Source organism: Panthera pardus, unplaced genomic scaffold (assembly GCF_024362965.1).
Source record: "Panthera pardus isolate Hobbes unplaced genomic scaffold, ASM2436296v1 HiC_scaffold_10, whole genome shotgun sequence".
Lineage (NCBI taxonomy): Eukaryota > Metazoa > Chordata > Mammalia > Carnivora > Felidae > Panthera > Panthera pardus.
This window is the reverse complement of record NW_026526655.1, coordinates 56,724,091-56,868,269: the sequence shown is the minus strand read 5'-3', so window position 1 is coordinate 56,868,269 and position 144,179 is coordinate 56,724,091. Positions and strand designations below refer to the sequence as shown.

The 144,179-nt window shown below is 41.1% G+C and overlaps 1 long non-coding RNA gene across 1 annotated transcript; it reads left to right on the top strand.

The window, feature by feature from the left end:
- Window positions 1-35,727: 35,727 nt before the first annotated feature.
- Window positions 35,728-129,176, top strand: LOC109273524 (uncharacterized). Its single transcript, XR_008423887.1, has 4 exons — window positions 35,728-35,919; window positions 37,595-37,684; window positions 117,997-118,216; window positions 128,841-129,176. It is a non-coding gene; the product is annotated as an uncharacterized LOC109273524 (long non-coding RNA).
- Window positions 129,177-144,179: the final 15,003 nt, after the last annotated feature.

Here is a 144,179-nt window from a genome sequence, read left to right as displayed (position 1 = left end):
ATATTTCATTAAGTATAGCTGAGTATGCATACAACTAAGGGCTCTTCGTTATTAGGAGACAACATTACGTGGTGGTTAAGTACTTGGACTTTGGCTCCAGATCTCTCGAGTTCGAATCCTGCCTGAGCTACTTGCCACCTCTGTCTATTCTAGCAAGTCATGAATTTCTCTGTGCCTCAGTTTACCCCTCTGTGACAGGAAATTTACCTCAAGAGGCTTAGATGAGTTAATATTTTAAGAATTAACTGGCTTTTGGGGCACCTGGGTGACTCAGTCGATTAAGCGTCCGACTTCGGCTCAGGTTATGATCTCACGGTTCTTGAGTTCGAGCCCTGCGTTGGGGTTTGTGCTGACACCTCAGAGCCTGGAGCCTGGAGCCTGCTTCGGATTCTGGGTCTCCCTCTCTCTCTGCCCCTCCCTTGCTCAGGCTCTGTCTGTCTCTCTCTCTCTCAAAAATAAACATTAAAAAAATTTTTTTTTAAAGAATGAATTGGCTTTTAAAATGTGGCTGAGAGGGGCGCCTGGGTGGCGCAGTCGGTTAAGCGTCCGACTTCAGCCAGGTCGCGATCTCGCGGTCCGTGAGTTCGAGCCCCGCGTCGGGCTCTGGGCTGATGGCTCGGAGCCTGTTTCCGATTCTGTGTCTCCCTCTCTCTCTGACCCTCCCCCGTTCATGCTCTGTCTCTCTCTGTCCCAAAAATAAATAAAAAACGTTGAAAAAAAAAATTTAAAATGTGGCTGAGAAAAGAGCCAGTGGAAATAAGGAGAGCTTGCTAGACAAAACCTCCAGCAAGAAAATCCTTAGACGAAAAATGAAAAAAATACCTATCAGACTCAAAATCCATACCAAGTTTAAAATGAGAATTTTGCCTAAATGTGTCTAAAGAGCTGTGAAGTGGGAGTGTAACGAACTAAAATTATTCAAAATTATTCATTGATTTATTCAACACAAATAAATGATCATTTATTAGAAGAGCAAAAAGTAGGTTATTTAAAATGCTTAAATAGTAACGGCTGGTAATCCTGGAGCCTGGTTTTCAGAGAAGGCTGTTGTCTATTGCTGAATTATTTGCTTCCAAGACATTTTAGGATTGCCTAAAATAGGGCTGATTGTTTTGGCTAATGAGTGGATTATTTATTGTGATTATTTATGCACTGCCAGGAGAACATGGGTGTTTTCTGCACAGACACTAGCTGTCAAGTAAGACAGCTGACCCTGGAGAAATGAAATACTGGGAGGTCCTTTTATACTGATGTGCACCATTGACTCAGATTTTTATGAAACAATCCAGGAATTCCTTTTGCTCTTTGGGCCCGTCATGAAAATCAGGCAAGATCATCTTTAAACTTTTGTGACTATGTATTCAACCTTCTTCATAATCTATTTAATTTAATTGACTGTTTTCCTTCTTCAGATTTTGCTTTTACTCCTCTCCACGAGAGCCACCTCCTATCCAAATGTCCATTTTCATGAGATGTGGGAGGAAAGCTTCTTAGAGAGGAGTGTCTGCTTTGAAGGAAGAAGCAGAGGGTTACAGAAATCAAAATGCCAATTATGTGTAAGGTCTGCAGACCCTAGCAAAGCTATAAAAAGGAGAGAGTTTACTGCAGCAGGGTGCCCCCTGCTGGGGACTCACTGAATCGCACTGCCGTCAGCTCCCCGACCCCTTAGCTCAGCTCAGCCTTGTAACCTAATGCAGCTGCTGGAGAGGGGCCTCCTTCCCCCAACACACACTACTCCTAGTCTCAGACTTGCCGCAGATGTTTCTTTATGACCCGTCAAAATGTTTGCTAAATATCATCTGTTAATTTCCCAAACATCCTGGCTCTGCTTCTTTTATGTGAAACCCGACTCAAGATGTTAAAATAGAGGATAGCAAAATAAAATAGAAAACAAAAGCAAAATAAAATAGAAAACAAAAGACAAACCACGAAGGTGAATTTGTCCTGAAACATCAACAGAACGTGCTGTTAAGTGGGAGTTCAATTGCAAAGGACATTTCTTCGTTTCCCTGTAGTTTCATGACGGCCAGACGGGTGAGGTGTTTGGTGACCATCTATAGTCTTCAGATTTTGATCCTGAGATTTTAAAAATATCACCATATGTAGGGAGAGCTACTGCTCCCAACCTCTGTTGTGGCCCCAGTCACTCCCCTGCCCACCCTCAGCAAGCACCTGTCAGCAGGACCTTGATACAACAGCGTGGGAGGCAAAGTTGCTGTTGTCAGCGTCCCTTCGTGGGGGAGGTCTGGCAATCTCCCCTCTGAGGCTGGTACCAGGCTCCATGTGATAGGGAATTCACACTCTTCCTTCCCGAGAACTGTTTGCATGATAAGATGGGATTCCTGGGTGGAAAAGTGCTTAGTTCAAAAGGGAGAGTTCCTAGTGGTGACATCGTCATTTAGGGAAATGGAAATGGTGTAGCCCCCATCAAATCCCATGCCAGGGTCCTTCTACCCTTCTGCTGAGAGAGGATCAGTTGCTATGACAGTAAACCTCCAGCACTTGCCTCAAGACAGTGTAGACTGGTTCCCTGGTGAGAAGAGCTAATGTCAGGAGGTGGGAGGAAGTGGGGAGGAAGTCCCCCCGGGGGCCCAGCGCAGGTCCTCATCACACCCGCGGGTCCCCTGTACAGGGGGAAGTGGGGCCAGCTGCAGCTCTGCTCCAGGAAGCTGGGAGCAGGCAGCTGGGCTGGGAACCCTTTGTGCTAAGGGAGGTCTGCGGAGACAAGCAGCCGCTGATTATAGGACATTTCATCAGAGCAGCTGCAACCGATCAGCTCCTGACTCAGTGCCTCTCAGAAGGTCCACCCTCTAGAAACTTCCCAAGCTGTGTGCCTTGGACTTTATCCGAAAGGCCCTTCTGCTCTCAGAGTTCTTTTAAAGAGCAAGGCAGCCTTCAAAAAGTCTATTTTCCAAGTAGCTCTTTGTCAGGGTGGGTAACTGGTTCTCTGTGTTCCCCTCACCGGCAGCCTCACCTCGCCTGGGAAACCGATGGAACTGTGAATTCCAGTGCCTCGTGCTGGACCTGCTGAATAAGAAATTTTGGGGTGAGGGCCCAGGAATCTGTGTTTTCACAAGGTCTCTGGGTCATTCTAATACACACTGAAGTTTGAGAACCATGGAAACAGGTGAAGAATTCCTTATTGAGTTCATATGGGAATATATAATGGGAAAGATGAGAGGCGGGGAAATGGTGATCCAAACCCTCCAACGAAGATGAGACCAAAGTTCGGTTCTCGAAGCACGAAGCCTGTTGGTCTCCTCTCCTTCTGGAATCTAACGCACGTCTTTAGTGTCCCGTTGAATCCAAACACGTAGGAATACTGCCCCCAACGTTGACACCATTGTTATGGAAGACTCTGATATGTTTGATGATGATCAGCTTTATAGTGGAGTTTCTGATAGCCCATTGAAGGGAAACACCGGACCGCTGAATTGCTAGAGAGCTTTCTAGTACCTTCTGTAAGGTATTCCAAACCAGCTAGAGAAAGGAAAACTTTGGAGTCGTACCTGTGATAGCTTTTAGAAGACCATTATGGAATGTAATCACAAGAATCTATTATTAGGAGGTTAATAATTTGCTTGCAGGGGGTTGTGGCACATGTGTCTCTCTGGTCAAAGGTTGTCTGACACCTTACCTCTTTACCCTTTCTGAAATGTGCTTGGCACAGCTCCCTCTAAAGGATCAGGATTGAGTAACCACTGCCCTTGGTGGAAAGCTTACTATCTGCTGAACACATTGTAACATACCAATTTCTCGTTGAATTCTTGTCACAACTCTGCAAAGTAGGTGCTTTTAATTTCCCCATGTAATCGTGAAAGAAAATTATGTTGAGGCTTCACTCACCCAGATTCCTCAAGCTAGTAGGCGGTCGCCCTAAGATTAGAACCCCGGTTGGTCTGACTCCAGAGACCATGGGGTTAAACAAACCTCCCCCTTCCTGAAGCCCTAAGCCGAAGGCTCCCTCCCTCCGGGGTCTCCGTAGAGACCACCTTTCGTCTTTATGGCACTGCTAATAGTACTACTGATAATTTGCAGAATATTTACATGCGTTGTCTCATATTATCAGCTCAGCAGCCCCGTGAGGTAGGCAATAGCGTCAAGATCCCTGAGTTCCAGATGGGAAAACCAAGGCTCCAAATAGCTGAGCAGCCTATCTGAAACCATGCAGTTAATACGTGGCCGAGTCAAGGATCGGATCGGGAAGTGCAGTCATATTTAATACACTCCATTCTGCCACTTTGCATATCATGGCTTGTTCCCAAATTATTAGGTTGATATCTGTGGTTGTCAGATATCAATGGCAGATCTTCTGAGCTGTCAAATTTTTTCTTTCGAATATTCAAAAGAAACCAGGAGTTAGAACCTTAAAAAATTTTTTTTACATGATTTTATTTTTACATGATTTTATTTTACAAAACAAAACTAATACATGCTTGTAATAGGAGTCAAACAATTCAGAAGCCTGTTAACCTTTTTATAGTCCACATAGCATCCACCATGTTGTCTGACATAAAGTAGATATTTAATAAATAGAGTAGATGTAAATAGATATTGATTGATTTCACATGCAGGCACTAAGTTCACAAGTGCTCAGTGAGCACCAAGAACAGTGCTGGCGGGTTTTGGGGATGCAGCTATGGCCCTTGTCCTCATAGAGAACACGTAATCATGTGAAATGAGTGGGATAAAGGGGGAAGGATGGGCACTGGAAGAGGCTGGACCAAGGGAGGGACCAGATTTTGAGCTTTCAGTGAAGACCTCTCAAGGAATGGTATATTGTAACCAGACCTAAGTTCTCTATCTGAAGTCTTCTTGCTCATTTCATGATCTTAATTTGATCTACAAATGACAACGCCCCCTCGCTGACTCATTCATTCTTTCAACAAATATTTATTAAGCGCCCACTATGTGCCAGGTTCTATAGTTGGCTCTGGAGGGTTTTTTTTTAAATATACAACTTCAGGGGCCACCTGGGTGGCTCCATTGGTTAAGCGTCCAACTCTTGATTTCGGCTCAGGTCATGATCTCACGGTTTGTGGGATCAAGCCCTATGTTGGGCTCTATGCTGAAAGTGAGAAGCCTGCTTGGGACTCTCTCTCTCCCTCTCTCTCTCTCTCTCTCACTCTGTCTCTTTGCCTCTTCACCACTCCCTCCCCCCCAAAATAAAAAATAAACTCAAAACAAATTTAAAAATACATATAGCTTTATTGAGATAGAAGTCACATACCATATAGTTCATTTGCTTGAAGTGTACAATTCAATAGCTTTTAGTATATTCACAGAATTGTGAAACCATCACCACAATCAACTTTAAAGCCTGTGCATCACCCCAACCAGAGACCCTGGAGCCATCAGCAGTCATTCCTCATTTTCCCCCCAAGCCCCTCTGCACTAGACAACACCGATCTACCTTCTTTCTCGATGGATTGCCTATTTGGGGCACTTTAATTGAGTGGAACTTCATGATACGTGATATTCCGTGACTAGCTTCTTTTGCGTGTATGTTTTCAAGGGTCATCAGTGTCATGGTATGTGTCAGTATTTCACTTCTTTTTACTACTGAATAATATTCCCCGGTGCCACTTTTCATTTATCCCTTCATCAGTTAACGAAAATTTGGATCGTTCCACTTTTTAGCTATTAGGCATAATGTTGCTGTAAACATTCATGAACAAATTTTTGTGTGGAAACATGTTTTCATTCCTATTTCTCAGAATTGCTGAGCCATATGTTTAACCTTCTGAGGAACTGTCAGATTGTTTTCCCAAATGGCAGCACCATTTTACATTCCCACCAGCAATGTGTGAGGGTTCCTTCCAACTTTGCCACCTCTTAACCGACACATATTATTATTTGTCTTTTTTGCTTGGAGCCATCCTGGTGGGCGTGAAATGGTATCTCATTGTGGTTTTGATTTGATGGCTAATCTGGAGAGTTTTGAGCATTGTGGTGACACAATCTGGCTTAGGGTTTCAAACAATCTGTCTGGCTAAGAATAGCCTGTGGTGGGGGAAAGGGAGGGAGCAGAGAGGGGGAACCAGTTAGGAAGTTCCTGCTGTAATCTGAGTGGGAGATGGTGGTGGAAGTTGAGAGAAGTGATGCGGAGTCCTGGAATCCGTAGAGCCCCCCTGTAAGGAGTACGGGATTTCTGGGTTCTTTACAACACAAATATACCATCATTGTCCTCTGAGAAACTAAAGAATGCGTGAGCCTTAGTTTTTGTACTAAAGAAATGCAGTAGGGAACTGTAGTGTTAGTGATGAGCATGGCCATGGGGATCTGTCAGAGACCTGAAGATAGAGACTGGGCTCCCTCTATATGGGTTTGGGTGACTTTGAGGACATCGTTGAAGATGTCTATGCCTCAATTCTTATCTGAAGAAAGGAAACAATTTCTAACCCTTCTGGGTTGTTGTCAAGGAGGTACCTGGGAAAGCCAACACATTATGGTGATTTTCACGGACCTCGAGAAGAGAGAAGAGTTTAAGAGGGAGTCAGTGGCAAAGAAAGAGAAGTGCTCTCCGGTTTAGAATCAACTTTGAGATTCAATTGTCATTCATATTCTTACATTTGAAGGTTTTTTCCCTTCAACCTTCTAGAAAATGCAAATTCTTCTGAAAATACTTTATGGGAAAAGGTAACATTACTTTTTTGCAGTCATATGATTTGGTCTAAATAAATTGGCTGGAGGCGTGTATCAGTGGATTAGGGGCTGTAACAATCAATGGTTTTCAGTCTAACCTTGTCCAATGCCACTTAGAGGTCGTCATGTCTCTGGAAGATCCAGTTGATCAATTAAGTTAAGGCTGATGTTTGAAAGGCAAGGCACATTCCCATTCCATGTTGATAGAATTCTCCCTTACTGAGTGCCCTCTGTAGTCTGTAGAAGCCAAACACACAAATGGTTCCTGGGCAGGCAGGGGGACAAGATCCTACTCACCACATTCACATTTAGGTGGAATTTACCTTTGAATATGATATCCATTAAGTTCATAATGGCAATTTAAAAATGTCTACATAATGGATGACTCACCCTTTCAGCTAAAAGTTTGGTTGCTTTACCTTTGCTGTCTGCTTCTAATTTGTAAAGTAAAATGTATGATTTGGTTTCTGTACTAGTTACACATTTGATTTATCAAATAACATAAAAATGTGAAAGTGGGTATCACTTTACAGTTACAAAACTAACAAGGGTACCTATAAACCCTTGTATGTATTCACCCAGCTTACAGAGTGAAAAGTATACACCTTCTGCTTTCTTTTTTTCTTTTTTTTAAGTTTATTTATTTTGAGAGAGAGAGAGAGAGAGCGAGCTGGGGAGGGGCAGAGAGAGAGGGGGAGAGAGAGAATCCCAAGCAAGCTCTGCGCTGACAGTGCGAATGCAGGGCTTGAACTCAGGAACGGTGAGGTCATGACCTGATCCAAAATCAAGAGTCAGACACTTAACCGACTGAGCCACCCAGGTGCCACTAGACCTTCTGCTTTCTTGATATGAGTACAGAGTTTTGTGATGTGAGCACAAGAATTATTCTTATTTGGTGAGAAAATTTGACTAGCCCTACTTGCTCCAGATTTTCCCAATTTCTTGGCTATTTTGAGTTGGGGATGTAACGGAGAAGGGGAGTGATTTGCTCTTTTGTTTAGGAATGCCTCCTTGTGGCACCTGGTATTCTTACTGGTCTAGAGAAAAGGATTTGATACAACTCCATATTTATTTTCTGATCTTTTAAAAAAATTTTTTTTTTAATGTTTATTTATTTTTGAGACAGAGAGAGACAGAGCATGAATGGGGGAGGGTCAGAGAGAGAGGGAGACACAGAATCTGAAGCAGGCTCTAGGCTCTGAGCTGTCAGCACAGAGCCCGACGCGGGGCTTGAACTCACGGACCGCGAGATCATGACCTGAGCCGAAGTCGGACGCTTAACCGGCTGAGCCACCCAGGCGCCCCTATTTTCTGATCTTTAAAAAAGTAACTTAAAATAGGAGAATTCCTTTAAGGTATTAAAGGGATCTTATTTCTTGGCAGCTGTTATTCTGCTCATTACATATCTTTTGATAGCCAATGGCAAGAATTCACCTTAAAGCAGCTTATTATTTAGTTACTTAAGAACAGTTCTGACCATTGCCATTTACTAAAGCGAAGATTCCAAAGAGGAAAATAGTTCGCTTATTTGAAGTTTGTCCTCTGTTGCGAGAATCTCTGTATGTTACCAGGGAGAAGAACCTTGATCCCAAATCATTTTTTGGTTTGGCATTAGATATAGGGACCAAACCTTAAGCGTTGCTCAAGAGTCCCCATATTTCTTTCTTTTATTTATTTATTTTTTTTTTTTTAACGTTTACTTTTAAGAGAGAGACAGAGCATGAGTCCCCATCTTTCATCATGACTCTAAAGCAGAGGTGGCTTTTGGGTGGGGCAAAGCCTGACGATTTTCAAGAAACCAGTCCTGTGGTTCAGAGCTTCCCCACAGGAAGGAGCTTCGTGTGTCCAGCGTCTGTGAAGTGCGTCTCCTCCTTCACAATCTCACTCAAGCCAATTCATGAAAGTGCACTTTTCTGGGACTCATTTAACTTCCTCAATAAACTTTTCCTGCCAGGTTAACAACAACAAAAAAAAAAGGTCCAGATTTCATGCCTGGTAATGGAATTATGCTTATTTTTAAACTTCTAAAAATGTTTCTGTCGTCCTCAAATTGGCTAGAATTTCAGTTTATTCAGGAATTGAACACTCAAAAAGGAGCTTGCTGTATTTGGCAAATGGTACGAAAAGAAACATTAAACTATTAGCACTTTAAAGTACCATTGAGGAATACTTTTATTCCCTGAATGCAAAGCTTTGCACGAGAAATGTGTCTAATAATTAGCTGGTAGACCAGATTACTCAGGAGTCTCTTCTGGTCTCATAAGTAAATAGGATTTCTTTGTTGTAATTATTTATTTTCCCGAGAGCCCAGAATGGCTGTAATCTTAACTACAAGTTTATCTGTTTCCTCTTTCTATAATGATTTACTGTGTATACCTAAGAGACTAGGAAACCTCTTCGGGTTTCCCAGTCTAGGCTTCCAGGAGATATTTCTCTTTTAAAGGACCCAGGTGTTAAGCCAAATCCCCTGTTTATAGAATGTTAAGGTTATGACACAGTCAATAAAAGCCTGGAAGTGCTGTTACTGCTGACATTGCACCCCTAACGCACGCCATTGTGCCTTTTATTTCTCTTTCACAATGGCGTGGAGTTAAGAAGGGAGTGTAAAACTTAACTTTGAATTTCCTGGCTTTTGTTGGTTTGTTGAGCAATCCTAATGCTATTGAAAATTTTCCCCTTGCTGGGTGGTTGTTTTTCTGGTGTGCAGTTGTGCATTGTATTTTTCTAAGAATTACAATGGTTTGGACACGTCACATTGGTATGAATGTAAACCGTAGATTGACCTTTGGCGTGATAGGTGGAAGCAGAGAAATATGTGTAAAATGTGTGAATTCATTTGAACCTGACCGTGATTTCCAGTGGGGGAGGTGATTTCGTGTTTGGACTTTATTGGGCATCTCTCTCTTATTTTCCCCCTTGGGTTGGACCAGCTCAACATGGAATTGCTGTCATTACTTGAAGGCAAACACCCAGGCGAAATGTGAAACCTTCTGCCATCGTCATGGCACTTCCAGACTTTAGAGAGCCCATATGTATCCTTTAGGACAGCAGACACCCCGCCAGCCCACTCTTTCTAGTGGATTTCCTCCAGAAAAGTGGCTCTGAGCTTGTTCATGTGGCAAGATAAAGTGATGCCATTGGCTTTTTCTTTTTATTCCTTTCATGTATTAAAAATGGTTTATATTTATTTTTCTATTGCAAAAGCTACACATGCTCAGAGTAAGAAAGTTGTTAAGTAAAAAGAGGCAAAAAGAGGAAGGAAAAGCATTACATAGTTAACCACGGCTAACAACTCAGCGTTATCTTTGTAGGATTTTTCTTACGCAAAACTTATGCATACCGTTTTGTAACCTACTTTCTTTTAAACCATAACCTCAAACATCTTTGCACAGCAATGATGTTATTTAAATTTTTTATGTTTAATCATAAAAGTAATACATATCTATAGTTTAAAAAAGGAAGAAAACATTACATGAGGTAATTTATGCTAAAGGTTTTAAACTTTGTGTCCATATATACATATATGTATATATATATACATATAATGTATACACACACACCAATTTTCCATTTATGTAATATTTCTTGATTAGGTGAATTATAATTTGAATGAGTACTTGTCTCTTGTCTTTCCCTTCGACTGTAAGTTTGGTGGAACCATGTCCGTTTTATCACCGCTGTGTCCCTGGCACCGGTCTAGTAACAGCTACATAATAGGCTCTCAGTAAAATAGCTGATAAATGAATAAATAAACTTTTAAATTTTCAGTTTTTCTCCATTACACACGTTCTTCCACATATAACTTTGGCTACATGTATTTTGTACATTTTGTGTAGTCCTAGAAATAGCATTTTGAGCCATGGACATCTGCTTTGAAAGCCAAACTGCCTCAATTTGTATCTTGGTGGGAACACTTACAAACTGGGGTATGCTTATGCTGAGGCTGGCACATGAGAGCCGCTCATGCACTTTTCTCAATTCCAAGTTCACTGATCTTATATCTATAGCTGTTATTGGCCATGGTGGGACTGTTTACACCATAGAAATTGGCAAACACTACAGATCAGGACTTCTTCTTTGCTCTTTTCTTTTGTCTTTTCTCCCTTCCTTCCTTCCTTCCTTCCTTCCTTCCTTCCTTCCTTCCTTCCTCCCTCCCTTCCTCCTGCCTTTCTTCCTTTCTTCCTTTCCTCCTTCCCTCCCTTCCTCCTTTCCTTCTTTCTTGATTGGTGGTTTATAATCACACCATTGCCATGACCATAGGAAAATTACGTAACCCTTCCAGAGCTTAGCTTTCTCATGTGTAAAATGGGAATATGAAAGTGCTACCTCACAGTCAGGGAGATAGCCCTCACGGCCCTAGGAGGCGCCGTCCGCAGGGAAGTCTAGGTGAACTGTGCCTTCCGGAACTGCGAGTGCACAGCACTGCTCATGGGACAGTTATGAAGATTAAATGGTTAATACATGCAACTACACAAGCACATAGCCTGAGTACATACCAAGAACTCATTAAATGCAAGCAATTACTGTATTATGTGATTATAGACATATGTATTATTTTAGGTGTTTCCAAATGTTCTTCAAAAGTGTTGTACCGGTTTATGCTCTCCCTACCAGTTTCCTCACTCCCTTGCCATGAGTTAATATTATTGGTCTTTTCCCCAGTGGAATTGCTGAAAAATATGTAATTAGGCATTCATTTGCATTTCATTGATTGTTGGTGAAGCCAGGCATCTTTTTGTTTGTTTGTTTATTGGCCTTTGGGTTTCTGTGAATTATCTATTGGTGCTTCTTGACTATTTTTCTATTAGCATTCTTCTCTTTCCTTTGTCTTTCTTCTTAAATCAATCAAATAAAATGAAATCATGAGAGCTCCTAGCATCCTTTTTTTCGATATATACGTGTTGCAAGAATTTGACTTTGTTTACATCTGGTTTGTGTTTGTTTGCAGATTTGTATGCCGTAAAAAATCATTAACATTTTTTGGGTTTTATGTCTTGCTTACTAAGATACTCTAAAATTATAAACGTAATCTCAAAAAATTTCAATAATTATGGCAGAGTCATGTTTGGACAGACATCTATGTTCTTTTCTTTTTTTTAAAAAAATGTTTATTTATTTATTTTGAGAGAGAGAGAGCAAGCAAGCAAGGGAGGGGCAGAAAAAGAGGGAGAGAGAGAACCCAAAGTAGAATCTGTGCTGTCAGTGAAGAGCCTCACGTGGGGCTCGAACTCACAAACCGTGAGATCATGACCTGAGCCGAAATCAAGAGTCAGATGCTTAACTGACTGAGCCACCCAAGTGCCGCTAGGTTATTTTCATAATTTATCCCTTCTTTATCCATTTATTTATTGCCCTGTTATAATTATTGTAATTATAAACACATAAGTATATATAACAATGATAAATGCATAAACTTATAAGTAGCTATTTTGCGATCATAAACACCTCTGATTTAACATTCTTATAACTCTTTTCGCACACATCTCAAATTATTCATCAAGGAGTGCCAAATTGTCCTCCAGAAAGCTTATACTATTCTCCACCCTCACTATCAGCATATGAAAATGTTACCATGTATTGGGAAAATAAGAAATCTTTAAGCCAAACGTTCACGTTGAGATTTTGGGACACACTTTGTAGTGTTTTTTCTTGTAGGTAATAAGATGTCTCAATATCCTTCCAATTCTGATTTTGTTATATCTTCACCACATAAATTATCCAAACACAAAGACCGAGATGCCCCGCTAAGCTCTTTATCAGATTTGGGGAAGTAAGAACTGGAAAGGCGGCTCGCAACGCTGCCGAGTGTTCATCACGGAGTCCTGTGAAGAGACATTGCACAAATGCAAAGGGAGACTAAGCAAATAAAGGTGCAGGCGATGTGCCTGTGAGGGAGCAAAGCCCACACAGACTGGCATGTGAATGCGAGACAATAAGAATGTGAGTCCTGAGGTTCGTGGGAGGCTCAGGTTCCAGGATGGATTGTGGGAAGTGCAAATGTGGTCTGAAGTCGTCCGATCTATTTTGGGGGTGAGCTGTCACACTGCAAATGCACCAAAGGGTGTAGGCATGATTTCACACAGCAGTTCACTCGGTGATTTACGTGGGTGCAGGCAGCGGGATCACATGAGGCTGGTGAGCCAATAGACAACAGACCTGCTTTGCCACGGACAATCAACCGACACTGAGCGATGTCAGCAGCCAATATGACTGAGAACTGGGAAGGCATAATAACGTTTACATTGATGTTTTCAGCCACAATTGCTACATGCTTTTTCTCTGCTATTGCAAAGATGCAGTATGTTGATCATACAATAAATTCCCCAGCCTTCATTCTTTAAGGATTTCTACCCCCAATTTGATAATTTCATAGCAGTGCTGTGGTTTGCTATTACTCCAAAATGGAATCAATATCTATCTTATATATATGGCTTTTCGGGGATCATTGTTTCTATTTCTCAAATACCAGTGCCATTTAATCAAAAGATGAAATTTTTCAAAAGGCAAGATTATATTGTCCTGAATGTTAAGTAATATTCTGTATGTATTAGACATTGATGAATATTTCAAGGAGCATCTAGGGGCCAATCCTTGTCTTTAAAATAAAGAAATTCAGCAGTTACACACACTCAAACTCTTATAACCAGACCAGAAAAAAAGATGATAATTTGGTAAGATAGAATTCAGCTCTTTAGATGTGCACTACCATGTTCTTCAGGGAGAAAGAGAAAATAAAGTTTAAAATAAAAAGGAAACAGGAGTTACATTCTAATTTTGATTTATCTTTAATTCTCATAAAGATGCAAGTGTTTCCTGGACCTCAGTGTACTTTTTGGATGAAGCTGGTAAAGACAGCCATCCCCACCAACGATGACGACTGTAGAATTTTAAAGGGTGATTGGTTATGGTGCCTAGAAGATAATAAAGACAACCGGCTATCCATGATGTTCATCGAGGACTGGTTTGCTAAAATTCCTCTCTGGGGCGGGATAAAGTGTATTTGCCCTTTCCTACTCCCCATTTGGACAGTAAGTCTAGGGGAGATGATATGGCATAACAGAAATGCCATTAAAGCCCAAAGCAGGGCACTGGGCTTTACTTCTGGCTGGGCAATGACTACCTTTCTATCTTAAGAACACTGCTTCACTTTTTGGATCCCATGACTTCATCCCTCATCTCAGGGAGGTTTCAAATTCTGAGAAAATTCCAGAAATCTTTCTACTGACACCCTTGGGGAAGGCTGTCTTCTCTTTCAAGCTGGAGGAAATTTGAGAGAGCCACTGGGTATAGAAGAGTCTGGGTTATTTCCAGCATGGGGTAAGGAAGAAACAGGAAAAGGTGCTGCTGTTTAAGGACCTCCAATCGCGAGAAGGGCATGGACCACGCAGCTCTCTGGGGAGGTAAGAAAAGGCTCAGCATTGTCTGCAAATTACTAGACTGCTGGATCCACGTGAGTGGGACCATGTCCACTGCGTTCGGGTCTGTATCCCCAGAACCTCACATCGTGCCTGGCATGTGGTAGGTGATCGGAGGCAGATTTACCATAAAGCAAATAAACCTTAAGCTTCAGGGTCCCTTCCATTTGCATTCTAAGAAACATTCACTTTTATGCTTAACTTTATATTTGCAGTTTTATATACTTTTTCATAACGGGGTCTCCCAAGCATTACAAACTTCAAGCCCCATACAACCTATATATCTGCCTCCCGTCGGCATGCAATAAACACTTATTGACCTAATGAGAAAAAAAATTTTAAAAAAAGAAAAGGAAGGAAGGAAGGATGAAAACGTAAACAAAAAAAAAAAGAAGAAAAAAAGAGCATAGCAGCTGGGAGGATCAGATCCAACCTGGATCATCAGAGGCAGCCTTCTTAAACCATTCCCAAACATCAATAGACGATGATTTACCTCAATTAATTCAGACTGTTAAAAGCTTAGTTCTTATTTGACAACCAGAGGCTAGAGGCCAACGTATTTAAGCCTCTCCTAGAGCATTCTGAGAGATTGCAGTAAGGGTTGCAAGCATTTCCAGAGGCAGGAGAGGTGAGTATGGGGGAGTTTTGTGTTTGGCGCCATGCCAGGTACTTTCACATACCTCGTCCCACTTAATTTATTGTCCCCACTTCAAAGACGAGGAAACTGAAGGTCAGAAAGGTGGATCATTTTCCTTAAAGTCACGAGACTATTAACCGGTAAAGTTGGGATTTAAACTTTGATCTGTTGCGCCCCAAATCCTATGTGTTCTCCATGATTCCATGCTGTTCCACGGTGAGAAAATAGACAGTCTATTTGTAGGTTGTAAAAAAATCTTAAAAGAAAAAAAAAAAATCACCCAGGAGAAAATAGGAGACTGAAGTGAATAGCGATTAGTGGACATTACGGATTAGTTGATGACTTTGTGACCAGTGGCATCCGTTATTCTGTTGCTTATTAGAACAAGACCCGTGCCATTCAGTGTAGACTGGGAAGAATCCATGCACTTGAGCCACAGGAACTTTAAGAAACAGTGCATTTGGAGGAGCGATTTGAAACAGAGCCTGAAGATGGTTCAAAGATCAAATCTGAGGAAGTTGTAATCAGAGGGATCAAAAAAAGATGTTGAGATTGGAGTGATAAAAAATAACTCCTCGGTGGAATTTTAATTTCTTTGTAGTTCCGCAAAGCTCTTAGTTATTCATTCCTTGTAGTAGGAAGTCTTCAAAGAAGTCATCTTTTTCGGACACCGCAATGTGTGCAAGGCAGTTGTGGGAATTGTGGTGCATTCAGGAAACACATGCTGTTATCTCTTCCCATGTCACTAACAGGATGGTTAGGGGCCTTGATACATACAGGCCTACAACACCAGCCAACAGTCACTGCCAAGATAGAGGGCACATTATGAACGGGTAGGAAATACATGGTTACTTTTAGGGACTTCCTGACCTTTTTTCTGTGCCTCACCGTTTAGAACGTGGTTTCATGTGCATCTTCACAGCAATCCTGTGAAATAGGCAGAGAGGGTATTGCTACTCTCCCAGTATGCAGGTGAAGAAGGAAAGGAGGTTGCAAAGAGGGGAAGTGAATTGCCAAAGGCCATCCAGCTGCTGAGTGGGAGTCCCACTAATTTCCTCAGATTCCCAGGCCTGTGTACATTTTACCAGTCATTCTTTACAGAGTTACATTTTACTGGGCAGCGTCTTAAGTACCCAAAGCATTTTTAACAATGCGGCATATTTCCTAGTCACTGAATTGATAACTAATGCACTATTTTGACTCATTATTAAAAAGCGTGAGAGTAGAAGTCTACGCCTTTGGAATTGGGATAAAGACTTGGTTGGCCACATCTCAGCAGTTGACCAGTGGTGTGCTAGTAAAGTGGCTCTGGGGGCAGGGGTGAGGGGTGGTTGGGTGAGTGTCTGGGAACAAATGTAGCATTTGCTCTTTTCCATCGTGTAAATACTCCCACTGTAGCCAATTTTAAGCCACCAACAGTTAAAGATCTACTTCCGGGAATTCCTGAATATTTAACAAAAGGCTCTTAGCCAGTGAGAAGCTAGCCCGCTGCTGACAGTGGTCTCTTCTGTCTTTTCTACTCTTATTTTTGGACCTAAGAAGCATCTTGAGAGAAAATTCTGGACCTGACTTGAAAATCTTGAGTCCAGTACTGTGGTTATGCTTTCCCTTCCTTTATTTGTGCCTGTCCATTAGGATACAAATTCATATTCTGTATCTCATTGATTTTTTAAAAGTGGCTTGACTTTATCTGTCTGACATACACAAGCTGACTACATTATTGATAATTACTTCTCCTTTTTAATTCTTAAAGAACAATGTACTCGTGGATCTGAAAGTCAGACTTCTAGGGCCGATAAGAAAGACGTGCTTTCATTTAAATGTTCTTCCTTTCCTCGTCACCAGCAACATTTCTATATAGAACTAATCCATTTGAGATCTCCACCTTTGCTGAATTTAATGTAGCTCAGTGTTAATGAATGTCTAATTCCGGGTTTCTGACTTTCTGGCGTTGCTTGCCTTACTGGCACTGCCTTACCATGATTAAGTCAAAAGACCTGCTTTATTCACGTTGCTCTGAAAATCTGAAGTGCAAGGTATCCATTCAGTTTTATTTCTCCCTGGTGGGTACAGCTCTCATTGGATACTAATGAGAATTACAAATGTGGCTTAAGGAGAAACTAGTGCCTTTGGAGTTGAGGGGCTGGTTATTTAAAGATGTATTGCCATGGCACTTAAGGAAAATGATTTATCTGTTTTGTTTTGTCCTCCTATAAATCAAGAATACAGCACAGCATTAAACATTCCTCAATATTTATGCTAATATAAATTTGGGTTTATATACCTGACACTAATTCAGGAGGAGCAGTGGTGTTAGAATAATGGCTACCTGCGACGGGGCACGGGTGTTCCTGAACGGCCACTTTAACTCTTTATTAGGCTGTGGATGTTCCCTTGTGGAGCAGACACGGCAGGTATTCCCCGTCTCAGGCACAGTTTCTCTGGTAGGTGCATTCTGACCATGCTTTCGGTTTTTCATTTCGTTTAGTTTGGGGCATTAGGTCAGCAACTGTGTTTATAAATGTCTTACTAAGGAGTCAACTGGAACAGAGTGAAGCGACAGGACGAGCTCTGTGGGAACTCGGAACCCAGGAGGTTTGGCTGTGTCTGTACATCTTGGAACAGTCTGGATCCAGCGAGCCAACACATACAGTGCAGACATTTCTAAGGACAGGTATCATGTCCACTAAACTAAAATTCTTTCCTGCCATTGTGTTGGCATCACCTGGAGGTGACTGACCCTCTCCGATTCCTCAACGCCTTTGTGCTTCAGTTTCCTCACAAGTAAAGCGGGAATACTCACAGGACTCGCCTGGGGAGGATTGCTGTGACAGCGGGCGACACCAGTGCAGCACATCGCACACGGCGTATGCATGCAGAGGTGGGCTCAACACAGGTCCTCCCGCTTGGCGCTCGCCCCGTGCGGGTGGAATCCCGATTGTGTCTTTGCACTCTTGGTCCCACTGGACTATTTGTGAAAGTCCGTCGGACCCCAACAGTCACAGGCAATTTTCTGAGATGTTTTGTTAGAGCTTCCCCCAATTAGTCCGAAGGAGGAGCTGAGACCCCGGCTGGGGTTCACTGCCCTGCGAGTGTCTTCAGTGCCTACCTGCCCTGTGTGAATCGGGCCAGTCTCCGATTCGCTGCCCGACTGGCCTTTGCGGACAGAGCCCCGCAACTCTACTGTCCGCATTTCTTGGTGTCTGAGTGCATTTTTGATGTTACCTATCTGCATGCATCCCCCAAGTGCACACATTTAATTGGTAATAGGTTTCCTTTGAAGATATAACGGATGTGGACTGACCACCATATCGCCCATGAAAATTTGGGACTTCTTTGATTACTTTTGATGCAAAATACAATGAGAATTCAAGGCCTTATTATTATTCCTGCTAACCAGGAGACACGCCAGGTTTAAAGTCAGATTTGTTTCTGTGTTAATAATACATTTGTATTACCCTTCCTTGCAGTCCCCGTCTCTTCTCCTGCTATCTTCACTGTGAGTTTGCACTTGTCAAAATGAATAATATGCGGCATCAATTCAAACTCCACTTTTCCAGTGTGTTCAGCCGTAATAGTTTCACTTTGCCTTGATTCTGTTGATTGCTATTAAATCCTGGATTGCTTTAAATTCCGTGAGATAGTCCTCAAAGTATCGCTTATAAATTGTGTGCATTTATTAGAATCTTGCTTAGAACAAAGAGCATCCAAGCTTCTGGAAACACTGCCTTCCACTTCTGCTCTCTGTGTAGAAGAGGCTGTAGAAACACGTTTTATCTTTTGAGAAACAAATTGTTCAAGAAGTGAATATAATACATTGTTGGAGGTGGGGTTTTTGTTTGTCTTGTTCTATTCTTTTATTTTCTTTTTTATCTGGTGGAGGAATAAAATAATCCAAACCCAGCACACTTTAGAGAAGAGTGTGGACTGGGGCCAAGATTCATAATAAATTTCTCTGCGTCCATCTGTACAATATTGATGTAAACGAGGTGTTAGTTGTATTTATTATGGGGCATTGTTCCTAGGTAATTCATCTGGGTTTCAAAAGCCAATCTCCAGCTCTTTCAGTCTTAGAAGTATCATTGGTATAGACTACATTTTTAGGAATCCTGTCAAATAAGAGTGTTGCAAATACCAAATCTATTTTTTTCTGTTTTAGAGAGTTGGACCTGCTTCAAACAACAGCTCATCCAAAGTGGAGTTAAGTCAAGCTGAGTGAGTATGGTAAATAAAATGTAGTGCCTGTCAGGTGTTGGATAATCACACTCTGCAAGTACAGCTGTGTACTGGGTGCTGGGCATGTAGCCTTAGGAGGCACCGTCCTAAAAAACACTATGTGGGAGGAAGAGAAGAACAATGAAGTTTGCCATGATGCTAATGAACTTTAAGCTTTAGGGTCCCTCATTGGTAAGCTGCTCCATCATCAGCTCCAAGACCCTGGGTAGGGCCCAGGTAATATGCTCACAGAGCCGCATGTTTTGTAAAGTTTGGACAAGTAAGATATTTAAATGCAATCGGTTAAGACCCCCGTCTTTGTCTACTCCGGCTTCCCCTCGATGCTTCCCCAGTCGGTAGCCAGTGTGCTTGGAATGGCCACCAGTATTTTGGAGATGTAGTTGAGGGAAATTGGGTTGGGATAACATTTAGTTTGGGTTTCCTAAGATATACTTATGCCTTCAGTCACTTCCACGTTTCGTTCAGTTATTGCTAACCACCCCAGTGGAGAAACTGTCCCAGAACAGTTTTACTGCCCACTGTACTGATTCATTCACTCAGCATCAGGACACAAAGATGCAGAGTCCAGAAGTCATATCACAGTATCAACATGCTTTACAAGGCGTGGCATTAAAAATAAGTGAGCGATGAAGGACACAAGAGGTTTGAAATCTATAGAACCAGAAACTAGTCTCATCAATGGCTAATGAAAATGAAAGTTTTTTTCTGTCAGGCATACATTCAGTGATGAACCATATATCACTCTTCATAAAGCTATTGCTTTGAGTTGAATTTTTGTGTCCCCCCCACCCCAAATTCTTAAGTTGAAAACCTAGTGCTCAGTGTGATGGTATTAGGAAGTGGGGCCTTTGCGATACGATTAGGTCATGAGGATGGAGCCCTCACAAATGGAATTAGTACTTTTATAAGAGACCTTGGAGAGCCTCTCCTTGCCTCTTCTGCTATGTGACATGTGAGATCGCAGTGAGAAGATATCCTCAGTGAAGAAGTGAGCTCTCACCAGACACTGAATCTGCCTTGATCTTGGACTTCCCAGCCTCCAGAACTAAGAGAAATAAATGTTTGTTTTTTAAGCCATGATATTTTTCAGTCCATGATATTTTTGTTTCAGCAGCTCTAATGGGCTAAGATACCCCCCAATTTATTTTTTCTTTTCTGACAAGAATGTGTGAAATAGAACTAATCATGATTCTTGTATTTGTGCAAACGTCTAGCCATATAATAAACAGAGATATGTCTGTGCGCAAAGCTTATTGAATCCTAGCTATCAATAATAAAAAGTAAATTTAGTTCAACCAAGGTAGAGCAAAGATTGAAAAGTCTTTTTATCCTTTCTATAAAAAATATATCACAAAATCATTGCCATATAAAGAAGTTATCAAGACTGCAGCCAAATAATATAGGAAAAATATTATAGAGGTATGCCGGGCAATTAATTAATAAAAATATTGTGCTATTTTTCTGGATTTTATGATGCATGTGGCATTTGGCAAGTTAAAAATGTGTAATCTGTGGTGATTTCTTTTCTCCTTCTACATAAATACTCACTTTTATTTTGAATGTAATTAATTTGTGAGCAAGCATTGAATCTTTACTGACTCTTTGCATTGTTCAAGAAAATAGGTGGCTCAGTCAGTTGAGCATCTGACTTCAGCTCAGCTCATCATCTCACCGGTTCATGAGTTCGAGCCCTGCATTGGGCTGGCTGCTGTCACCCTGTCAGAGCAGAGTCCACTTTGGATCCTGTGTCCCCTTCTCTGATGCTCCCCCACTCATGCTCTCTCTCTCTCTCTCTCTCAAAAAAAAAAAAAATTTAAACAAAGAAAGAAGGCAGGGAAAGATAACTAAGACATGGTCCTTTTTTGGCCAAATAAAGTGTGGCATGTGTATACTATAGGACCACATGCAGCCATTGAAAAGAACATGGTAGTTTAAAAAAAAATTTTTTTTAACGTTTATTTATTTTTGGGACAGAGAGAGACAGAGCATGAACGGGGGAGGGGCAGAGAGAGGGAGACACAGAATCGGAAGCAGGCTCCAGGCTCTGAGCCATCAGCCCAGAGCCCGACGCGGGGCTCGAACTCACGGGCCGCGAGATCGTGACCTGAGCAGAAGTCGGACGCTCAACCGACTGAGCCACCCGGGCGCCCCTTTTAAAGGTACTATATGGAAAATCTCCATGTTTGAGTGTTAAGTGAAAAAAGCGAGGAGCAGAACAAGCATATATGGTGTGCTGTTTCTAAAGAAGAGGAGGAGACTTGCATGTTTGTATTCATATAGGCAAACTCTGGATGAATACACAAAACACTGGTATTCTAGTCTTTAAAGATTGTTTTAACGACTGTAAGAATTCGAGTCCCCAGAAAATATGGATCTACCGGGCCCTGGCTATGTGATATAAGCATATTAATCTTACTTAAGGTGCATCATAGCTGGGCATAATAGAATATATTCATCCCTTTTCCTAAGGAGCAAACTGAGCCTCAAAGAGGTTAAATCACTTTCGTAAAGTGAATTGGCAAGGCCTGGATTCACACCCCGATTCACAAGTCTTTCATGCTCTTGTGTGATTTCTTTTCTTACTCAAGGCTGCCTTTGATGTTTTTGACAGGTCCCCTCTGAGCTTTCTCCTACAGCCCTCACAGGAGATTTTCCATAACTTATGACCTCTCCCTCATTTTCAGCAAACATTTTGTTGTTGTATTTTATTTCACATGGCAAGTAGAAGTGAGAATTTCTCCAACCCTTCCCCTCCGTCTGCCCCCTTCTCCTCATCTCCTGTCCCCTCATCTTAAGGGGGTCAGGACACCCTTCTGACCCTCCCACAAGCTAAGGGTCCTCCTGACTCCACCCACTCACTCACCTCTGTCAGTCAGCCCCAAGACTTGCAGAATTCGGCTCCCAACACCTCTCACCCCCTGTCTCTCCTGCCTTCCCCTCTGCTCCATCATCAGCTCAGGCCCTCACCCTACCTGGCCTCCTTGGTCTTATTCTCCTTTAATCTGTTCCCAGCTGTGCTGCCATCTGAATGCTAATCTGATCCTGTTACTCTCCTGTTGAAAACTGTTCAAATAATTCATTCATTCATCTGTCCGGCGAATCCTTACTCAGATGCTACTCTGACTTAGGCAATGAGGATCAGCAGAGAACAGAACAAAGTTCCTGCCTCATGGAGCTCACGTTCCAGTGGGGGCTGGGGGAGACAATACATAACATAAGTAAGTTAATATATATGTGTGAGTATAAAATACAGAAATATCTATGTCATAGAGTGATAAATGCTAGGGAGGACAATCAGCAGAGTAAGGGTTGTAAGAAAGGGTGGGGGGAAAGGGAGTTTGGCATTTTATACATAGTCTGGCTTTGGAAGACCTCACTGCTAAACACAATTTGAGCAGGAATTTGAATGAAGTGAGGGTAGCAAGCCACATGTATATGCAGAAGGTCATTGTAGGTGAGGAATCGTTGGGAAAGAACATGGCTGCTATGTAGGGAAATGGCAAGGAGGGTAGAATAGTGTTGCCCAGTGAGAGGGGGGCATGGAGTAACGGCATGGTGTTGGTGTAACATCACCGAGGGCCTTTGGGCCACTGAAGTTACTCTGGTTTTTAGTCTGAGTGGTCAGGAGAACTGCGGGGGGGTTTTGAGCAGAGGCATCATATGATCTGAGTTATAGTTAGCAAGATCACTCTGGGTGGTGTGCTGAGAAGATTTTGGTGGGGCAAGAGTGGAAGCAGAAACAATCAGGAGGCCATCAAAATGGAGGCAAGAGACGACGGTAGCTTAGACCGGATAGTGAGAAGTGGACCGATGCTGGATATCTTTTGCATGGTTCTCCGTATCCTTTAAGAGCAAATGCTGCCTGCGCACCATTTTATACAAGGTTCTTCATAATCTGCCTGCCCTGTACCCCTCAGGTGCCCCAGGGCTTTGCACCCGGAGTTGCCGGCTACTTTCTTCAAGGTGCAAACAAGTGACTCCTCCATTATGCCCCTTCTTCCTCCAAATCTAGGGTGAATATTCCCCCAGCTCCCTGTGCTTAGCTCCACCCCCCTGTGTCACAACTGTCTCTTTAGTGATCTGTTTCCCTTCCCCACAGTGGACTGTGAGCCTATCGAGAGAAGGAATAGTGCTGTTCACCACCATCCCTGCCTTTTTAAACCAGTGCTTGGCACATAAGAGGTGCCCAATAAATACTGTGTCATAGGTGAATATGTTCATTAACCTGGTTTGGCTTTAACTTTCTAATTCCCCAAGGAATAGCCCTCGAGCAGGCTCTCTCTGTGTAGGGACATACAGGGACAAAAGCCCTGGTGGGACTTACCTTTAGAACCTGCCACTTTGGGGAGATTTGGAGTAAGGCAGGGTTAAGCAAACAAATTTTAAAGAATTAACCGTATAGGCAAAAGGAGAGAAGAGTTGGTTAAAAGAGCAAAAATAAAAAGAGTCACTATTTATAGAGTACCTACTGTGAGTCATAGCCTCTCCTAGTCTACAGAATCAGAGACTACAGTGGAGACTTCTGGGGCCCTGTGAAGCCAGTTGACTGTGATAAGAACTCACCCATCCTGAATGGGCAGCGGTGACAAACAAGCACGGTGACAATGGCATTTGAGAAAGAATGTGGAAAACGGTAGAAAGAGGTGGGGGCCCTTTGCCCGTGCTCCGTGTCACCATATGCAGGCACTACAAAAGCGCCCCATTCTTGGCCGACATGACTGCTGAGTGTCCTGAGCGGAGTTCACTTCTGTTAGTCTTCTCCTCAGGGTTTGTATCTCCTTGCCTGGAACGCTTCATCTGCATTGGCTCCTCCCTGGCGCACCTTTTTCTCTAGCTGCTGCTACTATAATTAGCTTCATGCTGGCCAGATCAGACAGCTCCTCACCTCAGCTACACCGAAGACATCTTGCTTCCTGCCCCGAGGCCCTTTTAACAACCACGGCGAGAGAGATGCCTGCGGAAACCTGTTCGTGAACACACAACCTGGAAGTGCCAGAGAGCAAGGCCTCACAGGCAGCTCCTGATCGGCGGTTATGGGAGTGGCCCCAGCAGGTAATTCTTAGGTACATTCTTACGGTTTCTCTGAAGGTCCTGATGAGGGTGAGCTCCAGTCACCCACAGGATTGACCAACTGGACAACATAAACTTTCCTTGGCTTTCCCTCCTGTCTTATTGCCTGCAGGGTCTCACTCCTGTTTCCTGGGTTTGCGTCTCCACCAAAAGCAACCCACTGCCTTAGGCTCTGCTTGGAAGTGGCAGTTTGGGGTAAAAGGTCGATGGGGAATCCTGGCTCGGAAACCCATGCTTAGTACTATTCAGTCATCTGGCCATTAGGGCTCCATCTTGAAGCCACATGACACATCAGCAGACAAAATTCAGAAAAGCCACAGGGCAGAGAAAGCAAAATCATCAGAATGGCTGCCCAAGCACCTTCTGTAACAGCATTTGTTTTCACTAGATATTCTAAAAGTTACCTTCCAGCATCAATAGGTCAATCCGTTCCTTTTTCCTGTAATATGGACACAGACCCCACTGAGACCACCTTTTCTCAGAAACAAATGACCTCAAGCTGAGGATCCTTGTAAGGTGATCTGCCACCTTATTACCTGATAAATGGCCTTTCACACGAAGATATCACGGATTCTGCCACCAAGAATATTTTTAAAAAGAAATATTTCTCACTGTGAAATATCCTGTGAAGGCAGTTATCCCAATTTTGCCATGAGCTGTTATAGCAAACAACTGTTTTAGAGTTGATGCAGCATTATTTTGTCCAGGCTTTTCATTTCTTAATTATTCAAATGAGGAGGGTTTCAATAGTATTAGTATTGTGTTTCTAAAATGTAGAATTTTCCTAGGGGTCAGGAATCAGGAAAACATCTTCGAGTTTTGTATAAGATGGCTTTGTGTAAACAAAAAGAGAGATAGATTCCAGAACTCACAAATACAAGACTGCCTTGTTATCTCAGTGTGTCCCTTTCGTTAAAAAAAGCACACGGGAGCAAAAGTTACCATAACGTGAAAATGTTCGTTAATGTTATGCATTTATTTATAAAATTAGCCATCACTTAAAGGTGTCTTTCCCATTCCATGCTAGACTTGCCAATTCCTCTGACAAAATAATATAAATCTACTGCAAAGTGAAGTTGCAAGTCTTGTAAAAGATGCGGGATTTCGTGAAGCTGATACAACGATGTTGACAATCGTGTGAATCACACACAAAGCTACTGACAGATGGGAATGGAAGAAAGAGAAAAATTAGCTGTAAGTGAAAGGGGAAAAAAATCAAGAGGAATGTTGATGGGATAGTAATTCATCAGAGATGTTTGAAAATCAAATGAGTCAGAGGGCCCCTGAGAAAATAATGAAGTTCTAAAATATTTTACTATTTTTATGAGAGTAATGAATATCACAATGTGGTATTATACTATCATAAATTTGGTAGAAAAATCATGTGAAGAAAATCTCCCATGTGTTTCATTCTTGGTTCTAAAAAGTAATTTATGCAATTATAACTCCCAACTTAAAATATGACGAAGTTAACCTCTTTTAATAATTTTTAGTTTTGTTTTTCAAAGTCAAGTCTCATTCAAACCTTACCCAGGCTCTGACATTTTTAGTTTCTGCCTTAAATGGATTCACTTGAAGATTTTCCCCATTACAAATGATTCGGTGTGTTAAATCATAGAAGCTTGGATCAGGTGTTTCAGAACGTGGAAAGCATTTTTGAGTAACCACCTGCCTTTATATTCTTACTTTGCAGTTGAACATCTGAGAAATTGGATGACACAGCTGATGATTAGGGGCGTGGCAGGCAGAGAGGAAGGGACAGGGTTCTAAGACTCACGACGCCCATACTGTTTCCTTACACTACGCATGTGCGACTTTGTCCAAACCACCTCGCTCCTCCGCATCTCAGATTAATCATACTTGACACTTGATGGCTGAGAAAAGGTGCCATCAAAAATTAAAAAAAAATTTTTTTTAACGTTTATTTATTTTTGAGACAGAGAGAGACAGAGCATGAACAGGGGAGGGTCAGAGAGAGGTAGATACAGAATCTGAAACAGGCTCCAGGCTCCGAGCTGTCAGCACAGAGCCAGACGCGGGGCTCGAACTCACGGACCGCAAGATCGTGACCTGAGCCGAAGTCAGACGCTCAACCTACCAAGCCACCCAGGCGCCCCTCAAAAATTTAAATATGTTCAGTTACCCTTGATCATTTGGGTTTCTGGATTAGAACACAAGTGCAGATAATTGAAAATAAAAACTATGAAGGCTTAGAAATATTTTAGCTCTGTTCTGTTTAAAATACATGACTTCTGGGGCGCCTGGGTGGCTCAGTTGGTTGAGCATCCGACTTCGGCTCAGGTCATGATCTCGCGGTCCGTGGGTTCGAGCCCCGCATCGGGCTCTGTGCTGGCAGCTCAGAGCCTGGAGCCTGTTTCAGATTCTGTGTCTCCCTCTCTCTCTGACCCTCCCCCATTCATGCTCTGTCTCTCTCTGTCTCAAAAATAAATAAACGTTAAAAAAAAAAAATAAAATAAAATAAAAAATAAATTAAAAAAAAAAATAAAATACATGACTTCTCCTCAAAACTACACTATACTTAATTTTTACTGTGAACATTTTGAAATGGCTTTTGGCCAAAAGCATTAAAATTCTGACTCAATAATTTCAAACAACAGATAGCTCAGAAAGCATTTATGTTTAGCTTTCCAAAACTTTCGAGAATATTTCTGGTGGTGAATTAATCTTTTTAAAATATATTTCATTTGGGAAAATGTTAAAATTAGTTTATCTTTCTTGAGTACAAATCACTAATAAGGGGTGGCTGAGGAAGTCAGTTTTAAATTAAAATTTTGTCTTAGATGATCTACTGAGCCAAGACTTTGCACATGGATGTTATGAGTTGCTTGTATTCCAAATTGTAAACCCATTTGTTTTCCAGAAACTTCTCAGGTGCTTAGTAAAAATAGTGTGAGGTTTTTCCAAATTTAACATTTTTAGGACATCAAGAAAATCCTCAAAATCTAGAGAGAAAATTTTAGACCATTAATAAGTAAAAAATACTTATTATCAATAGGGAATACAAATGGAAAAGAACTCATCTTGTTATTAATTTCATTATCCTCCATTCCCTCCCCTCTTTCCTTCCTGAAATTACAGCTGGTAAACAGATGGTAGGCACAAGAGTTGCAGAAATAAGCAGACACACACACACACACACACACACACACACACACACACACACATCCCCTCAATGGGGGGACCTATTTGTCGGCGTGACCAGTGAGGAGTTCTGGCTGAGGGAGACCCAGTTGTCAGGCCTCAGTCAGAGAGCTTGTGGAGAGGGGAGTTTTGAAGATATATTAGCTCTGCACCTGTGTCTCACAGCAAAAGACCTTGGTAAGTCACACATTCTAAGTCCCAGCATAGTGGAGGCTTCTTTCAATTCCTATGTCCTTGAATTTTTCTTCAGGTTCCTGGGAGGCAGAAAAGCCTGAATCATTTGGAGCAGGAGAGTGACGGGATCAAATTTGAAAGGCTGCTCTGGTAGCAGTGAGGTGAACAGACTCTGCAGGGGAGTGGGTGGGGAGTGGGTGGGGAGAGATGGAAGAGGGAGGGCGTAGGGGTGGAGAGGAAACAGAGAGACTAATAGCTGCCTTTGGCAGTGGTTGAGGTGAGGGGGATAGAACCTGGGCTAGAGAAGTGCCCAAATTCCAGAAAAATGGAGCTGAATCAATAGGACATGGTGAATTGGCAGTAGGAGGCAGAGGGAGGCATCAGGGAAAACTCCCCAGCTTCTGGTTTAAACCTTTGCTTGGGTGGTGGAGTCATATGCAGAAATGAGAAGGTTGAAATCGGTGGAAATTTGTAGGAGAAGATCAAGAGATCCATTTTGGACATGTCAAGTGTGAGATACCAGTAGAACATTCAGGTAAAAGTGTCAGATAGGCCACTCAGAGCTCAGAAGAGAGGTGTGGAATGCTGGAGGGTACTTCGTGTCGTTCAAAGCACCGATACACGTTTAATCTCATTTGATCATATAACAATCCCTTTATGGAATCAACAGAGCAGCCATTGTTATCCTATTATTTCGCAGACAGGAAAATTGAAATAAAAAGATGTTCACAGACTTGGCCAAATTCGTGTCCCCAAATTCCAGAGGCATCCTCTGAGACATAATCTTTTGGTCCTGTTCTTCCATCTCTAAGTTTTATCAAGATTTTTAGTCTGATTTAAGGCTTCTTTTCTAGTTTTTTATAGGTGGAGCAAGAAGCAAGTTTTTCTCCCTTTGCAGACAGTCCCAGACTCCACAAGTATTAATAGGGTACAAGTCAAGTTTATTGCTGTCTCTTGTCTTGAGGTCCAGGGAGAAAAGAAAGAGGATGATCGCTGGCTCAAAAGGGGACTTCAGGGCCATGGATTCCATCAATCCAGACCGAGGGGACACAGCAGAAATGGTGGCAGATGTATAGATTGTGGGCTTTAAAGAAAGCCGGTCCTTCTGTGTCCAATAATGTAGTGACAGCTCTACCATCCATTGGGTCCCAGAAGAGACAACAGCAGACCCATAGACTAAGAGCCTGTTCTGCTGCTGTAGGTAGTTCTAGAGAAGTCTCAGGCTCTCCCTCTTATACGGTAGCCCAATGTGGTCCTGACTTACTGAGTGTCAGGGCATCCAAGAGTTCAACCACTCAGGCATAAAAACCCACCAGTTCTTTTAAGACATCTAGCTAAAAGCCAGTCACATTCAAACTTATCTTTGGTGCTTATAAGACACCTCTGTTATGATCAAGGTGCAATAGCTTCAACTTTTGAGGGAAAATCATATGACAAAAGAGAGTCTCATGAAAAACACTGTTTGCTAAGTGAATCCTATGTCCCCAGGGAGGTGCATGTGGCCGAAACAGTACTAAGGCTTCAGGTCCCTTTGCCCCTTGTCTCTGGCCAAAGCCCCTCTAGCTTTAACAATTTTTTTTTCTGTGCATATTTGAACATTCCCTCCTCCTTTCAGCTCCAACATACCTTTTTCTCCTTTTATTAACTTGACATTAAACATGTCTCCTCTCAGCTGCTACACACACTCTGTTTTCAGTAGAAGGTGAACGTGGTTGCACTTTGGGTTCATCTAACATCTTGAACTATTTTTCAGATGTTGTGGGTAAAGCCAAACCCTAAATAACTTTAGCTGAACACTTTCCCCTTAATTTCTAGCCTCAAATGTATTTAAAGGGAAATATATTCCACATGTTTCTGATTTCATTTATCCCTAATTCCTCAAGAGGTTGAGACACGGTTAAGGTTCCAGAAGCCTCGTGAACCTTCTTTCCCCCACTCAGTCAAATGCATCTTTCTCAGGCTTAGAAGTCCACTTTGAACCAAGGGTCAGTGACTTGTCACAGTTTTCTTCTGAAATAGGTTTACTTCGGAAATTATGGTCCAAAAAATGTCCACAGTTTTCTTCCTATCTCCAATTTTCCAAGTCTTCTTTGGTCTATGTATTTAGGGCATTAAGAACTGCACACATATGCAAGATTTACTTTTGACTTAATCTTTCAGATTTTACTTAGTTTCCCCTCTAGGTCCAGTGCTGAGAGAGGGGCTGGGGGATGTGGATTATAATAAAATTAATTTTGAACAAGATGCTTTCACAATGTCTGGACAGTCGAGGGAGGTATCTGTGGATAGAGGACAGGTGTGAGGACAAGAGGGCAAGTGAGAGGTCCTGAGACCAAGTGGCTCCAGGGGATCAGGGAGAGAGGGGGAGGAGTCTAAGGGGAGAGTGCTGGCCACACCGAGGGTCGGGAAGGATGGGGAATAAAACCTAGGAGACTGGTGTAGTGGGAGCAGGAGTCCTGGCTCCCCAGATAGGAGCAACTGTCTTTTGAGATTACAGGTTACTGTGGCAATAGGAGGGGTCCACTGATGGAAGTCATTTTTCACCTATCAGCTTATTTTCCCAGCAAAGCAGAAAGCAGGCAGAGAATTTCTTCAGAACTCACATCCCCATAGGTCACTTGGGACTTGGGACATGCACTGCAAAAAAGTTAGACGAACTAGGTTTCTCTTTCAAAAAGATATTCCTGAAAGAATAAGCAAACTCAACCAATAGCACTACATGCTCTAATGAGTCAGGTGGCAGCTATTTCAAACACACAAACACTTAAGAAACTTGGGGCGGGTGGGGGGAGACTGAGGAAATTCCAGGAAAGAAAAGGAGAAGCCCTTGAAAATAGGTGGGGTTCATTTCCTCCATGCATAGAGTTTTTCCCAACCGTTGCCTCAAGGCTCAGTGTTTCTGGTATTAATAATTCACAGGAAAAGGTAATGAAGTCACCCCAGCCTACTCAGGAATGGAGGTGATTTAGAGCCTGAATGAAGCCCGTACCTTACAGGGAGTTTCCCCCCTGGTGTTGTTATACTTTCCCCTAAAACACCCTATTGCATTTGTTCTGACTCAGGTGTGGTTTCATCGATGATACAGAATATATTAATGTTTTGCAAAAGAATTACCACCTCAAGCTTGGGACAGCTGCTTATAGATCAATTCCATTTCCACAGCCAATTTCTGTTGAGCGTGATTATCTGAAGGCAGCTCTTGGCCCATGTATACAATTAGCAGGGTGAAATGAAGATTTAATCACTCAGGGTTCAGTTGTTTAGTTTTCAGTATACCTACAATTCCACACTTGATCTTAGCCAAAAGGCCAAGAAGCGATACCTACAATTCCAACTAATCATTCTAATGCACCCTACTTGGAAGGGACCAGTGTATGTGGGACCTGTTCTCATGGACATGATTCAGGTACTTGAGGGCCAGAGATGGTGTCCTTCTATAGGGCAATGTGAGAAGTCAGGGCTGTGGCCGTCTTACCCAGAATGGTCCTGACATAGTGAGTGTGGACTTGGAGCCATTGTTGTTATTATTATTATTATTATTATTTCTAATGTTTATTTTTGAGAGAGAGAGAGAGAGACAGTGTGAGCGGAGAGGGGCAAAGAGAAGGAGACACAGAATCTGAAGCAGGTTCCAGGCTCTGAGCTGTCAGCCCAGGGCCCGATGGGGGACTCAAACCCATGAACCACAAGATCGTGACCTGAGCCGAAGTCAGATGCTTAACTGACTGAGCCACCCAGGTGCCCCAGCATTATTAAAATTCTATATTTCTCTGTCCTTACCCTGGTCCCATATGGTAGAAAGAAGGGAACCAAGACCAAAGACCAGGCCCCCTGGCCAAATCAACAAAGTGAGTTCATGACTGGAAGGGATGAACGCTGTCAGCCCCTGCCTCTAGCATGCTGCTTATTTCACTGCCTTAGCCCCTTGCTTTGGGTCCTGATGTTCCCTGAGAAAACCTGCTGGCCTACCTTTGTGGTAACAGAGCCATCTTAGTAGAGGGTGACTGCTTTCTCCCATTTGCCCCCAACAATGACAGCACCCTGTGACAGCAAACAGAGACGCCCCCTCCCTCCCTGCCTCCCCGAGTCCCATGGCTGTAGAGCGGCAGGGGCTGACTCTGCTAAAGCCCATGCGGCCTCTGGGTAATGTTACTTGACTTATACATATTTTATTATGTTTAGCTGTTGGTGATGTTTAGATGAAAATTATTTCCAGATTATAATAAAGGCCGCCCTCTATTAAAGGAGTGTGGTTAGATCACTGACCATATTAACATCCTCAAAATTGGGAACTATATATCAAAGCATTGAGGAAGCAGAGGTTTCAAAGGTTGGGGGCGACACGGGGAATCCAACAACCCACATGTAGTGTTCTTGGCTCAAAAGAACTGCTGAACCTTGGAAAAGATTTATACCACATTTATTATGATGCTGCAGCATCACCAAGGATATAAACCAGTCATTGGCACTCTCTCAAAGAACACATCATTGTAACTCGTTATAACAATACTGCTGTGATATGTGCTCGTAATATTTATAAAGGCTAAGCTATGAAAACAGTACATGCCAACTGTCAGCAGTGATGTATCATTTAAAAAAAAAGAGAATGTACACGACATAATGGTTTAAATGAACTCTGTAAAAATATGCTGCTCTGCTGAAGCCGTTTGGCTGACTGGACCTCCGGTGTCAAGCACTGCTTTCCAGGATTCGCTGCAGCTTGGCCTCCGGGAGCTTTCTCCTCTTCCTGTAGCTATTTTCAGAAATTCTGCAGTGTTCTTAGCAAACCTTACCCCCTCCAGTATCTGGTTCCTTAGTGCCTAGCAGAGTGCTCTGCTAAGAACGCTTGCAATCGACATCTGTGGGCTGATTTCATTTTTATGCAAATGCGGGATACTTGTTGGCCAGTCAGAAGGTGGGGCAGATGCTTTTGCTTCCTTGTGCACAGAAAAGTGATTGAGGCCGGCTTGAAGGGGCAGTCACGTGGTCTGGCTGATGCTGTGGCTCCTGACTTTGGGCCTGCTGGTAAGATACTCATCGAGCTTTTCAGAAACCAGTGTGATGTGAGGAACCAACAACTTCCCGGTGAGGTGGCTACTGCTCCACAGCGGCAACCACGGGAGCAAGGTAGAGAAGGGACATTTAATAGTCCACCCGGGAACTAACTATGGGGGATTGGCTTCTGAGGGGTGGGTAAGGCGCTTAGTCCATAGATTATTCTATCTAGTAAAAAGCCAACATAGTTGGTAAAATCCCTCCCACCACTGCAGAAAGGAGGGAGGAGGGGAGCGGGGGTGGGGGCAGAGAGAAAAGAAAGAGTGACTGCTCTGTAAAATCTGAGCTCAGAACATGTCGGCACAGAGCTTCTTGTAATTAGTTGATCAGCAAAAAATGCGGAAGAAGACCATCCCCTAATGGTGAAGAAGGTGAACAAGACAGATATTGTTTCCTTTGACTAGTATGTGCTAGAGGGCCCAGATATGGAGGTAGTTAAGATACCAAGCATAGGAAAAACTCTAACTGGAGCTTTACATGCATGTATGAACACATGCATATATATGTAAATGATCTATTTAGAGAGCTATCCACAGGGCAGGTTTATTTGTCTCAGCTAAAACTTTGTTCTTTGTCTTAGCCATAAAAGTCTTGAGTCAAAAACAACCTATGGTATTTTGAAGAAGCAATACTTAAATGATTTGGGATCAATCAACACTTATAGTCAAAATACTTTGTCCAGAATTTTTAGCTGCTCTTATGGAATGATGACAGACCCTCTCCTGCTTTACAGAGCCACTAGCCTTAGGTGCACCAGTCACACAAATGAGACGCAAATGTACCTAGAAGGGCGGTGAGGTAAGAGGATGGAGGAAGGGGGAACAGACTGAGTGGGACCATGAGGCCCTGCCATCGGGTGGGGCTATGGTCCACGTGAGAACCTGGCGGGACTGGGAGGGAAACCACTTATGGAGGTGGTCGACCTAGGAGATCAGAGAGCTCAGAGAACATATTTCACAGGCTTGTTCTGGAGGTTTTAGCTATGGTGACGGCCTTGCTGGCTTCTGGCTGATTAGAATGCAATGACCTGGTGACCCCTAGCTTCAGCAAGGTACCATTCCATTACAGAATTCCTAGAGAAATTTCCACTCCTGCGAGAGAGGCTTCTCAGCAGGGAAGGAAGCTGGGATTCGTGCTTTGAGGACTCTGCAAGTTAAGACGTTGTCTGGGAATGTCATGTCACTCCGGAGAAAGAAGGGCCCAGTTTCTCACGAAGCAATCATTCCTGGAAGCTGACTTGCTTTATCCATGCTCTATCAATCTGCCACCTTTGAGGAGACCTAAATCTAGTCCAAACATTTTTATAATGCTATTTGATAGTTTCAAACCAAGTCATATTTTATCAGACCCACATTGTCATAGTTCCAACAGAGAGGCTAAAGAACTGCCCTCTAAACATGAAGTTTAAAAAAACCTGTGTTCCTCATTAGCCACAGACTTTAAATTTCATCACTGGAACCTTCTCAACTTAGACAAACATTAGGTGAAACAGCCTTAACCGCGGACATTCTCACAACTGTTAAAATTTGATGTGCGTAACTGAGAAGTGGTCTTGCCACAAAGTTGGGTTTGTGTCTGTCTGTTGTCCTCAAACTCCAAAACTAACACAACAGTGAAAAGAGGACAAAATACGAACAAAAAAATTAGAGGCTCAGAAAAATCAGCTACATCCTGGCAGGGTTTGTTACTGGAAAAGCCAAGGATTCTAAAGTCTAAGAGCCTCTTCTTAGTGCAGGAAAATGGTTTCCTCTTGAACAGCAAATGATCTCCCCCCATAGTTCTCCCTGGTTGATTTCCATGCTGGGTCTCAGAGGTGACATTGCCTTCTCACTTAGGGAGCATTAACTGTTTTAGATGTGACCTCATGTAACAGTGAATTATCAACATTAGAAACACAAAAGTTGGAAATGGAGATTCAGCTGGATTAAATGCTGTGTTACTTCACTCTCTTCCTTTAAAAATTTGTATTTCATGTTCTTCACCCCATGATTGCATCGTATGTTTAAATAAGGAACATTCCTCTGCAAATTCCTGAACAGAGATACCTGTTCTAATTTTGGAACTGGAAGGTACCTTGATCCAATCCTTCAATTTTACGAATGAGGAAAAGAAGACCAAGTAACGCACCCATGCTCATATGCAAGAAATGGTTTGTTTTAGGAGTTAAGGGGCTCAACGTAGGTAAAATGAAATGAACTAACCAAGTACCTGCACCATTTCCTATTGTTCCCTGAATGGAGTTTACAACTCAAAGCTAGTGTTTAAAACCCGAGTGACCAGACTCCTATTGCTTCTCCCCCACTTCCAGACTAAGGGAAGTAGGGCTGAAAATGTTCTTGGTGACCTGTATTCCCAGGGTCACGGTCAGTCTTTCCCTCTTGGTGTCATCAGCAAATGTCCAGAATTGGCTCTGACTGTAGAAGGGCACAGGCTTTACAATTCTATAGGAATACTGGGCAGTCTGGCTGAAACGGAGAGGAAGAAAGCATGACAAGTGAAGAAAGTGGCCATGGTCCCAGGAACTTGCTCAGCGTCGCTAGCTGGGAAAAAAACTGTGTTCTTATCACTTTTCCCAAGCCTTTGATCACGGAATCTCTTCTGGGATAGCCTGACACTCCACAGATAAGCTATTGCAAGCCTCTGAGGGAAGTGTTGGCTCCTTTCCCCAGGAAGGAGGATCCCTGGGAAGACCAGCGCCTGCCTATCTGTCGCGTTAGTTATACCTACAGACCCATCTGTCTGCTGCTGAAATGAGTGGCTCACTCTTCTTTACCAGTCCACAACCACCCAACGGCAGGGACCATCTGAAGGACAGTGCCTCTCCCAGGGGGCTGCGTTCAGCTTAGACTTGCTGCGTTGAGCTGCCCTTTCTCCCTCCTCTTGCTCTCTAGTTCTATTGTCTCTCTCTCTCTCCCCCTACCCCCCACCCCATCCGCACACACGCTGCCCCACCCCCTCTATAACCCCTTCTCGCTCGCGCTCTCCCCAGGCTTTGTTTGGCGTCTCCCGCCCGCTCCGTCTGCACCCCCGGTGTGTCCCCGTCCCCATCCCCTACGCGCGCAGGGGGACGCCGCCGGCCAGGAGGGACGGGACCGCGTCGAAGGCCGGACGTGTGGGAGCGCACGGAGGCGCCCAGCCCCAGACAGCGAGAGTGCCCGCCGAAAAAGCCCGAACGCGACTCGGACTGCCAAAGACGCGGGTCCTTCCCACCGCCGAGGGCCCGGGCGCGCCCCCCCGCCCTTCCCGGCAGCCGCCCGCGCTCCCCCGGCGCCGCGGCGCGAACAAAGGCCGGCGGGCTCGCGGCGCTCCCCCTGGCGGCGGCTCCTCCCGCGGCCCGGCGCGGCCTTCCAGGGCTTTCTCTGCCGCCCCGAGGACGCCGCGGCGACCCCCGCCGCCCAGACGTGCGCCGGGCGCTGCGTTTTCGCTCGCCGCCCTCCCAGACGGTGCCCGTTCTGACGTACTTGTAATCCAGTCAGAAAAGAAGCCATTCACGAGCCCACATAGTTTCCTCAGTGAGACAAAGAAGTGAGTGATCCCCGTCACTTAGGGGATGGGAAGGGGATCAGAGTTCGCGCTTCCGTCCTTGCGTTTGGGCGCTGCCGGCGGAGGGGTCACTTTGTCATTTATTTGCTAGAGCTGGAAGCGGGGGCTCAAAGGAAACCCTTGAAGAATTTTTTTTTTTTTTTCTTTTCTGGAAGGGTGTCAGAATCTACCGGACCGGGGCACGCATGCCACTTGTCAGAGCGGGCTGTGAGAGCCCGAGAAAGAGTCATGGGGAAAAAAAAAAAAAAAAAAAAAAAAAAAAATCGAAACACCAAACAGAAAACCCCTCCCACCCGGTAACCCCTTTGAAAATGCTGACCGCTGTTACCAACGCCCCTGCGGAGGGTTCTTGTGGCTAGCGAAGGGATGGCCCCGGGCACCGTTCAGAAACTGTCCCGAGCAGCCTGTGGGGGTCAGTCTCTGGGGGTATCGGAGGTGCCCCCCCCCCCAAGTAACCACCGGCGGAGGAAGAGCAGAACCTCCCATCTGCGGGGTTCTGGCTTGTGAAAATGACTCCACTTGTTTTTTTTGGGGGGGGGGGGGGGGTGGTGAACTTGAAAGTGTGCAGCCCAGATGGGAGGTTTAAGATCCCGCTCGGCCTGACACAGCTGTGGTCTCCAAGTTGCCTTTGGACTGAGCCGGGCCACACCCACAGCTGCAGCCAAGCAGTGCTATTTGAAACCCCCCAGGGCCAACTGCTGTGAAAAGAACAGTTTATTACACAAAATAAAACAAAATGCCAGCTCATCTTTACAGTTTCACGGTCTGCCTTGGGGAGAAGAAAAGGAGTTTTAGTTTTCACCCCTTGTGCACCAAGTCTTGGGGCCAATTCTGGGAAGATCTGGAAAGTTCGCCCTTATGCTGTTGACTCACTGTCTGACCACGGACCTGGCGTTTCACTCAACTGCTTCTCTTTTTTGGGAAACGAGGAGAATGACATTCGCCATTCACCTCGCCATTCGCCATTTACCTCGCCCGGATGCTATAGAGTGCCCTGGCCAGGAGGCTAGATTCAGATGACGGGACTGATATATTCGAACCGTTTTTCTTCTCCGTCATTCCAAGCAAAGATAGCTGAGATTGGGCCAATTTATTTGCCCCAGTACTAACTTTAGGAAGCCCATGCCACTGGACTCCCGTTTTTCAAGAGCAAGCTTTCAAAGAAACAGATGAACCTGCCTTTATAAAATTGAGATATTTGAAGCAAATATTAAAGTTTTTCTCCTCTGAATGCAACACAGATAAGAGACAGTGAAAGAATCTTGTCAAATGAAGCATCAGAACAATTGGACTAAAGATGAAAAGTTCTCTTCCCGTAATATTTCGCTAAGTGGGCTAAATGTTATTTATTTAGTGTTAAGAGGAAAACAGCCCCCTTGTCCCTTTATTATCTCTCAGGCCTCCACTATACTGAATTAGACTCTTTGAGCCTAGAAAAACTAGTTTGCACTCTACAATGGAGAATCCAGCCTGTGAGTGGGTATGAGAGCATTTCTATGGTACTCAAGAATCTGAGAGAAACATGAACTAAGTTGATCAACCAGATGTTTTGTCTACACAATACTAAGCATTAAGATGTTTCCCCTATACGTGGGTACTTGGTGTCATATAGATGAAACACTTGGATGGATAATTGAGTTTTTTTTTCTTTGTTCAGATATTTATGATATGCTGAAACAGCTGAAGAAGTGTTCAGTTCAAAGCTTCAGAGGGAGGAAACAGAAACAGGAGAAACAGGAGACAAGAGGTAAATAAAAGCAAGGACCAGGACCTCCCCTGGCTTCTGTGGGGTCACAGCCCTCTGGGTGCACAAGCAGAGGGCACTTTGTGTGAGGAAAAAGGCACTGCTTCCTAATGACAGCAACTCCATGCCAGAGCATGTGACTTTGCTGTCAGAGCATGGACTGGATTTCAGCTGCATTCTTCCCTCAGCTCTAGGCTTTTGTGCAGTGCACTAACCATGTAACTGTACTTTGTAGCCCTGCCAAGTCATCAAAAAGAGTAGGAAGGATGTTCAGTATTAAGGGACAAGTGGACATGAAGAAAGAGGGATAGAGTTTTACTTTGCTCACAGGTTTTCCCAATGTGCACAATACAGAGGACACTCCTGCTAATGTCAGTTTTGGCCCAACCAGGAAAATATTTGCACCCCCCCCCCCCCCATTGTTGGTATGTGTGAATGTTTGTTTGTTTGTTTGTTTGCTTATTATTTTTAAGTTAAGGAAAGGCTTGCAATTAATTCCAGCCATGTATTTACTGCCTTTTCTATGTGGTACCGTGTCTGTCAAGTTTTCACTTCCCTGGAATTTTAACTCCCATCTCCCTCCCCACCCCACTCTCATGTCTGTAACACAAATGCCTTTTTAAATTTTTGCTAGTTTAATTAGCGCATGAATTCATTTTGATTGATGAATTGATGTGGCTTATTGGCATGAAGATTTTCCTTCCCTCCCAGCACTGTGTGTAATAGAAACGGCTTGTGTGGGGGGTGACACCTGCTTTGATGCTGCAGGCATTCTGTTTGATGCGGAAAGGCCAGCCATTCAGCTGTGATTCTCTAGTCTCTGGGGAGATATTTTTTCATAGCTGTTGGTGGAGTGGGGGGAAGGTTGGTGGTGAGTAGGAGGAGAGAGTGGTGTGGAAAGTGATGGCTGAGAAACAACATAGCTAAGAATTTAATGTTTATATTTTATTGGACTGATTTTGAAATAGTCATTGTTCACACCCCGGACCCAGGAGGAAAGGAGACCTTGACTTTCTGCCATCAGTAGTAAGGCATTGTGAATTAGCACGGCGAGTTGAAAATTTCCAAAGCCTCTTGCCAAAGAATTAAGCTGAAATTAGCACACAGTTGGTAACAATTTGATTTCTGGTCTCACTTTAATCAGTGAGGATTAATGGTTAAAATTTTTATTTCTAATCTCACTTTAGCCTGACTAACAAAAGCTGTCATTTTCATGAAAACTGCTAAATGAAGAGGGATTTATAAGCTCTCTGAGAGAATAAAAGCTAAAGTGCTAAGGCCCACTTTTCAGACCATAAAATTTTCAAATTCCCCCAATAGTCCCTCACATACTGCTAGAAGAGCTGGCTGCTGCTGGGCTCAGTGATGTTTATTGCTGGACAAAGGTGGTGGAAGAATTTGAGTGCATTCTTAATGGCTTCAGAACTCCAGATGAAATGCACTAATCTTCCTGGGGAAAATGAATATTACAGAGCAGAGTAGGAAGTAGGATTTGAATTGTAAAGATATATGTATACATATACATATACATATACATATACATATACATATACATATATGTATATACATATATATACATATACAAATACATATGTATCTTTTTCCTTTTCCTTTTCTCACCTGAGTAACACCTTTTTGTGACCTCCCCTGCCACTTGGGTTCACAGCAAAGTTGTACAACTGGTGGAGTCTGTTCTCACTCTACCAAAATTTTCCCTGAGTCTCCTTTGAACAGTTTCTCATTGACTCCCATCCCCCTGGAGACCTGCGTTGTAGACCCTTGTTGAGACTTTACCCTGTTTTATCACCCCACTTTCCACGAAAACTGAGTGTTGTTACAAATGTTTATGCACTCATTTCTCACTTTTTCATTTTGAGGCTCTGCCCTCACATCCTGTTTGTGACACTGTACCCACATAGTGCCTTGTATGCTGAAGGCGTGCTCAAGTCAGAGTTCGAGGTGCAATGCTGGGATGCTGGGGAGAGGATTTTAGCATCACATGAGTAGTGGAGCAGATGATCTTCAAGAGTCCCTTCCACCCCCCAGTTTGATGATACTAAAGCCTTACCGTAGGGGCAACTGGCTTCCTCACTCCTTTTCTCTAGTTTGATCAAAACCAAATATGAGCCTTTTCTCCAAGGTTTAATTATCTTCTGATAAATACAATCCTTAGTGACTGGGTTGCTCCCAATGATTATAATGTAGAACGAACAGCTCTTTAAACAATGGGCTGGGCAATAAGAATGAATTCTCCAACATGAAGCTCTAAGAACCATCAGCTCTCACAATTCTTTGTGGTTTTTTTCCCCCCAGCCATATTAATTCTAAAGTTCTCTTTTTATCAAAATGAGTCCAGTATCGGTTATTTTGGATAGCTTCCTCTACCTCTAATGAATTAACAAGCATCTGAGAATTTAAGTGGTGCCAGGAAACCTTGAAACACCACAGTCCTAGCTCATGGTGGCCTTAATCTTTCCAATGAGGCTTCTACTAAGTGGGATGCTGTCCAGCATCGTCAAGCAGTGCTGGATAGGGCGACCCACAGAGCTGCCTTCACAGTTTTCCCTCACCCACCTCAGGCCACACATGGTTCACCCTGCTAACTGTCAAGGTCGTGGTCTTTACCACCTGTCCACTACGTGGTCTCCCTGTGGGAACACAGGTCTTAATCACTTGAGGAACTTGTCACATCCTCTGCCTCCCATCTTGCTTTGAGGGAACCCTTCTGTCCCCTGGATTGGGCCTCATCTACCTCCTCTAACTCTTGGGGTCCCTATCCATCTTGTACAATTGAACTCATCTTCTCTATGAACCTTGGACAAGAAAAACCTCCCTGTTCTTTGTTAATTCTTGCAGCAGAGAAAAAGCCACAACTGTGTTAACTTGTAGAGGATGAGGAGAAATTGGGTAGATTAGTGACACCCTTCATTTCTACTGAAATGAAATCTGTATCTATCTACCTACCATCTGTCTCCATGTCTACATCTATATATTTAAGGTTGATTCAATATGGGACTGTAATTTCTTTGAAAAACACTATTCTAGTCCACCTTGTTCAATGGTACCATACATGTGTTGCCTGGGGTTTCATGTGATTGTATGCAGCGGAAACTTGACTACAGTAGCTTAATACCAAATGCGGGTTCACTTTTCTTATGTAATAAGAAGTCTCAGGATAGGCAGTCCAGGGCTGGTGCTGTTGCTCCCATGTCCTCACTTCCCATGCTTAGTGAGCTCCTTTCATCCATATAATTTAAAGTTGGCTGCTTCCAGACAGGAAGAAGGGAGTCAAGCAAAACCTTTCTCTTCATGAAGCTTTGTCTTTTTATTTAGGAATAGGGAGTCTTTCCTGGGGACCTTGCCTCTATCTGTGACCAGATCCATGAACCCTAGTTATATGGGAAGCTGAGTTAGATATGTTAATTTCCCAGCCCTTCTGGTAGAGGGCAGAGGAAATCGAGGGAGGATGTAAGAGATGGAGTGGGTACTGAGTAAGTCATTCTGCAGTACCTGTCAAAATGCATGACTTGTCCTACATTATTTTAAAAAAGAAAGAAAAATCACAATTTGTATCTGTGTGTGACTGTGACTACAAAGACACATGCCTACCCAAAGATTACAGTTGGTGTCATTTTTGAATTAAATGATGTCAGTGAAGATTGACAGCAGATGTTAGGTCATAGTCAAGGCACAGATAGTTGGGAGGGGGTCCTTCAAGGAAGATAGCTACAGTCAAAACCACTGTTTACAAAGGTGGGAGAGAAATGAGAGCTCTAAGCTGCAGTGAGTCTTGTATATTGTCCTGGGCGTCACAGTGGGAGAGTGGAATGGGGAAGTGCCAGTGGGAGAAAGAAGGGAGAACATCCATCATAAAGGCCCCATGACCCTGGCTATATGCTGGAATCACTTGGGAAAACTGTTTTTAATTACGAACATTTTTTAAAGTATTTACTCTTGAGAGAGAGAGAGAGAGAGAGAGAGAGGGAGAGCACAAGTGGGGAGGGTCAGAGAGAGGGAGACACAGAATTTGAAGCAGGCTCCAGGCTCTGAGCAGTCAGCACAGAGCCCCGATGTGGGGCTTGACTCACAAACTGCTAGATCATGACCTGAGCCGAAATCGGACGCTTAACCGACTGAACCACCCAGGTGGCCCAGGAAACTGTTGTTAAAAACTACTAACTCCTGGGACCCATCCCCAGAGATTCTGATTAAATTGGTCTAGGATGTGGTCTGGGTATTAGGATATTTCAAAGCTCCCCAGGTGAGATTCTGATACATAGCCAGGGATGAAGCTCACCGTGCTATATAATTCTGAAACACAGTACCTGACCTGTCTTAGAATCATGCTTGCTCGGTCGGGCCTTGCCTGATGCCATAGCAAACAGTGAAGGATGAACCTGCCTGAAGGAACCCTGGTTGCCTATGCTGCAGGGATGCTGTTGGGCATCAGCCTGCATCCTCTTCATGAGATGCCACAAGAAAAATGCTCCCAGGTCGGTTTCAGGAAATGTGATTCTCCTGTACATTTGGTTTGTTTCTGTCTTGTTGACATGCTGAATCTTATAAATGACTCTGTTTCCCTCTTTATTTTGGCTCTGAGGAAGCTTGGGAGCAACTCTATATTACCATATGGTCTACATTCCTCTCTGCTGATATCACTCTTGGAGTTGATATTTTCTCATTTAAAATTTTTATTTAGGCTCCTTCAATTTTCAGAAATCATTTCCTATTTCTCTAAGCTCTCTTCAAACTTTGGTAGAGTGGGGGCAAAGGATTAAAAATAAATAAATAAATAAATAAATAAAAAAGCCTAATCCCTCACCATCATCCAAGCAAAACTTTTTTAATCCTTCTACTTGCAATTTTTCCAACATTTGAATCTCTAAAATTTTACTTCTTTTCAAAGTTGTGCTTAAAATTTATTTTAATCTGGTTTCATCTGTATAAAACTGTTCTTAGTTGGAACTTGGGTGGTAGTATTCCAGAGAGTAATTTATTTCTGGGTCTTCACCCTCAACGAATGGCCTTAATTCTTTATGGGAGTACTTTGCTTTTGGAAATTAAAAATATTAAAATTTAGGGAATTGGACATTCTGTTTACACTAACAGAGCTACTCAGCAGATAGTGTAATAGGTGTTGTTAGAGAATGGCTGTATTTGTATTTTTGCCTCCCATAGTTTTTTTCCTGGGTTTATTTTTCCAGGAGTTGTTTTTAATGAAAAGGAAAGCAGGATATGAAAAGGATAATGAAAAGGATAGCAGTCCACAGTGAGACAAAGAACCAGAAAGCAGTCCTTATTTCATTTCACAAAGACAGCACTTAAGCTTTGATTTTCACTGTTGTCCAATATCAGTTATTTGTTTACCAGACATGCTTTAGATAGCTACAGCCCATTTGTAAGTCACTTATTTTGTACATTATGGCCTAATGTCTGGCAAAGTGTTTCCAAGTTGCCTATTATCATAAAAGTTAAGAACTCTGACAGAGATATTAGGAATCATAATGATACAATATTTATGAGGCAAACTACCAGGTAATTTCTAGTGATGGAAAAATAGCTAGCAAGCATTTTAAAAATAAGTTTGCTATTAGTCAGCCATTGTTAACTCATGTATAGTTGGAAACAAATCAGATGTCCGGGATTAATTTCTAAGCCCTTGCTATGTATCTTTGGGGAGCACACTTAACCTTTCTGGATTCCAGAGCTCAAGGAGGACAGTTTAAATAACATGGGTATTTTAAGGTTCAACTAAGAAGACAGAGTATTGAACTCACTGTTTAGTATTCTGAATTAAAAAAGGATAATTAAGAACAGATGCCAGATTCCTCTGCTGTTGACTTAGATGCTAATATGAATATGGCCCTGAGGGGAGGTAGCCTTCCTTGAGCAGACCACAGGATCCCTTGCATCTCTTACTTCTTTTTAAAGGCATTGGCTAGTAAGAAAGGACAGATGTGGGCAGAAGGGAGGCATTCTATCTTTTTCCCTTCCCACTTTCCAACCTCTCAGCTACCACCATTTATATGTATTTTGGGGAAGAGGGCACTAGGGGTGGAAAATTTGGTTCCTGCACTTCCTCCCCCAACTTTTTTTTTTTTAATCATAGAAGATTCTGGAAAGTAGAAATCTGTAATAGTAAACATTAGTTTTCAAAGTATGAAATCATGCTATGAAAATTGTAGAAGTCTCCAAAGTATAGCACGGACCATGGCCTTTGTGTAAATTAGATTCCTAGCTTTCAGGGCAGGGACTGTTTCTTGCAGAGTTTTGTCCACCCCTATCGTCATCTCTGGTAAGCCAGAATATTTGTTCCAAGCACTGCAGCTTCCCGTTGCCTGAGAGTTCTGTCAAGAGGAAAAAACAGTAATTGTTACACTGAAGTTATTGCATTTTTGTGACACTAGCAAAATGACTTGCCTTATAACCAAAACTAAGAAGACAAAGAAACCCTTTAAATTCCAAAATCCTACCCAATTCCAAATAACATTTTTTTCAATTGCAGTGTGATGTCCTAGTAGTAATTTGGTAGCAAAATCTCTTTGAGATTTTTCCATTGCATTTTCCCCTACCATGTACCAAGGGAATGTAGAGAGACTTCAACTCAAGTAAAATAAGTCCTCTGCTCAGGCTCCATCCTCTTGCCTCTTATCTTGCCCAGAGCTTCAGGTTTCTGGGTTTTCTATATTAAAGAGCCCAGGAGCTCAGAGTTTCCAGTGGTGAGGCTGCCTAGATGGATAAATGCGGATAGAACGCCCCTCTCCTCTTCCCCCTCCCTGCTAGGTTAATTCTGTCTTGGGGCACATGTTGCTTTGCTAGTCACCGAGACATGACCCAGCCCCTGGACAACCCAAGCCTAGTTTTGAACACATGGAACCAGAAGGGGGACAAGATGGCCACTTAGCTTCCCTGGCATCATTAAGAAACACGCGGTATATATGGTGTGAGATTTGAAGTGTACTCTGGAAGAACTGCAGGGTGTGGGGTGGTTCCTAAAGAGAGGAAAATTACACCACCCTCTGAAACAGACAAATGATTTCTCTTGTGCAGATTATTTGCACAGGATGCTTCCTGGAAATCTCTGATGGCATGAGAGTGGCAACTGCTAATGGACACATCCTAAAACCCACGGTCTCTTTGGATTTAGCTTTAATACCTTGGAGGTTTTTAGGTATAAAGAAGTGTCCTTTCTACGGCTGACAATGACCCCAACCACCAGTGTTGCTGGAGCATCTGAATCTATTTCCCAAGCACCATGGCATAGTAGTTATGAATTTGGGCTTGGAGCCAGATGTGGTAAAAATGTGAATCCTGGAACTGGGAGGTGGGGTCAAACTACACCAGAATGTGGAAGGAGCAGCTCCCCAAAGGAAAACTGAGGTTCCCAGAGAGGAAGGAGTAGCAGTTCTGGAATCGGTCAGTCTAGTTCTCTCATATTCTAGTGCTCTAAACTTGAACGTGTTATAGAGCCTCCGTACAGGTCAGCCACAACATAGGGTTAGTAATGTCTTTTGGAGTGTGTTCTTGAAAGTACTCAATGAGATCAAATTGTCAAAATGTATATAAAGTACTTGGGACATAGCAGGCTCTCAAAAAAGGGCAATAGAAAAAAAATAGATCTAGCCTATCTTTCTCTCTCTGTTCATATTAGACATTTTCTAAGGTTCTTTGGACTTAGTTCCCCCTTTCCATTTCTTTGAGTCACTGAGGTTTCCTAAACTCAACATAAAGAGCCCCTTCCAGTTATAGCTTTGAATCTGGCCAAGGAATGAAACAATTTTTTATATGTGTTTATTGTTGTGGTTATGATTATTATTAATTTGCCATCAAAAGAAAGTGCGTCCTTAATGAGTCAGTCTGCATCTGACTGCATCTCTGCATTTCCAAATCAAAGCCCTGAAATGTACAACTCAGCTTGCTGGGGAAGCCTTTAGAGTTTTGTTCGTGTAACTCATGCAAAAAAATGTTCTCCACGATCTGCCTCCCTAATAATTCTTGAGGGTTGAACTTATACTCCGATAGTTACATCTGGTTCTATAGTTAACAAATAGGTCAGAAGGAAAGGGAGGAGTGAAAAAACCATCCAGGCCCCCGTCCCTCGTTTTTTTCTCAGTGTGAAGTCATTTGCTTTTCTTTCTAACCCGTACCAAGTCCTCAGAAGTTGAGCCAGGCAGATGGTGAGGTTATAGCTTGGGCAAAATGTGTTCTAATGTTATCAGCTTTAAAGGAGCACATGGAGCAGAGAGGAAAGATGGTTTGTGGTATTTTTGTTTATTAAATTTGATGGTTGGATTATGACATTTATATTTATTAAATGTACAGAATCTCATCCATCACTGTTGACAGTCAGAACATGTCCTCTGCGGTTGGCATAGCTGTCTTTTCCTGCAAAGAGATCTAACATTTATTCTTATTTGGGAGACTCAGAAGAGGTGGAGAAGAAAGGAGATCCGCCCTTCAGTGCCACCACCCTGGGGAGATGGGAGTATGAGATAAGTGTTATTGTGTTTGATTCTGTCATGTTAAGACGCATTTTCCTTGTTTGGGTTGTGAGCCGGTTTTGATGGTGCTGTGGAGAAAACCTTTGGCAGCATGGGAGCAGCAGAGCCAGTGAACCCAGTGCAGGAAAAATACATAGAAAGAGGGCTCTCAGCTTTGCCCCATTAAAATCCTGGCATCGGCAACAGTTGAAGAAAATGTCGCGATGGCTTTGTCTGGTGGCTAGAGCACTTTAGCAGCCAGGCATCTTCATTCCACTCTGGATTTTATTACCTACCAGATGTGGGCTTCTTGGATATTTTATTAGAGCACCAGGTGAGCTGATGAAAGGACAGCACTCCAACTGCCTTCCAAATGACTCCCGGTTCGCTTGAGTTTTGTTTACACGTAAGAGGAGACAGGAGCTGGCAAGGCTTAGAAACAAGAAGGCACTGTCACCCACACAGTTTCTCAGTAGGTCTTGAGGTGAAGGAGATGGTGTGCTGGCTTAAGGTTTACGGATCTTTTCCAGAGTATAACTTAAAGATATTTTTACAGCCAATGTGCAAATGAATGAGACACATGGGTTCAATCTCTTTAGCCACATATGAGTTCACAAATAAAAGGTTCATTTAGGTTTGAGCAATCCCAGTACATTTGGAAACCAGTTAACTCAACATGTTGACTGCACAGCCTGGAAATCATGAATTATAAGTATCTAAGATACTAACCTGGTGAAGAGATTAAGTCCTTTTCCTTTGTCCCTTCCCACCTCCCTGCCTCCCTTTTAGGAGTTCTAACTCTAATCAATAGTGTTCTAGTTGACATTTTCTAAAGCAGGCCCATGTGCAGTTGCTGTGTCTAAGAAAGATTTCAAGCAGTAGCAAGCATTTATGTAGGCTTCACACAGATTTTGACCGTCAGGTATTTCCCTTCTCTTCAGTGGATTTAGGACCTGGGAAATGGTTTATAAGAGTACCATATACTAATCTCATTCTTTTTTAAACCAGGAAAGTAACTGTTCATAAGTATTATAAGTCATTAGTAGAACATCTTTTGGGTACAGCTCTCGTCTATGCATTATGGGGGATATTAAACAAAGGTAAATGGCAGTTTATCTCTAGAGAGTTTAAACAAAACATACCAAAAGCCAGACCTCTACGAAGAAACATAATTTCCTGTTAGATAGTGTGTATGTGGGTGTGCACGCGCGCGTGCATGCGCGTGCACACATCTGATTACATAAACAGACTGTAAACATTTCCAGGGGTGGGAGAGAGTGCAGGTCCTGGGTGTTAACAAGGCAAAGGTCATGAGTGCACTCCCCACATGGACCACTTGGCTCTGCTCCATCCCACTGCTACAGAGGGCCCCTCGGAGCGGAGCGGGAGCTGCAATCCCTCTGACTATTCTGCAGTTCACGTGAGTGAAGCCAGAGTCCATTTATGGAGGGGGTTGGATACCCTAAGTCTTTTCTGTCTCTTTCTTGAATGAAAGAAATACTGTGCAAGATATGATTTTAATTGCACGTACAATATAATTCTAATCTGCTACTTGAACCAATGGAGTGAATATTTGTGAGCACATACTACTGCAACCTGTATATGCATATATATTTTTTTCTCATTTGATTCTCACAACAAGTCTCTGAAGTAGGGGTTTAGCATCACCACTTAACTGCTAAAAGATCTTGAAGATCAGGTATGTAGTAGGTTGTTCAATAAATATGTGTCGAATGAATAGATGAATGAAACTCATATTAAAAATCTTGCTTTTGCTCATAGCCGTAGAGTAGGCAAGAGGCAATGGTAGGATTGCAGCGTAGTTCCTGTGGCTCCAAAGCTTGCTCTCATCTTGGCAGTGCACAGGAGAGATAGTGCTATTAGGTTACCGCACTGCCCAGGAAACAGAAGCACATCTGAGAAGATGTCTCCATCTCCCCACCTGAGTGTTGTGTTGAAGACGTAGCCATAGCTGTGGATCTCCCGGCAATTCCTTCAACTGGAACCCTGGCTATGGAATAACAATCAAGAGAGTACTGTGCTTGGAGCTGGTCTTCTTCTTGGAAAGACTTGCAGCAATGCCAGGTGAGGGGAAGGAGGTACTGAGGGCGTGGCGGCAGAGGTAAGTGTTGTGGACCCAGGAGCGATCCTGAAATCTTTGATCTGTGTTTGGCTCTGCTAGGGACTAGACTTCTGACAAGCAGATTTCAGGGTTCTGTAGGTTGAAACACAGCGATTCCACACTTGGGAGGGAACTGCTATTTTATTGCCCCAATTAACTGCTTTATTTGTTTATAAATTCTTCCCTTTTCTGTTTTATGATGCAGTTGTGGTGTGTTTAATGGAACTGCAAGATTAAGACTGGCAAGATGACTGCATGTTATGTTTCCAAAGCTAATAAATGGTTTGAATCCAGAATGTTTGTGGCCCTTTCCAAAAATATTTGGTTTCTCTAAAAAGCAACAGCTGTTGGGAAATGGATGGAAGTTTTTACTGTAGTGTGTATAGCATTTTATTTAATGCTTTTATTCCTGTGGGGAATTTGACTGCCTGATAGCAGATGAAACAACAGGGACTTAGCAAAATATAAAAATTCATGATGTTAAAAATCAGCAAGTTGGATGTTAAATTTAAGAGTCACACAAGAAAACTAAGGATCTCTTTCTAAAAATACTTCTTGCTGAGTGGAAATTTTTGCTTCTGTGAGAATAAGTATACATTTAAAAAATTCATTTTCTACTAATATTTCTGTCGTATTTTGTAGTTTACAAAGCACATATATATTTAAAATTTAGTTTTACTACAATTCTACTAAGCTGCTTAAGGATAATGATTTTCCTTTTTATAAATGATACAGGTAAGGCCTGGAAGGAAGAAGAAACTTGCCTAAAGTCAGGCAATTCACCAGCAGTATAACCAGGGTTAGATAGAATTTTGCAATGACTTGTTCAGGAATCTTTGTCATATTATTGCCTAGTTATCAAGTAGTACCATTATAAAGTGAATGATATTTGGACAATGTCATCTGGCCAAGATATCATTGCTCCTCCAGAATCTTGTGGCCACAGCTACAAACCCATCACTCTCCCTGCTCCCTTATCCCAGTGGTAGAAACATCAAATGGTAAAGTGTGGTCATGTGCTCAAGTCTGGCAACCAGAGGTGGGGCCAGAAGAGCTCTCTTATGCCTGAGCTGCCCATGGGATTCAGGCACTATGTCCCACTAATACAACACATAGGGAATGGTTCGTCCCACACAAGAGAGAAAGTTAGATGCTGGATAGAGCAAAATGGAGTGATAGTGCACCTGCCCGATAGGGCAAGTACATACCAAATTGAACGAGGCAGACCAAAGTGATGAAAGATGTTTTTTGCTCTCTCCCCCCCTTCTTTCTTCCTTTCTTTTATTCTCCCCCAATTATCAACCAAAAGGATTATGAGAGAAAACTACAGGAAAGAGTTTTCCAATTTTTGTGATCCAAAGAATCACTGGGGAGCTTAATGAACATGCAAACCCCAAGGCCACAGCCCTGAGATTTCGATTTCATAAATGTTTTTAATACTTGTCAAAAGCAGAGGTGGTTCCCTAAACTAAAATAGCTTGGATATTCTACAATGTCCATCCCGTTGCTTTTTTTTTTCCTTTCCAAGGTTTTGTTTAAATTCAAGTTATTTAACATATAGTGTAATAATGGTTTCAGGAGTAGAATTTAGTGATACATCACTTACATATAACAGTGCTCATCCCAACAAATGCTCTCCTTAATGCTTGTCACCCATTTAGCACTACCCCCACCTCTCCTCCAGCAACCCTCAGTTTGTTCTCTGTATTTAAGAGTCTCTTATGGTTTGTCTCCCTGTCTTGTTTTTATCTTATTTTATTTTTCGTTTCCTTCTCCTATGTGCATCTGTTTTGTTTCTTAAATTCCACATATGAGTGAAATCATATGGTATTGCTTTTTTAAAGACAAACACAACAAGCTGGTGTCCTAAAGGCGATCACTCCTGACTTGGGCAAGCTGCTAAAATTGTAAGTCTGGAGTGGGGTTCAGCAATCTGAGTTTTTAACATGACCCGAGGTGATTATGACCCAGGTGGTCTACAGACTTCATTTTGAGAACCCCAACCTAATGAGTCAGAAGGTTCACATAAGGCAACTCTGCTTAATTGATAGCCAGACAAATAATTCAGCTCAGCTTTGACCCCTATTTCTGTGCTCTATTAAATGGGCTTAATCTCACCCCAGACTGGCAGGCTTTGCCTTCCCTTGTTGCTTCCTAGCTTCTGTAGGGAAGTAACCCCAGGCATCCACACCATCAGCTGATGTGGCCCCCTGCGTTGGCCGCCAGTGGCATCGGTGACTCAGCAATGAGTCAGCTCAGGGGAATTGACAGATTCACTGTGCTCCAGTGGAGAGAACTGGACCCAAAGGAAAGAAGTTTAGTGCTTTGAGTTTTATGTGTGAAACCTGCCGCTCTGCCGTGTGAGGGGTTGAAGGATTGGTGAGAATAAACAAAGAAGAGTAAGATAATGTAATTCTATCTTTCCTTACTTTGTGATTTATGTAGAGTTCTCTGTCCTTCAGAGAGTTTCTAGAAAATGATGGATGTATGGTGAAAGGTCCTGGGCAAAAAAAAAATTAGATGAAGAGCAGAAGAGGAATGGATGAAACCATAAGAGACAAGAAAACATGCTTGGGTTTTCACAACATGGTGTGTCCTCTTGTGAGATTCACTGTGGCAGCTCGAGGTCATGGTAATGCCCCCCAGCTCCCAAAAGAGGGAAATTATAATATCAGATAATGATAGATTGTCAAATGTACAGTGGGTCCCCTGAGTTGATTATGAAGTGTGAGTCCAGAACTGTTTGTTTTATAAATTTAAAATCCTGCAAAATTGTTATTATCATGGAAAAGAAGCACCAACAGCTACCATATACAGGAACCTGTGATACCACCCTCTGCTCCTAATTCTCTTGATTCATATTGTGCCTTCCAATGTTGTTTCTCTAAAAATTGTTCTAGTTCTTCTGGCATGAGATGGAAAGCAGAGGGCCAGGGGTCCAGGCCCTGTGCCCATCTCCTGGGCTTGACTGGCAACTTGCAGTGTGACCTTGGAAGACTCACTCAACATTTTTGGTTTCAGTTTCCTCATCTGTAAAAAGAAGTGGTTGAAATAGTAATTTCCGTACCCCTTCTACATCTAACATTCTGGATTCCCTTAATATATTCAGGATACTTTCAAAAGAACTTGCTACCCTTTACATGAAAGACAGAATAAAAGGCCACTATTTAGAGCAAATGAGATCTTTATTAGACATGAGGAATTCTTCTAACAGTAAATGGGCTAATGGGTTTGCTCTCTGTATTAATTTGCTAGAGCTGTATAACAAAGTACCATAGACTGTGCAGACTGTATGGTTTAAAGAACAGAAATTTATTTTTTCATAATTCTGGAGCCTAAAAGTGTTAGTGGGGTGGTCCTTTCTGGTGTCTCTCTCCTTGGCTTGTAGATGGCTGTCTTCTTACTGTATCTTCACCTGGTTCTTCCATCTCCGTGTATCTATTCTAATCTCACTTTCTTATAAGGATACTAGTTAGATTGGATTAGGGCCCACCCCAATGACCTCATTTTATCTTAATTGCCTTTTTTAAAGATCTCATCTTCAAATACAGTCACATTCTAGATACTGGGGCTGGGACTTCAGCATATGAATTTAGGGGAGCAAAATTAAGCCCATAATGGTTTTCCAAACTGCGGGATCTTAAGGAGTATGGAGAACATTGCCTTCCTTGGCTGGCTTGGGTAAAGCCCTAGATTAGATGAACAAAGAGGAGGATTCGATGAACTCTTAAAGGTTTTTCCAATTCTAGGAATTTGTGATATTGTATAAAGCTCCTCAAAATCAACACCTCCTTACCAGGAGCATGAATTAAAAAGGGGGCACAAAGAGCAAGGCTGCAGGAAAATAAAATAAAACAGTGAATGATTTGTACTTCAGGGAAAGCAAAGATGGAAAAGAACTTTGAAGCATTTTCATCTGAGGCAGTTTCATTACATCATGAGGGCAGAGGTGCTTTATCACACAGCCATTATTGTTTGATCTGTACCTGTAGGTGAACTTTTAGAGAGAATAAGAGTCTATTTCTCATAAATCCCACTTGAAGCAAACACAAAAGCAGGATCCTGCTGAGGACAAAGGAAAAATTCATGATGCAATTGCGTGTATCCTCATGGGTACCTTTTATGGCTGAGAAGGGGGAAGAAGAATTCCTTTCCAACATCACTATGAAAGAATACTTACAGATTACTCTTTCTGATTATTTGGACAGTAAAAGCAAGTAATGAGTCTCACACCACAGATCTCTGGCTTTTATTGCTCCAGTAATCCATTTGTTTCCTTAGGTATGTTTTCAGCAGCACAGAGTACTGGAAAGAGAATAAATGCTTACTATGTTCTGGTGTTCAGGACTGCATCCAGGTCATTCCTCCCTATGGCTTCTTATGGCTAACAGTCCACCAATGATCAGCACCTTTGTTTTCCCATTGGGTGAAGATGTACATGGTATTCACAGTGAATTTCTCATTAGACTTTCGAGGTCAACTATCCTCATCTGTGGAAAATTATACATCTTCCTCAAGGAACTCTCACTACTCCCCAGTGAAAATGTATTTCTTTAATAAAAAAAATAGCCCGCTGTATCCAGCTTTAACACACACACACACACACACACACACACACACACACACACACACACACACACACACACCAGAGTTTGGATGGTTATCTTTGACACTTGCTTGTTTGAATATCATTAACTTTTCTGGAAACCATTTTTTAACCATACTTTCAGCTCACTCTAGTAAGGAGCCATGGGCTCTATATCAGTTTTCTATCACTGCTATAACAAATGGCCACAAATTTAGTAGCTTAAACAACCCAGATTTATTCCCTTACAATTTTGTAGGTCAAAGGTCCAAATCAGGTCTCACTGGGCTTCAATCAAAGTGATGGTAGGGTTAGGGGAGAATCCTTGCCTTTTTCAGCTTCTAGTGGCTACCCACAATTCTTGGCTTATACCCTCTTTCTCCTTCTTTGAAGACAGAAAGGCTATATCTTTCTAACTCCTCTTCCATAATCACATCTGCCTCTGACTCTCTGATTTCCTCTTTTACTTGTAAGGGGACTGGGCCCACCTGGATAACCCAGGATACTTTCCCTATCTCAAGATCCTTAACCTTAATCATATCTGCAAAGTCCCTTGTGCCATGTGAGGTTACATATTCACAGGTTCTGGAGTTTAGGATGTGGCTATCCTTGGAGGGCCATTATTCTGCTTACCACAGCCTCTGACCATTTTAGCTGTGCATTTCGACTTCTTCATTTGGAAAATCACTGAAGGGATGCAATTTCAAGGCAGATTCTTCTTCTTGAACGACTCATTTTCCCTCTTCTATTTGCTCAAGGTGCAGTGATGTTTCAAATGATGGAAGGAGAGGGAGAGGGGCTTACACTTAGAGCCCCACCAGATAGGGTGTGGAGTCTGTCAGAGATCTTTTCCTGCCCATCCGAACATGCAAGCCAGTGGAAATCTTGATGTCACTTTAGTCATGACCTCTGATGTGAACCAAATATATATGCATTTATATATGTATATTTTATGTATTTAGGCAAAGCCTTGCCTGAGTCTCCTTGGCCCCCTGAAACTGGTCAGGTGTCTCTTGGTTCTCATATCACCCAGTCAGTATACCTCCATTAGAGTACTCATCCCACTCTATTGTATTTGCCTGTTTTCTCATCTGTTGAGCTGAGCAACTGGAGGGCAAGAACTCTTGAACTCCCTGTGCCTGGCACAAGGCCTGGCACATGAGAAGTTTAATAAGCATTTGTTGAATTCATGAAAACTCTACAAAAAAGTTCCTACTCAAAGTTTTTCAAGCCCAGCCTCTGAGGTAAGTGGGTGGCCTGGCAGACATATTAGAGATAGAGTGGAAATCTGAAGACAATTTGTTTTCCTAGAGTTTTAATATTGGATTAATTAAATTATAAAAATTCAGAATTGTTGTTGCTGCTGTTGTTGTTGTGAAACAATTAGGCAGACAAATTATATATAATTCAACAATTAGATTTTCAACACAATATTAAAACTTATCAATGGTAAGCCAGGGATGAAACATAGTGTTCAGGAAAGCACTGTAATCTAGGACTTAGAATACTTGAGTTCTGGTTAAATGAGTAGCTGTGTGATTTGGAGTAAGTCATTTGCTATCTCTGAGATCCTGTCCTTATCACTAAATGATTCTGTTTGACACTTAGGAGATACTGTCCTTATTGCTAAATGATTCTGTTTGACACTTAAGTGATGGCCAGGTGCTGAAATGCTGTCAGGGTCTCTTTTTTCTAATGTGATATGACTCAGTCTTTCTTAAAGTGTGGAATATGGAATGAGGACCACGAGGGGGGTGTAACATGATTTTATAGGTGCATGAATGAATATTTTAATTTTAACAACTGTTAATTGAATTCATTGAGCTGAATAAATGTACGAATTTATTGAGCTGAACACTGTAACATACAATTAGGAAATAGCATTGTTTTTATTCCCTTACTATCTTGCTGCTTGCTCTGTCAGATCTTTCTTGTGCTGCTGGATGATATTCTAGACTAATTTCATATTTTTTTTTAAAGTAGGCTTCATGCCCAGCATGGGCCCGAGCAGGACTTGAACTCACAACCCTGAGATCAAGACCTGAGCTGAGATCAAGAGTTGGATGCTTAACTGACCGAGCCAACCAGGCACCCCTTATAACTTTTTAAATTCCTTTAAGATTAGTTTTTTCATTAAGAAAACAGTCTCATGCTCACGTCTTAAAAATTCCAGTCACACAAAAATACAAACTTTAGTCTCTCATCCAATTCAGAGTTTTTATGCTCCACCATCTGACCCTTGATCCTGAAGACTATTAGTAGGAAAAAGGAGTGATGTTTTATTTTGCTCACTTTGACTCTCAGATTCCAATTCACAACATTGCTCTGGCTCCCAGAGTCAAGGCTAGAAGGAGGAGGAGGATTAGAGGAAAATAGAAAAACTGGCTTGTTTGGAGCTGTTGTAAGCTTGTGATCAGTGCCTTCCTAATGACAGGCCCAAGCTGGCCCCCACTGGGCATATTTTTGGAGATGTTTCCACCACCCTAATAAGACCATTCCTTGATGAGCTGATGGACTCTTTCTCCAACTTTGTCTGACACTCCTTTGGCTTCTGTCTTTTGGCAGTGTATCCCAATTAGCCTTTTTCCCCTGGGGTTCTCTCACCTCAGCAGGTAGATCTTGGGCAGCAACCTTTCAAGAGAGCTCTAACTTCTGTACTTGGTGGCACATCAAACATGTGACTCATAGGCATTCACATATCTTGCTCTGTCACTGATAGAAGTGCAGTTTGCTCTGCTTGGCCCTCTCTCCTTGTACTGATGTTTGGGGCAGCACCAGCTAGTCTCTTGCTTTCTGAATTCTTCAGTTTCTCCAAGTTCCAGGGAACACAATTTGGGGTTCTCCCAAGAATTTGCTAATGCTTTGGAGCTGCCCAAAGCTTGCATCCAGCCAGGGGTAAGAGGCCAGCCTGTGTGTGTGACAAGTATCATCAGTCTCTATGAGTAGTTTTCTTGAAGCTCTGTTTCTTTGCTTAAAGTGGAGGGAAAAGAGCCTTGAGGAAAGAATCAAGATTCCATAACACTGTCTACTCTAATGGGGTATCTCCTCTCGATGAATCTTCAACCTTCTTTTGATAGTCTTAAAAAACCAGGTTGGCCACCTATTGACACCCTGCTTTAGATTGCTGGGGTCATTCTCATCAGTTTTTTAAAGCTTTGAAGCTTTAGCCAAAATTCTGAGGTGCCAGAAGATGTCCCCTTTTGTCATGTCTCTATTAAAAGTATATATAACTTATCAAACCTGTGATGTTGTAGACGTTATTGTCGAGGATTAGAATAGTTACAAAAAATAAGAATCTTTAAGAAAAATTAAATAATTAATAGCATAAGTGGCTCACAGATATGGCAAAATCCATCACGGTTATATTCTTAAGCCATCATGTTAAGCAGGAGAAAGGCTGAGGCAGCACATTCTCTCTCTTTCCAGCCCAACTGTGACAAAAACAATGCTTATTCAGTATTAAGACCAAATTTTTACTCCATTGTAGCTAATCTACGATGGAACATTTCCTTTATCAAATTCATAGTGAGTCCCTCGAAGGTTCTGAGTAAAAGTGAGAAGATGTTAATTTCTAAGAGAGCAATTTGTTTACTCTGTCAGAGTGAGAAATTATTGTAAAGTACAAAAATAAGTGCTAAATAAAGACCTCTATAAATAATTGAACTAAAAAATAAAATCATTGAATTTTTAAAAGTTTGATTTAAATGGTCTTTTTTCTTGATTACTTAAGATAGTATAAAGCGACATATTAAAAATATCAAGGAAAGATATAAAAACCTAGATTTCCATGAAAAAGAGGCTTTGTAGGTGAAAGAGCACTGAATTTGGAATAAAAAAATTCCAACACTGCAATCTGCCTACAGATAGTATGATCTTGAGAAGTCCCTTGACCTCCCTGAGCCATGTCTTTGTGGAATCAGACCTCAACTATACTGAGAATGTGCAAGGATCAAGTAAGATAATGTATGTGAAACAGAGAACAATCTAGAGTCCAGTACAGTGCTTCATCAGTCAATAGATGCTAGATATTAATTAAATTTTTTTTTCATTTAAGTGTAACATACATACAATAAAATGTACCAGTTTTAAGGTACAATTGATGTGTTTTGACAAATATATATCCTCATATGTCTGACACCACAATGATGTTATAGAACGTTCCCATCACTCCCCAAATTCTGTTGTGCCATGTAACATCACTTCCCTCCCGTTAAATCCTTGCTTTACTCTTTTGTACAATTTTATATAAGTGGAGTCATGCAGTATGTGGTCTTTTGTGTCTGGATTCTTTCACTTGGCATAATGCTTTTAATATTCATTCATAATGTTGCACATATCAGTAGTTCCTTTTTATTACTGAGTAGTATTCCATTATGCGGATACATAACATTTTGTTTATCAGCGGACCAGTTGGTAAGCATTTGGCTTATTTCCAGTTTCTGGCTATTATGAAGAAAGTTACAATAATCATTTAATTACAAGTCTTTGTATGGGTATGTTTTCATTTTTGTTGGGTAAATACGTAAAAAGTAGGATTGCTGGGTTCTGTAATAAGTCTATGTTTAATCTGACTAAGAAATGGCTACACTGCTCTCTAAAGTGGCTGCACCATTTTCCATTTCCACTATCCATGTGTGAAATTTCTAGTTGTTTCATATCCTCAGCAATACTCAGTATTGTAGGTCACTAAATTTTTTTTTTAATATAGTGGCTGTGAAGTGATACCTGTTTTAATTTACATTTCCCTCTCGATGAATGATATTCAGCATCTTTTTGTATGACTATTTGTCATTTCTATACCTTCTTCAATGAAGAGTCTGTTCAAATTTTTTGCCAATTTTAAAATGGGACTGTTTTCTTACTATTGAGTTCTAAGAGTTCTTTTATATGTTCTGGATAAATGCCTCATTGAGAAACATGCTTGCAAATATTTTCTCCTGGTCTGTGGCTTGCCTTTTCATTTTCTTAACAGAGTCTTTTGAAGTGTAAAAGTTTTGGGTGGTTATCCCATAGAAATAGGATCGATTCCTCTCCACCAAATTTGATTTAGGTGTTGAGACCACGCCAGGAAGGTAGGAAAGGATTATTATGCAATAATGAGACTTTCTGGGGAGAGCAGGGCAGGCTCCTAAGGAGGAACAAAAATGGCTTGAGAGAGCAGGGAAAAGAGGCTGGTTTTGTTTGTACTGTGTTTAGGGAATGGCGATGGAGTGAGGGTTCCTGTGCTTGAGAGCCAGGGCTTGCATGTTTTGAACTTCCTTTTGGCAACAAAGGTAGGAGCCCCTGGGCTTTCTTATCAGCTAGCCCAGATGTGGGGCAGAAGGAGAAGGTGGAATGGTGGGATTTGAAAGCTGTCAGCAGTCAAAATCAAACATCAAAATGGAGTCAGGCTCTTTATTACAGTTTAATTTTTTATGAAACCCAATTTATTGTAGCTTTTCTTCTGTGGTTCATTTATTTTTGTGTGTCTTACCTAAGAAACATTTTCCTAATTCAAATTAAAATGTTTTCCCTATATTTTCTTTTAGAAGTTTTATCGTTTTAGATATTACATTTAAGTAATCTATTTCGAGTTAATTTTTGTATACGGTGTGAGGTGCATTCTAGAAATTTCCCCCCCACAGGATCAATTCTTCCAGGATCTTTTTACTGAAAAAGACTATCCTTCATCCCACTGAATTGGCACCTTGACACATTTGTTGAAAGTCAATTGGCCATGGATATGAGGATTCATTTCTGGATTCTGGGTTCTATTTCATTGATCTATATGTCTGTATTCATCGCAATACCACACCATATTTACTACTATAGTTTTATAATAAGTCTTGACATTGGGTAGCATAATTACTCCAAATTTGTTCTTCTTTTCAGAATAATTCCATTTCCTAGATCTTCATTTGCATTTCCATATTAAGTTTTAAAATCATTTTGCCAATTTCTATTAAAAAAACCTGCTGGGATTTGGTTGAAATTGCACTGAGTCAATAGATCAATTTGGGGGAGATTGACATTTTATCAACACTGTGTTTTCTGATAAACACGGTTTATCTCTCCATTTATTTAGGTCCATTTTAAATTTCTTCCAGAAATGTTTTAGAATCTTGAGTATATAGATTTTACACACACTACATTAATTTTTCCCTAAGACTTTTATATTTTTTGATGCTATTATAAATAGTATATATTTTTAATTTTAGTTTCTAGTTGTGCGACTTTGTTTCCAGCCAAGATGGAGTAACAGGGCCTGGATCTGTCCTCTCAACTGAAACAGCTAAAAAGCTGAACAAGAAATATAAAACAATGGTTTTTAAGCCATAGGATGTCAGGCAATGGAAGACAGTGATTTCTGGGTGATAGAGAAAAAAATATAATAAGGTAAGCCCTATCACTGCTCAGCTCATCACCTGGAGAGTGTTTCTAGGCCACAGCAGAGGAGGCTGCAATTCAGACAGAGTCCTGAAGTCTTCTTGAGTTGAAGAAGTAGAAGTGGGAGTTCAGGGAGGCCAAGATAGAGTTTGTAGATCAGTGTATTGGAGAGACTAGAACTGCACCGAGAGACTATGTCAGAGGTCTACAGAGTCCCCATAACTCTACAATTGATCACTGCATGTTGCAAAGGAAACTATCAGAGAGCAGGGAAAGAGTCACTCAAAAAGTGTAGAGTAAACAATACTTAGAACTCACATAGTGTCGATAATACTTTTGTTCCTACTGGTCAGAGGAGAAAAACCTCATAAAATTCATAAGCCCTAAGCTAAATGCTGCTTTGGGCCTTCCTAACAAAGTTTAACAGCAAGACCCAAATGGATCGAAATGTTTCCTAGTAGTATAAATACATTAAAGAACTAAACTCAAGAATATTTGAGAGTGAAAAAAAAAAAATCCAGTACTCGAGAAGGTAAAACTCACACTGTCTGGAATCCAATAAAAAATTACCGGATATACCAAGGAGTAGAAAAAAACGTGACCTATAATTAAGAGAAAATGTACCCAATTGAAATTGACCCAGAAATGACCCAGACGTTAGAATTGGTAGGATAAGGACATCAAAAGTTTTTATAACTCTATTTCATGTGTTCAAGAAACTAGAGGAAAGATGAAAAATGTTAAGTAGTGACATGAACAATATAAAATAAAATACCCAAATTGAACTTCTAGTGATAAAAATAATGCCTGGGTGGAGAAATTTATTAGAGGGAATTAATGGCAGATTGAACACTGAAGAGGAAAAGAACTTAATAAATTTGAAGCAATAAAAACTATCCTACATGAAACTCAGAGATAAAAAAACTGAAGAAAAAAAAAAAACACCTAAAACAAAAACAGAGCATCGGTGAGCTAATGATTCCTAATAAATGTGTTATAGATTTCTTGAAGGAGAGGAGAGAGGGGAGAATATAAAAGTATTTGAAGAAATAATGGTTGAATACATTTTCAAGTTTGATCAAAATTATAAACCTACAAATCCAAGAAGTTCTAAGCACTCCCAGCAACAACACGGACGAACCTTAAATAATGTTGAGTAAAAGAAGCTAGGCCAAAAAGGGTACATAGTCTATGATTCCATATATTTAAAAATCTAGAAAATACAGATTAATTTACAGTAACAAAACAGATGGGGGTGGAGAAAAGCCACGGAGGGGTGAGAGAGAGAGATTACAAAAGGACAAAGAAAATTTTTGAGAATGATGGATACATTCATTGTCTTGATTATGGTGGTAGTTTCATGTATATACACATACACACACAGGTATAGACATATATGTATGTATAAAAACTTATGTAAAAACTATATGTATATGTAAAAACATATATATATGTAAAAACTTATAAAATTGTACACTTTATTTTTCACATTGTACACTTGAAATATATGCAGTTCATTATATATGAATTGTACCTCAAAAAGCTGTTTAAAAGGTCTAATAGTTTGTTGCTAGTGTATAGAACTACATTAGATTTTTATATATCTACCTTGAATCTTGCAACTTTGCTAATCTCACTTGTTCTAGTAATGCTTGTTATTGGTACTATTATCATCGCTGTTGTGGTTAAAATCAACAGCATATTAAAGGAAATATTTAATGCATGTGCTACAGCTTTGCAAACTGTGAATAAAACTATTTTAGCTGTACTAGAGAAATCAAGCTTTTAATTCAGTTGCCTAAGCAGAGGGAGTTTTTCTGTAGATGATTGAGGCCTGGATATGCTGAGATCCTGGTGATCACATGAGAATAGTAATGTACACAGGACTCTAAATACCCAAGGGCCAGGCCACCATCCTTCTCTAACAATTGCAGGAAACGGACTCAGATCCTTTTTCCTTAGAGCTCGTGTGCCAGCTCCTCTGGTGGGGAAGCCCCTGCATCCTGTCTGTTCAGTATTTGATGCTTGGTGATAACAAGCCTGTGCTCTCCAAGAGCTGGGAACTGCTCAGAACAGAAGTATTTATGGGTTCCCTGGAAATGCCTCCTGAACGCACCCTGGGGCCTGGCTGGAGAGCTTTCCCCTCACAGGCATGCTAGCTGCTGCTCAGCTCTTGGGCTCCTGTCAACACCAGCAGAGCAGGGGAGACTTTTCTACAGAACCCAGTTCATTTTCCTGGCTTGCTATCCATAACCTTCTACAAAAAACCTCCATCCACTGGGCCTGCCACCACAGTTCTGCTGTTCTATGTAACAGGAGTTAATGTTAGAATAACAAATCCTATTTATCCTTTATGAGGAATTAATTATTCAATGTTGGTAAATATATTAAGGGTTTTCCATGGGCTGCCAACAGCAGAGGATTATGCTAGAGAGCAAATAGGATGGAGCTGAAATCCATACATTTTATGTTCCATTGTTTTCTTAGCATTATGAACAAATAATATTTCATATGGACATCACATTTCTTTTTAGTCCTGTCAAACATTTGATGTGCATTTGAGCTTTTTCTTGCTCTGTGGATGGCAATGTGACAAGTTGGGCTTCCAGCTATTCCTCAGGGGCCCAAGCTAAATTCACATACCTCAGTTTCTTCTGCAGCTCTGATTTCCCCTCTTATGGAACTCATCTTTGCTCCAAATGTCTTTAGCAACACAGAAACTTTAGTAATGGGTGAACTCATTTTCTCCAAGTTCAGAAATTATTCAGACTTCAAGGATTTTGGAATTTAAAGGGGATTCTTGGTTTCTGCATCAGGTCACCCATAACACAGTGCAACTTCTGTTTTTAAGTGGGATAAAAACCCTTTTAAGAAGCTTATTGAAAGGGCTCATATGATTTTGTGGACATCAAATAGTTTTTAAAGGACAATATTTTGATGGTTTAATTATAAGAAAATAGGAAACATGCAGATTAAATTGACCCTAAAACACACATGGTTTTAAAAATTAAGGGCAAAGAATTCTGGCAAAATACATTTTTTGAATCTAAAACACATGAACAAAATCAAAAGGCCTGATAAATTCAGATTATAGCAGTTGGACTAATGTGATATGCCATATAGAATCCCAAGGAGACCACAGGCCACTTCTCCATGCTGCCTCTTGTCACTTGGGATTCAGTTTCACACATTATTTTTTGCCTCTGAAAACATACTAAATCTTTTCCTCTTGTGTGTGATTTTTGTTTTTGTTTTTATTTTTTTAACGTTTATTTATTTTTGAGAGAGAGACAGACACACACACAGTGTGAGTAGGGGAGGGGCAGAGAGAGAGAGAAAGACACAGAATCCGAAGCAGGCTCCAGGCTGTGAGCTGTCACTACAGAGCCTGATGCAGGGCTTGAACTCACAAATCTCGAGATCATGACCTGAGCTGAAGTCCAACGCTTAACTGACTGAGCCACCCAGGTGCCCCTTGTGTGTGTTTTTAAGAATGTAATGAAGAATATGTGCTCTTTGAATTCCTCACACACATAAAGTTTTCTTCCAAGTAGTTAAATTTCTCACCCAAAGGAATTTGTTGTTTGGCTTCTTAATTGTCAAAGATGGCCATGCTGAGTCACGTAATTAAGAAAACCCAGGGTTTATCTTCCCCCAAATACCTCAACAGGCATTTTAATCTTTTCTAGCCAAAGAAACTTTTCATCAAATATTCAGTGGATTAAAGGGCACCTTCTCTCGGGGGTGGGGCTGGTGTCTTCTCCTCTCCTAGTGATCCTTCTCTGGAGCAAAATTTTGGGATATGCGGCAGATAACAAATTTGCTCATGGTGTCTGTTTTAGTATGTTTGGTAACTTTTGTGTATGTACTTGTCATTGTCTTTAAAAAATTACTGGTGGGAACGTTTGGGACTTTTCACAAAGGCACATTCTCCAGAGAGGTTTTGTTTCTGCCAGACACTTGTGGGCATTACCAGTCCTCTACCACTTTCAATCAAGTTCAGAGTTTGAGGCTCTTTGAAATTTCCAGGGAATGCAAATCCACACAAGGGTTGGCCTATGGGTGCGACATCTCTCCCCTCTCCCACTTTTCTTCCCTTCTCCACAAATTGGCACAGCAGAGGCTAGTTCACTTCCGATTGACATGTTCTTTGAGGGTGTAGTCTTTGGGCTCCATTTAATGTGGGGAAGGATTTTTCTTAGGCTCTGCTCTTGCACTGGCCCTGAGCCTTGCCTTTTGTCTATCTCTGTATAAGGCCAACAAAACTCAGAAATGTCTTCTGGATAAAAGCATCTGTGATGCTCAGGTCTTGCTTTCTTCTGTAGCTTCCCTTTGCCGCTTAGATTTTGTTCTGGTGGTTCCTTGTCAGCTTATTGATACATTTGTGAGACTTTTTATATTAGTATTTTATCCAATATTTTTAGCTCTTTTTCTGCAGGAAATCTGGTCTGAAAAAAATCTATCCTACCATTTCTGGAAATAGAACTTCTTTAGATATAAAATTGAATTGAGTGCCTGGGTGGCTCAGTCAGTTAAGCATCCAACTCTTGATTTCGGCTCAGGTCATGATCTCACAGTTGTGAGATCCAGCCCTATATAGGCCTCTGTGCTGACAGCATGGAGTGCTCCTCCCCCGCTCATTCTCTCTCTTTCTCTCTCAAAATAAATAAATACACTTCAAACTTGAATTGAATGTTTCTAAGCATCTGATAGTTTAAAAATCCTACCTCAAGATAATGCATTAAGTCAGAGTTTCAAGGCTTAGAACAAGAAGACCACTTTTGGCTTCTATACTGGTTGGCGATGTATGTTCTACCATTTTACTTGAATAATATCCTGTGTCAGAGATTTCTTGAGAATCCTATTTATCTGAGCTCTACACCAGGTAGTACATATGGCGGTATAAAATGTGATTTATTTTCATACAGTTCTAAGGAATTTGGGATATGGTCTATTTTTTTTTTTTAAGTTCATTCATTTTGGGGGGAGAGAGAGAGAGAGAGAGAGAGAGCAAGCAGGGGAGGAGCAGAGAGAGAGGGAGACAGAGAATCTGAAGCAGGCTCCAGGTTCTGAACTGTCAGTGCAGAGCCCAACGCTGGGCTCGAACTTATGAACGATGAGATCACGATCTGAGCTGAAGTCAGATGCTTAACAGACTGATCCACCCAGGTGCCCTGGATGTGGTCTATTTTAAAGGCTGAATTTAATTGGCCTATTCCTTAGCTTGAAGGGAAAAAGCAATATATGTTGAAAGTGAGTTATATGACATCATTAACTTATCCTCAGTAGAAAACTAACTCTCTGATGAAAAAAATAGTATCAAATTCCCCAATACACAATTTCCCCACTTTGACTGAGCTGGTGTTAAACTTGGCTTCCATGCTCTACCTTCTGTCATAAAAATGAAGAGTCCGAAAGACAGATGCCGTATGATCTCACTTGTATGTGGAATCTAAAAAAAACAAAATAGAAACTGAAATGGACTAGGGATATGATGTGCAACATGGTGACTAAAGAACAATACTGTATTATATATTTGAAAGTTCTAAGAGAGTAGATCTTTAAAAGTTCTCATCACAAGGAAAAAACTTTATGTGGTAATGAATGTCAACTAGACTTTGTGGTGGTAATTTTATGATTCTGATATATATATATCTGATATGTATATCTATATATCTATATATATCAGATTGTTATCTTGTACACCTGAAATTAATGCAATGTTATATGTCAGTTATATCTCAATTAAAAAAAAAAACAGAGAGAAAAAGGCAAAGATAGTCCAGCCTGATGTTGAGTGTTGTGAGCACAAGCTCAAATGCCCACAAAGAAAGGAAAATTCAAATAGAAAAAGAATGCTCTTTTGCATGATGGTTCTTCATCTGATAGTGGGCTTCTCTGTGGGCTCACCCCTGACTATGCCGGGAGTTCACAGAGCAGCTTCAGGGTCTGGCAAGCAAGTAAATGCTTTGTCATAGGTGCTCAGTGGAATATGAAGAATGAAGGGAGGAATGAGTAAATGAACAAATGAGCAGAATGTCCTATCCTTCCAGGTTGGCAATGTTCCCTTTTGTGCTTAAGAGAGCATTTGTCACCCTATTACTTTGTGAAATGCTCTGGACTTACGGGAAATAAATCTTTCTTTCTTTACAATTCATGCCCCATGGCAGTATTTTTTCGAAGTGTGGCCCACGGACCATCTATACCTGGATTACCTGGGATATTGGTCAAAACTGCAGATTCCCAGGACCCACTTCACAGCTACCAAATCAGAATTTCTGGGGACAGACTCATGAATTCACACTTTTAACACAACCCCAGGTGATTCTCTTGTACAAAAAAGTTTGAGGAGCTTTGTATTATGTGAACATTATCACATCAGTAATAATTTATTAAGCAATCACTATGTTCATTCCATATTTTAGCCTCTAACTCTATCAAAATGATCTATAGGAAGTCTGTAATCTATTTTATCAGGTTGTTTGATGCTTTCCGGTGTTGAATATATCTGTTTGCCTTATTGTCACAATTGTCTTTATTTTAAAAAACCCATACACACATTGTGCCATGATGATGTTTCTATAGAATGAGAAAAATAGGTAAAAACATTTTCCTATAGACTCTGGACATTTAAAATCTGAAATATGATAGTATGGACATTGAAGATGGACAGTGCAGAATTTAAAGAGAGAGAGGAAGGGAGTTGTTCCTTTCAGTTTTCTATAGTTTGGAAATTCGTCCAAATAATAATTCATTTAAGCAAGTTTTGTCTTATCTTTGTCCAGTATGGCTTCATATAATATATGGAATTTCCTAATTAGCATTCCTTTCATGAATTGACACGGGATGAGTCCAGAGTATTTGGCTTGACTAATTCTCTTTGCTAAGAAAAAGCCCATGGCTGAAAATAAACTGGTATTTTTGTTTTGAAAGGAAAAAAGAATTTCTGGAAATAGGTCCATGATCCTAAAAAGTAAGCTTGCATAAATACTGCTCTTTTTGCCAGGTTCAGGAAATTTCTAATGCATGATAAAAAGGATCAGGTGACACACTGAAGGGAGGGATTTGAAGTTAACTGTTGCATGTGAACAGAAAGGCTCTCCCATTTCAACATAACATGCCATGTAAAAGAAATGTGGATTAAAAACACAATGATCTAGTGCAGTACATCCTTTGTTGCAGACAATAGGTAGGCAATTGATCAGTTGTTTTTTTTATAAAACGGGGCAAGTCTCAGCTGAATTTCAAACCTCATGTTAAAAGCAATAGAAATACAAAGCAGTACTCATATACAGATCCTGGCAAAGAACCACATTGTGGCGGATTTACTACTTCCTTGGTATAGGCCTTAGATTGGAAATCAGCTGAACTTGTAGGTTTTGAGTCCTCATTCGTCATGTATGGTGCTGGCCTGCCAAAGTGAACTGTGTTGCTGCACAAACATGAGGTCTCCAGGAAAACAGGGTCTGACACAGGCACACCCACGCTGAGCCAGGGAAATGCTTCAGGCGTGCCTTGCCAGGGAAATATTAAAAGCTGATTAAAAGAAAGGCTTCCAGGAGCCTTGTGAAGAAGAGGATATAAGGTGCACCATTCTGGATCATTTCAGGCTCTTTCACCCTTAGATGAGAAACACTGTAGCTTCCCAGGTGGTGGGTACTCCAAAGAGTTCATTACACTTCTAAAGATAAAAGCCAATTTTACGAGACAGAGGTGAAAGGATTAAAATAAAACGTACTATCCTTCAGTGTATGAAGGTGCATTGGTGGATCGTTGCCTGGTGTCGCTGAGAATCTTGCACCCAGCTATGAGGAATATGTTCATTTGTCCAAAAAGAAAAAAATATATATTTGGTGGTCATTTAATAATTGCTCATTGCTCTAAATACAAAGAGTCTGATTTAGCTTCAACCCTCCCCTCTCCAAAGGCAAATAGAAGATAGGTTTATAATCATTTAAAATGAAATCTCCAGGGCAAGTTATGCATACTGCACATTTTATTAATGAAGAGGAAAATCCAAGGCATTTCCTGCTGCAAGCTTCAATTGTGTGAAGGCCAAAGCAACTAGGAGTTGTGTATTACCAGGAGGAGTGTAGCTTGTGTACTCAAATCAACCAGGCGTCCATAGGAAATGGGCTCCATTGATTAGGACTGTTCTCTCACCTGAAAGCATCTGGTGGTTGGAAAATTTAAACATAAAAAGTCCATCCGCCAGCTGCCAATTCATCTGCAAAACACACAATCTACTTCACATGTAAAAAGGGCAAAAGGAGAATCCTCAAATGGGGTAAAACAAATCTCACCATAGTTTCAAACAGGCCAAGTAGATCTTGCCTTTATCTCCTGGCCTGTCTTATATAAAGATGCTGCCCCTGGTTTATGTCTTTGGTATTCTCTTTCATCTAGCAGTATTTGTGCTGTGTCTTAAGAGCTCTTCTGAACCATAAGTAGCATATTAATTAATTATTGGGTTAGTGTAACAAATTGCACATCAGTGTATTTTATAATTATTCTCCAATTAGATTTGGTTTATTAAGTTAGAGGAGGAGGAGAATGGGATTTCTGGTTAGACTAGAGGGAACAGCATGCAGGGTTATGTTCTGAATTGGGAAACATTTTGAGCTTTCTTATTAAATAAAATCAAGCAGTATGTATACGCACAGCAGCTGGAAGAATATCGAAGGAGGGTGAGTCCAAAAATCGGATGCCATGTTCCTTCTTTGCAAGATTTCTCCAACTTTTGCAAAGTCTGGTGTTCAAGTATAAGGGCCAAATACTGTCTGGAGAAGATAATGCCTAAAGAGGAAAGAAAGGGAGTTGACATGTTATTGGCATGGGGTCAAAATGCAAGGGGTCAGGAATTTAGACTATTTCAGATGGCATAATAATTTGGGGTCTGGGGTATAAAGGAAGGGAAACAGAGAAATCACTGTGGACATCATCATGTCCAAACTGTAATGTGCCACAGAGATACCGTTGAAGAAAAAAACATCCCTTAAATATTTGGAAGTATCCCACTTTTGTAATTCCTGGGATATGTTCAGTATGTGTACTCCTTAAATCTCTAGATACTAATTTTGGACCCTTTTCAATTATAAGCTTTTCTTCCCTACACCAGGGATCCTTCCTCAAACAGCATCTTTTGCAATCCCTATAATGCTTTATCTAGGACATTTGTCAATGCTTTATATATTCTGGCCACTGACTCCTTTAAAATGTCACCCTCCCTGTGTCACTTCCAGGAGCCTCTTCTCAACCACTATCATCTGCCCTTTGAACACTCTTAACGCCTTCCTGGGCATTTGCTCAGAGCATAGACCACTCGCTGCTTGATCCTCTGGCTCCTCTCCACTTATCCAGATACTATCCAGCCTTCAAGGACCAGACAATCACTACTTCTCTCAGGAAGCCATCCCTGCTTTCTGTACCCCTAGAGCCCATGGTGCTTCTTTCTAAACCATTAGCTTGGCAATTTACTGACTGCCATTATATATATCATTGTCTTATATTGTCATTAACATTTCAAGGCTCTATGCCATGTCTCTCTTACTGGACTGCTAGTCCCTTGAGTGGAGAGGTTGGTTCTTCTAGGACAATTCCCACTATGTAGTTTGAACTCAATAAATGTATGATGATGAATTTGTAAACAACAACAAAGTTCTAAGAAATATTTATTTCACTCCTTTCTATTAATATTAGATACATTAAATTTAATTTTTTAGATGCTAAACTAAAAACTTAATAAATTATTAGCATTTAAAATGTATTTAATTTCTATTAAGGAGGATTCAAGACGTGGAATATTTTATTTTTTTGACATAATACTTGTGTTTTCTCATAAAATTAAATAGAATATTACCTTAAATAAATTACATACCTCATCGCATTCCTATATCTATTCTTTCCCAGTTACCTTCAGAGAATAACTGATAAACTTGCCATGTGACATAAATAAGAAAGGCAGAGGGAGACAAGGGTATCATATCGGCTTTCTGGGGTCTCCTGACAAAAAGGTCCCAGGTTTAACCTCTTTTCTTCAATTGACACTCACCTATTACTTCTCCTCTCCTTTTAACAGGTTAAGGCTAAGCAAGAAAGAGTCCAGTGTGATGTTTCATTAAGTCACTGAGCCATTGGAATAGGCTGAGCACCTCTAGAGGGAACTAAGTGGTTAATTGCATTTCATGGACCCAGCCAAACTAAAATGCAGCTCGTTCACCAAACCATCCTTTTTCCCCCCTTTCTCTGGATCAGTCCCAACTCTAATTAAAATATAATATTCTCCTTATGTGATTCCTTGGAAAAGTTTGTGGAATGACCACATAATACAGAGCAGGTTTTCCAGATGTTCCCTGTCTTGGCTGGTATTCGCATGCACAGCATCTCCACCCCCAAATTTTTCTTTTCTATACTTACCATATGACCTCCTCTCCCCTCCCTCTTCTCCTCTGCTGTCCCTGATATACTGTGCATAACTTCCTGAGTCTTATTGTTGTGCCTTCAGTGTATAAGAGCCATTACTGAAGTGCAGTGGGCCAAGAAAAAAGTAATACTTGCCTCCACAGAGCACTTTAATGCTATTTACAATGGAAAAAACAACTTTGAACTGCTTCCAAAATAACAGGCATTAAAATCACTTCTGTTTGCAGTTGAGATGGATTTTGTAGTAACCTTTCCAAACCTGCTTCCTCTGAATGTTTTTCAGTCCATAGAGTGGCTTTCTCAGTGAGAATTTAAAATGGTGCCCACATAAACACTTGACATATGCCTCAAAAGCTTATTTTCCAACATTCACTCAAGCAGTTTCTTGTGAAATCAGGGTTTGCAGTCACACAATCTCAATGAATATTATACAAATGCGGTGATATTAGGAAACACTGTTCCAACTGTGAGTTAATAAAAGGGACCAGTATGACATAGCCATAAGGTTTAAGCCCACTTTTGATAATGTGATCACTTAGCACAGTTCCATACGTTCAATTTCCCACACTTTTTCCCACACGTATTTTTCACAAACCTTATATACCCTCAGTCATTTGATCTGTGTTCATTAAATGTGAGGATTTCTCAGTGAAAGGTTACAAAATGGCATGCTGTAAGCAAAACCCATAGTTAAAAAAATCGGCATACTTCTTTCAAAATTCATGAATTAATAGCTAATGTTTTAGCTAAATAGCTAAAGTTGGAAATTTTCCCTCACAAGCTGGGATTCGTGGCTTTTCTTTAGTGAATTTAGAGATTTTTAAAAAAACGTTTATTTATTTTTGAGAGAGAAAGACACAGAGCATGAGCGGGGGAGGGGCAGAGAGAGAGGAAGACACAGAATGCGAAGCAGGTTCCAGGCTCTGAGCTGTCAGCACAGAGCCTGACGTGGGGCTCGAACTCATGAACCGCAAGATCATGACCTGAGCTGAAGTCAGATGCTTAACTTCTTAACCGACTGAGCCACCCAGGTGCCCCTAGAGATCATTTTGATGTAGCATCATTCTGCTGGCATTTAGTCTAGTGGCTGCCTTGTCACATGGGACAGAAGCCATCTGCTCGCTGGACCTTCTGAGTCCAAGCATTCTTTCCCATCACCTACCTGATTTGACTTCAACACTTTGAGTCAGAATGTTCTCAGTTCAAGATTTTTAGAGACAGAAATTAAGCCAAGCAAGACATGTTTCAAGCCATATGTTGTTATTATTATTATTTTAAATCTAAATTCTTTCTCTGGAGTATATTTCCCAATTTGTCTATATTCTTGACACTGTTTTCCTAAGTAAACTGAGTCCATCATGCAGCATAACCTCATAGTTGAGAGCAAGGGCTTTGGAGTCATGTAGTCTTGACTGCTTTCTCACTATGTGGTATTGGTAAAATTGCTTAAAGTCTTCGTGCCTCAGTTTTCTTAACTCTAGAATGAGAATACTCCATAGCCTGGTGATTCTCAACTGTCCTGTGTGTCAGAAGGCTTGTTAAAACATGGATGGCTAGTCCTATCCCCGGAGTTTCTGATTTAATAGGTCTGAGGTGAGGCCTGTGAATTTACATTTCTAACACGTTCCTGAGTAATGCTGCTGGTCGAGGAACCTCCAGGCACTTTGAGAACAACTGCCTATTCCATTGGGTGAAGATTAAATGTGATAGTTGTGTAAAACATGGTACAGTGAGCTAGCCATTTGATTGAAATAAAAAGTTATATTTAATTTGTTAGCGATCCATAGCTTAATTCTTTGTAAAACCTGATGAATTACTGCATTTTAATAAATACCATCAATTAATGGATTCTAGATATGAATAAACTGTTTCGTTTCTGAAACCTATATATTTTCATACTGCAGAAGAGAAAATCCACACCTTACCTTATTTTGGTTTTGTTCTTTTACCACTGTAAGGGAAGAATTAATAGATTTGCCTAAGGCATTGGAAGGAAAGGTGAACAAGAAGGAAATCATTTTAGATTGCCATGAATAAATCACCTTCTGTTCTCACATTATCTTCTCTGTGCTCTTCCTGTGCTCTCCTGGAATCTAGACCCAGCAATGGAGCACAAAGCTATCCATGGTCCTGCACGGAACACAAAGCCATCTGTGGTCCACTGGGTGTTTGCTCCTTCCCCTGTCCCTGCATTGCCTCAGTGATGAGCAATGAGAAACAGGATGGCCCCACATCAGACTAAAAAAGTGCGGGAGTGAGTTCCATGCAGATCTAAAATCAATGGACAAATAATTTCCTCCCTCCCTCCCTCCCTCCCTCTCTTCCTTCCTTCCTTTCATCCTTCTTCCTCTCTCCCTCCTTCCCTCTTCCCCTTCCCTCTCTCTGTCTCTCCTTCTCTCCCTCTTTCTATCCTTCCCTCCTTCCCTCTCTCCCCTTCTTTTCTATATTTGGACATTAAACATCATAGGAATATGCTAGGAACGTAGCATGTGTTTTGCAATACTGGCAACTAACTGACACCTATTTAAAAAAAAGACCCTAGAACTCAATCCAGCTTGCCTGACTAAAAAAAAAAAAGTCCTAGCATGGTGTTCAGATATATTTCACTCATAAAAATAGCCTTGGTGCATATGCAACAAATAGACACTATATAAATAACACCTGGAGTGTAATGCATTATACCTAATTAAATATTTAAGAACTCCTAATTTTTGAAAAGCTTGACCAATACATTATACTCCACTTTCTTCTGTGGTAGACGAGGTGGGATTTCACTGGCCCTCGATATGGGAGAAAAAGGAATGAGTGTGAAGTGCAGAGGCTTGGGGAGGTGTAGGGAAAGTTTCCTCTAGGATTAGGCTTGTATAATGAACTTTGTTATCAAGGAAGTCTGTGGAAACCTCTTTTCTGAAGTTTTAGTGAATGTACAAGTCTGTTGCCTCTGGTTGATCTCTGGAAGTTCCTTTCAAGACTATGATTTTGTGAATATTTTTGGTGTACCGGACTGCTCATGCTTGCTGGCCCTCCAGATGCTTATAAAGCACTGCATGTTCTCTCCACTGCAGAGCTAACCGCCATGCAGTCTTTTATGAACAGTTCTAATAAAACACCTCCTCTAGAGAGGCAGACACCATCAGAGTCGAAAGTGGTTGTGACACAGAGCAACCTTTGAGGTACAAGCTCTCAAGTGGTATTTAAATTTAATACTGCATCATAATTCAGGATGCTAAATCAGTATGTAAAAAAGGGATCAATACCTAGTAAAACTACAAGCAAGGCTGGCATGGACCACACAACTTCTTTTTCCATCTAAACCCTCCCAACTTGTCTCCAGGTCTTCTTGACACTGCGTCATTTGACATTACTTAGGCTATAAAACTTTATACATTCATAATGGGCAACAATAAGACTGGGCAGTTATTGTGGCATAAAATGGAGAAAAAAGTTACCAGACCGTCAATATGGCCATCGTTTTCTAGCCAAATGCTTTATTAATGATAAGTTAGCAGTCCCGAATTAACACAGATGTGATCAAATATCAACTCCATCGGTAAGTTTTCATTATGGGCTGTTCCTTCAGGCTCAAAATGAAAAGACTCAAGTACTCCAGAAATCACTTCCAAATTCTGAATAATGTTTCATTTGTAATACGTAAATAGGCATTTTAGGAACATCTCAATAAATTTCATCTGGAGATTTTTCTTAAGCAGACCCAGCTGGGTTGGACGACTCATAAAAATAGATTGATTTTTCCTGGTGCCATTTACAGATAGGCCAGGAAAAAAAGCCACAAGAAGCACTTTACTGCTGACATTTTGAAGATCTTATATCCTATAGCTTATTTGACATCATCAGATGATGCAGAGTATTAGGAAAGTATGGGAGAGTGGTGAGAAAATGCAACTGGAGAAACAAGGGCGTATTTGTATCAAAAAATTGGAAGGAAGAGAACGAATTCTTGTTTTCATTGCACCGTTCACCCCCCTTTCTTCCTGCTTGGGAGCCAAGTCAGTGAACAGCTCTTTACAAGACATGGAAGCTTAGAATTACATTACTTTAAAGTATGAGGACTTCAGAACTGTGGCCTAATGGCTAATCAGTATCTTTTTCACCCTGAGAACAAGCAGTTTGGCAGATCTCTTTTCTAAACTAATTGACCCAAAGAGTTCTCCCCTCAGTGGTTTAGGCCCCTCCAAAGAAAGAAATGGTGCAGTACAACAGTGGTGATGCCGGTAGTGAGAAACACACCCAGACCTTAGTCTAAGATGCTTCTAGGAGACTTGTCCTGTGTCCTGTAATGATAGTCCAAGGTATGTGTTTTGACCTGTTGTTGGATTCAAACGCATGTAATGAGTCATAGAATAACGGGATTTTATTGTTCTTGGAATTGGTTTGGAGCAATCTCTCCACCCTCTTCCCTCCTTTATTCAGAGACATGCCCAGGCCCTCTCTGCCTCCCACACCAGTACTACCTCAGAGCATCCTTCTCTCAGGACCCGTGTGCATGAGTCCGGAGCATACTCCCACTGCGCTGCATGGGCGGGGTTTGTGGATAACCTTCCAGACATGGTTCTAGCCCTTTCTGATGAAGCAGTAACAGCCTTGCAAGAGTTATGCCAGAAAAAAAGGAAAAATGGACTGGACTTCACAATCAACCAGACCCAAGCATGAACAGACCCGTTCTCAGACCAAATCAACCTTTCTATTCCCGTCCTGACAACTATAAATTCAGAAGTCGCCACCACATAAAGTGCTTCATGCACAAATACTTGAACTCTGACTTCCTTTCAACAGCCTTAATGGTGCTGCTTACCATATCATTGTAATGTGCCCTGGTGTTGTAATGTCATAAATGACAATCTCAACTACAATTGTAGCCCTAGCTGCCAAGCCCAACTCCACAACACTTTTGTCATATAACATGTGGCCCTGACGGGGCACACACAAGGGACCTCCCCTCAAAGCCTTCCGCTGTCCCAAGCTTTCTTTCTCTATTAAAATAAGGAGGCCCGCAAGCCACCACTGCAAAGTATAGACATAATTAACCATCTCTTCTGTTCAGCGGTAACTTATATTCCCAAAGAGGAGGAAAACAGAGGAAAAAAGAAAAACAACAAGGCCTAGAGACCCACGTTTCATTTGGAACACTAGGGGTTCTTGGTAGAGATCATTAAAGTGTGGTTTGAAATATTTTCCTTTTCTCATCAAGTCACTAGCCCTGTAATTGATGTCATAAAAAATATCTGTGTTCAGTTGCAGTGGGTTTCTTGGGTCCCTTCAAGTTATCAATTATTTACATCCCAGTGAAATGAAAGGGAGCTGTAAAGCAAGGTCCTGAAATGCCACCAAGGAGTCTGAGGGTGGTGTCGTTAATCTTGTGCATTGCACCCACGAAGAGGGTGTTAGTACTCTGTTTTGGAAAGTTCATTTCCCCCTCTCTGTCATACATTATCTGTGTGGATTTTATTGCTTCTCTTCATAAATAGTCTCATTGGGCTTTTTGTTTGTTCATATCTTCCACAATTTATACTCTTAAGGATGAGAGGAAAAACACCACCAGTTCCTTCAGCTAACACGGGCCTCTTTTCCCTGGATCCCCAGGGCTTTATCCATTTCCTCCCTTATCCTTGTAGCATCCAAGGGGTTTTGTTCACTTACATAAGTTCGCCCAGTCCAGATTTGACAGAAAATTATATTTGCGAATGGCAGGAATTTCGTGGTATTCGGAATCGTTTTCCTTCTCTTATTTTCTCCTGCTTTAACTTCTCCCCAAACTTTCTTTCCCAGGACCAAATTCCATACTGTTACTTGTCTTGGGGTGAAGCAACAGAAAACATTTGGTGATAGGTCTGAAGACCCAAACTTGAGCCATCATCTCCTTTAGTGATATATAAAGGTATCATTGTTAACATACAACCTTCCCACATTTCAATAAAGGACTTTACAGGGATTGCAGGTAAAATCTGATGCTGCACTTTTTTGCCATCTCATTATTTTCAGGCTTCTTTGGGATTGTCCTTTTATAGACCCCACTGTAACAACTTGAGACAGTTGATGGGATCAGAGTTACTTCTAAACCCTAGAGTGCAATAGGCTTTAGCTTTTCCATCACTCAAAATGCAGATTTGAATCTACACAAATCTGTTCCTAATCAGCCCATTTCTCTGATCTACAGAGCATGAATTAGCTTGTTATAAATGAGGTGGCAGGAAAATGCCTGAACCCTTTTGAGAGTGGCAGCAAAGTCCTTTCCAGGATTGAGGAAGGTATTATATATATTATTATTCTCCATCTGGTCTAAAGGGAAATTTTGAGGAATTAGGGGACATGCTGGTTAGACAGGACTGCAGCCACGGTTCCTTCTTAATGCTGTAGTTGTGTGTTCTATATTTACTGTTCCCTAGATATTTAAACATCTAAATTGGCATAGGAGTGTGAGGAAATTCTGCCAACATCCGGATCCTGAAAACCTCAGCAACTTGATTAACTTTGGAGACTTGCAGTGCAATTTGCCAAGAAGCATTATGCCATCCCAAGTTTCACAACACACTGTAGCAACGTAGATACCTAATATTTCTCTTTCCTTAATTTCTTGAAAAGAAAAGACTGTTTAGAACATAAGGGAATCTGTTCACTTAATGCAGCTCTAAGGAAGGAGAGAGGGACATTTCTGCAAAGTGATGAAATGCAGCTTACACAGTTAGGTGCCTGGGATGAAGGACCCAGCGGTTATGTGGATTCTGCTCACTGGTCCAGGAAACTGGAGGGGCATCACAGGGCTGAGAGCTCTGTGTTTCCTGTTCAGAGGGAGCAGAAGGGAGCCACAAAAAGAGGGAGTGGGGAAAGAAACAGGTGGGTAGGAGTACAGGGAGGAAAGAAGTCCTCTCTAGCTTTCCCTTGATCCCAACCAAGAGCCAATACTTGACAGTTCTTTTAATAGAATGTGGTCTTGTCAAGGACAAAGCAAGTGTGCCTGAAAGAAGCCTCCACGCGTGATTTCAAAGCTGAAATAAACCACTAAGCGGATAAACCACTCAAAATGTTCTGAAATGTGAAGAGAGAGGGGCTTGAATTTATAAGGAAGAGAATGGGTGCAGATACACCCGAATTAACTTGATTTATTCTTAGCTCTACAGGACCAGTGTTTTCTATTATAGGTCATGATGGATGCTTTCATTTGTGTTGACCTTAATGTTTTCCAAAGCGTGTTCACACACACACATTTTGTCTCTTGTTCTTCAGGTAGATGGCCTGGTAGGTGTTAAGGCTACAGAGGGGTTAAGGCTACACAGTTAAGGCTCAGAGGGGTAAGGGAGTTGCTTGATGTCATGCAGTCCCCTCTTGGCTCATATTTACATCTGCTCTGGAGCAGAGGCTCAGTTTTCATAGACTTCTCCATCCTTCCCTCACTCAGCAGGGCTCAGTGCCGGTCCCTGTTCTCGGTGGCAGCTTGGTAAACACGGATTGATGAATTAATTGGCAACGGTGAAAATGACTGCTCTCAAGTACCTACAACAAAAGTTGTTGTTTTCCTCAGGGGTCTGCCCAGCCCTGATGTACCTAGGGTTGGCATTAGAAAAATCATGAACAATATCAGCGGATATTAGCGACTGAGGAAGCAGGCTCCCATTTAGCTCTAGACGCCACACTGAGATTCACACAATTAGAAGTTTATAGTCAACTGTGGGATGATACAGTCCATTAATCTTTCTAACAGTTACACGGTTCCATTTGGACCAGGCTCAGCTCTTATAAAATGCAGACTCATTACACTGACTCAGATGGGAGCCGGGGGAACATATTCAAGGGCAATGCCACCGTTTGCAAGCATATTTGAAGAACTATTTTGGTATCTTAAACATGAAATAGAAGTTAGGCAAGTTCAACAGAAAATCAGCCCTTGTCCTTTCCTGGCTTGTTCTTTGCCTTCCTGACCCGCTTGCCTTGTCCATTAGGATTGAGGGTTCAAATACAAAGAGAAGGAGAACGTCTGTAATCACCTTCTCAGAGAACACAGCCAAGGGATTTTACCAAAAAGAGTTTGAGATGGGAATTACCCTGTTTGTGATGCAGTGGAATAGGCAGCCCGTGTAAATATATTTACTCTTAGCATGAATTGAGTAGTTTAGCCTCTCAAATTCTCTTTGGAGTTTGAAATATCCAGATGGACTATATTAAAGAAATGAACGTACAGTATTTGAACCTCCAGACTTGGAATAATTAGCAGAACCTTATTCCATCTAACCCAAAGAAATGCCTCTTGATATTAAAACATTTGTGAGTATAATTTCATTCCTTATCCCCATTTTTTTTTTATGACTGGGAAACTACGTCTGAGAAAAGTAAAATAACTCACCCAGAGCCACCCAGCTGTGAGGTGACCATTAAGGATATGTAAATGAAAGCCAAGCTTATTCTCACTAAAAGCCATGTTCTGAAAGTTACCTTGAATCTGGCTAGATGTCATGCGATAAGCTATTATTAGTCATTTTAACCTGGAGATTCAGAGGGAGAAGGGGGTTGAAGGAGACAAAATGGAAAAGTTGGGAGATGGAAATGACTCACCACCAACATCACCATCAGCCTGGACCGGTTGTGCTGTCAGAGATTAGGGGTGGGGTGGTTCTAGGATGCTCAGGGATGAGAATTAGGACTGATTTGAGGAGGTCATGTTAGCAAGTAAACATCCTAATAATAATTAAGAATGCATGTGAGTCTGGAAAATATACTGGATCTAGAAGAGAATGTAGATATGCTGTAAGACTGTCCAGTCCCAGGCATTATTACTACCCTGCAGTGGTTTTCACCCACATGGAATTCAAATGCATGTGCTACTGGTCTTTCCACTTAAAATCACTTCCAGGATCTTTTATATTGTCTTCTTATGTTTTCACAAACTATAACCACTATGATCAATATTTCCTATCAGTATATTCTGATCATTGAACACTGAGTCTCGCCTGAAAAGATGATTCCTGAAATCCCTAACAGTGATGAAAGTTAATTCTTGATCATCAGCATACAGATTGTCCAAGGCCAGTTTTTATTACCAGGCTGACTTCTGTCTGCCACACAGATCCTTCCAAGCCAGCTCCTATTACATTCTGTCACTGGGTGCTCAGGGAGGGCACATTAATTTTAATATTGGCTTTAGTCAAACCTCATTAGGAAGGTCAATATACTGCCCAAACCCCATTAAATAACATGTTTAAAACACTAAATAAATAACACTGAGACTTTTCATAGTTTTGGATCATCAAGGCAGCTTTTTTCTTTCTTCCAGCATTGCTGCTAATTTAAGACTGCAAGGAAGAAGTTTTAAGCACATTATTTTTGGCTTAAGCCCAACAGTGTTGCAATGTGATATTTAGGGCTCATGAATCAAGAGACAAACATGTATGGCCAGGTGTGGTTTGACATAAAAATTTCTGCAAGACAATTGGTCTCTCTGTATGATAAATGGTCAAAAATCTCATTCATTTCTAATGTCTTTGCTTTAAACAGTAAGGTAAATATATAGAAAGCTTCATTTTCTTTGCGTGACATTTATCTTCTCAAGTGTGGAGGTCTGTCTGATTAATGTCTAGTCATTCAAGGAAAAAGATGTCATCTCTAAGTTGCATGAAACGTGGAATGATTAGGTCATGCTTCTGGGGACTTTTTACATTCAATTACTTAAACTTTTTTTAAACTTTTTTTTTTAAATTTTGTGTTGTGCCTGCTCCTCGGAGACCCTTCTATTTCTGTGTAATTTAATAGATGAGGCTGTTTCCTGATGTGGGTTCTTCTTTAGCAGGAGTCTCCATCTGCTGGCAGTGATGGCTCTGAATTCTGGCAGTACTCAAGTACTTGTGGGTAAGGGTCTCATCCAGTGGGCACCCACATACCAGCTTAGCACTCATTCATACTTGCATTATGAAATTATGAAAGAAAAATGTCCTAATTTGGAAATTACATTGTTGACCGTTTATAACATCAAGGCTGTTGCCTTTTATTATATTACTATGTAGCCTGGGTTTTGATTTTGGTGTGTGTGTGTGTGTGTGTGTGTGTGTGTGTGTGTGTGTTTCATTTTCCCCTAGTAGACTACGATAGTTTCAAACATCATATAAATAACCCAGTTCTATTTGCTAGTTTCCACAATTCTTTAAAATCAAGATACCAGATAAAATAACGTTTTGATGGCTAGAGTCTATTATCAGCATATGACACAAGCCTGGTCTTTGAAAAGACATAAATCAGATAACACAGTTCCAGTGATGCTGTGCTCTTTTGATTTTTTAAAGCCTTCTGTCAAGGCTGCCTTTACCGGCATCTTTTGATAGTGAGAGAATTAGATCATTGGCGTCATCACAAGATGCATCTGGCAGCAGCTTTTCTTCATCATTATCATTACCAGGGGCTTGTGGTGTTGGATTTCCTTCAGTTTCATTTGTTTTATGTCTGTATGTTTCTGGGTTCTCACAGCCTCTATGTGTGTGTGTGTGCGTGTGCGCGCGTGCAAGCATGCATGTGTGGTGTGTGTGGGGGTGTGTAAGGAGACAGAGAGACTGGGAGAGACTGAAAGAAGTTGGGGGAGAGCCGGCAGCAGTGTGTGGAGGACTTCTTCTGCCCTAGTCACATCTCCATTCTTTATCTAGTAGACAACAGGCTAAGTCACCTACTCCTGGCCTTATAATTCTTAGCAGAGGGGAACTGTGGCTTCCTTTGGAAATATTCTTCATTTTTCTATCCTTTCTCTGTCTATCTACTCACCCTCTTTAAGGATCAGAAGCTCGGGGATGTGTGGCATAGTGGATATCTCACACAGGGAAGCACAGGTTTCTCTGCCTGTCTTTCTTTTTTTTTTTTTTTTTTTTTTTAAATTTTTTTTTTCAACGTTTTTTATTTATTTTGGGACAGAGAGAGACAGAGCATGAACGGGGGAGGGGCAGAGAGAGAGGGAGACACAGAATCGGAAACAGGCTCCAGGCTCCGAGCCATCAGCCCAGAGCCTGACGCGGGGCTCGAACTCACGGACCGTGAGATCGTGACCTGGCTGAAGTCGGACGCTTAACCGACTGCGCCACCCAGGCGCCCCTCTCTGCCTGTCTTTCAAACAGCACATTCTAGACTTAGTGGCACAAGAGGAAACACTTTCTCTTTGTTTCTGATTAAGTTGTCGCTCATTCTTCATAGTATCAAAGGTTCTGCTTTTGTTCAGCCGAGACAAGCAGCAGATAATTTCTCATATAAAAATCCTTAAAGAGGATCTGACATTTAAGCATCAATATTCCACTTGGTTATAGACTGGATGACTCATTCATTTCTGGACCTCATTAATTAATTAAGAAATTAAAATATTTGTTGAATGCTTGATATCTACTAAGTTCTGTGCTAGATACTCGGGATGCAACAATGAGGCTAAACAGACGTGGCTTCTGCCCTCACAGAGTTGACAGTCTAATGTTAACTTTCCAGGTTTAAATGGAAGTAAGCTTAAGCAGGAAAGTGATCTGTCAAAGAACATTGGGTAATCAGTGGAAAGATGTAAACTGGGCTCAGGAAGCGCTGTGGCGGGGGTCCAGGTAGTAGGGTACAGAGAGTAGGAAACACTTGGTGGTCTAGAATGGTACCCTCTCTGAAGTGACTATACGGGCACCAACCATTTTCCCCACTCTAGCATCACTCCCCTCAAGATGCGGAGTCCTAGAAGTGAAGGCCTTTATGGCATATGTGGGTCACTTGTCACCTTAGCCAGAAAGTCACATGACCCCTTGGCTAATGGTTCCACCAGAATGTGTGTAATGCTGAAGGCAGAGTATGTAATTTTCCTTAAGAAAAGCAGGGTATTGCCATCAGAAGAAAAGGGAAGGGATGATACACTGCCAGAAAGAGTTCTTTATCATCCCCTACTGTACTTGGGCCCAGATTGAACAGAACCAGTAGATGATTTTCTCACATAGGCAGCACATAAATGGCAAAGAAGAGGTTAGGGGGAAGTAGAATCTTGCAGGAAAGCAAAGGCACAAGTCCTCTTCATTCTTGGTGAGCTGTTAATGTGACACGTCACATTAATTTAACTCCATTGGGTGTTCACTTACTTCATAACTTTAGGTTTGATCCCTGTATAGAAAATATTATTTCAACTTCTAAAAATGTGCCTGCTATATTTGCTAGACCTGAAATTCATAACTGTAGCGATGTAACAGGATGAGTGCAGATGCGTGGGAATTGTGTGATGCCACATAAAAGGTGGGTAGCTTGGGACGAGTGATTTAACTTTTCTGAGACTTCACTTTCTCCTTTGCAAAATCTGCATAATAATGCTTTCTTATTGTTGTGAAGATTAGAGAATTAAAATTAAGAATATAAATGAAGAGGTCCCTCACATGTAGTAGATACTCAGTATATTGTAGATATTGTTGTTGTATTGTTATAGAAACCTTCTCCCTACTCTTTTGTCAGCCTCTAACAATTCTATTGCCTTTAAGCCCTGTATACTCCATTCAGGCAAAAGCAATGTAAACAATGAAATAATTTGTCATCTAAATAATAGCTTGGAATAAATAAATGAAGGTGGGAGTAGGATAATTGCACAGTTAATAAATTCAGCAATTGATTGATGTCATCAAGGCTCCAGGTTCTAACTTTCATTCTGCCATTCTGTGTTGGCTTTGTTTCTTCAGAGTTACAACATGGCTGCTCCACTCCAGCTATCACATCCTCAACCACGGTGGTCAACAGCAAAATAAGAAGTTTCTTTATGTGTGTTACTTTTTGTCAAGGAGTAAAAATTTTCCCAGAACCACCTCCCATATACCCCAACTCCTCAACTGAAGAGTTTTCTTCAGGTCCTATTCACCAGGAGTGAATATATTCATACATGTGCTTTAATTACTAGAGAGATTGGGAAAGTGTTCAGCATTTTCAGGCTCTGCCTGAAAGAAGAAGGGAAACGTTGCTAGATAGGAAACCAATAGTACCTTTCACAGTGGCCACATCACCTGTTTCCATAAGGACTTTGTGTTGCAAGTTACCAAAAACACTTTCAAACCGGCTTTACCAAGAATGAAGTTAGTTGGCACAAAACTAAAAAATCCAAAGGCATCTGGCTTCAGGAGAGGATTAATCTAGGGGCTTAAGCAATGCCACCACAGATATAATTTCTCGCAAGCTTTCCATTATGAATTTTATGGTGAAGCTTTATCCTTGGGCCCTATCTGGCAGCATCCCCACAGCTCTGAGATGTCTCCTTATGACAGCAAAGTGACATGGCAGTCCAAGATCTTACATCTTCATTCTCTTCTAGGAAAAGAAGGAGTATCTCTTGTAGTACCACCTGCTTCCAGATCCACTGTCTCTTTCTCTCTCTGTAACCTTGACAGGATCGTGTACCTAGACTTGCACCAATCTGTGTACAAGGAATTTTGATACAAGACAGTTGATGTTTGCCTCTGAAATTGGGTGTGGACAAACCACATGCCTAAGAATGGAGACATTTCCCCACCTTAGGACACCATTTGGTGAGAGATGGGGAATAATGGCTGTGCTGGGGAGACAGCAAATAAATGTCTATTATATCACCTTTGTAGTAATCACTGAGCTTAGAGGACTTAGTAATTAAGGTTAGTCAATGTACTTCTCTGTACTGTCTGTTATACTCCATTTAATTAAAGTCAACCACAGGTAGCTGTGCCAACTTATGCCATGATGTGTACCTAGTGTTGGGCTCCCCAAAGAAAGCCAAATCCCTGTCCTTAAAGCTCAGAGTAATATTGTCTCATATTATTAAATGGTGTCTGGCTATTTATCTTTCCATATATTATCTGTTTAACTCCTCTGTGATCATCATGATGGCAGCAACCTTGTCTGAGTCAGGAAGTGTTTACCCAAACCCTCCCTTCTCCTCCCACAGCACCTGAACCACACACATAGGGGTCACTCTGAAGATTTGTGGACTGTTTGATTGCTGGCCAACATTCACATGTGTTGAGTGGCCCCCAGTGCAGAACCCTGCCTATTCTCCAGCTCTCTTCTGGCTTCTTTTTTTGGGGGTTGATTTCTGTATTGTGACAGAGATCACTAGTGTTCACCAGTCTTATTTCTTTCTCCTTCTGGGGCACACTGCTCAACTATTCTTCTTGCCCCTCTGGTGTCTCAGTGGGACCATGAGACTGAGTTGTGGCCAATGGCATGTAAGTAGAAGCTACTTGAGCTACTACCAGGCTTGGCCTTAGAACCTTCTATGTAATCTTTCAAGCTCTCCCCCTGGCTCTCCTTAGGGCCGAGAGTGAGATCCTTTGAGATCATAGGAGATAGAGGATCCTCATAATGGAAGGTTCCAGCCTCTTGACTCGCTGCTTGGAAGAGGTGTTCCTTGGTAGCTTCCTTGCCAGGGATGTTCACACTGTCTCTGAGTGAGCAAGTGCCTGAGGTTTAGGGTGGGTTGTTACAGCTCCTAGCATCACACCCTGACTTTTTGTTTTTTAAGAGAGCAAATATGGTTCTGATAGTTTTCAGAAACATCTTTTGATTTACAAGAAACTCTAGAAAATTGCTATTTTTGAAAAGAGACGTTTGAGCAAAACATTAATAACATCTTCAGGTATAATATTCAACATTCTGAAGGATGGTCAATTTTCAAGCAAATGTACCTTTTCAGTAATAATCAAAACATTTGCATTATCTCCAAATTTGGGAAGAAATTATTATAAATGGTTTCATCTGTACATTAGCAAAATCCCTTAATCCCATTGTGTGTTTGTCACCTAACTGCTCATTTGCAGGTATTCAACATTTCCAATAAGAGTATTCCCTTACCTGCTTTTAAATCATTACTGTTTTTAAAATGGCTTCATTATTTCTTAATTTTCTTAATTTACTTTCTTACCTATTCTTGTTAAAAGCTGATTTTTGATGAATAATTTTAGCATCCCAGGATCTCTGGAAACAAAATGAATTTCAGGTTTACACTCATTTGTCAGTGAAAGCCAGAAGAGGAAGGCAGGATGGACAATTATAGATTAACCTCAACTGAATTTGATTATGCCCTTATGTCACATCCCATGGCACTCAGAATTTGGTAACATGAGAGCCAGGAGGGACTTTAGTGATCATTCAGTCCTCCATCCTCAGTCACTGATGAGGCAGCAGAGATCCACAGAGGGCTGCACAGTTGGCTAGTGATGAAGAGACGATTAATTCAGGGATAACGGTTTCCATTAAATGACTTGTGTGGAATTAAACCCGGGTGTGTAAGTGAGTTTTCACTCCCTGTCAACTGTCCCTCTGGTTTCCTCCTTTGTTCCCAACCTATGGGTACAAACTAAAGGCACTAACGAACACCACAGAATTACTAGGAGGTTGATGTCCCTAGATACTTCAGCCCAAACAGGGAGTCCAAATAATGTTTTTGATAATATATTTGTGGAAGTTTCTTTTTATCACCACTGTTCCATTCTCTGTTCCTCAGTTCACTGGCTGTTGTTGCTTGAACTGTCGCTGAGTAAAACAAGACAGGAAGGAACCTTTTATTTCCTGCAATGATTGAAGTATCACTCTGTTCTGTGTGGCAACCATCTTCTAATCAATTAGAAGAGTCACTATCATCCAGTGTACTTTTTCAGATACATGAGAAATTTCTTCCTCATCTCAGGAATATTGAACACTTGTCTTGGATGCTCCTCTAACTAGCTTTGTGACTTTGAACTAAACTCATCACCTTTCTGCCCCTTAGTTTCTCATTGGTAAAATTAGGGATAAGTTAAGAATGCCATTGTCACTTCCAGTTGGAATTAATTAACCAATGAGTTCAGCAGTATTTGACAGCCTCTGTGGAAGGCCCTAGGAATTTCAAGGAGAGGGAGAAGGATGAGGAGGAGAAGAAGGAGGAGGAGACAGAAGAGACAGAGAAGGAGGGGGAGGAAGAGGAGGAGGGCAAAGCAGAGTGGGAGAAGGAGAAGAAGAAGAAGAAGAAGAAGAAGAAATACTCCTGCCCTTGAGAAGGTCACAATCTGGCTTGAATCCATGCTTTTTCTGGATGGGGTAAAGAAAATGGACGTGTAAGTGGTTCTCATAGTAACACTGGACGATGTGGAATCCAGGGACATCTGAACCTGTCTGAATTATTGTAATTTTATTTTATTTTATTTTATTTTATTTTATTTTATTTTATTTTATTTTATTTTATTTTATTTTACTTTATTTTATTTAAGAGAGAGAAAGAGAGAGCACACATGAGTAGGGGAGAGGGGAAGAGGGAGAGAGAAAATCTTAAGCAGGCTCCACGCTCAGCATGGAGCCAAACATGGGGCTTGAGCCCGTGATTATGGGATCATGACCTGAGTTGAAATCAATAGTCAGATGCTCAACTGATTGAGCCACCCAGGCACCCCAACCTGTGTAAATTTTTAAGCTTCCACTGGCACTTCTTTTTTTCATCGTCATTCTACATCATGTTCTTGAGACTTGAATTACCTCTCACCTATATTAAAAATCTTCCTTTTTTTAAATTTCATCTGTTCCTATCTATTTTTCCAGTTTTCTTCTCTGTAGATGGTCAACATTTAGGAATTAGGTTTTAGATTTTCTACACAGGTCACCCTTTGATGCACTTAACCTTGCCTCCAATTTTTCCCACACAGACCTTTGTCCTTTTGCATACACATGTATGATACACATGTATGAATTTAGTACACTAAAATTCTGCTTATATTTTTATTTTACAAAGCAATCCTTTCTTAACATGTTGTTACAAAACTGTGTGCGGTTGATCAAAGGAAAGTAGTTCTTCCTCTCTGCCTCTATTCAACTGTAAAATTCTGGATACTCGTGATTCATATCAGACAGGGGTCAGAAGGAGCTTGATGGAATGATGGAGGCAACCCAGGAAAGCCTGTCTATCAAAAGCTTCCTGGAAGTCTGTGCTTGGTCTACTGATACAGAACCTCTACAGTCCATTGTGTTCTTTCATTGCAGACGGCTCTGATGCTCTGCAAATCCAAAACATGTCCACTGGCTGGTCTCCATTTATGTCTTCTCTTTTCTTCATTTGCTGTTGGCAGTGGATAAATCAGATATTACTTGTTTAAATTTAGACTTTAGTTTCTTAATTGTGTCAAATCATCTTAGCCTGGAGATGGTTTCTCCCCAGTATGACCACTGTAATCTTTCATGGGACACTTCTACCTCTGGCTGACTCTGTCTTTGGCACATGGATTCAGCAAGTGAAGGGTCTTGGTTCATCTGGGGCACAGATGGGAGTTCTTCTATATCATCTGCCAGAATGACAGACTCAGGCTTCATATTCACTGGCCCACTATAGTTCATGCTCATTATTTTAGAGTGTGTTACTCAGGAATATCTTGGTTATAAGAGCCCAGAAACTCACCCCTAAGCTGACTTATGTTAAAGGAAAAAGAATTTAATAGATAATATAGTAATTTAAAAATCTAGGTGCATTTAGGCATGGCTGGAACCTGGAGTTCAAATTTCTTGCACTCAGTCTCACTCTTACTTATTCTCCCAATTATTGGTTTCACTCTTGGATAGATCCTCTTCATCTGATGGCCCCCAGCTACTTCAGACTTATATCCTCTTTGATTCGTGTTCAGCTCAGCAAAGAGCTGTAAGGCCTGGTGATGACTGGTCAAACTGGAGTCCTGTGCCTATTCTTGAGACAATATTTATGGCCGGGGGGATGGAATATACTGATGGTAGAATCTCGGATAACATCTCTACCTCAGGAGTGGCAACGTACCCACTGTGCCCAACGTACCCAACGTACCCAATCTCACTGTGCCCTGAGATTAGGGGAGGGTGGTTTCCTCACAGAAAATTTAAGGTATGGTTGTCAGAAAAAAAGGAAAGGAAGTTCTGGGCCGGCCAGAAGGCCCACTGCATGAGGACAGTGTCTGACAACCTGTGTGCTTGATTCATGTCTTTTTATTGTTAAAATTATAGGTTGGGGTTATTGTCTCATAAACTTTCCTCTTGCTGGTTTTCCAGGTGTGTCATTACCTCTGGTTCTAACTCGAAGGCTTGATACAGTGGAGGGTGCCCCATTTTTTTAGCGCTTCTACTTAGATTAAAAAAAATCAGACATACCTTATGTTGTTTCCATTCTGTGAATCAGTGGAAGAAAGCCACTGTTGTGCAAGGTTTCAACTGTTTCTCCAATCTAGCATGCACGCGGCAATGCCTTCAGTGTTTACTGGCTATTAACACAATATTATATTGTACACGAGGCAAAGAACATATTTTGTACTTCAGTTTCATAAACTCTTTTCTAATTTATCAGTTAACTTATTCTGTGTTCATCAAGAGACTTTTAACATTTAACCCTGGGAAAAAGCAGGCATGCCGCATCATAAAATTAGTAAGTTTGGTAAAACATGGGAAGGAAGACATTCATTCCCCTTTGCAATTGTGTAAATAGTCTACAGATGCTTATGAGCTATTGCCAACTGTATTTATTTATTTACTTGATTAATAATATGGGCTCAATGCATGAAAACATCATCGCATACATACCATAAAATATATTCCTATGTTAATCTGTTGGTTCACAATATCATGTTTTTTTACTATACTTCAAAATTCCTTTAGCACATCTCTGATACCCAGTATATATTTATTAATAGTGACTCTTCCTTATGATTTCACATAAATACCAAACAAAAAAGAGCAATGGGAGGTGGGGGGATACCTATAGAAATAGAGTTGTTATTTTATTCTTGGTCCTTCTCAATAGGCCAAATGGAAGTGAGTAGGTTCATCATCCCTTTTCCCTTTAAAGACATGATGTGATGTGTTCATCCATTCTAGGTATGGTTTCTAATTTTTACTTACTGATCTTACTCTTTATCTAATCAAGGATTGAGTTTCTAGTTCCAGAAGTGGAACTTGAAACAGGTTATTCTCCCTCTTTTTTTTTAATGTTTATTTATTTTTGAGGGGGGGGGAGGGGCAGAGAGAGAGAGGAGGACAGAGGATCCAAAGCAGGCTCTGCACTGATAGCAGTGAGCCTGATGCAGGGCTAGAACTCACAAACCATGAGATCATGACCTGAGCTGAAGTTGAGCACCCAGCCGACTGAGCCACCCAGGCGCCCCCAGGTTTTTCTCCCTCATAATGAACGGGCCTTTACCCAGAGTCACAGACTCACAGACATAAAGCACAAGACATAAAGCTCCCGCTTCTCTCCCATGACCCATTGGAGAAGAGAGAATGTCTATTCAAAGAGAAACATGAAGGATTTCTCACCATCCGGGCAGGGTACTGTGCATCCTGATGAGTTATTCCACTACTTAGGTGCCCCCAGGAAACTGTTCATCACAGGAGGTCTGATAAGTTCAGAAATAAAAAATCCTGTTTATTTCCTGTTTAGGATGGATCACAGAAGGTATAACCGTAGCAACACAGGCAGTGCACCTCCTGTTACCTCATGCTATCCCTGAGTCAGCCACCAGTTCCTCTTTCATGGGACCAGCTGAGTGTAGCTCTGACTTATACAGTTACCAGTCTTTCAAGTGTTAGGTGGCCTAGGCGCAAAATCTAGCAAACCCTTTTAAAAAACAGTTAAAACCCAATCATGTTCATACATTTCCAACATGGCATACTACATTGCCATATTAAAATTAGGTTGTGTCAGCCAGTTTTATATTTAAAGCCCATGGGATTCAATAGTTTATAAGATAATCTTGTAGCTAAAAGAATAGTCTCATTACAAATGGCCTTTGCTTGGCAGCTTTGGGTCCCATAAAAGGGATTGTTTTTACCAAGATAGTCTCTTAGACTGAAAGAAAAGGACCACTGCTACAAATGTTTGCCTCAATCCCAAGTCTTTGATTTTATTTCCTCAGCTATAGCATTGTTATGGCAATGCTTATGATGAAATGTATTTAACCTCACAGAATGCTCTGCCAGCTGATGAAACAACTCCCTAGGTCCGCTGAATTCTTTGGCACTTCCCTAAAAAGCACCCAGAAATGAAACAATGTCTGAACAGATATAAATTACACATATCCTCTCTTTGGTTATATGAACAAATGTAAAAGACTCAGAAATACAGGAATATGGACAAAAACAGAATCTACTAATCTATGGGGAATGTTTCTAGGCAACAAGCATTGCACGATATAGAGATCATTAAATCTGTTCTATTATTATGTCTGGTGTTCCCAAGGGGTTCAGAGATCTCAAAGCATTCCAAACATTTTACTGAGTCTTCCTTTAGCCTCATTAATAGGAACTGAGGACATTTTGGATGCAGAGACATTGCTAGTGCAACTTCATTGAAAGATAAAAATCTTACACATTTTGGGCTTAACTAGTAAATTAGCATTGTGATACAAATGCTATGTCTCCCACATTCCTGGAATCTCCAAATGTGTGTATGGGTGTATGTGTGTTTTAATTTCAGTCGAGCATTAGAATTCTCTTAGCTTATGACTATAAACTATGAACGTCCCTTCCATATGGGTATTATTTCCTGCCAAGTAGCACAGGTTGTCATAACCACCAGATAGGCCCAGGGATTCCCCCAAGTGGCCTCTGCATCCCTTCATTTCAGTGGCTGAAATTTGTGAATTCTGGCTTTAGAATTATAAGAATTCTCATTATGGGGTCCAGACTTCTTTTGGCTGAAATTTTGATTTCACACGATTTCTGTTGGAATGCAGGCAGATGTCAGTCTTGTTCATCACAGGAGGTCTGATAAGTTCAGAAATCCTTTGTATTTCATAGTTTTGGACTCTGATTTACTGCTCCCAGTGGGCCAGATGTCCAGTGCCTGCAATAAGTAAATGCACATTCTCCTGTTTCTCTGGAATATGGTCTACTGCAATTCTCTGGCTGTTTTAAATAAGAGACTAGCTGTCCCCAGCCAGGAGAATTTAAGCTATGGACCAGGATGACCTCTTGAAGTCCTTTCCAACTCTGTGTCTTTGTGATTCCGATTTCTTCTCTGGAAAGAAGATATTAACATTTTACCAGGTTCCACACTTCTTCACTTTTTCAGCTTTTATATTTCAAGTGTCTATTGATCGTGCAGTTGCACACTGTTCCTTTGTTCTTTACATCTTTATTGATGCAAAGCAGTGCCAGAAACTGCTTTTTAACAGTTATTCAATCCCTGATGCCCTTCATGTATCAGATTTGGGATTTCATTTCTTAGAACTACTGGGCTGGCTACACAATTAATTGCTTCTTATTAATAAGCCATTAGACTCACTTGACCAACCATCAACAGCTGAAGAAAAGAACGCCTCCCCCTCCTTTGCCCATATCTTGCTCTCTTTTGATGTTGAAGCTGTTCTTCTATGTAATGGGAGTCTTGCTGGAGTGTCTGGAGGTCTCTGGCTCATTTAAGTGACAGGAAATGTAATCTCCTGATAATAAACAGGTTTCTGTGGCCATCACTGTGACCTTTATCACTTCACCCTTCAGAGAGATCCCAGAAGGCCATTGGCACTTAACTCTGGGTAATCACATGGCTATTAAGAAAAGGAGTTGTATGTTTGTATTTGTGTGTGTGTGTGTGTGTGTGTGTGTGTGTGTGTGTGTATGTGTGTGTGTGTAAATATCCAGCCACTGGCACCAGCAATCTATGTTCAGGAGGAAGCATAGCATACAGGGAGCAGGGCCACTCTGGGGACAGATAGATGTCAGTTTGAAATCCAGCTCCACCACTAATTAGGTTTGTAGGACCTTGGACAAGTTACTTCTCCGCAGTAAGCCTCAGTTTCTCCTTCTGAAAAATGGGATCAAAACACACCAACCCAGCTTGATTGTTTTGAGAATTAAACGAAGTGCCTGCATGTAGAATATATTCCATAGGAATTTGCTATAATTGACCTTTCTAGCCCTCAGCTTATTGACTTGTATTCAATGAGAGACTTCCATGTGTAATGGGCAACGAATGGGCTTTGGAGTCACACAGTTGGGATATGATCTCCAAATGTGCCATTGACTCTGTGATTCTTATTTTCTCTTCTCAAGAGGTTGATGTGAGGAATAAAATGAGGTAATGTTGTGCCTGGCCTGCAGCAGCCCCTCAAAAAACATGGGTTTCCTGGCTGGAGACCATCAGGGCCCCTTAAGCCTGCCTCTTATGAGAATACAGAGCTAGGTTCAGCCCCAGGCTGATCCATAACCCCCAATTGTGCCTGCAGACCCCATATGTGCTCCATGAAGGTGGATGTCTTACCCAGGCTGTGGTCTCTGTGTTAATCATCCTCATACAGTCAGGAATACAATCCTCTTGACCCCTCCCCATGTAGATCCACAGTGTTTTATCCAGATCCTTGGGGCCAGATGTGTTTCAGAATTCAAAATTTTCCATAATTTCAGGAAGATAACTCAGTGCCATCTGTATTACAATGCCTAACACCCCAGTGGAGTGTGGGCAGCACTCTGTAATCAAACACATTAATATTTCTGCAATAAAGTATATGGCTATTCACCTTGAAGTGAGATAATTGTGAATATTTTTACATCTTTTCAGATCAGGTTTTGCAGCCAAATGTGTTCAGGTCAAGTCAGAATTGACTGCCAAATAATTTAGGGAAAAAGGTTCAGTTTTCAGTGCTTTTTCAATTTTGCGATTTCTGACCAGTGGTTACAGACCTGTACAAACCCTGAAGCTAGAATTGACTCCTCAGTCTCTGTTTCTGTCCCTCTAATATCTAAGCCATTTCCAAGTATTCTACTCCCCTTGGCTGTAATTATCCTTCCTAATCTGTGCCAAACAACAGAGTTCTCACTTTAAAACCATTTCTCCAGAACCCTCTCCTTGGTAGATTCATTCCATTCACCCAGTTAATCACCCCTGTCTTTTATTGGTCCTTTCCCCCCAAGTCTGAGCTTTTATCTGTCTTAGGAATAGATTTGTATTAGTGACCTTGGGTGAAAGAGCACTTCCTTGATTTGTCCTTAATGTATACATTTGCTTTTCCTCTCCCTCTATGTCCGATAACCTGCAGAGTAGGGGATCCTGTCATCTGATTCCTTATTCACTTGCTACCCACACCTGGAGATTTCCACTGCTGATGGGAACAGAACAAAGAGGGCCAGACATCAACCCCAAACAGATGCCTTAGTCACTTCCATGACCATGGGCTGCACTCCCAACCTATGTTCAACCTTCTTACAAAAGGGATTGAGAGTGAACAGACCAGTCTGCGCATCTGTCTTTGTTGCCATAAAAACCATTCAAACTCTTGTTCCATCACAGGCGAACATCATTTTTTAAAAAATTTTTAATGTTTATTTACTTTTGAGAGAGACAGAGAGAGAGAGAGAGACAGAGACAGAGACAGAGCGAGAGCAGAGGAGGGGCAGAGAAAGAGGGAGACACAGAATCTGAAGCAGATTCCAGGTCCTGAGCTGTCAGCACAGAGCCTGACACGGGGCTCAAACCCACGAACCATGAGATCATGACCTGAGCCGAAGTCAGACGCTCAACCGACTGAGCCACCCAGGTGCCCCAAAGTGAACATCATTTTAAAAAACAATGAAAAACAAAGTTTTCAATAGTGCCCTGAGTAGAGTTACTCTTGATGGTGATGGTGATCTTTATGTAGAAGAGTATACTGAGGGGAGCTTCTGACCACTGCTAATGAGTAATGGCGACTGAGGAGGGGTAGTTGGTAAGGGAAATGAGGTGTTGCTTATACTTGCTGGCTCCACTTTACACATGCTGGTTGCTGTCCAACTTGGTTTAATTTGGCTTCCCTCGTCATTGGAAACAATTCTCCTCAGAGTCACCAGTGGCCTCCATGTGGCTAAATTCAAGGGATATGTTTTAGTCTTCCTTGAACTTAAGCTCTCAGAAGCACTTTATGCCATCGACAGTCCTTCCTGCGTGAAATACTCTCTGCCCATGGCTTTTACAACACTACACTCTCCTAGTTTTCTCCTCTATTTTTTACTCTTTGTATTTAGTCTCTCTTGGAGGTTCATCCCTTACTACTTAATCAGGAAATATTGGTGTGCACAAGTTTATATTTCCAGTCCAGAGCCCTCATCTCAACTCCAGGCTTGTGTATTCAGCTGCCTCTTTCAGATCTCTTCATGAGTATCAGCATATCCAAAGTAGATCTCATGACTTCTAATCCCAAACCTGGTCTTTTCTCTGTGTGTCTGGAAACAGCATCATTATTTGCTCTCTTGCAAATGGGACGCCTGGGCGTTGTCTTGGTCTCCTAGAGTGTCTCTCTCAGTCCCCATATTCATTGACCACCAACTCCTGCTGGTTTTACCTCTTAGGCAGCTCTCCAGTCCACCACACTGCTTCATCTCCATCACCACAAGGCTAATCCCAGCTTCTAGCAACCCGCGTTAAGAACTGCAGTCCCAATGCTATGGAGGGAGGAAAGAATGGAAGTTAGAATGAAACCAACGGTCTCTGTTGAAATAGCTATAGGTCCCTACCTGTGAGGGTAGTATAATAGTCAACATGTTCCTCAAATTTGCATGTTATTATTTAATAGTAGACTATTTGGAAGAGCAGGGAGGGGTCTCACATCCTCAAGGCTTTTGGCAAAAGCATTCCTCATCCTATGTCTACCAGACCATAGTGGTGGTGACACCAAGTCTATGGTGGGAGAAACAAGTGAAGCCTAATTCCCCTCTACAAGCCCCTTATGCCCAGGGATCCAGAGAAAACTGCTACCTCTTCCAGGTTTCTTGAGTGATGTATTGGCTCAGATTAAAGGATTCCCTCATCTCATCTGTGACCCTGCCCTTCAGTATGGTGGTGAAGTTTGGACAAGTTTGTGAGCTGTTCTTTCCTGATATTCCCCTGATAGTTGCCCAGCAATGGATACTTACCCTGGAAGTAGATTACCAAGAGGATCCTAATCCAAGCCTGCAGTAGTAACCTACGTCCAAGAAGTCTGACTGGAACTGTGCTGGTCTTCGTGGTTTTTGTCATTTATCTTCATCACCTACTGAATATGGTATGCATGATATGTCTGAAATCTCACCTCAGAGAATAGTCTCATGGTCAGTCTCAAGATCAGTCTCACAGAAGCAAGTACAACAGCAGTTCTAGACAGTGGCTCTCACCTCCCAATTCTGTTCCTTTGCTAGCCCTTCCCCATTTTTTTTTAAATTTTTTTTTAACGTTTATTTATTTTTGAGACAGAGAGAGACAGAGCATGAACAGGGGAGGGGCAGAGAGAGAGGGAGACACAGAAGCTGAAACAGGCTCCAGGCTCTGAGCTGTCAGCACAGAGCCCGACGCGGGGCTCGAACTCACGGACCGCGAGATTGTGACCTGAGCCGAAGTCGGCCGCTTAACCGACTGAGCCACCCAGGCGCCCCATCCCATTTTGTAAATGCCATATCTGGGCATGAGTTATTCACACTGAAAGCCAGAGAGTCATCCTTAATAACTTCTGCTCTCTAATCACTTCCCTCCACCTTTATTGTATCACCGAGTCCTTTTGTTTCCACCTACAAAGGACTCCTGGAATCTGTTTACTTCTAACCTATTTTCACAGACACCACCCTAGCTGAAGCCACTGTCTTCCTGTCCCCTGTCTCCATGCTGGTCTTTTTGCATCAACTGTCACCCTTCCCCACCCCATTTATTATCTGTACAGAAGCTCCAGTGATATTTTATAAATACGAATTATATTGTGCACTTTTTCTTTGCTTATCATTCTGTAATTCCACTCACTTCTTTCAGTTATTTTAAAATCAACATCCTCTTTCCTGCCTCAGGGCCTTTGCACATACTACTGTTTCCTCTGTCCAGAACTTTGTATCCTTGTCCTCATCTGGTTAACTTTTTACTCATTTCTAAGACTTAGATTAAGTGTCATTTCCTTAACCTCCCAAACTAAATTGAATTCCTCTCAGTTTTTCAAATTACCCCCTTAACTGTTGTATTTCACTGTTACAAGTAATAGCTATACTCTTATTTTTACGATTAATTGTTTAATGTCTGTCACCCCAACAAGACCATAAGCTTCAAGAGGGCAAGGACCATATCTGAGCTGAACAACATTGTACACCAGCAAGCAGTAATATCTTTGGCACAAAGTAGGAGCCCATATTAGTCAGCTCAAGTTCCCATAATAAATTACCATAGACTGGGTGACTTAAACAACAGGTATTTCTCTTTCCCAAGACTGGAAGTCCTAGACCAAGGTCTGGCAGCTGATGAGACTTCTTCCTAGCTTGCAAAAGGCCACCTTCTTGCTGTGTCCTCACATGGCCTTTCCTCAACACAGGCTCATGGAGAGTGAGAGAGAGGAGTATCTCTTTTAAGGCCACCAATATTATCATATTAGGACCCTCTTTCTGACCTCATTTAACTTTAATGATCTCCTAAAAGCCCTATTCTCAAATACAGTCATGTTGGGGGGTAAGATCTTCAATGTATACATTTTGAGGGGATACTATCCAGTCCCTAGCAGAACCCAAAAATGTTTGTTGAAAATATGAATGTACAATATAGTATATTGTATATTCTAGTGAAACATTTCACAACTAGTGAAAAATTACTTCTGATAAATTAACTGTTGCTTATTGTGTTATGTTTCATGAATATGGAAGAATTTATATTTTGGAACTTTGCATTTAAGTGCAATCATCTTTTTTTTTTTTTTAACGTTTTTTATTTATTTTTGAGACAGAGAGAGACAGAGCATGAACAGGGGAGGGGCAGAGAGAGAGGGAGACACAGAATCGGAAGCAGGCTCCAGGCTCTGAGCCGTCAGCCCAGAGCCTGACGCGGGGCTCGAACTCACGGACCGCGAGATCGTGACCTGAGCTGAAGTCGGACACTTAACCGACTGAGCCACCCAGGCGCCCCAAGTGCAATCATCTTAATAAACATTTTGTGTTTACTTCTTTAGTTTTTCCTTTTCTATGGTAGTTTCCCATAATGTGGAAGGGTATCTAGATATGTATGTGGCAAAGTAAAAAGGAAAACATTTTCCAAAAATTGATCAGATTTGAGAGGGGATTTTGAAAGTTAGGTTTCTTTGGTCACTTGAATTGAAGGCAGTTTAATTCTAAACTTCCCTTAGTTGCATAATTGGCTTCCTAGACATATCATGAAATAAAGCTGGCCCATTAAAAGTACAAAAGGAATGAGAAATCTGTTGGATGATTCCATTGTTCATGCTTAGTGTCTGTCCTAAAAGTAATACAATGAGAACCTCCACAAAACATTTTGTGCTCTGATACTCGTTTTTACTTTACAGAGCCAATGATTCCTCTGGGTTTTGTTTCCTGGGATTGCTTCTCCTCTTTTTTTTTTTTTTTTTTTGGAGGGGGAGGGGGTTATCTACTAATAGTGGCTTCATTCCAACTAAGGAAACTGGCCTCCCCACATCCATTAATGACAAATTGCAATACTGTTGCTGGACTAGAAACTATCCATTAGAATCAGTGCAGCTCCCAGAGTTATTAGGGAGCACATGTGTTTTCTTTGTCTCTCCCCCACCCCACTCCCACCCCTGCTCAGTGCCCACAAGCATTTTGTGAAGCTTCAGCTATTTTGTGTACAATTACACAACTGGTTAAAACTTATTTTGGCAAAAGCTTAGTATATATGTGTGTGGTGGAGAGTAGGCATTTAAAACCTCTTGGAAAAGATGTGTTTTCATACCAAGTACTGTTACGTAGACTTTCTGGAAGTCACTTTCAAGTAGATCACAATGAGAGGTCGATATGTAGTCTCATAGAGCTAGGCTCATTATGTGGAAATGATACCATAAGTGACAGAGATACGTCATGAGGGCTTACCTGAGGTAGTGTTTAAAGTGTCAGCCAAGAGAGAGGCATGACGGTCAAGGGCCAGCACCTCCCAGCACCTCCCACTCTAGTATGCCTTTCATCCTTCACCACAGTATTTTGCCAGAACGTAGCTAGTGAGAAATCCCTCTGGGCAAACATTTTGTGGGTCTCTGACTTTGAGGAAGACATTTCACAAGTCATAAGATGGCAAAAAGTAGTCCAATAAGGAGAGACTGGGTGATCAGGGTCAGAACTCAAGCTCCAGTCTTATGACTGCCTGGATGAGTGACCATGGAGGCAGACTGCCACTTACAGGCTCTGTGACCTCGGGGAAGCTATTTGACCTCTCTCTGCCTTAGTTTCTTCATGTGCCATGGGAATAATAATAGTACTTTCTTCATAGGGTTGTTGGATGATTAAATGAGTTAATACTTGGAAAGTACTGAGAGTAACACCTAGCATACAGTTAGCACTCAATGTTAGCTGCTTATGTTCCTCTTTTCTTCATTTATTAAATGATTATCTCACTAACTTGCCTCCAGTGAGTGTGGTTAAGAATAAACCGCCAATACTGCCCTGAGAAATGTCTAAAGCAGAGGACAGAAATGATCACTTCATGCATTAGCTTATAACATAAATGAGTAAGGAAATATTTTCAAGTATGAAAAATTGGGGGCCACGCGGTCAACTTCTCTCTCCATTTAAAAAAGTTCTCCTCTGGATGCTCATTAGGGATTTCTACCCTTCATTTGGGCTCTATTCTCCAACTTCACTTCTATCCCAACTCCTGGTTTTCTTAAACTTTTTTTTCCTCTTAGGAAAGTGAAAGAATAACAGCTCCAGCTAGAGACGCTTGCCTGAAATAGCACTGGCACATAGCAGCTTCCTTTGTGGGTTTCTGCCAATGAGCCCAGCAAGCCTGTAGATCCTTGGTATGCCACTGGGTCCCTAGGAACAGGCCCCTGACCTTGAGGCCTGGCAGCAGGCCCGGGCTGTTCTGAAGAAAAGGACGATCTCCCTCCCGAGACCAGACAGGCACCACCCATCTTGCTATCGCTGGAGTCCTGTGCCAAGCAAAACACCAGGAAAATCTCTTTTTCATTGTTTGATTTTCCATGGGCTTTGAAAAAGTTCCCATTTCTTGTAGCCAAGTCTAGAATTAAATTATACTTCACTGATAGCTGAGGGAAAAAAAATCCCATTCAACTTCCTGAGGCTCTTCCAACAGGCTTTGTTTGTGGCCTCATGGATGCTGTTTCTGACGTGCCTCAATAGCTTCTTCCTCGAATCCCCTTCACACACGCTGACCCTCACTCTGCTTTGTGATATAAATTATTCATCTAATTTCTTGAGCACCAGGCAGACATGACTGAGGAATGCTTCCCTTTCTGAACATGAAGTAATTGATGTTTTTCTGCTTTCCTGCCATGTGGCTAGGGAATTATTAAAATGGGCTTGTGTTTAATAGTCAATTTTTGTTGGGTATTCTAGCTCCATAGTTAAGCCACACACTTCCCATCTCCTAAAGTGATGTGATGGCCCGTGATTTTCTAAGAGCTCTATCTTCATACTTCTATATTTCCTTTCCACCTCATCTCTCATAGCACAGATAAGCAAAATGGCAGTAATATGAGCATTTTATGTTAAAAAACAATCTCACAATCCAAAAAAATCCCCTAAGAGATAGCTTTCAATTTCCCCTCCCCCTCCTTACAGCCCAGGCCACCACCAACAGTGACACCTAGTGGTCAAATATAAGTCAGTCCCTTCATTCTGAGTTGAGCCGCTTTTTACAAAAAATAGAATTTCCTTTGGAAGCAAATGGACTGAGCTTTATGTTTTTCTGTGACTGCACAGAAAGATAGGTTTCTTATAATGCATGGCTAAAATATATTACTTGGGGATGGGCAAGTGCATAATTTTCCTTAAGAACATTAGATCTTTTTATCACTTGTGTTTATAAAGTTCCTATAGACTTGTGCTTGTTTCTCCCCCCACCCCCACCCCCGCCTTAGGTAATGACCACTTGATTTTATTATAACTTTAATAGTTGGCAGCTGTTAGAAATATTTTAAATTTCAACACCTATAATGTATACTTAAAGATAAAGTATTTTTAAGTGAGTGATATTATAAATCAGTTATTTGCATAAATCTATCTCAAACTCATGGAACCACATTTACTGGCAAAAATGGTTTCCATTTAAATGATAGTAATCTCCAGGAAGAGATGAGAGTTTTTCCCTTAACCTTTTTTTAATAAGTGAGGAAACATAAAAACATCTATATTATTAATGAAATCTTTCAGAGTTTATAAAAGTATGGGAAAACCATGAATCCTTTTGTACAACCTTTTTATTTTTAAATAATTTAAAATAATTTCTAATTATTTCAAAATATTTTAAGATAACTTATTTCATTTTATAATGATAGATGCCGAGGCACTTGCAAAAATAGTGCTGAGAGGTCCTCTGTAACTTCCCCCCAGCTTTCCCTAGTGGTAACATCTTACATAGCTATAGTACAATGTCAAAACCAGGAAAATGACATTGGTACAATCAATTTAATTTATTCAGATTTCATCTGTTTTACTGGCACTCAGTTGTATATGTGTGTAATTCTATGCAATTTTATCCCGTGTGTAGATGCATGAACCACCACAAGATATAGAACTGCTCTATCACCACAAAGATATCTCATGCTACACCTTCATAATATTAAAATAAATGATTGAGCCCAGACCTTGTCGATGACAGGAAGAAGGCATTTGTATATCATTATTGTTATCACCCACGTTTATTAAACTCTATGGCCTGTGTTGTTTTAATTGCTTTATATAAATTATGTCATTTAGTTTTTGCAGTGATCTTAAGAGGTAAAGATTCTTTACCTTTTGTGTGTGTGTGTGTGTGTGCACAACTGCATTCATTTAAAAGGACAGCAAGTGTGTAATTAAATCAAGAAAAATGATGGTTCTCTGATCTTTTGTCCCCTAACACACCAGATAAAGTTTGCTCCAAGCTCGGTTTTAAATTTGATACAGACTCAATTCAATAAATATGGGTACTGAGCTAGGTGGTGAAGGGATTACAGGTGTTGACAAAGTACATTGCTCAAGGCCAGTTCTCAGTTCCCTAGGTTGGCCTTCTGAGATCCTCCTATTGCCAAGGCCAGCTTCAGCTCTTGACAGAACCAAAGACAAGGCTGGTTTCTCCTGAATGGCTTGGCATAGAGTCACTTTTGACAGGAATGGAAGGGAAACTGGGTTCAGTCTTTTCAATTACTCCTTCCTGGTTATGTTTTTGACATTTTACATCTTCAAATGCTTGAGTATCTGTAGAGTCATAACATGCTGGGAAATAGAACATCATGAGACACCAACATGGTTTGAATTAGCTGCTTTGGAGTAAGGAAAGCTGAAAGGTAACTTAATGATTGTCTTCATCTGTCCAAGTAGGCTATCTGGAAGAAGAGGGGACAGAGAGGATCACTGGATGGGGAGTTAGAGGTTTGCAAACTTCAAGAGTCGTAGAGTTCTCAAGTAAAAATGCGGGGATTCTGCAGATTATGGCTAATATGGATTGAATGTTTGTGCCCCCCCAGATTCATATGTTGAAACTTAATCCCTTGTGTGATAGTATTTGGGGCTGGGCCTTTGGGAGGTGATGAGGTCACAAGGGTAGAGCCCTCATGAATGGGATCTTATGAAAGACACTCCAGGAGCTCTCCCTCACTCCTTCCACCTTGTGAGGACAATGAGAAGATAGCCCCCTATGAATGAGGAAGCAGGCCCTCACTAGGCACTGAATCTGCCGACACCTTGATCTTGGACTTTCTAGCCTCCAGGACTGTGAGAAATAAATATTTGCTATTTAAGCCACTCAGTCTGGTATTTTTGTAATAGGAGCCCGAATGGACAATGACCAAGGTCCCTTTCAATGCTATCTTTATAAAGTAAATGGTAAAAGGGTTTCTTGATGGTACAGGCTTCTAATTATTGGGTAGATGATAAAAGTTAATTAGAAATGTTCCGTGTGGCTTAAAATAGACTTCCATCTCAAATGGAATGCTTTAGAAGCTGTGGATTCTTGTAAATCCTTGTAAATCCTTTAGGGTCTTGACTCAGTCTTTACTCAACTTTGAACATTGGAAATTTAATGAAATTTATTTACTAGTAAGCAATGTGCAAATGCATAGCACTATTCTAACACATTTGTGGCAAACAGAAACCTTACTAGTGAGGGGATTGTGATGCTGAATTCCTAATTTAAATATGTCTCTTTCCAGCTGCATGATCTTCCAGTAATTCTCCTGACTTGTGTCAGTCTCATTTCTCCTTCTCAGTTTTCTGTCTATATACCAAGTTTTTAAAGCAATCTTTCAGGAAACTTACTAGATAAAGCTGAGAATATAGGGAAACACTTTGTAGCTGAGGGCAAGTAGCATACTACCCCAATACTATCTATAAGGAAAACATAACTCAGATGTATAATATATTATATATGCAACAGAAAAACAGCCTTTAATAGACCTTGAAATATTTGTCCCTATCCACCAAGATTTAGCACTTACTTTATTAGTACTGACCGTACCCTGCTTTGGGACATGATACATTTCAAAAACATGCATGAAATTGAAGTGTGTAAAGGTAGAACAACAGGCTTCCTATTTTGAGGGAGGGGAATATTCATTTCCAGAGCATTAGCATTTTTAATTAATTTAGTCAGTTGCTCAGTCAATATATTTTTGTTGAGCATATCCTATGTGCCAGACACTATTCTAGGCACTGGGGAAAAAGCAAAGAACAAACAAAACCTGTAAAAAATCTCTGCCTTCTCCTACATTATAGGGAATGAGTTGAGGAGAGAGAAGTAGACAAAGTAAAAGAGCAGAGTATTTAATTCATTAGAAGCTAATATTGAAAGAATCAAGTGTTGGAGGAGGATGGGGATGAGGGTATTTATGGAGGGTAAACAGACATGGAGCAGCTTGGGCAGGCCTCTGTGAGGAAGACATGCACAGGGGTCTGAAAGGCAAAGATGGCTGATGGATCCCAGTCACCTTATATGCAACTGTTGCAAGAAATACCAATTTCTGTACAAAGAAAGCCTCATACTGAGAAAGTCCCTAGAACTCAGACAGTCCCTACTCAGAAAGGAGCTGGTACTAAATCTAAGTGTTCTTTTTCATTCCCTGCCAAGGCTGGTTGGCCAAGCGAGGCTGCTAAAATGAGTTTCTCTTGTGGGGGAGCTCCAATGGATACCAGAGACCAAGGAATCCAAAGAGGCTTGTAACTTAGTTAGCATAGGGGTGTTTTTGTAATACAGGGGAAATTAAATACTCGCTCCTCCAGCAATTTGTTTTCTCTTAGCTAGCCAGTGTGCTTGCTTGTTTGCACATATCCACCATTTTCAATACATGGCCCGTGGATCTCTGTCCAGGCAGGCATGGCCTGTGGTGCCTTCTGTTGTTTCCATCAGTCACCTCCCCTCAATTTCAGTAGATGTTGGGTTCCTGGCTCTGAATGAAGACCAACCCATTGATGTTAAGAGGGAAAATGCATTATTAGAACTCTGGGTCACTCTCTCGTCTTCTTTTCCTTATTGCACAGTCAAATAATAATGCCATTGTGCAGTACGAGACATAAAAATATAAAAAATGGCATGAAGTTTCAGCTGGTAAGAGCTGTAATCACAGTACTGAATGGTTAGCTCCAGGTATAACTTTTTCGAAATATGAGATCTGCTTATCCACCTTCACCACCTGGGAGCCTAGCCAGTGGTGCAGAATTATTTAGTCCCCTGAATTTGCTCTCCTACTTAATGTCATAGCCAGGACTAGCATTCTGTAAAGGCAATCCTGTGGTTTTTAGCATGCAGGGAATAGAGCTCCCTAACCTACTTCCTGAGGCCACTCATTCCATTCCTAGTTACCTAATATTTTTTAAATGTCCCCAGAGAGGGTAAAAACTGACTTAAAATTATACTTATGTGTAAATGACTGATATCAAATAAGAGGAGGTTGTACAGGGAAAAAAAAGGCTAGATGAGGGTGGGAGGGAAGAGGCTCCAAAGGGGGAGGCTGGGGGATGGGACATAAGAAACAGTGGTAGCCGGAAGAACAACATCGCTTCCTCAAGGTTTTGCCCCAATCCAGCTGTTTATGCAAGGCAGGTAGGAACTCTAATTAGAGGGAGAAAGTGACAGATTTTGGAAGGGAATGTACAGGGGATAGGGAACTTTAGTTCTGCTTCTTTTCCTCCAGGCCTCCTGGAGTCTGTAAGCTCCTCAGGGCACCTCAGAGCCCCATCAAGGATGGAGGTTGCACAGGACATATCTCCATCAGGAGCCTGGAAGTGAGGGGGCGGGGGGGGGGAAGACAGCTCTTTAGTGCAGCCACTAGATAATCAGTGCAAGTTTGCCTGCTGAAGGGACCAAAGGGGCTGAGCAGGGCCTCATGGAATGAGTCATGGCTCTGAAATCCTGTGTTGGGGAGCACAGGAGAGAGGGTTGTTCAAGCATGAGGAGTGCACCCAGGATTGTAATCTAGGAGGACCCAGTCAGGATGAGAGTCAGTGTTGTCCCTGGGACAACTGACAGGATCTTCAATGTCAAAGAGTAAGGCTGAAAACAGGATGGAGCAGGGACTAGGAAGAGCCTGATGAAAAGATCAGAACTAAGTTGGTTATAAGAGACAACATGATAGGGTCTTTTGGAGAGTCAGGAAGAGGACAGAGAGTGAGTACCAGAATCTCTCCCAAAGAATTTTCACAGCATACTAGCCCGGTGAGATGAGGTGCTCCATCAAAAGGTTCCCATGGTCCCCCTGCTAAAAAGAAATTGAGAAGACCACAAACTTATACTCTTTTACACAGATTAATTAGCTTATTAAAAACTTCAAGAAGTCCTACAACCTGTGTAGCTTTACTTAACCCCCAATTTTTCCAACTAATCTGATATTGGACTCCTTTTCATATGTTATACCTGATCTGTTCCTAGGAACCCACTTTGGGAAATACTCTTCTATAGTTTTTTGCTCCAATCCAGTTACATTGGCCACCACCCAAAGTCTCCCTGGCCACTGAAGTGGTGTCCCGCAAAGCTCTTTCTGTAAAGCAGAAGTCTCTTCACCTCCTGACCCACAGTCCACTGGACACCATTCATATCCTCTCTGGCCCCATGCTGAGAATGTTTGGGCATCTGTTGAAAGGTAGTTCAGAGAACATTACCAACCTGTTATATTGACTTGAAAACTATTGTAACTATACCCTGGAACATCTTCAATCCACTAGGTGTTTTTCTTCTAGCTGGAGAGAAATGCCCTTTGAACCGAACTTCCCCTACCTGTACATTTCAACTCTGGAAGGTTTTTGTTGTTGTTTTACTGTGAGGCTACCTCAAGGCACAGCTGTCAGTTAGTGGCACTTTATTACAAGCCAGTGCTAGCTAACAGACCATGAACCATTCATTGATAGCTAATATCCTTAGTTACACCGCACCCCTACTGAATAAAGAAGCCAGATTGCTAAATTTGTTTTTTCAAAGACATTGAGTAAAAAAGTTGACAAAGCCACTTGAATGCAATTTCCAACCATCTAAAATGAAAAGCTTTCTCGATCTTCATGTCATAGACTGGAGAGAAGGTTTATTTTCCTACTGTGTGTAAGTAATGGATTTCGCCTTTTCTGGGAATCCATCATCGAAGAGTATGTTGAATACTCAAACAATGGCAGTCTAAATTGTCTTGCAGTGACACTAACTAGCTGGAACTAATTCAGAAATGTGCACGGAGCATGATGAGGATAACTTCGTGTGCGGGATAAAAGCAGCACATCTCACCTGCTTCCATCATAGCTCATCTTAGGACAGACGCTGACTGGGCCCAGGCTGCCCAGAAAATATAGGAACCTTGTTACAGATTACACCCAGCTTTTCTTTTTCTTTTCTTTTCTTTTTTCTTTCCTTTAAAGAGGCTCTTTGTCAGAGAGAGAATGTAAAAACTCAAATACTTTTTACTCATTTTCTTGCCGAGAGCTGCAGGCATAACCAGCAGCGACCACCAGTAATTAATCATAGCTCTGGATATGGGAGCACACGTTCAAAGACATTTTCAACCCACTGAAACACGTCATGGGTTTAAAATTTTGCCATAGAGCAGAATCTCTGGAACGAAGCTTTACATTCTTTCTGATTTCGATGTACCTACTGAGTGCAGCCAAAGGCCACTTTTGTAAAGTCATCAGGAATGGCAGAATTCCTTCCTCCCAAGGAATCTAGGGCAGGAAAGCATCTCCGGACCACCCTGGAGACACACAGCAAGATGGGCAGAGACAAGCCTATGACACTGGGCAAAATATTAGGTGAGTGTTTGGGGAATGCTTTTTTGTTGCCATGAACAGAGACTCAAATTACGGAGGCAATTTATTGCAAGGATGCTTGTGGAACAGCACTTGAAATAGAAAATGCTCAGGGCTAGAGATAGTTCTGGAAAATACCTATGCTCTCTGTTGCTCTCAGGAGCCACAGGGATGCCCTCTATTGGTTTATCTGCTTATTTTTGACATCCATTCCATCCTATCCTCTTTGTGGACTATTGCTTAGTCATTACTTCCTCTTCCCTATAACTTCAGCTTGCACATGTTCCCCCTTGCTTCATCCTTCTAAAACTTCAGCTCTTATTACTAACTGACTCATTCTCTTGGCATTTTCATAGTTTATATTCTCAAGAGAGCAAATTTAATTGGTCCAGACTACAGTGATGGGCCAGGCCACATTGCTGGATGCCAGCCTACGGATGGCCTGCCTACGGATGGCCTGCCCTTGGGTCAGGTGCTTACCCCTGGTCTTATCAGCTGAGACCAGGTGGGGTAGGGTTACCCTGTTTAACACAGGCTCCTGTAGACCTGTCCCTTCAGCAGGGGCTCTGATTGGGCAGACACCATGATTGACGTCGGAGGTCACTGTTGTATTCCTGTTCCATAATTAATGATTCCTCTCAGAGCAGCCCATGCTTTTCTCATATACCAGCCCACACAGCTATCAGATGGCATTTCCACTTCTAAATAAGTCTCTACTCTGTTCAGATTTTTCATCCTCACTGCCACTACTCTTGTTCACATTGTAATTATTACCACCACTCACTGTCTCTTAAATGGTCTCCCCACTGACACTCCCATGTGCCCTTCAGTCTTGTACCCATCTTTCCACAGTTCAAATCTGATCACACCACCCCCTACTTATGACATTCAATGCCTCCCATTTGCCACAGGATAAAGTCTAATTCTTTGATGTGGTTTAGAAGGTCTTAAGGTTTCCATGACCTGGTCTCTGCCAGGCTCCTCTCCCATCATCTCTCACCATCCCTCCTCTGCTGTCTACGCTCTGGCTTTACTGGGCTCCTCTCAGTTTCTCTCGACATGCTGCATTCTTTCTTGACTTGGGACCTTTGTACCTGCTTTTTTCCCTGTCTCCATCCCCAGCTCTCCCTCTTCTCAACGGAAACTTCTCACCTCTGACTTCTCTGACTCCTTCGACAAGTGTGGTGAGGACAGAGCACATCTGCTGTTTGCAGCTGTACCCCAGCCCTGGCCCTGGGGTGGCACTCCGTAGGGGCTCTGTAAACATTTTTTGTTGGTGTGTTGCTGAATCCCAGAACACAGAGAGGTTATTTCTGTGTGGAGATCAAAAGTGAAAAGTAAATAAAAGAGTGATTTGGACAGAGGAAGAGAGAAAGAGAGTACAGGGAAATAAAGAAGGACATGGTATAAGGATTTTGAAAAACTCATGGAGTATAGATAAACCCCTGAAGGAGAAAGATCTATGGACTTCGATTAGTGAGAGAAATCTGCAGCCCCCAGAGGGCCAGTGAGATCAAAAGACTTGCCCAGGAATCCATCTCAAGGATATCTGGCCATTAACAATAAGCAGGATTTAGGATCTGGATTAATTTGTTTAGCAGGGAGAAGTTTAACTCCCTTCTATTCCTTTGGAATAGCTGTGGTACTTCAAATGGGATATGAACCTGGGCACACCTGTTTCCTGTGGTTTATCCTGGGACAGTCTGCATTCCAAGACATAGCCTTCAGCTCCCTATGTGTTCCCAGCATCAGAGCTCTCTAGTGCTCCCTGATAAACTTTCACAGATGCTGTGACATTGTTTATTTGCCCTTTGAGAAACCTGGGCTATGCTCTCCTCCTTGTGTCCTGCCCACACTGCCCCCACAGAGAGCTCAGGGGAGACAAAAGAGCTGGACAAACTTGCCACACCTCTGTGAAGGGTCATGTTCATCCCTCTCTGACGTTAGCCTTCTCGGGGAGGGTCATGGAGTCAAGCAGCCACAGTTATCTCCACTCCACTGGCATCAGGTAGATAGTACGTTTTTACAGTGACTGCCAGAAGCATACAAGTGACACACGTCTCCACATGTTTTAACGTGAGAGCTTAAATTTCAAGACACACTGAAAGCCAAAAAGAGAGTGGCCGCCTCCCTGTATTTAGCAAGTGAGAGATAGAGCTGGAAAGAGAACTGGCAAATGGCTAGTCAGCAATGTGGCATCAAGAAACTAGTTCCCTTCCAGCACACAGATTAGCTACAACCTCTCATGGAATCAGTTTCCAGCCGATAGCTGATGGTAACCAGGGAAGAACACAGGCTCCCACAAACTTGAGGAAGGAAAGGATGGCCAAAGTCAATAGGCACTGCAATAACCTGAGGGCTCTTTTTCCCTCTGACAAGGGTCAAGGAGGGAAGAAATTGCTCTTGAAACCTCACAGTAGTGTCATGGTCTGAATTAGAAAGGCTTGTAGATCACACCTTCACTACCATGTTTGTCCTAATGATCATGCAAATGTCCTGCCATGCCTGAGGCTTGGACCCAGCGATGTTGGTGGGAAGCAGCTCTTGTCCTCACATCCAAAGACAATGGGTGGCCCTATCAGAAAAGCAGGGATCTTAGTTATCTCTTTTCTTGATAGTTCAGTCTGAAGAGATGTAGGATTCTTACCTCCTGGCCATCCAGTCTGAGACCGATATAAGTAAACATTATCTGCATCATTTAAGAGTCCCCCCCCCCATTTTCTCCCTCTCCAAAAAGCAAGCAAGCAAGCAAACAAACAAAACAAGCAAAAAAAGCCCCAAACAGGCTGAGTTATCTTGATCAAGGCACCTAACCTCTCTGAACCTGTTTTTTTCAGCTGTAAAATTAGGAGATTGGACTTTGTTGAAAAGCCCCTCTAATAAAAGTTATGACATTTCATATAAAATATTCAGAAGCCATAGGAAAGAGGGGAAAACACATTCTTTTCCTTGATGGGCCATCACATAAGAAGAATAATGAGTATTTGGGTGTAGGGTTCACAAGAAGCCTGACGTACAGACTTAAGATGCCTAATTAAATAGTGGCCTCCCCAAGGTCACAGCCTCCTTCCTGTTCGTGTGTCTCTCCACTCAGTGCCTCGTACTCCATAATGCTGTGCAGAGCATGGGCTCCCTGACAGCTGTTGCCTTAACTCTTAACAGACTTTGTTTCTCTCCAAGGTGGGTCCTAGACCCGTACCTAAGGCCCAAGGCGGTGGAGGCATAGTATTGCTGTAGACATTTGCATTTGTTCTGTTCTCTTCCTCAGTGTTTGGACCAATGTGTCCGGTGGGATCTAGATTTATGAAGGACTGCTTTCGTTTCGGGTGCCTGGCTTCCTTGCTGACAGTCAGGCTGCCTTGGGATGTTGATTTTTGTTCTTTTGCTCATTGTTTCCCTGCTCCCTATTTCTAGTTTCTTTTTTTCAGAGGCTGACGCAGTTATTTCCACCCCAAGTGCTTGGCCCCACTCTCCAGCTCTGGGCTCCGTAACCCATGGCAACAAGAGAAGGGAAGCAGGTGATCACACACCACACACACATATGATTTGCTCTCTCTCTCCCTCTCTCTCGTCTCTCTCTCTCTCTCTCTAGCTCTGGCAGCCTAGGGCACACAAAGGGAGGAGACTTAACTGGCTGCAGTGCCAATTAGAGACACAGGCCTCGTGGCTGGTGCTGAGCGCTCAGGGCTTCCGGGTCACGATGCAGCAGCTGCTGGGGAGCGGCGTGGCCTCTCCTTCTGTTTGCTGCAGCTCCTCGTATTTCTCCAGGGCAGCAAAGTAAAATCTGACCTTGCATACACAGTTAAAAATGTCTTCGCAGCAGTCCATTCCCTGCTAGCCCAGCCTGGAATCCTATTTTATGTCACTATGGAGACTGGCAGAATTGTGCCTATTAGTAATAAGTGAGCTTACATATATTTGAATGAGAAGAAAGTCTTTCCACATAATTTTCCAAGTGGAAATCATAATTAAGTCATTTAAAATCTAAACTCTCACTCCTGCCCTCTCTCATATTGGTGGGTTGTAGGACGTTTCAGCCCAGTGCAACAATTTCTTTGTTCCTTGCCAAATTTTCTAGTTGGTTTGACCTAAGGATCAGAAGAGTCAAGTGATTGACCTGTGCTCAAGTGGTAAAAATCCCCTTTCTGTTCAGGGGCTAGAAATACATGGTAGACACATTCTTATTCTACTTGCTCAGAACTAGTAGTTGTAGGTTAATAAACAAGTCTTTTAAATAGGCATCATAAAAGTGATACATACAAACACATGTAACATTTTATTTTCACTTAAAATTACAAATATACCTTAATTTCCTCACTCTTTCAATGTAGGGCCAAGGTCTGATGCTTGAAGGCCAACTCAACATTCTTATAGTATAAGCTATAGTAATAATAATAATAATAATAATAATAATAATAATACATCATCTACAACTTCCAGTCTTGGTGCTGTAAGAATTTAAAGACATTGGAAAATCCATCTGAGCCCAGGATCTGTCTAGATTTTTATGGTTTTCTGCAATATTGAACAATAATCTCATTTCCATTTCATTTGAAGGCAAAGAAACTTGTCTATTCTATCCAAATAATTCAACCAGTTTTTTAAGAAAAAACTTCATTTCCTTTTGCATTCATATTGCATTGGTTTACATATTGTTTAATAAAATTATGAACGATAAAAAAAACAGATGCAACTGGCAAAAAATGGTTTGGGAATAAATCCAAGTGCTCTTGATAAATTGGATACCCAACTGGTGGGAGCAGAGGTATGTAGAGCATACCTCAAGAGAGCAGCATCCAGCATCACAGAGAAACTAGGAACCTCTAGCCACTTTAGCACATGACAGTTGGATGTGATTACTAATATTAGAAATGTAAGAATGTGATTACTTATACTAGAAAGCTGGTATTGCTAATACCAGCATGGAACGAGGGAACCCATTGCACTGATTCGCTCCATACACACTCTCCTTAATCTGTATCTTCATTTCTAAGCTCAGTTCTTCATATTTAACATTTGGACAACTTCACCTGTCCCGTTCGCTTCTTAAATCCAGTGTGTCCAAAAACAAGCCCTTCTCCTCTTTTGAGATGAAAAAGGACATGCTGGTTTTGCTAGTAGGAAAACTCTTTTGCTAAAGGAAATCTTAAGCTAGGTTAAAGCCAAGAAGGGACCCCAGAGGTGTAACCTCCTTCATGCTCCTTCAGGAGATCCCAAGGAGCCTCCGAGGATTTCTAGAATTCTTTAGAGCACAGATGGAAAATCTCTGGAATAGAGTATAAACTTTGGAGCCAGACAGAATTGACTTCAAACCCTCACTCTTTCACATGCTGTCTATGTGACTTTGGGCAAATTGGTTATTACTGGAGTCCTAGTTTCCTCAGGAATAAAGTGGAAATAATATAGTTTCTAATAAAAATTGTGACTATGGGATAAAATGCTGCATGAAAAGCATTTGACATGCTGAGATACTCCACAGAGTTTCCCATCAGTTCCTTTTCTCTGTGGTCTGGATTTTTTTAATGGCACCCAGTTCCCAAGGTTTGAAACCTCAGTTGCCCCTGGCCCTTCCTTCCTCCTTAACTACCACCCTCCAACCACATCACCCAATTATCTGGGAAGTTCTGCATTTTCTAGCCCCTTAACACCAAATCCTTAGTTTAACTTCCATTTCATTTCATGTTACCATCTTCATTCATGCCTCCATTATCCCCTAACTTCCTGTTAAACTGTACCCACAAATTCAACCTACGCATTGATGATCAATGACCTTCTTGAATTACAGAACGGACTGGACAGACTGTGCTCAGATCCCCTCAATGGTGGGACACCCCTCAGGGTGTAGTCTACCACATAATATCTATATGGTAGAGCTTGGCATTCAAAGTGTTCCAAGCTTTAGGCTCTTTTCTCTTCCAGGCTTATCTTTGGGCTTGTCCAGCCCAAGCGACTTTTTTTCTGTTCTCTCACTGCAAGAATTTCATTCTTCACCAAGTCTGTGCTTCTGCGCCTGCTATTTCCTTCACCTTTCCCTCACCATATCTCTGGCGGGGTAAGTTCCACTAAGATTTCAGGCAGAAGTGGCCTTTTAAAAATAATGTTGTCTCATCATTTCCTCTTTTAAACACCCTCTTTTGGCTTCATCCCCTAAAGTTTGTGTCAATCTTCCTATATTGTTAATATTTGTAACTTTATTCTACTCTCATTTATGACATTATCTCTTCTGTGACCTTGACTCAGAATTTTGCCATAGTAAGCTTCAGAAAATATATCTTGGCTGAGTACTTTTGATAGATTAAACATTTCAAGGTATAGATAAGATCCAAAAGAAAAACAAAAACAAAAGCAGAAACCAAGACTTACTGTAGGTTCATAGTGTATGTATGGTCGTCTCCTCAGTGGCCTCTCAAAAGAGGGCATTGCTACCCTTGAAGTTTTGATCTCCCTCCCAGGAGGTTGGGCATGAATGTAAAGATAGAAATTAATCCAAAGGAAACAGGGTTTTCCTTGACTCTATGTTTTATTGTTACAAGTTTATTCATTGTTTTTTGAAAAAAGAAAACAAAACTTCTGTAAACTACTACATTGCAAAGAAACAGAGGAAAACCCACATGTTCTTCCATGTGCTTTTTGCTGCCATTTTATTTTCTATCAAGCTTGTAGTGGGGTATCATTGGCCAAGATTTCCTGAACACTTTAACTATAGGAAATTCTTACAATTATAGGAAATTGTGATCCCAATAACAGTTTCTAACCTGTCTGCATCCAAACCCTTTTCTTTTTTCACCACCACAAATCTAAACCTTCATGTGATATTATTCCATATTATAACCATGAAAAATACAGAACAATGCAATGAAATAGTAGAAGGAGAACTCAATTGGCATTACAAACTGAGGAAGCTCAAGTTCTCAAGATCTCCCTTACCCCTTTTTGTTAAGCCGGACAGACTGTTAACAGAGTATGGGTATTGGGCTCTGACCACTGGAGGAAACTGCCATTATCAAACAAACATCTGCTTGCTTCCCTCTGTGGTCCCTACCAGCTGTAGCCGAGGCACAGTAAATTACTCTGCTAATTCTATTGGCTCATTCCTGCACTTCTTTAACGTAGAATATTGATTTGTGCCAGGGATCCTGGGCTTGCACAGATTCTAAAGATGCAATGGGAAAAATCTGATATTTTTAACACCAGAAAAACCCGTGATATGGAGAACTGGTGCTGGAGTTGAAAGACACCCAGTGAGAAGCTAAGACTGAAAACAATGCATCAGTTCATTGAAGGGGTTCCCTTTAAAGGTAAAACACTGGGAATCATATAGGAGAGGACCACCCTTTAGTCATTAATGGAAGGCAGGGTGATGTTGGCCCATTTTGAGGGATAATGGGAATGAGCTGGAGGATGTGATGAGGAAAAGTAGTCGTCTTTGGCTGATTATTTGATATAGAAATTCTACTCATAAGGAAGAAAAACCCTCTATAGCATGCCTATTCTTAGGCTGTTCTTGATTTTCTGAAGAATCAGGGTATAATAACAGAGAAGTCCAACTCTGGAATTCTCTGGTACTTAGTAGTGTGACTTTGGTAAGGCTGAAGTTGTTTCCTCATTTCTAAATGGAAGTGATAACTCCCGTAGACCTGTGAGAATGAAGTGAAATATTACATGGAAATCATTCGTCAGAGCCACAAGCTTATTGTTAATTGTTAGATGTACTTTCAGGGCTCTGTGTCCTTCCTCCAGAAAGCTGATAGGCAATGGAATTCACTCTGAAGGCTTATGTAGGAAGAGCACACTGGGTGTTGGAGACGAGGACTCCACTGAGAAGAAACCACCCACCAGCATCCTCCAGAGTTTGATAAGCACTTGCTTCTCTGGTTGGATGGGGTGTGAAAAAGCTTACCTCAAAGGAAATTAACCCAAATATGTAAGGCCAGTGGGATTAATACCATCAGGCATTGAGGAGTTATTAAATTGCGTATGAAATGTGAGGGGCTTGACATAAGCTCCCCACCCACTCCACTTTCCAATTTCATAGCTATTGAATTTCAAAGAATTATTCTCCGTGTTTTCCTGGTGATTTTAAATTCTACTGTCCCTGGCAGAGTGAGGTGTGGAAACAAGATTCAGGATATCTTTCAAAGATGAAGCTGACATTGATTCAAAGCAGATGTTTTGGTGGGATGCCCTCACCTATATGGACAGCTGGCTTGTGTTAGGTGTGGCTTCTCTGGAAGGTGCCCAGAAGTCCAGAACACTTGAAATCGTGGAGCATCTCAGAAGATTCAGTAAAACCTTAGGGTCCCTCCTTTCTCATTTATAAACTATTGACTTTGATACAGACCTTTGGGGAACTACTTTCATTAGGTGGGGACAAAGCCCTATATGAAGAACTGTATGTGGATTACTCATCTAATCTACACAACACTCTAAGAGTAGACACCACAGTGCCCTTTACCTAGGTGAGGATACTACAGGAGAGGTAAAAGCATGTAACTTGCCTAAGGGTTCATAGATAATCAAGTGGTAGAACTAAGATGACATCCAAACATGCCCATTTGACTTCAAAAACTATCTGTAATTATCTACATTACAACATGTGTTAAGATACATGAACCACATGGAATTGCTAAAGGTCAACCAATTTTGACCTACAAAATGGCAGTTTCATATGGTTTAACCAAATACTTCATTTGACCCACAGCATATATTTCATTTGACCTACAGCCTTAATCTAAACATAATGTCAACCAAAAAAGAATGCAAGTAAATGTGATTGGATTTGAATTTCATTTCCTCTTTTTTCTGCTGCAAAATACAAGAGGAGCTGACTAATCCTACCTCAATGATTCATGTACTACTTGATGTTTTTCTAATAATTTTGAAATTAATCTTTGTATTGTATTTTTTTATTAGCTTTTTTGTATTCTGACCAACTAAGCTTATAATTGTGTTTCCCTCTCGTTGGTTGCTGAACTTCACACATTTTGCCATTATGACTTTTATATTTTTCAGTTCTTTCCATGCTCAGTAGATTTCCAGAATAATTATTGTTCTTTATACCCTCCAAACAAGACTACAGTTTTTTTGAAAAAAGCATAAATTATATGAAACTTTATTAAATTATCTGGGGTCTAGGAAATATTCTCAATGAGGACAGACCTGGCCAAAATTATATGTACCTAAGATGTACATTAATAGACATTTTATTTAAAAAACTATAACAGCATGAGAAGGTATATTTTACATTTATATGTAACATATATGTGTAGAGATGAATGTTTGAAAATATAAATATAAACAATTTGCATAGTAATGTTTATTATCTATGTTCCAATTTTAGTTAATTAATATGTGGTGAATTAAAATTCATCAGCTTTTCCCTCTTCTTCCCCCAGAACTCTGTAACTTTACCTGTCACTATGGCCAGATAGTCTTTTTAATTTTTTAAAAAATGTTTATTTATTTTTGAGAGAGAGATAGAGTATGTGAAGGCAGGGGAGGGGCAAAGAGAGAGGGAGACCAGAATCCGAAGCAGGCTCCTGGCTCTGAGTTGTCTGCACAGAGCCCGACGTGGGGCTCAAACTCACAAACCATGAGATCATGACCTGAACTCCTGAACTAAAGTCTTATGCTTAACTGACTGAACCACCCAGGCGCCCCAGATAGTCTTTTTTAAGGAAGTTCACCATCCTTCTGACGCATGTCTTTACCTCCCATTCTCATCAATAAACCTTTTGCCCTTGTTTTCAGTGAATTCTTTTGAAAGACATATTTTCTCAATATACACTTATTGAGACATTAATGAGATGAATCCAGTGATCCTTTTTCCAGCTCACCCAAGGAGAATGTTGGTGAAATGGTACTTTTCATTTGCTTAGCACTTTTTGCTTTTGCAGAGGATTTTCCACTGTCACTGGTATTTGTCATGAATATTGCGTGTATGTAGTAGCTATGCCTCTGTACGTGCCTTTTAATTTAAAAAGTTGTCTGAGTGTTCAGCAATGTCTGGGTTAGACATTGATTTCTTATTAGGGGGTAATTACTCAGTTTGGGGATCTTTTCTGGTTTTCAGACTTTGAACCTGCTCATGAGAATGTTCTTTGTCATGTTTTGCTTGTTAATAACAACGCAATAGGATCTAGTACTCTTCCCCACTTTATACCTATGATACTATGGAAATAAACTTGTTCTGACAGATGCAAACATTTTCCTGCATTGACAAAAACTCCTGCTACCGGGTATGCAGACCACATTGTAAGGAATGGTTACATGAGGAGCTGTAAATTTCCAAGAGGTCTGTCAAAGCTGAAATGTTTTCAGGTGGTCTAAAAGATCATTTAGATTTAGGTATTTGAGAAGAGTCTTCTAGAGAAAAAAATTGTTTTTTTTAAAACAAGCAAATCTCACCAATGATGGAGAGGTAGCCAGAGAACTCTCAAAATCACCACCACTCCTGCAATAATTTTCACATCCTGTTTTTGTCTCTCTGCTCCAGCAGCCGCCTCGGTGGTTCCAAGGCGCGTTCCTGCATGCTTATTGCAGGATGTCACAGCCATTTCCTCATTTTGTGTAGATGTTTTTATTAGGTTGCGGACAATGTGCACGCTGGTTTGTGAAGAGTTAACACTCAGCTGTGCTGTTGATGTGCCTTTACTCAATATGTTTCCTTTGAAGCAAGGGTGCAGTGTTTCAAAAGACAATCACTATAATTCTATGCAGATTTTTCTTGATTAATGAATAGGAATTTTCAACTGAATCTTTAAATAAGTCAGAACAGTGTAAGAAATGGATATAATCCTTATTTTTTTTATTAAAAGTCATTTCAAATTTGAAAAATTCAGGCATTGTATACATATCTGATTTATTGTCATATGTGTGTCTTGACTCGTAAAGCTGTTGTGGAAATTATATAATGCTTGCAAAAAATAGTGTGGTCTCTTTGTGAAGCTAAATGAAATAAAATATAAAGTTTGTGATACATTAAATCACAAACATAAATATGTACTTTATGGCCAGCTGTTATTTCTAAGTGTGCACATTTTAAAATAGAAACATTTACCCAACATGCTGATTAGCAATTTCCCAGTTCCAAAAGGCTCAGTCGCATTTAAGATGCAAAAGATTAAAATGCCTAAATGGATAAAGTTAATAGTTCATCTTCGTAAATGTTTTTATATGTTTTAAGTCTTACAGTCCCTTCCAACCCTGTAGACTCAAGAGCTGGAGCTACTTTGATGTGGATTTGTGTTTTATGCACATGCTTTCATTGGAATAGAATCTGACTGTGTCCCAGACACTGGGAGAAATGTTCTGCATATGAACGGAGGCCATGTGGCTCCATGCTACTTCATACTGTGTGTGCAGGTTCTCGGAGAAAGTGAACTGCTTATCATCATATCACAAAGAGTCAGCCTTAATTTTGGCTAAAGATCATCTCAGTTGCGAATGTTCCACCTCTGAGTGATTTTACTCTTCCCCCGCATAAAAACTGGTCAAGGAAGACATGCAAGGTTATGTTGACTCTAAATGCAATTCCCTGGGAGACCTCATTGGCTCGTCCATGTGGCATCTCCGCCTCTGTAGGTAGGTCAGAATTGTTAAATGCCTCTAGTCCTTTAGAACACATTGGCAATTGGCAGTTCAAAAGTTCACATGATGCCATATGTCCTAATAATTTTTATCTACATCTAAAACAATATGAGACTGTCAAATAAAATCCTGCATGCAAACAAATGATGGAATGCAGGGGAACCCTCTGCTTTAGCCTTTTCTCCTTTGTCCAACAAGCTAATGCAATAAGGCCAATAATAAAAGGTTGTGTACTAGGCCTAAAGCCTGTGACAGATAAAAAAGAAATGTTGGAAACCAATGAAGCTTTTGCACAATTAGATTTTTTGAGGCTGTGCTGTAAGGATTGCCCAGAGCCTGTTCAGTCCTGATTGATGGTAAAATCATAACTACATCATATTAGCTGTAGAGTTCACTGACAGGTTACTACAGATTAATATTGCCACTGCTGTTCACTTACCATCAAACCAGGGAAATATGAATTGAGCTGTTCTTCTAACAAACCCTGCATATTAAAAGGTAAGGTGTCCTACTGAACAGTCTCCCCTGTCACTGAGGAAAGACACAAACAATGTCTATTTGAGAGATATGCAGATACGCTGCAGCATACTAATTAGTCTGCCAGGAGAGCCCCATCACATCCGGCTGGCTAACAAGCCTTCATGTGTGCTTGTTCCTTCAGAGCTCTTGGCTACAGGACTGCAAACGACACCCTAAAACGTGGAGCTGCAAACCTTGGTGATTTAAATGCAGGCTGCCAGGCAAATTGCAGTGACATAAATTTGTCCCATGTGTTTTGCATCGTGTGAATATGAAACAGGGGAAGCCATGGAGCCGAGTTTTGTTGGCATTGGACTCAGGAGGTTTGGTGAGCTCTTTTCAGACATGCTGCCCACAGCAAGGTGAGGTCTTTTGCTTTACTTTGAAAATGTTGAAAATGCAGGAAATAAACATGTGCTGATAATAATGAGATCCTAAAGTGAAATCATTTTAGCCTTTTAGTGCCCCAAGCCTTGGGTAAGAAGTCCACCGTGAAACAAAAACAGGACTCACTCTACAGGATGGGAAATGGAAGGGTGAGTCAGTCCTGACATAAGGAATGTCAATAAGGAACGGCTGGAATAACAGACACTTTCACAGTGTGTCTGATGTGCAAAGAAGAGCCAGCCTGGAATCAGGCAGGAGACCTGTGCTTTTAGCCCTCAGTCAAGGCACTTGTTCTTTTGTGAGTTGGAATGTTGTGAGGGGTTTGAACTAGGTGATGTCCAAGGTCCTTTTCAGCTTTATTACCCCATTCTGCAGGCCCAAATGTCTTATATCCTAGGCCATGTTTCGTGTTTCCTATCGATCTTGCTGTTGTTTTATAGAGAATATGCAAAGAGCTAGAGAGTCAGCCAGAACCTGGAGAAGAAGATAATAGTGTCTTTTTATTTTTTAAGAGAAAATGGTGACCTTGGCAACTGTAAACCATAAGCTTCATAAACAATGTTAATGGACAGCTGACAGACTGGGAGAAGAATTTGCAATGCTTGAAACTATCTCTTAAAAAAATGACATTGGATTATTACATAGAATATACAAAGAACTCTTGCACATTGACAAGAAAAAAAGACAGGAAACCTCAAAGAAAAATACGTAAGGGATATGATGGGGTAGATCACAGGAGAAGAAGCTCAAGTGGTGAACTGGTACCAGAAGGGGTACTCAGGTTCTCTGGTCATGGAACAACACAGACCATTTCAGACACATTAGAATGTCACAACTGGAAAGTTGCATAATGCCAGGTGTTTACAAGTTATGGGGTTATGGGAACTCTTTGATTGTTGGGAGAAGAGTAAAGGAGTATGATCATTTTAGAAAGCAATCTGACAATCTTAATGGAATTAAGGCAAAGATGACAAGAGGTCCCACTTAGCAGGAAGGCAGGGAAGACCTGAGGTTTGGGCATAATATAGTACTAGTGCCCCCTTTACTTCCCAAAATGTTCCTCTTAGGAAAGACAATAAATTATATAGTCATCCTGCTTCACCAAGCCCACTTCTGGACACATCCCAGAGACATTTTCACAAAGGGATAACACACAAAGATGTCTTTTTAGCACTGTTTGTGGTAATTTGGAGTTGGAACTAACATGTATGCCCTTCATAAGACAATAAATAAGTAAGTGGGGCAGTTGCATTCTATGGAAAAGTATGCAGTGAACAGAGGCAGTATATTCAATGTTTAGATATGCAATATTTTTTTAGACATGCAATATTTTGATAATGCCACATGGATACATTTTAAAAGCAAAAATTTTGAGTGAACAAGTAAGAGAAAATGAGATGTAAAGTGTAATGCCATTTGTCCAAATTTTAAAAAACAAATTCAAATTTGTTAAGTACAAAACAACACTAGATCTACAAAGATACATGCACATATTAACAACATCAGAATGCCTCTGTGGGGACGAGAGAAATGGTGATGAGGGTTCTGGGGTGAGGAGGAGAAAATGATGAAATGAGAGATGGGCCTTGTGGGAATAATGGGGCGATGTGCTATAAAGTGAGGTGTAGGATTATTATAGGCCTCTGCCCTTGAGGTCAAAAATGAAGAATAAAAGATGATAATTGTAACATGTCTCTGGGAATGTGATAGAAGGACCTTCCTTCAAATCAAGTATGATTGTTATCAGGAAGCAACAGTTCATAAATAGGAAGGCTTTTGAGTCTGTCCTATACAACCTGTTCACCAGATAATTCCACTATCTAATAATCTCCTGACTGACAGTAGAGTCTCTGGCATTGTCATCAATGAATGACTCAGATTTCACAGCAAGATGTATGGTAAATGGCATCTGCAAGGCACATAATTGTAGCTCTCTCCCACAACTTTCAATGGCTCCCTATATAATATGAAGCCTAAACGCCTGAGCTTACAATAAAGGCTCTCCACCGTCTAATATCAAACTGCCTCTCCCATTTTATTCCTACTTTCTTTACATCCATCTTTCACTCTCCTGCGAGTCCTTCTGCCTCAGTCATTGCTCACCCTGTGTGACCCGCCTGGTGGGTCCTTTCATTCCTCTTCTTGTCTAAGTCTTATCCACTTTCAGGACTAGTTTGAGGTGCAGCTCTTCTATAGAGGCTTCCTCTCCCATCTCAGACCCAAGGGACCTTGACTTTCTCCTTCATGCAGCTGTTAGAGTGCACACTGCTTGGCATCATAAGTATCTCTTTATACATGTGCTTTCTCTGCAGGGATCAAGTTATATACTCTCAACTCTCATGAATATAGGCATACCTCATATTATTGTGCTTCACTTTATTGTGCTTCCCAGATACTGTTTTATTTTTCTTATTTTTATGAATTGAAGGTTTGTGGGAACCTTGTGTCAAGCAAGTCTATTGGCGCCATTTTTCCAACAGCATTTTCTCACTTCATGTTTCTGTGTCACATTTTGGTAATTCTTGCAATATTTCAAAATCTTTCGCTATTATTATGTTTGTTGTGGTGATCTGTGATCAGGATGAGACAGTATATTTAGTAGATACATGCTGTGTGTGTTCTGACTGCTCTGCTGACCAGCCATTCCCCTGTCTCCTTCCCCTTGGGTTTTCCTATTCTTTGAAACACAACAATATTGAAATTAGGCCAATTAGTAATCCTACAATGGCTTCTAAGTATTCAAGTGAAATGAAGAGTCAATCGATGTAGCAAACTAATAAAGTTTCCTATTTTAAAATAGGAATACTATTTTAAGAAATTGCCATAGCCACCCCTGCCTTCAGCAACCACCACCCTGACCAGTGAGCAGCTGTCACCATTCAGGCAAGACCCTCCACCAGCAAAAAGATTACAGCTTGCTGAAAACTCAGATGATAGTTAGCACTTTTTAGTAATATTCTTAAATTAAGGTATGCACATGCCTTTTTTTTTTTTTAGTTATAATGCTATTCCTCACTTGATAGACTACAGTATAGTGTAAACATAACTTTTATTTGCACTGGGAAACCAAAAAAATTCTTTTGATTCAGTTTATTGCAATAGTCACTTTATTGTGGTGGTCTGGAACTGAACCCCCAATATACACGAAGTATGCCTGTAGGCTTAAACCTTTTATAAAGTATCATAAAATAAACATTTATTGACTCCCCGCTTGGATACTGAAGGAGGATACAATAACCCCTGGATACTGTCCCTGACTTCAAAAGAGCTTACAGTCCATTGGAAAGGTGTGTCAATCCCCAGAGAGAATTAGAAAGTGAGCGATGTCAGGAGGTACAGGAGGAGATGGGCTGGAACTGGGGAAAGTGATGCCTGGAGCTGGTGTGAATCAAAGCAGTTTCTAATTTCAGAGCAGAACTTAGCCTCTTCTGTATGCTGTTTTCAGTCCAGGCCTGGCATGTTAGGTCAGGACACAGGAGAGTTAGGTACATAGAAATGTTTCAGCAAGGTCTGCTGGTGATGGTGATTATAGGATCATGAAGTCATTTCCCTACTAGAGAACCAATGCTCCTCTTTTCTTTCTGGTGTATTTTAGGGCTAAAATAATTATTGGATGAATCTGATCTTTGCAGGGGGAAATACTAACTGATGTCTGAAAACAAAGAATGATGTGCTTAGCTAGTTAAGGTCTGCAGCCCTAATCCTTATGGCAGCCACATTTGTCAGTAGGTTGTGTTGCTGTATGAGATGGGAAGACATTGAGTCATAGGAGACCCAGCAAAAAATGGGCTCAATAATAATGATATTTAACAATCTTATAAATAAAAATGTTTGGGATAGGGTGCTGCCATGAATGATTTAATGATAATCCTTTTAGTGAGGACCCAGGTTCCTCCTCCGCTTCAATCTGCCATCCTTAGCATGTTTTTGTCTCATCCTCAAATTTATTGCCTCTTTGACATACAATGGCCACCATACTTCTAGACTGTACACCTTCACAAAGCTATGCTCAAAAGTAGGGTGGTAAGAAAGCTTCTCTCCAAGATCACTGCCAAAGAAGGACTTATTTTCCAGAAACTCCTAGAGACTTCCCCTTACATCTTATTGTCTAGAGCTGGGCCATGGCCAGAACTAACCACAAAGGAATATTGGGCTGGTTTAGCACTATTATAGTAGATAAGCTTTGCTAGCATGGAAGAAAGGGGAGGGGATTAGTGGTAGTGTAGGCAATGGAGAGTTTTCCACAGGCCACAAATGTATTGGGTATTCAATAAACTTTGAACCTTTTCTAAAATTTCATGAAGAAAAGGTCCATCTTGTGGAATAAAAATATGTTCATGGGCAGCAAGTTCTCACAACTCCCAGACCTGGAGCCTTCTTTCTTTGCTGGATCATAGGGAATTTTCTTTCATTTAATTTATTTTCTTTCATCCATTTAACTGTCCAACTAATCATTCATCATACACTTATTGAGCATTCAGCAGAAGTTCTTAAAATTTCTTATGCTACAAGGGCGCCTGGGTGGCTCAGTTGGTTCAGCGACTGACTTCAGCTCAGGTCATAATCTCACAGTTTGTGAGTTTGAGTCCTGCGTCAGGCTCTGTGCTGACAGCTCAGAGCCTGGAGCCTGCTTTGGATTCTGTGTCTCCCTCTCTCTCTCTGCCCCTTCCCCACTCACACTCTGTCTCTCTCTCAAAAATAAATAAACATTAAAAAAATTTAAAAATTTCTTATGCCACAGACTCCTTCAACAGCCAGATGAAACCTAAAGATGCCTTCTTAAAGTAATGTTTTTAAGATCATTCCAAAAAATAGAATTACAAAGGAAACCAATTAAATTGAAATGCAGTTTACCTTTGGACCTTGTGGCCAGAACCCATGCTGGTGCTGGTATATAAAATAATAGGAACTATGCAGGGACATTATCCTTATGGGTAATGTCTATCCATTAGAACCCAGTGGAAGTGACAGCCAAGCAAAAGGCAATTTAAAGCTCTGATAGGAGAGGTACCTGGTGCCATGGCAAGACACGATGGGGGCCCAGGTCAGTTTGAGATGGTGTTGGAGGAAAAGACAAAGATTCCTGGCTATCTAAGAAGAGAGTCAAAGGAATTAATAATGAAAGAGTTAGTGGGAAGATAATTTTAGTGAGAAAGAAAAGTAAGTGCAAAGATGTACAGATGAGGGGGATTGTGGAGGTTTTGGAGAACAGTTACTATTTCACTATTGCTGGACACAGAGGTCAAAGGGGATAGACAGTTCTGGGGAGTTGAGCAGAGATGAGCTCATGACAAAACACTCCTAAAAGAGTCTGATGCTGTGCTGAAATCCACTCTGAATGAGTTTATTATATGAGGCAGCTTTGACCAGTAAAGACATGTGACCAGACTATAGTGACCTTGTTGGGTTTTTGCTCATTGTAGAGTCTGCAGGACTCAGCACAGTGCTGTATTAAATGAGGGTGAAATTAAAGGAACTCTAGTTCTTTGGGTTGCTAATTCCTAATGCAGCATGTTACAGCACTTTCTGTGAGGCACCCACTGCCTTGAGAACATGCTCAGTCGACCCCTGAAGCAGAGTCTTCTACGACTCTTATCCGTCTCCACCACCATGTTCCTGGCCAAGAGTGGCTGCCTAGTTTTCTATCTGCAGCCAAAAAAGTCACATCCTGGCTGCATCTGTGGCGACTAAGATCTACAGGTATGGCTGGAGCTGGAATGGTAAGGGTCACCCAGGACAAGTGGGAGACTGAGTGTGGGCACTTGCCTCCCAGCCAGGGCCACCACGCAGTCAGCCAGGCTCTCTCTCACCTGACTGTCCCCACGCTCTACAGCACCATCCAGTGGCCGCTCCTTTAGACCAGTCCTTGGCCCTCTTGTTTCCTGGAAAGATCTCAAAGCCACGATCTATATTTCTAGGATGACCTTGACCCTTCTACCCACAATCCCCACCAATAAACCCAAGAGTTCACAATAATGTGGCTTGTGATGTACCTTACACATCATTCTTCATGTGTCTCCCAATGTTCAAAAAATGAAATAAGGATGAATAGAGCATCAAATGGGAAACAGGGGACCTGGATATTCTCTGATAAGAGGTAATGACTAGTTGGACATTATAGTTAGACGGGAACTCAGAATATAGCTAGTAGAAACTTTTCTCCTTACTGAGGCCCAATTTATAGTTGAAATGATACAGATGAACTTGACCATGTCAACTGTGACCCTAATTAGGATTAAAGAAGTTAAGTTGTCTAACCTGTCAGAATTTAGCCTACTCATCCCTAAGGTGAATGGTTGGAAGTACATCTTTAAAAGTCCTGGCTAAATATAATTTCTGTGGTTTTGAATCATACCAAATTTTTTCCCTGTATATGAGTCTAATTCTCACTAAAAATGTAGCCTTCTCACTTATTTCTAAGATAGATTGACATATAGCTGAAATTTAAAAATTGACCTACTTTTTGTCATTTTTTAATGGTTACTCTATGATTCATGAGTCAGTCTGCCACACAAATCTCAGATAATGTGAGTGAATTATTCACATTTTGTAGCAGCAACATAGTAGTTTTTCACTTCCCATATCATTTAAACTATCTTGTAGATTCTATGCTTGCATTAAAAAAAATCTAAAGAGCATTCACATTTTTTTTTCTTTTCTGGAGTGTGCTTAAGAACTTTTCACTGTGTGCAGTGTGTTTAAGAGAAATTAACTGAACTGGGTAGAATTCACATAACTTGGCATTCTCTGTCCCAGGAGGTAAGAAGTGGCATTCTGAATGATGGAAAGATCCTGATGTCAGTAGCCTCTTGATTTAGTTTTGTTGGAGTCTTAGCTCATCAGTTAACTTCACCATGTCTGATACTTCATTAGTAAAATGAGAGATAACCTATCTGACAACCAGATAAAGAGGAATAAAGTTTGCAAAGCACTTAAGACATCTACAGGATGATCTAAAGAGAAAAAGATAATAATCCACTTGGATTTTTTTTTTTTTTGATGACATGGCAGATGGTCCTGATGACACAGTTTATAGGCCCCTTTCTTTGTCCACAAAGGGTTCTCAGGACCTGGGACAGTGTTTTCCTGGAACTGTACTAAATTTTGGTACACATCAGGCATTGGCCATAACCTAGATTTTGAACACAAAATCAAGTGAGACCACCAAAGTTCTCCTCTCCATTTATCTTCTGATAAATGCCACAACACACAAACATTCAAAAACAAAACCATAAGAAGGTGTCTTTAAAGCAAACTGACATTTTGAAAACTTCATCCAAGAACTCTTGCAGATGGACACTGAATACAGGCAAGGTGAGCTGTTCTTTTGTAGCGCGGTTTATAAAACATCAATGAGAATATGTGTATATTGAAATTACAAAGAAGGGATTTTACAAAGTCAGGCACATAAGTATGGGTTTCCAAAATATAAAAGTCATTGAGTACAATAGTGCAAAAATTCTACAAGTTTCTATTTAAGTTCTTCGACTGTAGAATTTGCATTTGCCTGAAGCAAGAAGCCCAGCTGTTTTACAATGGGGTCTTTTGCCTCCTAGCAAGAGACAACACAGCAGACAATGTGTCCCTTAAACAGCAAATCTGTTCTCAAGAGCTACTTCTCTTGGTTGTCTATGGTTTCAATAAAATATATTCTGGACTTATTAATTAATGTTGCACAGCATTTATTTCTTTTATTGTTTATTCAAAAATTTTGACCAGTATTAAGTTCTTATGGTTTTTATTTTTTGATGCATTAAATTTAATTGGAACACAGGACTCCCATTTTGAGGATTGGGTATTTAAAAAAAAAAAGCATTGGTTTTTAAACTGAAAGGTTTGATGGAGTATTAAATTTGATGAATCATAGCAAGTGTCTGTGTTTGTTAGCTTTTATAGACCACATTAAAGCATTCATTAATAAAGTCACACTACATTGCTTTGAGTAGGTCCTAAAAGGTTAACGACTTGATGCAGGCTGGTGTTCTTAAGCCTTACAGTTTGAGAGCGTCATGTGTGAAACTTAGTTCACTTTGAAATTGGAATACAAAAGAGATTTTTATTTTCTCTCAAAGGAATTTCTTATTCCTCTTTCTCTTTTCCGTTTCTTCTTCTTTTCTTCAGCCATCACCCCAAATCTTGTTCACTCAGGTGTATGTATGAAGCCTGTGGCTTGTTAGCTGCAGGATGACCCTGAGGCATCACAGGAGAAAGTCACCCTCCCTCTTGGCTGCTCCTACGGTGACCTTCCATCAGGGAGAAGCTGACTCAATTATGAATCACCCATTTTGGAAAAGGAGTTGTTACTTGAGACGTATATTTTTAACTGTTTGATTTCTTTCCCTCGGAGAGTCTGTTTTGGAAGATAGGATATAGAAATATTTGCAGTGTTTGAACTAGAATAGCTCATACAACCACCTATTATGATATTATGCATCCAGAGGACACTGGATATTTATTTGCTGACTGACTGGATAACCACAAGACAAGGGTCAGGGACCCACATCCTCCTGTTCTGAGGCTAGGAGCACTTGGAGTAATATCACATTTGAATTGTTTACCCTGGATAATTTCTGAGTCAAATCTTTATTTTACATGTCAGAAACAGCATCAAATCAAACTAGATTGGAATTGTGAGCCTCCTGTGAGAAAATTGCCAAATTAAGGAATTGTGCAAATCCTTAATGTTAAGTATAAGCTCTATAGCCACTTCATGAAAGTGCATGAAATCTGTGCCTTTTCCAGAGGAAACTTTCTTGGCAAAGTCACATTTTGTGAGGGTAAATTTTTCTTAAAAGGGGACTTTGTGCAGTGTCTTGATTCTGTGGGGAGTTGTTAGTAAAATAAATGACTCAAATTGGTTTTGTGTGGGAGACAAATCAAAGCATTTCCATGAGGCTGCAGGGCTGACCTGTAGTAGTTTAACCATTTCCTGAGCAAATAGAACCTGCTGGATTGGATGGATGATAGTTCCCGTGTTAGTCATTGTGGAGAGAAAAATAACAGTTCATATAAAAGAGGCCACCAAGGGTTATATGGCTGCAATTGTTTCCAGGCTGAAACAACTTTGTATCTGTTTATTATTGTCAGTATCTTGTTATATTGTTCTTTCAGAATCAATAAAAGCTAAACTCCCTCCATGATTTTACTACTAGACTCTCCTGGAAGGATGTATAGTACTAAAAGTCAAGAATGCCAGAACAGGGGAGGAGACAGAGCTAATGATGAGTCAAAGTTAAATCCACTTTATTTAACAATCTTTTTTTTTCAGAGAGGAAATTGTTTCATTAATGTAAAACATATGGGAAGATTCTTGTTGTTTTTTTAATGTATGAGGAAAATTTTTTCTTTAGAAGGAAAAAGGAACAAACACACATACAGAGATATTTTTAGTTGGATTATAAAAGTTGTTTTCAGAAGACTCATTACTCTCAACTTTTCCACACTTCTATAAAATCCTAGTTGTCAGTCATCACCACGTGAGGATCAATTTATCCTCCCTAATAGTAGTTTTTATATTTAATAAATTAAAAAAACCTTTTTTTAAGAAAAAAACTAGATTAACAAGCATAATCATTTGAATTTTTCCTCCTTGGTATCATATCATCCATTCCTATCTATTTAAGGCATGAGCATAACAGATACTATTCAAATATCTAATGATTGGTGTCCACAGAAATAACCTTCTCCAGCTTTAGGGTCCAGGGCTGAATCCATGGCCCTGTTAAACCCATGGTACTTGATAAATACATAGCAACCAGCTCCTGGGAAGGTAGGAGGAAGAAGCATTTTCACAGTGTTCGAAGTGTAAAAGTGCCATGCCTAATTTGATGCTACCAAAGTGGGAGGAGATAGGACCAGCTGACTCTGCCACCAGTCACACATCGGCTTCAGCACATTACCATAGACCCCTCTAAATTACATGATTCTGATTCTAGGATTGTTTAATAGATTGGGAAAGGAGGGCTCCATTTGGTTTAAAATTTTTTCTTTACCCCAAAGCCCTGAGAGCAATTTTATCTAAGGCCCCTAGTTCTTGATAGGTGCTAACCTTATTCAAGCACTGCCAGAAACCAGTGCCAACATACTTCTTTGTCCGGAAGCTCTTGGTTGAAACCACTTTGTTTAACACAATGTTGTAGGGGAAAAAAAATCCCCATGTGAGGAAAAATAGAATGGTAGATTATAGTGCATAGTCCAGTTGTGTAATTTTTTTGAAGTTTATTATTATTTTTTTAAGATACGGTTTCATTATTGGAATCTGAATCTCTGTAGAATGAGGCAGCTTTGCAGGACTCATTGTAGAGTCAGTAAAAAATGGAGTGAGTCACTGAAATCTCTGGACCTTCCACACTGAAACGGGGAAAATAGGGTCCATCACATGTATCTATATGGTTAATCATATCGCTAAGGTACTTTGAAGAAAATTATGTAGAGTAAGGCTTATCATTTGCAGCTGCTTAGGAGGAATGCCAGCAATGCAAGCAGGCCAGTTTTGAAGATAATAGATTTATGCCTTGCAGAAAGCCAAATGTGTGATCACTCAGACCAGAATCTGTTAAGTATCATGTTGCTATTTCTCCTCTTTCTTCCCCATTTCAGGTCCCATCTCAAATACGAACGTCACCCAGAGGTTACCCAGGTGATCCTAGGCCATCCTGAGCATGCAGCTGTGCAGGGCTTGACCTTGAAGGACAGATGGCATCAGGGGGAATTCTTTTATACCTTGTATTGGCCAGGGCTCAGCTTCTGACATTTCTGTCTACAGACGACAAAAGGCTTTCATTGTAAGCTGCTTTCTGATGCGTGCTTAAAACCAAGTTGAACACATTAAAAGGGAGAAGAAGCAGAAACTTGCTCACTGTGCTCTGTGAAGAATTAAAAAAATTTTATGGAAGTCGATGAAAGGGAAATAGATTTTTGAAATCTTTATGCCCTCTCCCCTCAAAATTGGACTTAATATTTATTTCAGGTTAATTATAATTCTTCATTCATTCCAATATACATTTATATTATGTTCCGTAATATATTTCCTTTAAAAAATTGACATTTAAAATGTTTCACATAAATTATATTTAGCTGAGTTTGCTTTCTATTTCTGATCTGAATAATATCAGGATTCTTGCAAACCTAAACCTTCCCTTAGTAAAATTTACTGTCACTGGGGTATGATATGCTTTCATGGGTTCCCCTCTAATTTTTTTCCTTTTTCAACTATAATACTTTCTCAGACCTCCTTCTCTATAATGTTACCAAGATTCTTTGAAGTATTATCTGATTTCAGAACTAAGGCTTAACCATTCTTCTTCAGGAGACTTTAAATAACTCTTTATCCTTCTAATTTAGTACTTCAGTCCACCATGTACCCACTTTAGTCCTCTTGACCCGGCATATTTCTGGAAAGTGCAAGGCAAAGTTTCTGAAATTTGGCTGTTGATCTGATTACATAGCGGCTATGTGCTTGAATGAAAAAATAATAATAGCTAACATTTATTGAATGGTTTTAAAGTCCCTGGCATTGTTCTAAATGTTCTTTCTACACGCATTCCTCACTTAATCTTCACAATGACCTGAGGAAATAGATCATATTATCATACCCATTTTCCAGATGAACAAAATAAGGCACAGAGACACATCAGTTGAATCAGGATTCTAATTCAGGCAGTCTAACTCAGGAGTCCTCATTTTTATCCACTATGCCGTCCTTCACAGAGCAGTCTTACAATCTGTTTTGAAAGCTATATTCACGGCTGCGTGTGTGGTAGAAAGAACACTGCACTAAGGGCCAGAAGATGGACCTTTAATGCAGTTTTGCCACTAATTAGTTGTGTAAACTTGGACACGTTGGCCTCTCTGGAAAAAGCTAGGCAGAAATCCATTACATTAAGTCCTTTTATAAGCAGCTTATTTATTTTAAATAAATACTATGGCTCTCAGTGGGAGGCCATTTAAGCAGAGCCATTAAGGCCAACATAGAATAGTTTCTGGGGCCAGACTGTGAGGTTGACACAGGGCTCCATGCAGGACTTCCTGGATTGAGTCCCTTTTCTACCTCTTACCAAATGTGAGATGGTGGCAAGTTTTTCAGCCTTCCAGAACCTCCATTTCTTCATCTGTAAAATGCAGATAGTAAACGGTTGTCCACCTAAGAGGGTCACTATGGGTAGATGAAGAGTGCACATAAAGCATTTAGTGTAGCATTTTATGTGATTCTCTATATGGTCCTATGAGGTTACCATTATTATCCCCATTACACAGATGAATACAGCGAGGCCTACAGAAGTTAATTAATTTGTCCAAGAGTATTTATATTGTAAGTGGTAGAGTCAGGATTCTAACCCAGGCAGATGGGTATTTAACCAAACACCATCTTTTTCCCAAGTCTAAGAGGATTCTCTGTGTCTGATACTGTATGTTATCTATTACCTGAGCTAACAGTCCCTCTCCAGTATATCCTCCACCCTCCCAGGTTCAGCAGCCAAAGCATTTTAACTGTACTTAAGGCAGAGTTTTGGGATCCTGCTGCAGCACTAGACCCACAGTTCATTCTGATTGGTCAGGGCCTGTCTCTGTTCTGATTGGTCGGCATCCCTCAACCCTCCTCCCCCACACACATACATACTCTATCACCAAACATTGGTCTCTTTTCTGGAAGACAAAGAGGGAAAGCTGGAATGCTCTCTCAAGTATTTTCTCTAGATGTCAAGTTCTATAGGCTTATTAGGCATCCACTCTCCCTGGTCCATCCCACTCCCCACATGCTCACATAAACTTGTTTTGCTAAGAGCTAATTTCCAACTTAACACGAAGTATTGAGAATTAAAGTTTCACAGAAAAACTACTGGTAGAAATAGATTTCAGATGTGTTGAAATTTGCTTATGTCATATGTCAATTGATTAAGAAAATTAAATGTTGTACCCAGGAAAATATAACAATGGACAGGCAAGAATAGCATGTGTCTTTAGGACACATGTTAGAATACAAGATAGTGCCCAGATTTTGCTATATGTTACAGGTGCATTTATTAAAGGCTTTGGAACTTTCTAACCTTGAACTACCACACCCCGTCCATAGAGAGATGCAAAGCCATTTGTGCCATGTAGTGGTTGCATCGGTTTCTCTGAAAATGCCTTTTCTTCTGGATTGATAGCTAAGATACTCATTTTCTCTGAATAGTAGGATTCCTATATTCTGATACTTGCCTGATTTCTCAAAGCCCCCCCAAAGTGCCTTATCACTAATTGATTCTGAAAGACTTTGGTCTATTTGGGTTCTCCTTTGTTGAAGAATACCGGCAAGAAAAGTTACTGGTTAGCACTTTCGGGTGGACACCTTTCACCCAGGAAGCCATGTCGGTTTTGGGTTTTCCCAGTGATGCTGACCTGAGTCTGGGCTACTGAAAACATGGCTCTTTTGTCAAATGCCCTAGAGTCCTAGTCATCCCCACTGCTATCTCTTCTGCCCTGAACGTCTCTGGAGCAAAAACTGAGAGCTTTGTGTGGTGGGTCGGGTCCACAGAGTAGCAACACTCAGGTTTCCCCTCATGACCTATGCAATTTATTTCTAACTGGAGCTCTCTTCTTAACTCCCTGTTATCTTGCATTTCGAGAACGCTGCTCTTTCCTCTGTGCTGTGTGCCCTGGAGCTCGTGGGGGTGGGGGGGGAGCACCCAGAGAGGACATCTTGAGCATCTGTTCTTCTCCATGAGCTAAAGATTCCCATCTTGACTGAGGTCTTCCAGTTTTCAATCTGGTGATGCTTGATAAAAAATAGCAAAATAATATGAGCTGGTAAATAAATGTTAATATATGCTTCAAATACAAAAGCAGTTTCTTCTGCAGTAGATAATGTAAGAAAATATACAATGTTAGTATTTGATTTGCATCAGTAGGTGAGAGCCCTGAATCCTTCATTACGAGGTTAAATCTGATTTTTGTTTGTGACCAGCATGAACGCTGACCTCTGCCCTTTGAATGATCTTTCCGTCTCCCAGAAAGTTCATGAAAAGGTCATGGAGCTGCACTGACTTCCTCTGTGTGTGCATGGACGTGTCTTTGCTATTGATCTGGGAAAAGACCTTGCTTTGTCCATTCAGTGGTTTTGTTCACTTTATTTTTAATGGAAACCTGATCAGTGATTATAGAATTTTTCCGCAGGAATTCACACCTGAGTAAGTGCAGAAAGCTAACCTCTTTTCAAGTTGGTTATTTAGTCTGTGTTTTACCTTGGCCATAACTCCCAATTAAATGCATTTCTTGAACTCTTAACAAAGCAAAATATGGCACTTACTGGTCACAAGTTCAAAGCAGGAGAGAGAGGGAAAAAAAATGGCTTAGTAGCTGGAAATAAAAACACCAGTGAATTCCTCTTACGGATTCCTTCATGTCAAATTCATATCATGAGTGACTTTCAGTTTTCCCTCTAGATCATCTTGGCATGATCGAGGAGTAAAAATAAAAATGATTTCTAGTATATTCCTGAAGTGATTCCTTCTTTTGATGCTGCCTGTCAACGTAAAAGGGGTTATGAATCTCTGGAAACCTGCTCTACTGACACCATCTGCAGCATAGGCACCAGTTTTCAAATCAGCCTGCAGTAAGTGGGACAGTTGGAGGGTTTTAAATCTCCACTAGAAAACTATTGCCATTTACAAACAACAAGCTTTGTACTGAAATGGTGAAAAATGCACTGGCGTCATATTTAGAATGATTGTGGAGGGGGATATAACAATACTTTTCAAGACTGTAAGCAATACGTATATTCATATCTTGCGCTATTTATCTTGTAGATATACAGCACTGAAGTTCTTGGCTGCTAGCTGTTAGGTTAGCATCGAGAAGGAAAGATCCTGAGGTTTGTCACTGCTGTATATCACCGCAGCTGTGCCCTTTGATTACACTGGGGCACCGCCAGTCATTAATAACGGGGAAAGCTTTTTGTCTGGCAAATGCATCGTCGTACAGTCCTTTCTTAACACCTAAGCATCTTGGTGTGGTAGTGAACGTAAATTAAAGGTGAAGATTGTTTATTTTATAGCCACACTTGTAAATAGAGGTGGCCTTTCCAGAGCCGTTCAAGAAAGTGTATTTTTCCTTGCTTTAAGACTTGAAATGTTCTCATATTTGGCAATTCGCTCAAGGGAACTCAGTCATTAAGTCTCACTCGAACAAACAATATGAGCACAATGTAATTACAATTTTAATTTCATCACTGTCACACTCGTGTGGCTACCAGAGGGTTACAAAACAAGCTATCATCCAAGACAACAATTGCTGTACAGACTTAAAAACCCAAGTGTGCCCACGGTTGAAGATTTCTTGAAGAGCATGATGTGAATGGAATATGCAAATAGAAAGCTTTCCAACATAAAAAAAAAATGCTCAGATTTGAATCTGATCGAATGTGTTGCTTTGCAAGGTTGATGCCACCAGCCAATTTTCCCTGAAGTGCTACTTTCCCATCAAAAGTCACCCCAAAGTTGACCAATTGCTAGAGAGCTCGATCACATTAAACTAACTCGTAATAAATGGATTTATAAATTCCACCGCCCTATGGGAAATGTTACAATGTTTTAAAGGCGAGTGTAATCACACTGTCAATTTTATCTCTATTTCGTTTCTATTGCCACTAGCATCCAGTAGGACCCATCATTTCTTGCTGGGATGATTACAATAGCCTCTTTTGTTGTTTCCTTACCACCAGTCCTTCTTCCCTTAATTCAGAAATATTCAAAGTACGAGTTTTTCACAAGCCAGTTCTGGGGTGGGGGGTGGGGGGGTTGAAATCAATTTAGCATTCCACGATCAACATTTTAAAAAAGAAAAAAAGGAAAGACAACAACATGGGATAAAGCATACTGCAGCATGGTATACAGAGTAAGGGTGACTATTGTTGCCTAAATTATCTTTTCTTTAGTTGTGTGTGTGTGTGTGTGTGTGTGTGTGTGCTCTTATTCTCATTGGCTCCAGATATAAAATGTATTTCTTCTATAGGTCCTGATCAAAGAAGTTTTAAAACTCCTGCTCTAATCCGTGTTCCCCAAAGTGTAAGATGCTTCCAGGCAATTTGGACTCATAACTGGGTCATGTGATCAGAAACTTATTGCCTTTTCTGTTCTTTACCCAGTTTATCTAATTGGATCAAGAAGGAAGTCTCATGCTGGTGCTAGTATATCCTTCACATCCATCTGACACTTGCTGAACTAATTTTTGTTCTTGTCATTCTTTTTTCAACTGAACACTCACTGTAGGCAACTGCTAAGTTCTCAAAAATACAAAGCTTGCAACACGCAACTTCACTGGCAAGGACTACAGAGACATACCAGCTATAAAAACAATTTTGTGGAAACACGTGGGAGAGAACAGTAATTTGGATGAAAGAAAGAAGACACTGGAGGGTTTGGGATGGCTATTTCAGCAGAAGCAAAGGTTCAGAGGAGTGAAAATATAGTCCATGTGGGAATCTCCTATCCGTTAGCCCCCATGCCTTGAACTGTCTTTTTGCCTCCTCTATTTCTATTTTTCCCACTTCTTACTTTTAGCTTCTTCAACTCCCTTGCCTCTATGTCACCCCTTTCTGCCCACTACAACTTTTCTGGGGAGCATTTTAGCGAAGCTACTTTGCAAGCGTTAAAAGACAAAATTAGAACAGTCTTCAGACTCAACACTTTTGAAAAGTATCTGGATCAAATTTTATAATATTATTTGGTTAATATGACTACCACTGTGTTCACTTTTAAGGCAAATGACACTGACTTCTCACTTATGCCTGCGATATAAAGCTTATTTTAAAATAATTTTGAGGGGAAAAAAGGCAGCTAATTAAAAGAAAAATATTAAGGAATTTAGAGTACAGGAGATACATGTTTAAGGACAAAGGTTGTGATTGGCATATGCAAATCACTAAAGTTTTTACTGAAGTTGAGATGACACTATTAATCAATTTTTAAAACTATTGCCAAAATAATCTTTCTAAAATGCAAATTAAATTAAATCTAACATGAGATAATTAAATTAAATCAAATTAAAACTACATAAAGTCCCTCAGCACTGTTCTACTGTCTACAGGATCTGACCCCTGCCTCCTTTTCCAAATTCATTTCCTGCTACAATCCTACTCACAACCATGCCAAATAATTTGTTCCTTTTCACTTCTATGCTTTTGCTCATTCTGTGCCTTCCTTGGGAATGCCAGCCACTCCCTTCCCCTGCCACCTATGAGGTCCTGCTCACCCCTCAACACTGAGCTCAAATATGAAGATCCCAAGCCCCTCCCATCAGCTGGCACTCTATTCTCCATTATTCTATGGTGACTCATTTATACCACTGGGATACCATTTATTACAATGACCTCTAAGTCTTTTTTTTTTTTTGCATTTTTATTTACCCTAAAGCACAAAGTGCTTTATTCATCTTTGTCTCTTAAGCATCAAAGATAGTTCTTGGCGCATACACACAGTAAGCACACACAAAAAATTTGAGAATGAACAAATTCCTCATAATGAAGATATACTTGGCCCAAGGCCAGGACGAGACATACTGTAGGAGCCAATTACAAATTTTAAATTTGCTACATCAGCTCAGACAAGGCCAAAGGGGATTTGAAATGAGTAACAACAACTGGGATCCAGAGCTAGGGCTGTCTGCCCCCAGAGCCTGCCCCTAGCCACCAAACAGTGTGAGAAGGATGGGTCAGTTGCTTTCTGTTCTCTAAAGACAGTGAGATTGGCATTAAGAACCTACTTCCATTGGCTTTGCCCCTGTTGGTCCCCGTTGCACCTGTGTTTGGTGAGAACAATCTGCATCTTTGCTTCCATCAAGCTCTGTGTATCCCAGGCTTCCCTAGCACTCTGCCTCCCGGGCTCCTGGTCCAGAAGTCATTCCCCAAACTTGAATCTGCCCCATTGGCCTGACTGCCGGCTTCCCTCATAATTGTTTGGTTCACAAAAACAGCAGCAGGTCCTGGTCAAGAGCAGGAGTCTGCTGCCACACTGTTTGGTTTGTGCAGTTCAGCTGTTGACTGCAGGCAAGTTATTCAACCTATTTGTTTCCTCAAGATTAAATATGACTTATTATTTTAGAAGTGCATAGAATCACGCCTGGTACATAGTAAATATTATTGAGTGCTAATTAAATAAAGTGAAACCCCTCTGGATTATGCCATTTCCTACTCTTCCAGGTAGACATTTTGCTGCTGCTATTTCCTTGTTCCTTTTAGGTGCCCCATAGAGGCTGTCAGAACACTTGACTGTCTTCTGATATGGCATAATTTCTTTTATTCTCAGACAATCCCTGCTTTGGGGCCGGCACTATGCTAAAGGCAACAGGACAAGAACAGATGAAAAATGCAGTATTTGCCCTCAAAGAGCTTAAGATTGGTCACAAAACAAAACAAAACAAAGCATAAAACATTGTCTCTGTCATATGGCATGCTGAGAGTCCCCAGTAGGGACAGGAGAACAAGTTTGGGCATGTGGGATGGGGTGGGCACTGGGGGGGGGGGGTGCATGGGAGGCCTACAGACAGGCCCCTTCCTGGGAGAAGTCAACAGTTTAATCTGCCCAATGCTAGAGGCACAGAAAGCTCAGATATGACCTCTATAGGGTGCCTGTTTGAGGGGTCTGAGCCAAAGGAAGGTGAGGAGGCAGATCCTGCCAGTGGGGACTCCTGAAGGGAGCAGTTCTTGGGGTAAGGTAAGATCCCAGAGGTCTGATGAGGTTGGGAAAAGGCCAATCATTACCCAGCATCCCTCCTATTTATTGGTTAGTGTAATGGTTAATTTTATTTGTCAATTTGATTGGGCCACAGGATGCCCAGTTATCTGGTTAAACATTATTTCTGGGTGTGTATGCACAGGTGTTTAGAAAGGAGATTAGTATTTGAATCCTGAAACTGAGTAAAGCTGATTGACCTCCTTAATGTGACTGGGCCTCATCCAACCCACAGAAGGACTGAATAAAACAAAAAGAGGGAAGAAGGGAAATTTTCTTCTTTCTGACTGACTGTTCGAGCTGGGACATTGGTCTTCTGCCTTCAGACTGGAACTTAAACACCATTGATAGGATTTTCACTCCCAGGCCTTTCAAGTTGGACTAGAACTTATGCCACAGGTTCTCCTGGTTCCTGGGGCTTTGGGCTTGGACTGGAACTCTACCACTGGCTTTTCTGGATCTCCAGCTTGCAGAAGACAGATCATGGGTTTTCTCAGCTTCCATAATAATGTCAGTCCCTTATAATAAAGACATAAATATGTAAAGTATATAATATTTTTTAAAGTGAGAAATATTTTGTTTAACTAGAAGAGAAGCTACCACTATGTTTTTCATCTTATAATAGCATTAAGTATGTAAGTATTTTCATCTCATAATTGGTATTAGCGACTTTAGCAATGAATTATGAATCATTCCAATAACTGTGTATTGCATACTTACTGTGGAAAAGAAGGCAATGTGCCCAGAAAGCATGAGATATAAATGAGTGTGACATAGTCCCTTGCCTGGAGGAACTCACAGTCTAGTGGGAAAAATGTTTACGCAAATAGGCGAGGCAGTGTGATGTAATGGTTGAGAGGGCAAGCTTTAGGCAGTGGTGTACTGGTAGATGTCTAACAAGTGATGGTCTGGAATAAAATGAGGGCTGTAATGGTTTGTGGCTCATGCCTTTTCCATGGTGTAGATATTCTCACTACAGCCTATGTTAAGCTACCAGTACGACATCACCCAATGCAGAGCTGGAAGGAGATACTGTTGGCTCTCTCAAGCTGGTCCAAGCTGGCACCTGCACGTCACTGGTTCTAGAGGTCATATGTCTATTCTTGAGTCAACCGTGGCATGTACTAGCTATGTAGTAGCTCATAACTCCTTTTGACTCCAGCATCTTCATCTGGAAAGCAGAATTACAGTACTACTTATGGAGTTATCTGAAGGCTGGAGGATAAGCTATGGACAATATTTAGAACAGTGTTTGGTGCATTATCTCAATAAATGCAACTTGTAATTATTATAATTAAATACAAAGACGATGGAGAGATGGCTCCAAGAGGAAGACTGTAGGATTTAAGAAGGAGGTAATTTTTTTGTATAGTAGGGATGGTGGGGGTTGTAGAAGGGGAATCTCGAGTTGGGGACTGCATGGCAGAGCCAGGCAGGTAAGAGAGTATCAGACATATTCTGAAAATTCAATTCACTTTGGCTGGAATATAGTGGTTACACATAGGAGCAGAGACATCCTGTGCTTAGGAATTAGGCTGGGCCATGTTGTGGTGTCCTGAGGGCCAGAAGATAGGGGCTGGGGGAGCCACTGGCTATTTAGATGTAGAGAGTGACATGAGGCCTGGTATTCCTAACAAAATTCTCTAATGAATGTTCTAATGAGTGTTCAAGTGAAATGAGGTGACTGCTTCAAATCAGTGCTTGGGAATCATTACACACTTGTTCTATCATTAAGATAAGTATTGACTGGCTCCTGCTAAGTCTGGCAGACCACTAAAGAACATCGAGGCAGACTCTCAGGTTCCATTTCTTGCCCAGTACTCCATCTGGAAACACAATTGGGCCAATGAAAGTTTTTTAAATGGGTAGGTCTTCTATAATCTTGAACTCACATCAATGCAGTTTCATATCTGGCAGATATTACAGAGATTTATGATCTCACAGAGTGGGATCTGCAGTTCACAGAATCACTAATACAAAATAAATTGCTGCCCTTTAGAAATGACTTGCAAATAGAACTACCTCAAATATTATAGGGTAGGGGAAGAATATTACTTTCAACAGAGCCGAGTGAGGGAAAAATTACTCTGTTGGTATTGTTTTCCAGAATATCACCTTTTTGGAAAACACTTTGTTTCAAAATGGTTCATTTGCTCTGGATCTAATTTTTATCATCTCCAGCTTTGTTTTGTAAACAATGTTCAAAGAGCCAAATTTTGTTTAACAGTTTACAAATTGCCCTATATCACACTGTTTTTAAAATAGCCTTAACATTAGTGTACTGTTTACTGGCTTAAACGCTTACATATATTACCTCATTTCATCCACATAGTCACCCTATGAGACAGAAGTCATAGGGTTTTAGAGTTGGAAGGGAACTGTGAGATCAAATTTGAGATTTTCATTCTTCATTCATTCACTCAACGATATTTGTTGTATGTGGACTTGACAGAAACCATGCCAGAATTACCCATGGCGAATAAGAGAGAAGTCCCTGTGCTTAAGAAATTTACATTCTCAGTGGGAGTCAGACAATAAACAAATAAATAAATTATCAAGATAATTAAGGGCCTGTGATATATGCTCTGAAGGGAATAAACAGGGTTCTATAATAAATGGGGTGATAGAGAAGGTTTGGGTGGAAGATTGTAGTTTAGATATCATTGCTAAGAGGTGACATTTGAACAGAGAAATGAACAATAAGAAGAAGCCTGTCACTGAAGACGTTGGGGCAGAACATTCTGAAGAGGGGAGCAAGTGCAAAGGCCAACAGTGAGCCTGAAGTAGTTAGGGAAACAAAGGAGGCCAGTGTGGCAGAGTGAAGGAGCAAAGGGAAGAGTGGTACCAGATGATGTGGGAGACATAGACAAGGATAGATCCAGAAGACTTTGGTTTCAACCCAAGCCACTGAAGGTTTTTGAGCAGTGGAGATATATGTATCTGTTAGATGGAGAATGGACTTGAAGAAGTAGCAAGACTGTAGGCAGTGAGACCAGTTAGGAAACTGAGGCCCAGAGAGGGAAAATAACATCATTGGTACCAGAATCAGTTCCAGAACCCAGGTTTTCTCCTCAAGGTCCAGTGTGCTTGTCATTTTTCAAATAAGAAAATGTCCAAGGAACTTTAAATTTTTTTAATGTTTATTTATTTTTGAGAGACAGAGAGTGTGAGCAGGGAAATGGCAGAGAGAAAGAGAAAGACACAGAGTCTGAAGAGGCTCCAGGCTCTAAGCTGTCAGCACCAAGCCCAACGTGGGGCTCGAACTCACATGCTGTGAGATCATGACCTGAGCCGAAGTTGGCTGCTTAGCTGACTGAGCCACCCAGGCGCCCCTGTCCAAGGAACTTTAATTACTGTTTATACAGGAGCATCTGGAAAGTTTATCATCTTCCTAGTCTTCAGAAAAAACATTATGGAGAGCTTTGCTGTGTGTGTGTGTGTTAGAAAAATTGAGAGCATCATCTTTGCATCATCTATAACTCATTTCAACAAACACATATGGCAGAGTTACCAGGTACATGGCTGTGGCATACAATGCACCATCTACCTAATCTCTGGTCCTTTCCTTTCTCCTTGCCCACAGAACCTTATTTTGTTCATGATGGCATTATACACTTATAACATCTCTGTTTTCTACTCTCCTTTGCAGTTAAGAATAACCTAGTTTTGACGAAGTAGAATTTTGCTAAGGATTTCTGGGAAAGGTTTCCTTTTCCAAAAAAGGCTCCACTTCTTCCTACATCTCTGTCATTTTCTTCTTCCTTGATGAAACCCTGTGGATGAAAGCCACATGTTAAGATGGTGGAGCAAAGAGCTGGAAGGGGCCTGGCCCCTGATGGTTTAAAGTGAACATACCAATTGTGCAGATACTACTTGTGAACTTTGTGACATATGAGAAGATATTGATCAAACCACTGTATTTATATATTTTTTAATGTAGCTGAACACATCCTAACAAAGTCACTGTCTTGGTGGGAGACAGAGATAAATCAATATATGGTGGCTGCAACCCAATATCAATAGCTCATGAAAATGACATGGGATGTTAACTAAGTGCTAGGGTGAGGCAAAGGAAGAGTTGATTTTCCTAAACAAAGGAACTATTTTTCTAAATAAAGAAATGTGGTACTTTCTTCAGGAGTAATTAAGCCATCAACTTATACAATAAAATTTCCCACCCACATAAGGCCTGAAAATCAAGGAGACACGGGACAATGGGCATTTGAATTACACCAAGAGAGGGAGCTCTAGAGGGTGTCCAATTAACTTGCAGTCAATCACCCGCAAATTAATTTGAAGAGGTGTCAGGAGATTGAGGCAAGTTGGAGCTTTCTTTGTGGATTGTGGATTTCTCTCTAAGGTTGCATCTAGAGTCAGCTCCAGGAGCTCTTGGTCCCTTTTTTTGGATTAGGTTCACAGCACATCTTCCTTCCAGCTTCTCACACCCAAAAGGGTGATTGGTCTTTGAAGTTCACCCCATTCTCAATCGTGGCATCTCCATGGCTAACCAAAGTAGATGTAAAGGAGAGCCTTCTGTGTCATTTTTTTTTCATGTCTACCTGAAAATACTGTCTGGCCCCATGAGAGGCTTTTAACAGCTTATTCAAAGGCATAATTTGAATCAGGAGCAAAGAATGTATTCATGCGCTCATTTTCCACATTAACATTGCTCTTAGAATCTGTATTTTCTCTCTTACACATAGACACACGGGGACATTGGACTATCAACTTGAGGGAAAAGTCCATTTGTAATGATGACTATGTAATTTTAAAGCCCAGTACAGCATAAGTATTATGTGTTATTCCATAAATACTCATTGTATTTCCGACTCATGGACTTAGATGGTGTTCTCTCACCTTCCATAGAAAAGGCTGGGTAACAGCCAGCTTATTAAGTGACTTTATAGGGACAAGAGGAACCCTAAGCTCTCCATCCTCTTAAAATTGTCCCAAATGTATAACCACTGTATACCATCCATAACATCTAGTCTAACCTTGGACTAGATTGAGAAATCCAAGTGGGCATTATCCATAGTAATAAGTTCTGACGTGGAAAAGCATTTTACTTCATACACTTCTGTTCTTCTTTTGTTATCCACCCATCAATGCATCCAGGTGTAGCCCACACTTATTGTGTCCTGATTTCAGTTATTCTGAAGTGCTTTTAGCTTGCAAAGTATCTGGGAAAATACATTAGGAAGCTTACAAAGAAAGCCTGACTATGAATGAGCAGTCTCATACAGACACAGTCCTGGAGGCCAGACTGTTGTTCTGAGACCAGGCATGGGTGTGGCTGAGTTACTTTCTGGGGGGTCACAATGCTGATGATGAAACACCTTTATAGTTCTGGTGGTTACAGTATTCCCTCTCAAACCACTTACATTTTGATGTTAAAACATTATTTGTCAGAGATGTGAAAACTGGTCATGGCTCATGTTAGGGGATATAATCTTGGCTTCTTGTCCAAATGATGTCCTGAGGAACACTGGCTTTGTGGTCATTGCTGGTTCCAGGGTAGGGACTTGCAATGACTTCCAAGCTGGGTGGGAAGAGAGGAAGAAGAGATCAGTGAGTTTGTTACCAGGCAGCAGGAATATACTTTTCACAAACACACAGTGTCTTGAAAGTTTGGTTTCCCATCACCATTTATATTCCTGAGGAATAGATGTGTCTCTCACTCCGCAGCAGTGTTTCATGACATTTGGATTTACAATGTTCAAGTTGAAGTCTCTAGCCCCTTGCAGTCTGTCAAAAACAGCTTCTTTGTCCATTTATTTTTGTCTTCCACACCCAGTCTGAATATCTTTTGTAAATTTATACTTGACAACCCTCGTATTTCAGTAGCTGGCTTTGGTTTCACAATCTACCTTGCTTGCTCAGTTACATTAGCTGAAACAACAAATTTAATCCATGATGTCAATAGTAAATTATAGCAGAGAAGTAATATATGTCTGACATCATAAAGGTCAAGGCCATGGTAAAAACACTGCAAATTCTGGAGCCATTGTGTTTGAGCAAGCAGTGGGCTCTTACTAAACACTAACATCATGAAAATCAGATTAGCACTAAAAGCTGCATTTGGCTAATCTTATTTTTTTTTAATATCTTCTTTTTTAAATGGAAAATTTCTAAAAGCAGAAAGCTCTTCTGCTCTACCCTGGGCTGTGGATTTGTTCCCATGGACATTGGCTGTGTAATTATATTTTATATTTGGTAGTGGATAAATAATTAAAACTAGAATTACTTTTCTGAAAAGATTCATTTAGAGCACACGTTTTCTATTACCATAGCAGTCGGATGGGGGAGGGGACATCGCCTCCTACCTACCTAAACTACCTTGCCATTAAAGTATCTAAATTACCTCGGTGAATTCTGAGCGCAGAAGTGGTTGATGAATTGCTTTTGCATAAATGCACTTTCCCTTTGCTAGAATCTAATTTTATGAAACACACTCGTGTGTGTGTGTGTGCGCACACACATACACACACACACACACACACACACACACACACACTCACCAAGAGACACACATATACCAAAGCAACCACTGAACCCTCTCAAGAAGAAAAATTGAAGGCTGGAATTTTCTCTATATAATGAAGTTTTTTTAAACGTTGCCAGTAATATAAGCATCTCTGAGGAAAGCCCAAATGGCTTCATCTCCTATAGGGAAGAGCAGCTCATGAATCACTGTTTCCATGAAGAAGTGTTTCATTCCTTAAACTGGTGCTATCAATTGTACTGGCTGATTTTTTTTATCAGTATCAAAATTTGATTTTGGCTTAAACTCATTTATTACAAGTAAGGAAAAAATTCTTCTGCAGAGTGAACTAAAAAGCCATTCCGTGGATACGAGTCTGAAAATCCCATGCCTTTTGTGGTTATAATGTGTTTAGATGGTTTGATCTGTCATGGGCAGCCCCAGCAGCCAAGGAGGCCTCTTAAACAGCTGACAGCTCTCACTTGGCTCAGATGTATTTTCATTTGTTAATTAGGAGCATTTATTTTAGTTTCCATGTGTTTCTTGCTGTGTGTTAGACATAAGAAAGATCATATATCTGAGTTCCAAGATACAATAATGTGGCACTAGGTATTATCTCCTGACAGAGTCGTTGCTGTTTGCGTCAGTGACAAGGGAGAAAACGTCATCACGCCCCATCTGTGCCCAGTGACAACCAGCACTTTATGAGACTATTTCTTGTGGGTCTGGAGCAATGGCTCTAAAGAATCG